A 126,673-nucleotide genomic window follows, 5' to 3' on the forward strand; every position below is an offset into this window, starting at 1 on the left:
CTGTATATCAATGTATTTGATTTAGTAATTTAAGTCTTAAACTGTAGTTGGCCCCCGCACTATTCAATCCTGGCTCCGCCCCTGGAGGTGACTCAAAGCACGAGATGAAGCAATGGGTTCAAAACATCTCTATGTGAAAATTTGAGAGGTACACTTATATGGCTCTATTTAGAAAACGTGCTAGTTAAAAAGCTAATTAAAGAAGATGAATATCGAAAGTCGTAACGCTAGCTAATTAGAATTATAATTGTTTTGTAAATTTTTTTTTTGATGTATTTAGGATTTTTACTGTCGGATATACTGATAAATACTCTTATTAAATTGTAGACACCTTTAATTGGTGAAACATCTGACATGAATATTTAATTCTGCTTTGTACTCAAAGCCAATAGTCGAATCTTTTACGTTTGCATTGATTAAGGATGAATGATTGTTTTGTTAAATTTTTTTGAATTGTTAAGAAAGTTGCTAAATATGAAAAGACAATATGTAGGGCAAGATTCTTAGGATAATAGTCTCCCGATTGAAAATTGTTGAAAAATAGGGGGAAAAAAGACAGGTCCATTACAAACTAGAAAGTTTGTAATAATTATAACATTTACATTATTTTTTTTTTTACTAAAATTATTCGTCATTGATAAAAATCCTAACTTTTTACAAGGTGGTTATTTAACATTTGAACCTACGCCCGGGAGAAAGAACTAAAAACCAATCACAACTGTCTATCTAGAAAGATATAATTGATGTGGAGCAATTAGAGGAATAAAAAATGTGGTAACGTTTTTGTAAATAACTCGAATTTTGAAGTGCAAACAGTAACGCTATAAAATACTACTTCTAATACTATAGAATGCAACTAAGAAATGCTAGAGAATGCATCTATCGAAAAACGCATTGACATTTTTATAAATAATTCAAACTTTGAAATATATACAACTTGTAGCACTATAAAATGCAACTATCACCACCATAAAGTGTAACTAATAAGCAAAGCTAGCTAGAGGTTACGACTAATTCTTTGAATGCTTTAGAATGATCTTCAACAGTATTTTGGAATTTAGCAATGCTGTATTCATGCTGACCAATAAAATTCACATATTCAATTTTCTTGGTGTTATAAGCTGAGCTTGGGATAGTTGCATATCAACGTCACTAGTCATGATGAAAGCCATTAATTGATCTCCTTGTTCATTAAGGATCTTCTTATATATATTGACTGTCAAGAAGAGAAAAACATTGGTTTCTTGTCTATCTCTCAAAGCCTTTACTGCAGTGATTAATGAAGTTGTTGAAAAAAAAAAACTTATTTTCTGTAATTTTATGTGAAATAGAAGTACAGGAAAAAAGTAAGGAAATAAAAATTGGATCATATGAAAATTTTAAACATGTACCCACTTTGCATCAATCGTTATGCTATGGACCCATGTCTAGCATGCATGCTGGACATGGTAACGGTGCCGTTAGTGACATCGTTATCTTCCACCTTTTTTTAAAAATAAAAAATAAAAAATTCAGACCGCTTTGTTATAGGAGTATATGTTCATAATTTTATCACTATATGTTCATAATTGTAAGTTCATAATGTCAGAGCTCTGTGTTCATAATTCCATAACTGTACATTCATACTTCCATAACTGTACATTCATAATTCCGTAACTGTACATTCATAATTCAATAACTGTAAATTCATAATTTTCGAAGCACTATGTTCACAATTTTAGAGCTCTATGTTCATAATTTTATCACTATATGTTCATATTGTAAGTTCATAATGTCAGAGCTTTGTGTTCATAATTCCATAACTGTACATTCATAATTCTATAACTATACATAATTTCATAACTGAACATTCATAATTCCCTAACTGTACATTCATAATTTTAGAAGCTCTATGTTCATAATTTTATCACTATATGTTCATAATTGTAAGTTCATAATGTCAGAGCTCTGTGTTCATAATTCTATAACTTACATTCATAATTCCATAACTGTACATTCATAATTCCATAACTGTAAATTCATAATGCCACAAACGAATAACGCCGTTAATGGCGAGATAAAATCAATTTTTTTTTAAAACTGGAATGCCGCGTTTTCCTGAAAACGACGTCGTTTTGGACTCGTGTCTACAATGCATTGTGGACACGAGTCCACAGCATAATTTGCCACTTTGCATCTATAAGTCTTTAATTTTTCTTACTAAGGAGGAAAATCAGATTAATCCATACGCTCTGTAGTGCAAGGTCCAGTGGACTTCATTGGGTTGGGGTGTTGAAGGCTTCTTTGTTGTATTTTCATTTTATTTCCCATAATGCAATCTGTAGCTTATTTGTATGATGATGAATCAAAAGCGAGTGCTATGTTTAATTTGTTAATGTGATGATGCTTATATTCATTGCTTTGCTTAATATATTTACTTTGTTTTTGAAATTAGAATTATAAATTATTGAGCTTTTCTTGTTTAGTTTTTGTTTTTGAAGAACTCAAACTCTGTTACGAATAAGAGCATGCATGGAGAAGGTGGTAACAAAAGGAGGACTTCAAGATTAATTACTCCATCAGTCAAGCTTCGTGATTATGTTTGTGGATAAAAAATATTTGTTGTTAGTTGGTCATGCATGCATGTTTGTTTCATTTGACTATTTCCTACTGCATTTCCTTATGGTTGTTAGTAGTGCCAAATAAATCTCGAATAATTAGGAAGTCGTTATTTGTAAATTCAATATTTATTGAGCATGAGAAATAAAGTACAGGGCATTACCCTTTGAATCAAAACTTCCCTGTCTGAACTCTAATTAATCTGTTTCTCCCTCATATTTCTTTTCTGGAGGATTTCCACCCTCGAAAGTGGAACAACAACCAAAACAACATTTACTTTCCCAACAATTTGGTGCTTTCATTGAGAGTACCATGACTAATGAAGGCGTACAAACTCGCCAGTGCGCTCTAGAAGACCAAATACAGCAGGTCTGGGAATCCCAACAACGAACGACGGAAGAGCTCCGACGAGCCTTGGCTGATCAAAACCAGGTTCTTACTACTGCCATCAATAATGCTATAGCAGACTTATCAGCCAGAATCACCCATCTCAATACACTACCTGCCGCGTCATCGTCTACCTCTCCGGATGCTGCATCGCCACCGGCTCGTGCCAATCAAACCATGGTGAACCAGAACACAAATGTATTACACCCACGGCCTCCTAGTTGCGACATGTCCACCTTTGATGGGAGCAACCCATTGGACTGGATATTCCAAGTTGAGAAATATTTCAGTCTTTGGGATACTGCAGAGGAACTAAAAATAGATGTTGCAAGCATTTACATGGTGGGACAAACACTTTCATGGTTTCAGTGGATGCATAGAAACCAACAACTCTCCTCATGGAGGGCATTCACGGTCGCTCTTGAGCAAAGATTTGGGCCTTCAGCATATGTGAATCATCGAGCTGCTCTCTTCAAATCGGTCCAAAAAACCACAGTAAGTGCATATCAATCAGAATTTGAGGCCATAAGCAACCGGGTAAATAACTTGCACCCAGAAGCCTTGTTAGATTGTTTCGTTTCTGGACTTAAACCAGCGATCCAATGTGAGTTGGCCCTACTTAAACCTTCTTCACTTTCTGAAGCTATAAGTTTGGCTAAGTTAGTCGAAGACAAGCTTCGAGACACTAGACCAACATATCATCGTCCTACCACACCCAACCATCCCTGACTCACCACTAAACCAACGCCAAGATGGCCAGCCACCACTGCTACCACTTCCTCCACCCACAAACCATAATACCTCCCTACCAATCAAACGTCTTCAGAACTTCAGAAATGCAAGGCAGAAGAGCACAAGGGTTGTGCTATAATTGTGATGAGCGGTATAGGCCGGGACATCGCTGCCGTACACAACAGTTTCTATTCCTCTTGGTCGATGATCCGTCTAAGCCAACCAATGTTGAAGAAGAAGATTTTAAGGCTAACGAAGGTGAACCAACCATGATGGAACCCAAAATTGAACCTGAAATTTCCTTGCATGCTCTAGTTGGGTCCATGGGACCACGCACTTTCAGCTTGATTGCAAGCATAAAACAGCATGACTTTACAGTTCTTATTGATACCGGTAGCTCCCATAATTATCTCCAACCAAGGACGGTAGCTCCCATAATTATCTCCAACCAAAGATTGCGAGTTTCCTCCATTTATCGGTTGACACAACCTCTTGCTTCTCAGTAGCATTGGGGAACGGTGAAAAAATTCGTAGTATTGGAACATGTAACAATGTGGAGTTTGTTATGCAGGGGGCACAATTTGTTGCTGATTTTCATATTCTGGAGTTTTCAGGAGCAGATGTTATCTTAGGGGTCTAATGGTTGGAAGGTTTGGGGAAAATAATTACAAACCACAAGGAGTTGACAATGGAGTTTGAGCATGAAGGAAGACCTGTTAGACTGGTAGGGAGCAAAACACCTTCTGTTTCACCTATTACTAACTACCCGTTGATGAGATTGCAGCAAACTGGTGCAACAGAGGAATACTTCATGTTGACCATGCAACCCACGTCATCCTCACTTGACCACACACTATCACCAGGTATCCAAGTTCTCTTATCTCAGTACTCCGATGTTTTTAGCATACCAAATGGTCTACCCCCACATAGAGCTTTAAATCATAAAATAACTCTATTGCCTCACTCTGTCCCGATCAATGTTAAACCGTATCGTTATCCTTATTTCCAAAAAAATGAAATCGAGAGACTAGTCCAGGAAATGATGAGAGACAAAATAATCCAACCATCAACCAGTTCCTTTTCATCACCTGTCTTATTAGTCCACAAAAAGGATGGGACTTGGAGATTCTGCGTTGATTACAGAGCTCTTAACGCCATAACCATCAAAGATCGATTCCCTATGCCATCGGTAGATGAGTTACTTGACGAATTACATGGATCAGTGATATTCTCAAAGCTTGATTTGCGCAACGGGTATTTTCAAATTCGTGTTCATCCCCCAGACATTCCTAAAACCGCATTCAGAACCCATGAGGGACACTATGAATTTCTTGTGATGCCCTTCGGCCTTTCAAATGCACCAGCAACATTCCAAGCTACTATGAACTCAATCTTCAATTCGTACCTCCGTAAGTTCGTCTTGGTGTTTATAGACGATATTTTGGTGTATAGTCGCTCTCTTTCTGATCATATTCAACACCTTACTATTGTTCTTGAAACACTTCACCAAAATCAGTTGTACGCGAAGCTTGCTAAATGTAGCTTTGGACAATGCCAACTTGAATATTTTGGTCATTTTGTATCAGCTGATGGTGTTCAGGTGGACCCGTCGAAGACCCAAGCTGTAGTAGATTGGCCTAAACCAAAGACAGTAACCGAGGTTCGGGGATTTCTTGGCCTTACAGGCTATTATAGGCGATTTGTTCGGGGGTATGCTACGACCGCAGGACCGTTGACAGAGTTATTGAAGAAGGATGGTTTTGATTAGGGAGAGGCTGCTGAGGAATCTTTTCATAAACTAAAAGCAGCCATGACTAAAACTCCAGTTCTTCGCCTCCCAAATTTCGACCTTCCATTTACCGTGGAAACAGATGCTTCAGGGTGTGCAGTTGGCGCCATCCTATCGCAAGAAAATCACCCCATATCATATTTTAGTAAGAAGTTACCACCTCGATACTAAGTGGCCTCAGCTTATAGCCGTGAAATGTATGCTATTACAGCGGCAGTGCGACGTTGGCGCCCATACTTGTTAGGTCGGCCATTTACCATCGTTACCGACCACCAAAGTTTGAAGCAACTTTTGTCCCAAACCATTCAAACCCCGGAGCAGCAACGATGGTTAACTAAATTATTGGGATTCGAGTTTACCATTGAGCACAAAGCTGGTGCAGAAAATCGTGGTCCCGATGCTTTATCAAGATGGACTGTTGAAGCAACAACTAATTTGATGAGTCTCACTGTTGCCACCACCACATTTCTAACTGAGGTTAAAGAAGCGTTGCAGATAGACCCATTTGCGCAAGACATTTTCAAATCTATTAATGCAGGGGAAGCAGTTGACACAAGATTTTCTCAGAAGAATGGCATATTATATTATGACGGTAGGATTTATGTCCCTTCAAAGTCTGGGTTGCGTGAAAAGTTATTGCATTTGTTCCCTGGTTCGCTAGTTGGAGGCCATTCGGGAGAGCACAAAACATATACCCGTCTAGCTGCTACTTTCAATTGGCCAATGATGCGTAAGGACACAAAGGTGCATGTGAAAGCATGTTCGGTTTGTCAGCAAACCATACCAGAGAATTTTTGTCCAAAAGGTTTAGTGCAGCCATTACCAATTCCTTCACAAATTTGGGAAGATATTACCATGGACTTCATAACCTCATTACCACAATCAGGTGGGAAATCTGTCATTTGGGTTATCATTGATAGGTTCTCTAAATATGGGCATTTCTGTGCTTTACCAGATGGTGTGACTGCTCCAAAATTGGCAGAGTACTTTGTCTGTGAATATGTGAGACTACATGGATTTCCCCGCTCCATTGTTTCTTATCGTGATCCTTTATTTACCAGCTTATTTTGGAAAGAGCTTTTTCGCCTACAAGGAACTAGTCTGAAACCGAGTACATCTTACCACCCCCAAACTGACGGGCAGTCTAAAGTAGTCAACCGATGCCTTCAAATGTATTTGCGTGCCTTTGTAAGTGATTATCCAACCAAATGGGTCAACACCCTTCTTTGGGCAGAATACTGGTATAACACCAGTGTTCATAGTTCAACCGGTTTCTCCCCCTTCCAGATTGTCTATGGCAGACCCCCACCACCACTAATCGGCTACTCTAGTGATGGCACTCCTATGGAAGCTCTCGACAATGCACTCTTAGATCGTGATGCTCTTTTGGCTACTCTTAAACTGAATTTGCAACGGGCTCAAGCGAGGATGCGAGAACAAGTTAATCATCATCAGCGTGATAAGGAATTTTTCGTGGGTGATTGGGTTTATGTAAAACTCCAACCATTTCGCCAAAGTTTTGTTGCTTGGCGACGTAATCATAAATTGGCTAAACGCTACTTTGGTCCGTATCAAATAATTGCACGTGTGGGGAAAGTTGCTTATAAATTATTGTTGCCAGACACTGCACGCATTCACCCAGTGTTTCACATCTCTCTTCTTAAGTTCTGTCCAAATCCGTCTACTGCTATCCCACTGCATCCCCCACCTTCAGCAGATCAATTCCCAATTCCACTCAGCATTCTTAGCCAGAGGATTGTCAAGGAAAATGGTAAGAAGGTACATCAAGTGCTCGTCAATTGGGATCATACTACACTTTCAGAAGCAACTTGGGAGAATTGGGATCTTTTTCATGCTTCATTTCCTGATATCTGCCTTGAGGACAAGGCTCCTTTAAATGGGGTGGGTAATGTTACGAATAAGAGCATGCATGGAGAAGGTGGTAACAAAAGGAGGACTTCAAGATTAATTACTCCATCAGTCAAGCTTCGTGATTATGTTTGTGGATAAAAAATATTTGTTGTTAGTTGGTCATGCATGCATGTTTGTTTCATTTGACTATTTCCTACTGCATTTCCTTATGGTTGTTAGTAGTGCCAAATAAATCTCGAATAATTAGGAAGTCGTTATTTGTAAATTCAATATTTATTGAGCATGAGAAATAAAGTACAGGGCATTACCCTTTGAATCAAAACTTCCCTGTCTGAACTCTAATTAATTTGTTTCTCCCTCATATTTCTTTTCTGGAGCATTTCCACTCTCGAAAGTGGAACAACAACCAAAACAACATTTACTTTCCCAACAAACTCGGTTATCCTTTTAAGATTAAAATTAACTCAGCTAGATTAGTTTTGTTTTGTGATTTGTGAGAAGTGGACTGTGCAGATGTAAAAAATTAACTCGACCAAAGAAAAATGTTATTAAATTCATCATCTGAAATCTGAATCCATATTTGCCCAAACTATTTAAATGTCATAAATCGAGTTATGACACTAAAGTATAACACCAAGTGTAAGTTAACATTATCTCTATCACCTAAAATCAATCATGAGTACGTGCATCACTACATTTAGGGGCCATGCATGCACGTTAAGAATTATCCATACAAATAAACACTTAAAAACTAAAACTGACTTGTATTGCTGCACATGCTATGTTATTAAAATGAAATATGATTTGTGGACTGGTTAATAATATATCCCGTTTAGAGACCATAAAAAAAAATATACATAATACAACAGAATTTTATATTTAGAGACTTATTTAAATAAAAATTAAATATAAAAGAAATTTAAAATTATTTCAACAGATTCGATCATGTCTTAAAAATCTCTACAATATATAGCAATCTCTAATATTATGTGCCCCAAAAGGTGGCATCTACTATATATATATATATATATATATATATATATATATATATATATATATATATATATAAGAGTCCAAGAGAGTGAGGCCTATAATGGGTAGAAAAAATGACGGTCAAATTTTTTAATCAAATGAATGGCTTAGATTGATTCGATTTTAATTTTTCCTTAAGATTTCCTAATTTATCCTTAATGAATATGATTATTCGTTAACTTTTCCGTTAAATATTATCTTTTCCGTTAATTTCTGTTAGTTCACCGTTAACTTACTCATTGATTTCAATAAAAAAGGTTTTAGATTCGAACCTCATCCCAATCAAAGTTGGCATAATTAGTACTCTATTTACTCTTATTAATTAAAATAATTAAAATAATAATTTAGTAGCCACAACAACAAATAATACATATGTATTTTTTTTATTTAGAATTATGTGTCTACAATATATTTATTCAAAAAAATTATTCATTATCAACAAATTAAATAAGAGTAATAATTTCATTAGTTATATTGTCTTTATTTTTCTCTAATATAAAAATTATTTACATTCAAATTCACCAATTGATTATATTCGTTTCATTGTCCCTACAATGTCTTTATTAAAAAAAAAAATTATTCATTATCAATAAATTAATTAAGATAAATAATTTTATTAGTTATATTGTCTTTATTTTTCTCCAATGTAAAAATTCTTTACATTCAAATTTATCAATTGATTATATTCACTACATTGTCTATTATCTTTTTTTTTTTTTGCACTATTTTTTTAATTAAATATCAAAGTTATAATACAAAGTAATGCTATATATTTATTTACTAAGTATTTTATTAATACCATGAAAAAATTAAAATATATATATAATTAATAAGGTTGTTGTTGATAAAGCTGAAAGTACGGACTAGTACCATTAGACACAGGAGACGGAAGGCGGTTGATTAAATGAACCGCCACCTCAAAGGCATAGAACCAATATTTCTGGGGAACTTGGTCGTGGGCTAACAGGGCGAGGCCTGTTTCCACAACATGACGGTTCCTGCGCTCTACACGCCCATTCTGTTCGTGTGTATGAGGGCAGGATTTCTTGTGAAGTAATCCTGCGGCTGCAAAAACCGAACTTAACTTAACATACTCGCCCCCCATGTCCGATTGAACACATTTTATGGGTCGGGAGAATTGTTTCTCCACTAACGTACGGAACCTATTGAATATGTGGTAAATATCTGATTTGAGACGCATCGAATAGATCCACATGAATCTAGAAAAGTCATCTACGAACAGTACGAAGTATTTATGACCTTCGACTGTGGGTACAGGAGATGGACCCCAAATATCCGAAAATATTAAATCTAGAACTGATTGACTCGAATTTTCAATCCGCGACAACGGGAAGCGCGCAGACTTGCCCATCTGACACGGTTTACATAATTTATTTAATGAACTAAATAAACCTACGACTGGACAGGCTGACAGGACCTGTTTTAGAACCCGAAAGTGAGGATGACCAAGGTGTTCATGCCATGTCTTCGGAGTGGCTTTAGCTGACAAGAAGGCAACTGGACTAGAAAGATTTAGCGTGTACATCCCGCCCGTGCTAGGACCTCTAAGTAGAATCTGCTGAGTAGTACGGTCCTTCACAACAAAATAACGAGGGTGAAATTCAAAATACACATCATTATCATGTGTGAACTTTTGGACAGAAAGAAGGGATGCACGTAATTCAGGAACGTGTAATACGTGTTTTAGAAATAGAGACCGAGACGAGGAATTTAATGAAACTGAACCTGTATTGTGTATATCCAAACCTGAGCCATCTCCAACTTGTAGCGTCTCACCACCGGTATATTGCTCAACACCCGATAGGTCATCTATGTTTGGCGTTGCCTGATTATTCGCGCCTGTATCTGGCAGCCAAACATTCGAGAAAGGAGCAGAGGAGTGGTCATTTTGAGGAGGCCTGTGTGCCATATTTGTTTGCGGCGGATTCTGTCGCATAACAGCTGCATGATGCGCACCCCCGTAGTTCTCAAAACGCCGGTAGCACGTGAGGACGGTATAACCGGGTATGTCACAGATTTGGCACCGGACCCCACCCCGACCACGCTGTCCTCTGCCCCGTTGGCCTCTATGATTCCGGCCGCGGCCACGGCCTCCGTCATGGGCACTCTTGGGGTTCGACGTCGCCTGCTGTGCAAGCAAAGCCGCTGGCTGCTGAGCGACAGGAGCAGCCTCCTCCAGGAAGAGATAACTGTGTGTGTTGAGTAAGTCCGCAACCTCCGATATGGTTAGCGGGGAACTTTTGGTGGTGAGCGATGCGACTAGCGAGCGGAACTCTGGGCGTAAACCTCTGAACAAGTGAAGGTTTTGTTCGTCGAGGCCTATTGGCCGGCCGGCCTGAGCAAGCTGCTCTACAAGGACCTGAGCACGTCCGAGGTATTCCGACGTCGTAGAATCTCCTTGGTGAAGACCCTGTAGTTGCGTCAGTAGGCTCAGCGTGCGTGACCGGGATGTAGACCCCAATGCCGTTTCAATTGCCACCCAAACTCCTCTAGCGGTGGAGTGGCCGATTTCTAAGTAAAGAACCTCCTCTGCGAGGGAGGAGATGAGCATACTCAAGATCGACTGATCTTGCTGAATCCAGTCGGCATGGTGCGGGTTGACAGTCGGGGAGGCCGAGGTGGTCGCCGATGAAGCAAGAAACTTCGGTGGGCAGGAATGTGTACCATCTACAAAACCATACAGGTTTTGGCCCCTCAAAAACGGGACTAGTTGCGCTCTTCAGAATAGGTAATTCGTGGCTGTCAGCTTGATGGATACGTAATGGTGTGCCTGCTGTAACATGGTGGTTGTTCGCCAGTCGGAGTGAGTGATAACCTGGGTGGAGGAATCGACCGGAGAGGTGGTGTTGCCTGTGGCAGGGGGGTTGTTTTGATTTTCACTGGCCATAGGATCAATGATAGGCTGATACCAAATGGAGTAGTTAATAATCTGTATATTCAATCAAATAACAAGAAGCACTGTACAGACTTATATAATAAAGCTCAGCACCACAATAGGTGGAGCAGCTAGAGAATGCTAAAGACTCTAACTGAAACATAACAAACTAATATTATTACTAATATTATTTAGCTGGACCAATAAAAGCCAATCATATTAACTACTTGAGAGATTTGTTGACAAAGAGAATATTCAAATCACACAACAAATTGATGTGAGAAGTATCTCGCAATGTCCTTGTTTGACAATCAGCAGTTAGCGGTTAGCGTTAGCGGATTTAACCAGCGAATTATATCAACGGTTGGTAAAAAGATATTTGAAAAAATTAATTGTTTAGATTAACATGTAAAATGACCTAAGGGTATACATATATTTAATAATAATTTAATTATAATAATTGTTTTAAAAAAAATATATATATATATAAGTAAGCTAATCATATTAACTACTTAAGGAGATTTATTGACAAAAAGACTATTCAAATCACACAACAAATTGAAGTGGGAAACTACCTCATAATGTCCTTGTTTGGCAATTAGCAGTTAACTCTTCGATATTAGTATATATTTAATATTTTATGCCCTAATTTTTATTTGCTCTCCCTTATGTCCCGTATTTGGTTTCAACCATACCTATACAATTATTTTATTACAATTATAATCAATCTTGACTATATTATCTTGCATTTGTAAACTTAGAATTACCTATTTAAATACGCAAATTCAACATTCAATTATTTATGCATGAAAAATTCCAATATAATCTTGCATTGATATACTTTAAAGTACTTATTTAAAAAAAAAAAAAACATTGGGCATTATCCCAATCGTGCAATGCGTGTAAAAAACTAGTTATATTATAAAAACCTACACTGCAAATTAAACAACTTTGAGCAGCTTTATGAATTTTAGACTTTTAGAGCAATAAACGGTTACGAAAAACTATTTAACCAAACACTTATATTGATTGTTTAATCAAGTCAAACAACTAATAGTGATCAAATAAGTCAAAATTGACTAATAGACTAACTAATTTACCAAACAAGATCATTATAAAAACCTATGCTGCAAATTAAACGACTTGTGGATAAATCTTTGGTGATGAACACTTTCAAAGAGTATTAGAGGTCATCAAAGTGCCATATTAGACAATACAATAACACCATATTATAATCTACCATCAATTAATATTACAATCAAAAGATATAATTTAATACACTGAAAAACAACTAAATTAAAATCACAAAGTATAGATATACAAGTAATAATACAACACATACTAAACCTCGTGACCACCGGCCATTAAATTAAAAGAAATACTTCTCCTTACCAGATGCTTTGTCGGGTCGGGATGTAGGAGGCCTTTAGGGTTGGGGTTCAACCTTTGGAAAGAAAGAAATACTTCCGCTTACCATTTATGATATGTGAAATGGTAATTTCTGGAATGTGAGATATCTTTGCATAGTTTTCACCATTTTGCTCTAAACTTGCCATCAATTTGTCACCCATATCATGGATACTAATTGCTTTAAGATTAGACAAATGTTGAATGCCCAGCGGCACCTGCTCAAGCAATTTGCATTCATCCATGTAAAACTCTTCAAGATGATGTAATGCACCTTCCTCAATTCTTATCCATTTTAGTGCCTCGAAGCCGATGATACGCAGATGCTTGAGCTTTGAGAACTTTTTGGCCTTGAAGCACAATCCTTCCCCTTCATAAGACTTTAAAAGGCAAAGATATGCTAACATGGGTAGATCTTGGAAAAATGGCAATGGATCTTCAACAAGCCTATTCCATTGCAAGCGTAGACTGGTTAAGCCTACAAGTGAGGATAACCATTGAGGTACTCTTTCCAGATGCCCTATCAATTGTAATGTACGAAGACGAAGAGGAACGACATATAGAGGATGCTGAATATCAAGGATCTCATCCTCTGAATTTGACACAAGACATAGAGAGCAAAGGTTTGTCAACTTTTCAAATGACGAACAAAATTCTTTACCATCCTCATGTCGCAGTTTTGTAACTCCAAGTCTTCTTAGTTGTGTTAGCTTTCCTATCTCAGACACTACATTAGTATCATTTGCTTGTATAAAACACAACTTTTGTAAAGACAGTAATTCTCCAATCTTAAATGGAGTATTAAAGCTTTGCGTACTAATCCAAGGATTACTCCATTCGTCTTGGTAACGGTATACAAGGAGATGCCAAAGTTTACAAAGTTTTAAGAGTTCATTTGGCAACTCAATCACATCAGTTTGCTTCAAATCAAGTGTCTCTAAGTTTTGAAGACGTCCTATAGATTTGGAAACGCTTCTCAACTTTGTTCTTCTCAAACTCAAGTACTTCAGTTGAAACAAGTTGAAAACTTCATCGGGAATTTCCTCTAGTTCAGCACCTCTTAAATCCAATACCTTTAGAGGAATATATTTAGCAGTAAACATCTTTGATAATGAAGATGATACTGCTGAGCTTGAAAGTGGTTCAAAGAAATGTAGAGAACGAAGATGCATATTTGATGAAGTGCATTGTATAATATTTTCATCAAACCTATGGATTGCTAGACGTCGAAACTTGTTGGAAGGTTCTATGTTCTGCCCAGTGGCAATAATGATTGTAAAGTTTTGCTCTACTGACTTGGAAAGAATAACTTCTCGCAAAATATCGTGCACTCGAAAGCCCTTCATCCTTCCATCGTCAGACTTCTCTACTATTTGAATTAAGTTTCTATGAAGTAATTCATTGAGATATGCTTCAGCAACTTTTTCTTTTACTTGATGTTGGCCGTTCTCCCTAACAAACCCTTCTGCATTCCATAGTCGAATCACTCTCATTTTTTCAATGATGATATCCTCTGGAAAGATGCTTAAGTACAGGAAACAATACTTGAGATAATATGGTAGATCATAGTAACTGAGGGAAAGCAAATTCTTCATGTTCATCATCCCGTCATTGCTTTCCATTTGGATGTTGAGGCAGCTCTGGAATCTTTCCCATTCTTCAATGCTCTCACTCTTTGTAGCCAACACCCCAGCTATCACCACAATCGCTAGGGGTAGACCATCACATCTCTTTAAGATGTTCTTAGCAATGTTCACCAAGTGTTGAGGGCACAAACCACATAAGAATGTCTTTCTACAAAACAAAGTCCATGAATCTTCAGAGGACAAGGACTCTAAAGGGTAGACAATGCCGCCGCGGGTTTCGTGGCTTGTGTAGGCACCAATTTCACTATTCCTTGTTGTGATAAGTATACGACTACCAAAACTCTGCCTAGGAAATGAATATTTGATAGCCATCCAAGCATTAATGTCCCAAATGTCATCAAGAACAATTATGTATCTTTGTCCCGAAAGAATGTTCTTAATGAATTCTTTCAATTTATTTGAGTTCATGGCTTCAAAATCTTGAGTGGGCTTTTGCTTAGTTTGCTCCACTAGTTGCTTAATTGCATCTTTTAGCAACTCCTCAATCTTAAATGTTTCAGAAAATGTAACCCACACATGATACTGAAAGTGACTTATCACTTTGGCATCATCATAAACTTTTTTAACCAAAGTAGTCTTTCCCAAACCCCCCATTCCGACTACAGAATGAATCTTTAAATCATCATCAACGTCAAGCAGAAGACTAACAAGAAAATGCTTGGGTTTTTCAATACCTACCAGATCCGACTCTTCTAGCAAAAGGGCATCCCCTCGGCTATCATACCACCATTTGTTGTAGCTGTGGACAGTGTGAGCAGAGGTTGTTAACAAGCTTGGCTGTTCCTGAGAGATATTGTTCACTCTGGCCTTGATCCTTCGCAGCGCAAGAGCAAGCCTTCGCCGAGCTCTCAAGTTCTTGACGGAAGTGTATATGTTCTTGATCTTACCATAGAATCCCCCACTGCTCCACCCACCTCCAAAGCGGATCAAGAATTCGTCAAGTACATCTTCGGCGTCATAAGCCAGCTCCCGGACTATCTTCACCCAAGCTTTAACTTGAGGATCACTTTCTTCCGTCTCGTCCGCAACTCTCAAAACCGCCGTCAAACGATCGAAAGCATTCTTGACGTCTTCCGCATCATCTCTAATCCCTCCCAAGAGCGAGTACTCTTCACGGATCAACACTGATAATTGGTCCAACAGAAACGTTACAGCAGCGTCCGCCATGACTTTGTTACCGGCGAAGAAATGGTAGCAACTTGAATTGGCGGTGTTGTTTACTGGAAGTGGAAGAAGCAGAAACAGAATTTGATTTGATTTAGTGTGCAAAATGAAATGATTTCCTTTAGATGAATTATTGCATTCTCAATATTTGAAGGCCAAAGTCGTCCAAAACAGCGGACACAAATTATCTTTTCTATTAATTCAACTAGAGGTCCATTGTCTTTGGTGTCAATTTCAAGTTTAGTTTTGGACTATCGTTTTTGGCATTTAACATCCATAGACTATTATTTTTTAGATACTTTGGGGTTGTTTGGTTCACGGATTGTAAGATTACCTTAGGAAATGTTAGATTGCTGGGAATGTTAGATTACTGGGAATGTTAGATTCCTGTGTTTGGTTAAAATTGGGGTATGTAATATAATGATGTTTGGTTTAGGGTTATCTTTTATACACACTATAATATCCTTAACATATTTTCATATATTTTAATAAATTTAAAAATTAAAATAAATAAATAAGATAAAGGTAACATATATAATTACATGATTTTAAAATATTAACTAAATTCTTGAACTTGAGAAACAAAATTATTTTATAAGCTAACATAACATAATAAAAATAAAAAATATATATAATTACAAAAATAATTATATATATATATATATATATATATATATATATATATATATATATATATATAAACTAACATAACCAAGGTTATCTTACATTACCTAAGATTTTGAGGGGAATCACATTCCCTTCAAAATCCTATGTGGAGGGAATGTGACATTCCTTGGGAATGTTTGATTCCCTAAGATAATATGAACCAAACACCGGAATGTGAGCTTTGGAATGTCACATTCCCTAGTCTTTTTCATTACTTTTTTTATTTTTAGTAAGGACACTTTTGTCTCTTCATATTTTTCTTTTGTTATTTTTCCGATTTCAACTGGTTTAATTGGTTTAGGACTTTACAAAAAATTGGTAGAAAAATATAATTACTAAAGATCATAGGTTACTTAAAGTTATAAACGAATTAAGCTGGTCGAAACCAGAAAAATAATAAAAGAAAAATATGAAGAGACAAAAATGCCCTTACTAAAAATAGGAAAAGTGATAAAAAGGACTAAAAGTGTGAAAAAAAAAAAGTCTAGAGATGTTAAATGGCAAAAGCGATAGTCTGGAACTAAATTTGAAGTTCCCATCAAAGACAAGGGACCTCTGGTAGAATTAACTCCAATTTAATATTATATTATTTTAGTCCACCACCTATAAATATAAAAAAGATAAAAGTTGACCAAGGTTTGAACGTCGGCAGAGACCGTGTGAGGATCATGGGCAGTGCCATGGAGTAGTGGGGACAGCTGCCTCCTTCACCCACCCACCTCACCCCTTATATATAGGGGACCATATATATATATATATATATATATATATATATATATATATATATATATATATATATATATGGATTCTGTGAGAACACTTCAATAAGATAGAAATAAGAACCAACCGCAGCTTTATATTTGTAGAAATAAGAACACTTCAGATTTAAAAAAAAAAAAAAAAAAAAAAAAAAAGACACGATGACAGTTTCGTAATTATCATCAACTCCGTTGTGCAAACTTTAACACTTAAATATTCAATCTTTAATAACTAAATATGCAAATCTGGTAAATTTTATAAATCAATGGAAATTGTAACTTTTAAATGGTTACACCTTAAGTAGTAAAAAGTGAATCATTTGACCAAATAAAATAAAAATTCAGTCATAAAACTCCAAAATCGAAACCCGACTTGCAATGTACTTCGCATTCAGCAAGTGCAAACTTTTAATACTAAATATGAAAAATGTTAACACTAAGTATGCAAAACGTTAATACTAAATGTGCCATCATGTTTGCATGGTAAAGTTGGTGATAATTACAAAAATGCCGCTGCATTTTTTTTTAAAAAAACTTTTATCTTGTGCATTCAAAATTTCCAGATGTAAGGTTGTAGTTAGTTCTACCTTAGTTTTCTCCTGGGGACTTGTTCTAATATGATCCAATACATACATACATACATACATACATACATACATACATACATACATACATACATACATACATACATACATACATACATACATATATATATATATATATATATATATATATATATATATATATATATACTCATGATCAAATGACTCTACCCTCTTCCTATGAGTCCGTGTGGACAGATTTGGGTCATTGAATGTTTGAGATCAATGGCATAGATTTTTGCAACTCTGCAAGTGAAGTGCACAGTACAGTTGCAAGTTGCACAGTTGCCCAGTTGCACACCGATATTTAATTTGGCCCTGTCTGTTGAGTCATTGACTCACCATGATTTACATCCTGCCAAATGTTCTATCGGATTGAGATGTATGAGACCCTTGTGATTGGAGATTCACCTTTGGGAGAAAAGAAAAAGTTAAAAATTTAACATGCGTTACTTACTCAAGGACACTCATTAGTTAAATTTTGTTAAAAGTTAAAATTTTAACATTCATTAGTTACTCAAGGATTGTCACTCGTTAAATTTTCTTACATTTAAAAACACAGGAATTTATATTTTGGATCGAGTCCACATAGTATTATGCGAAGTGTTATGCTGTGCAACCGTGTGCACCATGCATGGTGCATACGGTTGTAAAAACGACGTCGTTTTGACATTCGCCTTAAAAAAAATTCAGTTTTAATTTGATTGCCGTTAACGGCGTTATGTTGTGCATAATTTGAACTATATGGTTCATTCATTCTAGATATATAGTTCATTATTCATTCTAGATATATAGTTCATTCATTTTGGATATATATATTTCATTCATTCTGGATATATAGTTCATTCATTCTGGATATATAGTTCATTCATTTTGGGTATATATAGTTCATTCATTCTGGATATATAGTTCAAATTATGCACAACATAACGCCGTTAACGACAATTGAAACTTTTTTTTTTTTTTTTTTAAAGTAGGACGCGCGTTTTTAATCAAAACGACGCCGTTTTTGCAATCGTGTGCACCATGCATGGTGCACATGGTTGCACGACATAATTTGCGGCATTATGCACCTTGGATCGGAACGACAAGATACTGAATTATTCATACCTGTAAAGTACATAATTTCATAATACAAGACACAAAAATTCACAATACAAGACACATACACATGTTATATATTTACTTAATTTTTTCAAATTTAATTTAGGTACATAATTTATGTTCATAGGCACAGAATTTCACAAACACAAGATACATAAATTCATAACATAAGACACAATTACTAATTTGTTTCAGGTACATAATTCATACTTTAATTAAGGTACAAAATTTCATAACACTAGACACAAAAACTCACAACATAAGACACATACGCATCCACCAGGGTCCACAATGCAAACCATGGTCCATGATATAAGGATTGTAAAAACACTTAACAATTATTGATTTTTATTTAATTTGAAATCAAAAGAATAGTTATTATTTTAGTCCACCACCTATAAATATAAAAAAAAAATTAAAAATTTAGGGACAATTCAACCAAGCTTGTTAGACTGTTGACTTAGAAATCACACGAATTTTAGTTAGAACTCGGATGTTATTAATTCATAAGCTACTTGACTTATTATGTTGAAAAGTTACTATGAATAAGTTAGATGGTAGTCCTAAGCCAAGCACCTTGTGCTTAGATGACACCTTTGTGGCTCTCCTTGAAGGAAGGTCACAGGACCGAATGCCGGTGGTGGGGTCTTAACTCTTCGGGTTGCATTAGATAGAGAAAATATAGAATATATACTAATAGAGAAACAGTATTAAAAAAAAATGGTAGTCCTAAAAAAAAGAATTAAGTGATGATTAATTAAATGAATTATTGCATTCTCAATAATTGAAGGCCAAAGTGGACCGACCAAAAGAACAACCATGACTCCACTACTACTAATGGCAGACACAATAATAACAAAGTGGATCAAAATGGCATGGCAAAATATATATTATCAATGGTTCAATCTAAGACGTATAGTTATTGGCATGCATAAATATTATAGGCCAAAGTGAACAAATTAATGGCTGACACAATAATAACAAATTTGACCAAAATGACCGCAAACTTTGGGAAGAAATGGCATTTTTTTTTCCTGAGTTATATGCTTATAACACTTTTTTTCTCCTGAGTTACTCATGTATTCACATTTGTCCCCTCAATTATTATAAAAGTAGTGATTTTTCCCCTATGATATATTAAATGGACATTTCTACCCTTAAAATAAATATTTTATTTATTTTTCTTCTTCAACAAATTATTCTTCCAAAGTTTCACCTCTATGACCAGTTGAGCTATCCATGCGGGCTTCTTCAACAAATTATTATTTATACGTAGGGATGACCACGGTTCGGTTCGAACTGAACTGGACACTATAGCAATCAAATTGAAATTATTTTGTTATGATTCAGAACCAGAATCCAATATTTGGGTTTCCGTTTATTAAAATCGTGAAATAAAAAAGATGAATCCTGAACCGTGAACCGGAGATTAAAATCGGAACAACTACTAGCATTAGCTTAAAATTAGAATTATAATATTTACAAATAGTGTATGTTCTTTTTCGCATTTATTATGATTCTCACATATAAGTATATATAAACGCGATTTGGTTTTGATTTTGAACTGTTAATTCAAGGTTTCATATTCAATTTGAACTGCTGATTCAAACATTCTTTTAAAATTTTATTTTTTATTTTAAAAATATTCTAAATTCAACAACTAATGTATTTTATTTTTTCAATTCAAAACATGAACTGGCAGTTTCGGTTTGTGATTTTAATAAACTCTAAATATCGGGTTCCGGTTCTAAATTGTCATTATAACCTTTCTGTTTAGTTGCTATAGTGTCTTTCGGTTTGAACCAAATCGTGATTATAATTTGTTGGAGAAGAAAAATAAATGAAATATTTATTTTTAGGGTATATGTGTCCATTTAACATATCAGGGGGAAAAACTGGCACTTAAATAATTCAGGGGAAAAAAGTGCTATAAGAATATAATACAGGAAAAAAAGTGTCATTTTCCCATATATATATATATATATATATATATATATATATATATATATATATATATATATATATATATATATATATATATATATATATATATATTATCAATAGTTCAAGAAAATAACAAATTAAAGAAAAGGAATCTGTTAATAAAACTAATTACTGATTTATCAATGTAGACAATATGTGTATTTATCAATAACTCTACATTTCAAGTGCTAAATTTGTATGTAATAACTTTTTCCAATGTTTAATAACTTTTTTTCAGTGGATAAATACATTGAGTGATCAATCAATAATAAATTGGCATTATCATTTTAAAGACACACACACACAGAGATATATATATATATATATATATATATATATATATATATATATATATATATATATATTAACATGATATTCAAGAGGGCCCGCATGGGTAGCTCAACTGGTCATAGAGGTGAAACTTTGGAAGAATGACCAGGGATCGAGTTTCACCAGCGGTAGTGTGGGAGCAACCTCTCGAAGTGAGGGGGCCTCCTTGCGTGCAGTGAGCATCGGTCTAGCCTCTATGGTTCATGTTCTCCCAAGTGAGGGGGCCTCCTTGCGTGCAGTGAGCATCGGTCTAGCCTCTATGGTTCATGTTCTCCCAAATGATCTGTTGGGCCGGTGGTTCATGTTCTCCCAAGTGAGGGGGCCTCCTTGCGTGCAGTGAGCATCGGTCTAGCCTCTATGGTTCATGTTCTCCCAAATGATCTGTTGGGCCGGGGTGTGGGGACCCCTTAGGGTTGGGGTTTAGCCTTTTGGAAGAATGATATTCAAGAGGCACCTAATCTTATCTCAACAACTATCTTAAGTTTTATTAGTGTTGGCAAGAATCAACCTTTTTTAGTCTCACGTAGGTTTTATTCTCTCTCCCTGAGAACTAGGGTTTTCTCTCGTACCCCCCTGAGATCTAGGGTTCTGTCGGTTTTCTTGCGTGTGATCGGGCGATCATCGACGATTTGGCTATGGATGTGCGTGAAATCATTGCATCTACTGTGGAGATACGTCTGGAAGATGTAGAACAGGGTGTGCATTTTGACGACGAGGGATATGGTGTCGCAATGCAACTGCCGGAACGTCGCACATGGACGTTGGTTGGCCGGTTCCTTACGGACCGAAACATGAAAGTGGAGATGATGAAGCGAGTCATGGCCTCGGCATGGCGGCCACTCATGGGAATTGAGATAACGGACGTTACCCCGAACTTATATCTCTTTACATTCTTTGATGAGGCAGACATGCGCCGGGTGTTGGAGGAGGGTCCTTGGGCGTTTGAGAACGCGACGTTTTTTTTGCCAGGTTTTGAATGACGGGGAAGATCCAACGCAAGTAGTGTTGAACACTGTGGACTTCTGGCTGCAGGTTTATGATATTCCATTGGGATACCGGACTGTAAAGGTGCTCACTACAAGAAAAATGCACATAGACAACGGTTATTAACCGTTGTCGTAGGGGTATAATTTCTGTTGTTGAAGCCAGTGTTGTTGTAAGTCCCGCGCATAGACAACGGTTTTTTAACCGTTGTCTTTTCTAGAAACAACAACGGTTTTTTAACCGTTGTCTATTCAGTGTTGTTGAAGCCGGTGTTGTTGTAAGTCACGCACATAGACAACGGTTAATAACCGTTGTCTTTTCTAGAAACGACAATGGTTTTTTAACCGTTGTCTATTAAGTGTTGTTGAAACCGGTATTGTTAAAAGTCACGCACATAGACAACGGTTATTAACCGTTGTCTTTTCTATAAACAACAACGGTTTTTTAACCGTTGTCTATTAAGTGTTGTTGAAGCCGGTGTTGTTAAAAGTCACGCACATAGACAACAGTTATTAACCGTTGTCTTTTCTACCAACGACAACGGTTTTTTAACCGTTGTCTATTAAGTGTTGTTGAAACCGGTGTTGTTAAAAGTCACGCACATAGACAACGGTTATAAACCGTTGTCTTTTTTACCAACAACAACGGTTTTTTAACCGTTGTCTATTAAGTGTTGTTGAAATCGGTGTTGTTAAAAGTCACGCACATAGACAACGGTTATTAACTGTTGTCTTTTCTACCAACGACAACGGTTTTTTAACCGTTGTCTTTTAAGCGTTGTTGAAACCAGTGTTGTTAAAAGTCACATACATAGACAACGGTTTTTAACTGTTGTCTTTTCTTTAAAAGACAACAGTTATAAATTGTTGTCTATTGTGTGTTGTTGAAATCGCTTTTGTCACACCCATAAACTGTTGTCTTTTGTAGAAAAGTCAACGGTTTCTAACTGTTGTCTATTGTAAAATAGACAACGGTTTTTAACCGTTTTTCAACTGCTTAAATTATAATCATATAAAAAAAAACAATTTATCCATTCACCATATGTTTCAAAGTGTAGTTACATAATTGTGCACAAGCTAATAAGGTTCAAAATAACAAGTCAAAAGACTTCCATGACCAATTCTAATTATCATCCAAGTCATAATACTACTACACAAAAAATAATTCCCCGAACCAATTCAAGTCCAAATAATCACAACGTTCTAATGACCAAATCATACCTACTCTATATGACTTGATAGAATATCGGCCCATTCAGAACGCACCATATCAATAACCGCTCTGTCATAATCAACTTGTTGAAACTACATGTAAAAAGTAAGAAAATAAATTAGTATAGATATAAATAATTTGCAATGAAATGCAAAATAAGTTAGGAGTAATTCGGAAAGCTCTCCAATCTGGAAGGTTATAGTACAGAAAAGCTAGATAGGAAACACTAAAATGGCAACTTGCTAGACAGGAAACTAAAATGGCATACTAGAGTCTATTCATGTAGAGTAAAATCAATGCATTGGCAATACAAATCTCTTCCTCAAGGCCCAAGCAAAACAAAACACATCCTCTATATAATGCCACTGCAACCAAGAACTTGACAATCTGGATTGATGAGAATCCTAATTTGCTCTTTAACTGTATGCAAATACTATCAAGTCAAATAGGCTCTATACCAAAGTTGGTTGACTTGTTTCTATATTCTGCCATATTTCCATGAAAAAGATCAAATCTTTGTAATTGAGTGTTTATAAGCCGGCCGGATTTTGACACTTAACACCAAACCACAAAGATTAAGCACACTTTAGTTTATAAGACAAACATGATTAAATAAAAGCTTCACATTATATTTCTGCCATAGCACCATACATTAAGATAAAATTAAGACTTCTTGAACGATACTACATTGAAGTGCAAAATCAAACCAACAAAGAGAACTATATTGCAGTAAAATACTTGGACTATACTATTTTGTGTACTTTGAACCTGCAGATATACTATTGTAGGTTTCCCTTAAGGAAAAGTTTCTTCTTGATGTGTCTTTGTAGATGATACTTATCCACTTCTACTGCTCCCAGTTACCCACTGATAGTTGATAAACAACAGGTTTTCTTATTACTGCCCTCAACTTAGTTAAGTGTTATCTACATTAGTTGAGATTATTCATTAAATACTTACTATGTTCTGTATAGGCGGTTTGTTTGGATGCTTGCAAGAAGCTCCATGAGATAGGAACATTTACTGATATGCTCTTGCCAGATAAGGGAAGTGGCACAGAATCTGAAAAGGTTGAGGAAAATGATGAAGGTGATCCCCTTCCTGGAACTGCCAGGCATAGGGAGTTTTATCCTGAAGGTGTAGCTGACATTCTCCGGGTTAGTTTCACTTAGTTTTGTTTTTTTGCTTTTTGCTTTTTGCTTTTTGTTTCTGTTTTTCCTTGTTTGACACTTCTGAACAGGTATTGGCCAAAATAATTAGGTGGTAGAAATTGAAGGGGAAGAAGAAAACCCCACAGGATCATTTTCTGATGCTCATGATGTGTGATGACTTAATAAGATCTATTGTAATTACTTGCAAAGCAGACACAATTGTCTATATAGTATTTTTCTTGTAGGTGAAGTCATTTTTTTCTAGTGAATTCTTTTTTTAGGTCCATGCAAATGAAATTAAATGTATTCCAAAGTTCCAAAGGGTCTAAAGTTGCAACTTGCAGCTCAATGACAAGTTTCTTATGCAGCACTTTGCACTTTGACAAATAAACAACTCGAATACAATGCGAAAAAAATCAAATATCACAGTTTGGTGCAGAGTTTAAATTACAAGGTTCTTTATTTTGTAGTTTAAATTTATTTGTTATAGTAAAAATCATTAAACAGATGATATGAAGAACAAAGTTGTCTCTCATTCTCAAAGACTTAAAGTGTATATATACACACGATGAAGCTAGAATAGGAAAGGAAGCACTAGCTCATGAAAAAAGGATTCGAAAAGAACTTGAGAAACAGGATCTTTTAAGGAGAAAGGTATATTTTTATGTTCCTTCAAACCTTTGGATTTTATTATTATTATTTTATTATTTATTATTATTATTATTATTTTTTTGCAACTACTTTCTGCAATTTTACTTTTGAAATCTGAAACAATTTTCTTTTCTCACTTAAGAGGGAAGAACAAGTGAAAAAGGAAATGGAAAGACTGGATCGTGAGAGAAGGAAAGAAGAACAAAGGCTAATGCGTGAACAACAGAGGAAGGAAGAGAGGTTTCAACGTGAGGAAAAGCGTGAAATGGAAACACGAGAGAAATTTTTGCAGAGAGAGCTTTTGAGGGTATGTTTGAGGGCGGTTTTATTTTAGTTTCTCTCCTTAAACTTCTGCTATATTCAGTGGCTGATAGCTACCATATTTCTTGTATATTGAGTCCAGGCTGAGAGGAAAAGACAGAAAGAAGAGCTTCGCAAAGAGAGGGAAGCAGCAAAACAGAAGGCTGCTATGGAGAGGGCAGCAGCACGGAAATTTGCTAAAGAAACCATGGAGTTAATTCATTTGTTTACACATTATCAAAATATACATGTTTGTTTGACTAAAAAGAGCATAGCAGATTACAAAGTAACCAGTTGAGGAAGCATAACTAGGACAGCAAGGCTATGAAGCCATGTGTTGTAGAAAATTTAGGGAATAAGAAAATTCAACGATCAAGAACAAGCAAAAGATTGCAACATCACTGTCACTGTATCAAGCACGGATCCTCAGAGTTTCTAGTGAAGAGTTAATGAGTAATTGCAAAAATTATTATGCAATAGCCAATAGAAAAAGCAAGCAAGGAGTTGATAATCAATCAAGGATATGCAAACAACTGAAACACAAAACACACCTAGTAATATATACTTGTATACACCTGGTAATACAGAGTTGTATAAAGAAGACAAGGATTTTGGTTTAAAAATTGCATAATATCTAATACTCCATAGCCAAGTTCGGTTGTGAGGGAGTTGGAAAAATTACTGCAAAAACTATTGTCAGTACAAAACAGAAGAGACAAGGAAGCAATAATTTGATTATCAATCTGGGATATGTAAACAACTCAAACACAACATAATACTAGCAATATAGACTTGTATACCGACAAGGATTTTTGGTAAAAAGAAAACATGTAGTATCTAAATGCCAAGCCAGGGGGAATCAGAACTTGGAACATCAACCTTGATGAGCTGAAATCTTATATTCATGGTGGATGATACACTCTGAAGATAGATGACATGAAAAATATGCACAACTGTGTATCACAGAGACATAGACAGACCTCCAACATAGTATCATAAGAAACAACAGGGAAACTCAGGACAAAGTTCACATCATCAGTGTCCTTTGACTCCCTTCATATGGATAAAACACCCCAAACAACTACAGCCTATTCAAGCAATTCAACACTATAAAATTTCCAGGAGTAGTCCACATATTTCAAGGTTTCTTCAGGTAAAGAAACCCAAACAGAACCATCCACTGATTCATATATAATATAGACACACACACTGTATTAAAAGCTTTTAACTAAAGAAAGCTCAAAACTGCAAATTCAAACTTTCAAAGAAGACATTTTAATATTTCTACCTCACGCAAAGCTCAAGGTAATACAATTAATTTAGGGAGTAAGAAAATTCACAACCTAATAATCCAACAATTAATCTAGGGTTTAGGACTAACCTGTAGGTTTGTGATGGGGAATCCAACGGTGGAAGAGTAGGGAGGAGGAGATGGCGGTAGAGGAGGGAAGAGGTGTAGGTTGAGAGCGACGCTGACGGGAGACGGCGGCGCAGCTGACCGCGGAGGGCTTCTGTGTTGTCGACGGCGACGTGGACTCAGCGACGGCGACTGCGGAGAGCTTCTCTGTTGTCGACTTCCACCCAGGCTCAGCGACGGCGACTGTGGAGAGCTTCTCTATTGTCGACTTCCACCCAGGCTCAGCGACGGCGACTGCGGAGAGTGGCGGTCGGCGGAGTTTGATGGAGTTGTATCTGAACGAGTTGTTGTCTGATATGAGAGGGAAATTTTGTCTGTGCGAGTTGTTGTCTGATCGGAGAGTGGCGGTCGGCGGAGTTGTTGTGCGAATTTTTGTCTTAGAGGGAAAGACAAAAATTTCATTCCCAATTTTGTTTTAGAGGGAAATTTTGTCTTAGAGGGAAATTTTATCTTAGCTTAGAGGGAAATTTTGTAACAAAATTTTAGTTTAATTAATTACTTGGGTCGCTACATCCGGTTAATTAAAATAGTTCCGGGTATATAGGTACAAAACACGAGATTCATAGATTTCTATAATGTAGTTAGATTCATAATAATTTCTATATAGTATATTTCTAATTTAAATACAGTTGTATAGATTAATAATTTCTATACAGTAAATTCATAATTTCTATACTGCAGATTCATAATTTCTGTATTGTTGATTGATAATTTCTAAACTGTATAGTTATCAACAATTGGAAATATGCATTTCAATTCAAAAATTATGAATATATAGTTTGGTATTTATGAACATAAAGCTAATTAAGATCGCGGCAAAAGAAATGGGATATAGCTAACTGTACAGCATCGATCAACTACTCTTTCATATTCATTCTCAATGTGTCCCAGGCATGCCGGAAGGGTCGATTACCAACATATAGCTAACCTTGTTAGTCATGCGCTAGCCGGAAGGGTCGATTACCAACATAGCTAACCATGTTAGTCATGCGCTAGTCGGAAGGGTCGATTACCAACATATAGCTAACATTGACAGTCACTAGCCGGAAGGGTCGATTACCAACATATAGCTAACCTTGTTAGTCATGCGCTAGCCAGAAGAGTCGATTACCAACCTCGGCCCCTATCATACCGCCCGTAACCCTACACATCATACCGCACCATTATTGTTTTTTATACTTGATAATTATTATTGTTTTTTAATTCCTAGATTGGTCTTAATTGTAATATAATTAAAAATAAAACTTTAATAATGAATTATTTTGAAATTTTGGTGAATAATTTTATATATTTAAATATGAACGAAAATAGAACTATTAAATTAACTTTTGAATTGTATTCTTTCTTTGTTAAATTATAGGTAAAAGATAAGGTGTAACACTTTAATACATAAGAGTTGGTGTGGCTTGGTGGATTTAGTTTTGTTTGTTATGTTATGTTAAAGGTCTTGGGTTCTATCCTTCGTGGTGGTATTCTTAACCTATTTTATACAATCATTGTCTTGGTTCTTAAAGACAACACATAAACAAACTGGTAATATACTAGATGTTGCACTCAAGTACACAAGTGTTGGTGTGTCTTGGTGGATTTAGTTTAGTTTACTATGTTAGAGGTCTCAAGTTTTATTCTTTTTGGGGGGAATTCTTCAACTATTTTCTAAAATTGTTGTTTTGGTTTTCACAAACAAAACAGAAGGAACCCAGTTATATACCAGATGTTGCACCTTTAGAAATAAGAGTTGTTGTTGCTTAGTTGGTTAGACTGCTTGCTTGTTAAGTTTGAGGTCATAGGTTCGACTCTTGTTGTTAACATCCTAGTTTTTATTTTATATACCTGTTAAATAATAATGCGCAAAGACAACAGAATTTTTAAAATCGTTGTCTTTGTAGTGTTGTGTATTTAAATACGCTTAAAGACAACATACCAAAGACAACGGTTAAATAAAACCGTTGTCTTAAACAAATAAAGAACACGCAACGACAACGGTTATATAAAACCGTTGTCGTTATAGTGTTGTGTATTCGAGTGCGCTTAACGACAACACACCAACGACAACGGTTAAATAAAACCGTTGTCTTTTTTTAAAAAAAGAGCACACAAAGACAACGGTTGTTTACAACCGTTGTCTATCTAGTGTTGTGTATTCCATTGCGCTTAAAGACAACACACCAACGACAACAGTTAAAAAAACCGTTGTCTTATTTAAAAAAAAACGCACATAGACAACGGTTTTAAAAAACCGTTGTCGTTGTGGTGTTGTCTTTTCACAAAATACACAAAGACAACACACTTATAACAACGGTTAAGTAAAAACCGTTGTCTTTGACAAAAGTGTTGCATCAAAGACAATAGTTTTGGACTAAACTGTTGTCTTTTATACAAAAGACAACACTTTTCTTAAAAACTGTTGTCTTTCTAATGTTGTCTATGTGCATTTTTCTTATAGTGGCTTGAGCGGATTAGGGATTTCACGAGGGTGTTTTTACGTTATGATGAACGTAATTTTGAGAGACCGTGGACCTCGTTCTACCGGGTACGTATAACACATGATGTATCTGTCCCTTTGTAACGTCGTATGAAGATGATCATGCGGGATGGGACGTGGGTCTGGATAAATTTCAAGTACGAGCGTTTGCATATGTTCTGTTTTTTTTTTTGTGATGTAATGGGGCATACTGATAAATTCTGTTTAGCTGCTCGTCGTTCGTTATTGACACCAGATCAATATCTGTTTGGTGCGGCTATGAGAGCTGGTGGTAATAATCCGGCCAAGATATTGGGTGATAAGTGGTTTAAGATCAGGCAGGAGAGAAGGAAAGAAATCGGGTTTGATGTTGGTGGCTACGGACACAATGTTGCGGTAGCAGGTGGGCCGGCTATATCCGGAACAAGGGGTCGGGTGGCGGTGGGTAGAGCTGCGGGGGAGGGTGGTGACGGTCAGTTGGGGTTGGCGAGGGAGAAAGGGGTAGTTGGGGAGGAAGAGGGAGTAAGGGTGGATCCAAAGAGACGTAGAATGGATGGGGAGATTGGTGGTGGAGTGGAAGTAGGGGTGGACATTGAGCTGGAAAGCTTATGTTTGGCGGATTCTGAGAATGGGGGGTAGGGGGCACCGGGTGAGGGAGGGAGTGGTGATGGAGGAGGATATAGCAATGACGGATGTTCAAAAAAACTTGCAGATGGCGGGTGCTGCGGTGCAGACCCGCCCGACCCAATGAGTACTTTGAGCTGGAACTGCCGTGGCTTGGGTAATCCACGGACAGTTTGGGAAATTGAGGACATAGTGTCCCGCAATAAACCCGATTTTGTATTTCTGATGGAAACTAAGGTTAACCGAGATCATGCAGAGCGACTTCGGATTAAGCTTGGTTTCGAAGGCCTTTTTAATGTGGATAACACTAGATTGAGTGGAGGACTGGCATTGTTATGGAGAACGAATGATACTGCAAGAATAATTGGTTATTCTAATAATCACATAGATGTTGAGGTGAGTTTGCCAGGTTTTGATAAGTGGAGGATGACTGGTTTCTATGGCTTCCCGAAGCGTCCGCAGAGAACGGAGTCGTGGGACCTTATTCGGTCATTAGCAAGTAGATCGGATCTGCCATGGGTAATCATTGGAGATTTTAATGATCTCTTATATCAGTATGAGAAACGAGGAGGAAATCCCCATCCAGACAGCTTGCTACGGGGCTTTGGAGAAACTATTGAGGAGTGTGGTTTGACACAATTACCAATGTCTGGATATCCCTATACTTGGGAGAAGGGAAAATGCACGCCAAACTGGATAGAGGAACGATTGGATAAGGTTTTGGCTACTCAAACCTGGAGAGAGTTGGTGGCTGATGAAAATGTGCAGAATATATTAACCCGGAAATCAGATCATTCTTTCCTTTTCCTTGGGATTCTCAATCTTCGGGGAAGGAGGGGTGTTCTGAGAAGGGGTTTTCGTTTTGAGATGGCATGGCTACATGATGAGGGGTGTAGGGAAGTGGTGGAAAAATCCTGGGGCGAAGGAAGAAGTAGGGGGTTGCAGGAGTGTGTCACTCTATGTGGTGATCGATTAACACGCTGGGGTGGAGACCGATTCCATAAATTTGGTGAGAAAATATTGAACTTGCGTAAGGAACAGTTGCGCCTCAGGGGGTGTACGGATCCGGTATCCCTAGCCGAGTTTCGGAGACTAGATGAATGTTTGGCTCGTATTGAATTACAGGAGGATACGTACTGGAGACAAAGGGCCAAACAGCATTGGCTCCAGGATGCAGATGCAAACACCAGGTTTTACCACAGGTATGCTTCTCATCGAAAGAAAAAGAATGCTATTACTAAAGTTATGAATAATGATGGGGATTGGATTGAGGGGGATGCCATGAGGAATGTAATCTTGGATTATTATCGTGGTATTTTTAACTCGAGTTCTCCTACTGTTAATGATGATTTCTTTGGGAGTATACAATCACGTGTAACAGGGACACAGAATGAGAGTTTATTGCGCCCATTTGAAGAGAGTGAGGTTAAATCTGCATTGTTTTCAATGTATCCTGATAAAGCACCAGGCCCGGATGGTATGAACCCTGGGTTTTATCAGCACTTTTGGGATGTAGTGGGTACTGATGTTTCTTCTTATATTTTGAATTGTCTGAATACTTGCTCAATGCCTGATAAATTGAATGAAACAAACATTATTTTGATCCCCAAGAAGAAAACCCCGGAAATGGTTTCTGATTATAGACCAATTGCTTTGAGTAATGTCGTTTACAGAGTTATGGCGAAGATGAATCATTTTATATCCTAATTTATTTGTATGGAAGATATATTTTCTGTGTAGATATATACCAATTTTGTCATCTTTGAATAAAAAGAAAACATAATATCACTAGTTGGAATTACACATTATTGAAAACCTCTTTGTAGATGATATTGGTAGTAGCAACAGATCTTGTCCATCCTCGTCTAGAGCTAGCTAACACCTTCAAGCCATCAGGATGGGTGACTCGGGAAAAAAGCCACATACAATTGACCATTGCCCATTGCATTACTATTTTCTCTGGAAAATCAAGGAGCTCGGATCCATATGTATCCCATATAATACATATACTATAGTTAATCCGTTTTCTTTTTGAAATAGTTAATCGGGAATCATTTAGAATTTTGAGTCAAATAGTAATATTCATTTTCTTTTTCAATTGGCCTAATTTATGTGTCATTTTTAATCTTAGTCAATTATTATTTTTAATACATATCAATTAGTTAATTAATAATAATAATTTTTTTTAAATATTTCCAATCAATTATTAATAATAGATTATATTCTTTTTCCAATTTACCTATACTATTGTTAATCCATTTCATTTTCGAAATAATTAATCAGGATTATTTTTAATTTTCAGTCAATTATTAATATTCTTTTCCTTTTTTAATTGCCATATAATTAAAATAGTCATGCAATAACGTAGTAACAATCTTCTCTAATCAAAGTATTTTCAAAATAGTTTGCCCATTGCATGACTATTTCCTCTGGAAATCATTGAGTTCAGATCCATATGTATCACTTATAATACCTATATTATAGTTAATTTGTTCCCTATTCGAAATAGTTAATCGAGGATCAATTATTAATATTCATTTCCTTTTTCAAATGTCATAATTTCTGTGCTATTTTTTTTTTATCTCAGTCAATTATTATTTTGTTACTACATATCAATTAATTAATTACTAATAATATATTATTTTTTAAATATTTCCAGTCAATTATTAATAACAGGTTCATTTTCCAATTTATCTATACTATTATTTGGGCGGTCTGGCCATTTTCATTTTCATTTGAATCAACTTGTGATCATTTTTAATTTTTAATCAAGTATTAATATTTATTTCCTTTTCCAATTGGCCTAATTTCCTTGCCATTTTTATTCTCAATCAATTATTCATTCTTTTATACATATTAATTAATCAATTATTAATAACAGATTTATTTTTAATACTAGTTTTTTATGCGCATTGCGCGATTGGGATAATGCCCAATGTTTTTTTTTTAAATAAGTACTTTAAAGTATATCAAGACCATATTATATTGGAATTGTTCATGCATAGATAATTGAATGTTAAATTTGCGTATTTAAATAGACAATTTTAAGTTTACAAATGCAAGATAATATAATCAAAATTGATTATAATTGTCAATAAAATAATTGTAAAGGTATGGTTGAAACCAAATACGGGACATAAGGAGAGCAAATAAAAATTAGGGCATAAAATATTAAATATATACTAATATTGAAGAGCTAACTGCTGATTGCCAAACAAGAATATTGTGAGATAGTTTCTCAATTCAATTTGTTGTGTGATTTGAATACTCTTTTTGTCAATAAATCTCCCAAGTGGTTAATATTTTTTTAGATAAATCCCAAGTGGTTAATATGATTGGCTTAATTATATTTTTTATATTTTTTAAAAACAATTATTATTATTATTATTATTATTATTATTATTATTATTATTATTATTATTATTATTATTAAACTAGTATTTGTCCCGTGCGATGCACGAAAAATATGTTATAAAAATATATCTTATATGAGGTTTATTCATATATAAAATTTTTGTTATTTAATAATTATTATGTGTAAATTTCTATGATAAAATTATGAACATAAATATATTTACAATTAAAATAATATTTAAGGTGGGTGATTACTACAAATCTTAAACTATATTAAAAATTTAGTACATAGTATTTAATATTACAAATTTTTAAGAACTTAGTAAACTACAATAGTAATTGAATTACAATTTTAGAGTCACCACGGATCAAAATTTTTAGACCTTTGAGATTTCTAACTCTAGATGTGGCAACATATAATTGACCTTTAAAGACCAAAATCACAATCTTAGTTCGAATATTGATTTTTTCTTCCAAATACTATCCAATTAAGTGTGTAATCAATAAAAGTTAAGAACTAATAATTTGAGAATATAATCTTAATGTTACTAAGCCTACTTCACGTCAATTAAGTTGGAGAGTGTTATTAGATAGTATCCAATGAATCCACGAATAACGCATCCTTGTCTCCGTAGTCCTCAATATGTACATCAACAATCTTAAATATTAGGCCACCTAGCTATGCCATATATTAATTTCAAACTTATGAACTTTGGGGTTGCATGCAATAAAAAGTATATTTTAAATATACTAAGGGTACATTATATATGTATGTAAGGTACTTTCAATATAAAAATAATGTATTTTTAATATACTAAAAATGTATTTGATATTTATGATTCATACAATTACATGGACCATCGTTCACACAATAATTTGCCAGTAGAAATTGAAATATAAATAAATAAATAAATATATATATATAAATATATATATATATATATATATATATATATATATATATATATATATATATATATATATATATATATTAGACACTGTCAGTGTAAATTATTATCATTATTATTATTGCAATTATTATTATTATTATTAATGTTATTGTTATTATAATTAACAATATTATTATGGTCTTGTGAAAATTAAATGTTGATTATCACCATTTAATTTTCACAAGACCGTATAGCTTTATTATATATAGGATATATGTATACCCTTACGTCATTTTACATATTAATCTAAATAGCTAATTTTTTCAAATATCTTTTTACCAACTGTTGATATAATTCGCTGGTCAAATTTGCTAATATAATCTGCTAACGCTAACCGCTAACTGCTAATTATCAAAGAAGGACATTGCGAGGTAGTTCTCACTTCAATTTGTTGTGTGATTTGAATACTTTCTTTATCAACAAATCTCTCAAGTAGTTAATATGATTGGCTTTATTAATTATATTTTTTAAATTTTTTCATGGTATTAATAAAATACTTGATAAATAAATATATAGAATTATTTTGTATTATAACTTTGATATTTAATTAAAAAATAGTGCAGAAAAAAGATAATAGACAATGTAGTGAATATAATCAATTGATGAATTTGAATGTAAAGAGTTTTTACATTGGAGAAATATAAAGACAATATAGCTAATAAAATTATTTCTCTTAATTAATTTATTGATAATGAATAATTTTTTTAAATAAAGACATTGTAGGGACAATGTAGCGAATATAATCAATTGATGAATTCGAATGTAAATAATTTTTATATTGGAGAAAAATAAATACAATATAACTAATGAAATTATTTCTCTTATTTAATTTATTGATAATGAATAATTTTATTTTTATCTGGGTTGCCTTCTACGGCGAGAAGGTGACCACGACCACCGGAGTCTGTCAAACGGTCGCCGGTCACTTGTTTGCCTGAAAATATGTCGAAAAATACGTCAGAAAATGGCCCGATCTCCAATGACCCATGATAGCAGGTCATTTACCTGTATTTGGGTTTTATTGCATCAAAATGCATTGTTTATGGGTGTAGTTGCACCTTAAAAAAGTTGTAGGGGCTAATTGACTCTTTAGCAAATGTTTGAGGGCTTATTTGACCATTTTCCCTATTCTTTTTTTAAACTATAATTTCACATCTGAACATGGTGTGAATAAAAAAATAAAAAAAAATGCATATTCAAAGTAATGTAAAACCATGCAATCTTACCATTTAAACAAAATACACAAATTTAAAATTATAAATAAAAAATATAACAAAAATATTGAAATAACCAGGGACAAATGCATGTAAAATGTCAACCATCAGTCATGGGAACAAATTTTAATGTCCAAAGGCATAAATGGCTAGGCTCTCAACAGGAAAACATTTTATTACTGATTTCAATCCATCTTCTCAACATTCATAGCTCTTAATAGATCCTCCATCCTTTGCATCGCATAGCTTGTTTCGCTCCAAAGTTCCAATAGGACTTTCAGCCACCTCTCCATCCAGAAAGTCTAAAGGGCAGGAAAAGTTAAATAACTAAATAAAGTTACACAAAAAAAAAGGAAAAAATGTTAGTGACAAATAAATAATCACAAATGTAAACAATATTGCACCTCATCAAAGAAATCATCATCTTCTTTGTCACAAATAGGCCTAGAAAAAACTGCGTCCTTGAATTCTCTCACAACTGTGTTAAAATAGAACTTCAAAAAATTAGCAATCACAAAAAAAAAAAAAAAAAAACTCTTTATACAAAAAACTCCGCCTTCTTTAAATCTCTTCGAATACTTTTGAGCATATCTTTAGAAATATGTGCATGAAAAAAATTCCCTGAAATTAAAGTGTTACAAAAAATATCGTAAAAAACTATATGCATAAACAAAACATTTTGAATTAAAAAAAAATATTCAAACGATAGTACAAAAGGTACAATGCCTCTTCATCATGGAATATGCACTCTATAGACTTCACTGTTTTAGCCTCTCTTATCTCTGAATCTTATAGGTACACACCACTCTAACCTTTATTGCATTCCTCTGTTCTTAGGAAAAATTTCACGTCCAACAATGTCGATTGAAGTTGAAGCCATGCGTATTTGGTGTAATAAAATTACTACAATGATTTGTACTCTGTTAAGATTCAAATGTTTATAACCGAGAGGAAGTTTACAACTATACGATTAGCATAATGAAGTGTATAAATAGAACTCTACAACTATACGTTTTGCAAAATCTTCTATTTAATTACACAAATTTTAGAGGAAATGAGATTCTTGTTATATTTGTTTTCCATTTTTACGCAAAATCTTCCTTATAAATTCTATATATTACTGATTATTTTAATAAGCATATTATTATTGGAATCGTTCATGATAATTGAATGTTGAATTTACCTATTTAAATAGGTAATTCTAAGTTTACAAATGCAAGATAATATAGACAAGATTGATTATAATTGTCAATAAAATAATTGTATGGGTATGGTTGCAACCAAATACGGGAGGGAGACCAAATAAAAATTAGGGCATAATGTTAGGAACATTTTGTATCTAGATTTTGATGATACCAAATTAAGCCCTCTATAAATTTAAAATTATTGTATTAGAACCCGAGTCACTTATGCTGTGAACTCAGAGTCAATAGATTAGCAAAAAGATCTAGTCAATAGAAGTTAGCTTCTTTCTACAACCAAGGATGGGACAAATGAAGACAAGAAGATCAAGAGAAGATCCACCTTTTGTATAGCATTATTTTGTATTATAACTTTGATATTTAATTAAAAAATAGTGCACAAAAAAGATAATAGACAATGTAGTGAATATAATCAATTGATGAATTTGAATGTAAAGAATTTTTACATTGGAGAAATATAAAGACAATATAACTAATAAAATTATTTCTTTTAATTAATTTATTGATAATGAATACTTTTTTTTTAATAAAGACATTGTAGAATAATGTAGCGAATGTAATCAATTGATGAATTTGAATGTAAAAAATTTTTATATTTGGAGAAAAATAAAGACAATATAAGTAATGAAATTATTTCTCTTATTTAATTTATTGATAATGCATATTTTTTTTTAATAAAGACATTATAGACCCATAATTCTAAATAAAATAAATACATATGTATTATTTTTTGTTGTAGCTACTAAATTATTATTTACAATTTAATAAAGGTAAATTAGAGTACTAATTATGCCAACTTTGATTGTGATGAGGTTTGAACCTAAGACCTTTCTTATTGAAATCAATGAGTAAGTTAACGGATAACTAATAGAAATTAACGGAAAACATAATATTTAGTTAACGGATAATCATATTCATTAAGGATAAATTAGAAAATCTTTAAAAAAAAATTAAAATATGATCAATCCTAGCCATTCATTTGATTAAAAAAATTTGACCGTCATTTTTTCTACCCTTATAGGCCTAACTCTCTTGGACTCTTATTAGTATGGTATATATATACAATTAAAATTTATAAAACTAAAATCATTTAATAATTAAAAATTAAATTTCAAACCCCAACCCCAAATAGCTAATTCCTAAGGTTGAACTTACCCCTGCAAGTGTACCAATTTGCAAGATGATTTGGCATGTCACATGAAATTATTTTTTACTAATATTATTTTTTTTAATATGATATGTATTATTGTACAAACTTGCAGTTCTAGCAAGTTTGCAAAGTATAACAAAGGTTGCCGAATGATAGCTTTGTTGTACTTTAGTATTGCAAGGCAGCAAGGCTGCCGTTGCATTTGTCCTTTTCTTTATTTTTTATTATTTTTTATTATTATATTATTATTATAATGCACGGGGTTAATACAATATTTTTTTTTTTAAATAAAGTATTGTTTCAAAATGAAATAAAAAAAATAAAGCGTTGTTGTACCCAAAAGAAACAGAGAAAATAAAATATTAAATTATTGAAAGAAAGACTAAATTACAAATTATTAAAAACCTCATTGTAAACTACATTAGTGGTAGAAGTACCACTATTTTGTGCTTCACCACAAATTAATATTTTGAGCCCGTCTTGGTTGCTTATTCTTGATGCAGCAACATATAATTGGCCATGAACAAATACTGGTTTCTTTAACAGCAATCCTACATTAGACAATATTTGCCCTTGGCTCTTGTTTATGGTCATTGCATATGACATCATTAACGGAAATTGTCTCCTATTAAACTTGAATGGCAGTCTTGGATCTGATGGTGTGATGGTCATTCTAGCAATTAATACCCTTGTGCCAGCATTTGGTCCTGCCAGGATGCTTGCTTCAACAACATGGTTTGCTAATCTGGTTACAACCAACCGAGTTCCATTTCAAAGGCCAAGAGTGTGGTAAATATTTCTCATTAACATCATAGGAGATCCAACCTTTAATGTTAAAGAGTGGTTTGGAAGGCCAAATGCTCGTATGCTATTTAAGAATTCCGGGATGTGGACATCTGCAAGTATTGAGCTGGAAGAATCTGCTTTGCATGCTGTGTCGCAACTATAGTATGTTTTTCCTTCTCCAAAAGTTATGTCTGACATGTATTGATTAACTTCATTGACCACTTCTAGTGTTGTTGCTAAAATTGCACTACTTTGAAAACAACTCCCATCATTATGACTTCCACTAAAGTTCGGGAACATACTTTGAACAATAGTGGCAATAGGATCACCAGCTGATTTCAACAACAATTCAGATGGAATATCAACATTAGCGTAACCATCATTATCTTCGCCAATCGTACCATCACCGAGTGAAGCAAGCCATTTAGCAAATTGATCTAGTTTATGTTGTTGCATACCCTGTTCCATATTTTGTAAACGCAAATTTTTTGTGAGGAGAATTACCCTGCAATTTCTCCATAGGTATGAAGAGTTTATACTCGCACAAACAATGTCTTGTCTGGTACCTTTTGGAACTACTGGTAATATCTGCCTGAAGTCACCACCCAGCACAACAGTCTTGCCCCCAAATGTCCTATGAGCACTATTGTCATTGACAAAACGTAATAAACCTCTCACCGTTTGATCCAATGCCTCAAAACAATGCTTGTGCATCATTGGTGTTTCATCCCAAATGATCAATCTAGCTTGAACAATAAGTTCTGCGAGGTCAGAGCCCTGACTAATATTGCATGTGGAGTCTTCATTGAGGGAGATTGGTATAGCAAACCTTGAGTGTGCAGTACGTCCACTTGGTAAAAGTAAAGATGCTATACTACTCGATGCCACATTGATCACAATATCACCTTTACCTCTAATAGATGACGATAGTGTCCTCTATAAAAAAGGCTTGCCTGTACCACCATACCCGTACACAAAAAATAATCCACCGTTGTTAGAATAGACATTTGAAATAACGGCATCATATATAGCTCTATGCTCTTCTATTAGTTGTGCACTAAGTACTTCTATCTCTTCCATTAGAGTGACACGAACGTATGCTAACTCCTCCCACAACAACCTATTATTAGTCATAGCATTATTTCCTTCTGAAGCCAGAGGCATGTTGGGAAAATCTTTCTCGTTTTTGTAATACACTGATAATAGCTTTTCCAGTTCTAACAGTGTCAAGTCCTTTTTTTCCTCATCACTTAAGAACAATTCTGAAATGTTAAAAAAAAATATAGTATGTTATTATATACACCAGAATGTTAAAAGAATTTAATTGAAATATTGCTAAATGAGGACCTGGGTTATTTAATTACTTCTACCGATTGTGTTGTGCATCGTCAACGAGGTGTAACCATACTTTGTTCCACACCAATTCTGGATTAGACATTGTGTTTGCCATCAAGAGAGTCACAAACCGTGCGCGTAGCATGCGCCCTTAAATGAGTTGTACTCTATTCCATTAAATGTCCTTAGGTCACTGAAACTTGTAGGTCCTCGGACTATGTTTAACAAACATGTTAGATAATACAACTCGCCGCTGCCCGGAGGAACATAAAAGATACGACCAATTAAAAAACCCTTTTTCCTTGGTTGTCATTTTTGAATATCTTTTTTCCACACGAATTGATTTGGCATATCAATATAACTTAACAATCTTGCTTCTGGATAGGTTTTATTGGCCTCAAACCATCCACTAAACATGTTTTTTCCCAACGGTTTCCTTATTTAACAATGTTTTGATATCTTCATCATCTTGAAAGAACACCGTCTGGCTGTCCGGCAAGTGGAAACTAAGTCTTTCAACTGCAGGTGTTCTACACTGTATGTCAAACTAAGTAATCGCCAAGTAGCCTCACAAGAAGAAATGTATCGGCAGTCGTAGTACATGTTGATCTTATCCACGACTTCGACACCATTTGAATCTGTTGTACTCTTATAAAACTCAGTTGTTACCCTATCATTGCCTTTGTTCACATAATTGAATAAGTATTTTATAGATCTTGATTGGTTGCATCATTCAACATTTAAATGTGCTTTGTATCTCAACAGCAAGTATCTATTGTGAGGCACAACATATCTATTGTCCAAAAGAATATTGTTTTTGGTAATTGTCCTTCCATCAGCCTTCTATATATCGGGTATCCATCAGCATCGAAACTTGATGAATCAACAAACTTTTTTGGAAAGTTTTTAGAACACCGTCCATTTTGCATGCAAGGAGAAGTTTTCCTAGCAACTCCGCAAGGACCATGATTCATGAACTCTTCGACTGCATGGTAATATTCTTTGTCAATCTCTTTGTCGGGTATTTCTGCTGAAATTATAGAGTCCATGTAACTTGTTGATGACAACAAAGTGTTTGTTCCACTAAATAGTAGTATATGAGCATGCGGTAGCCCACGTTTATGAAACTCTATTGTGTATATCACTGTACAATTAACAAAAATCAAATCAAATAATAATCTATATATTAAAGAGAACATGTTGAGTTTGTCTCATATATGGATTAGGAATATGAGTTTGTCTCATATAAGGAATAGGAGTGAAAGGGAGATTATATGCCTATAAATATATTGAATGTATCTCATCACCGGCCATCACAAATAATAAAGAGAATTGTTTCACTCCCGTGGATGTAGGCACTTTGCCGAACCACGTAAATCTTGCCCTCTTTACCCTTTTAGCCATTATTATTATTTTCTTGTTCTTGTTAATCTCAACAAATTGGTATCAGAGCATAGTTGAGATGGCTATTTCAAGTACAAAATTCGAGGTATCAAAGTTTGATTGTATAGGGAATTTTGGGTTATGGCAATCTAAGGTAAAGGATTTGTTGGCACATGAGGACCTTCTGAAAACCTTGAAGGCGGAAAAACCAGCTAATCTGGAAGAGGCTGATTGGGAGGAGTTGAAGAACCAGGAAGCTATGAACGTGGTTCAAGCTGACTCTTATTATAGTGAAGGTGATGTTCTAGCGGTAACTAGTAACAAGTTCGAACATTGTTTGGACTTGTTGGGCATTTCTAGATGCTAGATGAGAAGGTGGTGAGGGGTGCTGTAGTGTTGGACAGCGCGGATACCAGGAGGGGTCGCGGACCTGGTATCGGTATGGACCGGGGCTTGGCACGAGTTACGGTTGGTAGGTTGGTATGTGCCGGGCTTGGCATGAGTCACGGCTGGTGCGGCGGATTGCTTGGGACGAAGCAGTTCGTGAACATGCACGGGGAAATGTTTGATGCTGCGTGGTGTGTGTTGCTAACCAGTGGCAACTAGGGACACGGGTTTAGTGTGACTTTGCAGGGGCGCTGTTGTGTTGGGGCAGCGTGGATACCAGGAGGGGATATGGACCTGGTATGGGCTAGATGCAGGAGGTCAGCTGAACGGGCAATTAGCATGAGCCGCGGCTGGTATAACAAGTCGACGGTTGAGGGCGAATGGCTTGGGACGAAGCGGTTTGTGTACATGCACTGGGTAACGTTTGATGCTGCGTATGCGTGTGTCTGGCTAGTTGGGATGAGCATGGTTGTTCATACCCATGTGTATATGTGAGATAAATCTTTTTCTCCTAAAGGGCATATTTGCGAAGGTGGAGATGGTTAGATAAGTCTTTTCTCCTAAGGGACATATTTGCTAAGGTGGAGATTTGTTGAGTTATCTTTTCTCCTAAGGGACATATTTGCCAAGGTGGAGATAGTCTTTCTCATAAAGGGCATATATGTGAAGGTGGAGATGGTGAGATAAGTTTTTCTCCTAAAGAGCATATTCGTCAAGGTGGGGATTTGTTGAGTTATCTTTTCTCCTAAAGAGCATATTCGCCAAGGTGGAGATTGTTGAGTTTGTTTCATATATGGATTAGGAATATGAGTTTGTCTCATACTAGGAGTAGGAGTGAAACGGGTAAACCCTTTGTACAGGGATTAGATGCCTATAAATATATTGGATGTATCCCTAAGGGGTTGTGTCACCACTATCACCATCACTATGAATATAAGAATTGTTTCACTCCCATGGATGTAGGCACTTTGCTGAACCACGTAAATCTTGCCCTCTTTACCCTTTTAGCCATTATTATTATTTTCTTGTTCTTGTTAATCTCATCAGAACAAATAAACTATAACATAAATTGTAATATACTAAAGCGACTTAGATGCTTTGATTGGCCCAACCAATTCTCCAGATCTATACTCTTTGATTAATGAATCCAACTTCATCTTGAAAATCCTACAAACAATATCTGGTATATCTTCTGCATGCAGTGCCTTCGCTACAGTATAACGTTTTATTTCAGGCCACTTTGGGTTGCATGTGAACGCGATGAATAAGTTTGGATAACCTGCCCAACAACATATAGCCATGGCATCTTTGTAGTTTTGTATCATATACCTGGCACCTCCTGTAAAACTCGAGGGTAAAATCACCCTCTTGCCTTGAGTTGAAGGGTCTACGTCTCCTCTAAACAACGCGTCTGTCAGAACTTTGTACGCTTCACACCGCAATGCCTTCTGATTATTTCTTATAAAAAGAAGCCTACCTGACTCAACCATAGTGTACCCATCAACCAAATATTGTTGGAACAGCCTCTTGGAGTGCAACAACGTCGAAAGTTCATTTCTCCTTTCATGTATACGATACGAAAAATACTCCCTAGGTGATATACGCTGTCTTCCAAAACCTTGTTGTGTAGCACTACTGGAGAATGGAATATCCTCCCTATATCCATCTTCTCCGTATGGATATAGAATCGGATAATGCAATGGTAAGTATGCTGGGTTTAGTTCACTAATTCTCTTAAGAGATCCTGATTTTGATTCCACCAATATATCACGCTGGCCCATTACTGGATCCAGGTCTCCCACTATTAGAGCGACTACCTTAGATACAGTTGGTAAATTATATGTTCTAGCATCCTTTTTCCTCTTTCTTATTAGTCTCATTCGTATTTCTGTCCGAGGATTAGTTTCAATCTCCGTCCTAGGCATTCAAAATGATTTAACCAATACATTGTGTTCGTCCAGAACTTGTTTAATGTCATCGACCACCTCCAAGTGCAATGACTTTTGATCATTATCGCCCCTATGTAAAAAGAATAAAAATCAATTACTTTTCGTATACTTTAAAAAATGAAAACAATATTCGAAGATAAACATAAGATACATGATGAAAATAAAAGAAATGTACATTATTGAATTAAGACAATTGGTAATCTCATTCTGCGTGTCATGGATGTACTGAGCAAACTTCAGAGGTGCACCATCAGCGGGTAATAGACTTCCTATCAGGTGGAAATTTTGGCCATTTATCCGGTACACTGGTGGGGCACTACCAATATTAATTGTTCTATCAACTTTTCCACCCATCGACGTAAAACAAAACATATTGTTATAGGACCTAATATTCTCTAAAAAGTGATTTTGTTTGTCCCCTGGGTAAAAGAATAAGTCATACAATTTTTTTGGCGGTGTTGTAGACATAGGTAATTTGATCTTTCCATGACTGCAACATAAGGAATATTTAACAATCCCATTAACCTTGGACTTCTCTAATCGTTCCTCATACCAAAACACCGCACCACAATGTACACATGAATCAATAGGGTCATCAAAATCAGCATAATCGACTGTTGCAACAAATAAAAAAGTATTGTTAGAATTTTGGTTAACAACTTTTATTAAAAAATCTGAAATCTATATTTCATCCAAAAAAACATTTGTAAGAGCGAAACTAACCACCTGGAATATTAGGTGTGATTTGCTCATGTTCAATTTCTTCGTTGAACTCATTGTGTAGGTTTCGACATTAAGTTGAATAATCACTCCTAATATGCGTTAACCGACTTGTAATATTATGGTTGATCGGTTCGGTAGTGAGTTGGCTCCCTATTTATAATAATCATATAAAAACAAATAAGTCATAACTTTTAAGAATTTTGTTACTTGAGTGGTTAAATAAAATATAGGATTCGTAAATGACGTACTTGATACTCTATTCGTATTATAAGTATCATGTATATTCAGTGAGTCACATACTGAATGTTTTTGCACTCCACCTGTTTCGGAAAGAAGAATATTAGGTTGAATATATAGTTAGATACTCATTCTCTTGTACTTTTATGTTCCAAAAGAACACACAATTACAATAATTATAAACATGATTCATTATGTGAAGTTGTGAACTAAACTAACCAGAATTCAATATAGTACTTGGAGTAGCAATTGATGGTTGTACAATGTCACCATTTATTTTCATGAAGTCTATTTTCACTAATCACTTTTGACTTTATTGAACTAATTGACCGCCGCATCTCCCGAGTATAATTCTCTACCAGAGAAGAAAAGATAATAATTAACAAATGTACATAAAGTAAACATATTGCTTGACACAAATTCACAACTAAAAAAAAAACTTAATATGCAATCCAATTTTTTTTTATTAAAGTAAGCAAAATTTAAATATACTAACCATTACTAAGGCAACTAATTTGTCTGCGTATTTCACGCTAGACGCTTGCAGAATGATGTTGAGTCGGATTGTTGATATATCCATGTTGTTTAGCTGATTTTGAGGAGAAGATAAGTAAGTACCATGTACTATTTTGTTGCTATGACATACGATTTTTTTTTTAAACCGACATACGATTTAAATTTACCAAAAATATGGAAATAAAAAAATTATTATTAATGAATATATTTGAATTTAAATTATTGTCATTCCTAAAAGCTCAACACATTCACGGTCCCAAAGTAACAAAGGTGCATTACCATTAACATCAACGACACGAATTCTGACCTTATATCTTAAAACAGCCCCATTCAAAATTCTACCACATTTTATGCAAAAATACATTCCATATTTGAAATCCAATTTTTTGAAACATCCTTGAGACTTGCAAGAGACATAGTACCAATCATATATGCTAGAATCAATACAATTAATTTTACAGGCCACCCAGTACTCTCCGAACTGCAAGCAAAAAATAAAAATATGAAAAGTTATATTAGACAGTTAAAAAGTATATTTATCTAAAAAAGTATAGAATATACCTCTCTCCGTTCATAGATATCAGAAATACTACTCAAAACCATCTTCCCAGTACTATAACATGAGTTTGCTAGTGTTCCATTGCTAAAGCTCGAGTGGATGTAATGCTCCTAAAGGGGAGTTTGTTCATGACTTACACTGAAATATAATTTGTTAATAATTTATTTAGCACAGGACAATATTATAAAATTATTAACTAATTCAATGAGTATATGTATATCAAATTCACATACCTTTCTCGGAACTAAATGAATTCTATAGACTCTTTGTTGAAAATCACATGTGTAGCATCGTATGAACTACATATTTTGACTTCACCAGCTACATAAATAATAACTCAAACTTTATACTTATCTACATTTTTTGTGCAGTAAACTAAAGGTTTTGTGAGATTAAGAGATTTTCAAAACAGAGAAGGGCATGGCAATACGCTTTCCCATATGTAAATGAAGTAAGTGCATCCTTCTACATTTATATTTACTTTATACAAAATGAAATCTAACTAAATAAATATAAGAATACTTGCTAGAAGTATTCTTCAACTTTAAAGAAATGGTAGTTGTATAAAACAATTAAATCCTTACTATTTTCTGCAACTTTGACCCTACAAAGTTGTATTAGAACAATTAAAGGTTCAAGTACATCTGAGTTCCAATAAGGCAACACTTTGTCAACATGTTGGTCCCACATAGTACATCTCATTTGATTACCACTGTACAGAGACAAATAATAAATTATTAGTTACTGTAATTAGTAAATTATTAGTTAGACAATACCATGTTAGTATGAATAGGAAGAATAATAATTCTGTTACTTTGAGTCCTCAATTAGAAAATCAATTAGACGCAAAGGCCTCCCTGCTATCGTTACATCCAACGGTGAGTAAATTTCCACGACACGACCAATGACATCTAAAAATAAGACAGGTTTTAATCAATCTTGCGGAGAAGAATATAATTAAAAAAAAATAGATATTACGATGAATAAAACAACATACCAAATAGGTGCTTTGGATCAATTCCTTCAAGGGACTTCAATGATGCAAAAGATTTTAACAATCTAGGGTAGTCTGTACCCTTGTACTCTTTCACCAGAGTCTTATGATAGAATTTAAGCATGTAAGGATGAATGCTTGTTTTATAGGTACAGAAATAAGTTACGGGCACAAAATTTTTTATACAGTAGACTTTTCCATCGACAAAAGTATTAGGACTACAAAGATGATCCTTTGGGATATGGAAGTGAACATATTCTCCCTGTATAACATTAACATAGTGCGGGTATATTAAACTGAATTTCAACAAATGAATAATGCAAGAAAACACATGAATCAATAAAACGGAAAGCTAAAAATTAATAATCCAACCATTATCCATACCCAAACATATACCATACACAGAATGTTTACATGTATGTTTAATGCAAGAAAACGAATGAATATATAAAATGAAAGTAACGAAATTTACCTGTTCATTGTGAAACATGCATTCTCTGCATTTTATAACATCACTATCTCTACTTTGATAAATATCATAGGTGCGAACCAATCGCAACTTCATCGCCACTTCAGTCTTCATAGGAGTGTTATCTCTTGCAAGGATGTACATTGGAGCCATGGTTTTAACAGAATGCAGCTCTGGAAGTATAGTATTTGATATGCAGTAGAATTGATTCTGATTCTGTACGATGTATTTATAATTGAAGATAATCATTATTGTAATTAATTGAATGCCGTATCTTGAGAAACGAAGCGTCCAAAATTTGAATTCACGCATGCGAAAAAGGTTTTGGTACTTAATATAGAACCTTTCTCAATTATAAGCCACAAAATATCGTTCAAAAATCGTAAACCCTAAAATAATGCATCTGGCATATTACCGTGGAAATTTTGTGGCCGAAAGTAATTCAAATGCTTCAACGATGAAAATGATATTCGTTGATTAGTTCAGAAAGCAGATACAATAGAATACTAAGTAGATATGTTTAACGTAAACTACTCCTACACAATAGGCTAGTCATACTAGTAAACTACTGACTTATTCTAATACAATATGAATAACAATTATAATAATAATAATAATAATAATAATAATAATAATAATAATAATAATAATAATAACATGGCTAACACTCCCCCTCAAGCTCAAGGAGGGTGCACAACCACGTTGAGCTTGTCTCGTAAAGCAGCAAAACGAGGGCCAGGTAGCGGTTTGGTGAAGATATCGGTTAGCTGGTCCTTGGTCGAAACAAAATTCACTGTCATATCTCCGGATGCGACCTTGTCTTGAACGAAGTGGTAGTCAATTTCCACATGTTTAGTCCTGGCGTGAAAAACCGGGTTGGCACAAAGATACGTAGCGCCGAGATTATCACACCATAGGCTAGACAGTTCTCCGCTATGTAGCCCTAGCTCCCGCAGTACCGACACAACCCACGTGACCTCAGCAGAGACGTCAGCGAGAGCTTTGTACTCAGCCTCAGTGGAGGAGCGAGCAACAGTCCGCTGCTTCCTGGATAACCAAGAGATCAGATTAGTCCCAAGGAAAACAGCATATCCGCTAGTACTCTTTCTGTCTACCGGGCAACCGGTCCAATCGGAATCTGAAAAGGCATGAATAGTAGCCGAGGGAGAAGGTGTCAGTCGTAGACCGTGAGTTAGAGTCCCTATGATGTACCGAAGGACCCGCTTCACGAGACTCCAATGATCAGTAGTGGGGGAATGCATGAATTGACATAACCGATTCACAGCAAAAGACAGATCAGGCCTCGTAATGGTTAAGTACTGAAGTGCCCCTACTATGCGGCGATATTGAGTCGGATTGTCACACGGTTCCTGAGACGGTGAAACAGCGTGAGTTACTGCCGCGGGTGTAGCAAGCGGTTTGCACTCGGACATTCCAACGCGAGCTAGTATGTCATTCATGTAACGACGTTGTGAGAGCATCATGCCGGAGTCAAGCTGAACCGTTTCTATGCCAAGAAAGAATCCAGGCGTGCCAAGATCCTGGATTTTGAATGTGTCTGATAGTCGGTGTAGGAGGGTGTTGATGAGGGCTGCATCATTGCCCATCATAATTATGTCATCAACATACACGAGCAGGTAGACCTGTGACTGGCCAGATGTGTAATGAAAGAGAGATACATCCGTTTTCGATGGTGCAAAACCTGCAGAAAGCAAATAGTCATGCAGCCTTTTGAACCAAGCTCGGGGAGCATGTTTCAGGCCATACAAGGAGCGCTGAAGATGGCACACATAATCCGGATGTGTGGGATCTTCATACCCCGGTGGCTGCTTCATGTAGACAGTCTCAGCTAGATGCCCATTAAGGAAGGCGTTATGAACGTCTAGCTGACGGAGTGTCCAATGATGAGAAACAGCAAGGGAAAATAGCAGACGGACAATACTCGGCTTGACAACAGGACTAAAGGTGTCGAAGAAGTCCTCGTCGGCTACCTGATTAAAGCCTTTGGCCACAAGCCTAGCTTTATAACGCTAAACTGAGCCATCAGCAGTACGCTTGGTCCGGAATACCCACTTGCACCCGATTACATTCATGTGGGGTTCGGGAGGCACCAGGGACCAAGTATTGTTGTGTAAGAGTTCATTGAACTCTTGATCCATGGCTTCACGCCACTGCGGGTGCCCAACAGCCTGAGAGTAGCATGTTGGGTCAGTAGTTGTGCTTAACACGTGAAACTCTTCGCCCATTCCTCGAGTCATACGGCGAAGCCGCATTATATGATCCCGAACCCGAGTCTGGGCTTTGCGGACTCTGACTGCACGAGTCCTGACAGGCCCTTCAATAGCCAATGGGGGTGGCGCCTCTTGTGCCAAGGGAACCGGACTAGCCGACGGCCCTGGCACGGCCTCGTGGGACACCACCGTAGGATTAGACACAGTCTGAGTAGAGATTGGACTAGTCGCCCACGGGAGTGCCGGTGATGATACGGAGTTGTCAACCTGTTTCTCCAATTCTGCAAAAGGAAAGACATGTTCATCAAAGCGCACATGGCGACAGATATAGACCTTTCCAGAAGTTAAATCAACGCATCTGTACCCCCTAAAGGACAATGGGTAACCTAAGAATACGCAGGGTGTAGACCGATACTCCATCTTGTGCCGATTGTAGGGCCTAAGATGAGGGTAGCAGTGACACCCAAACACACGAAGGAATGTGTATGGCGGGGACACTTTGTGTATAAGACTGTAGGGACTTTGAAACTGTAGGGCTGATGACGGTAGATAATTTATTAGACAGGTGGCTGTTTTAAAAGCATAGTCCCAATATTGTAGAGGGACTGAACCTTCGGCCAGTAGGGCCAATCCGGTTTCAACTATATGCCGATTTTTGCATTCTACCCGCCCGTTTTTTTCGTGCGTATATGCACATGATTGTCTGTGGTTTATACCGAGATTAGCAAAAATATTATGTAATTTACGGTACTCCCCACCTAGATCCGATTGAATGGATTTGATAGAACGCGAAAATTGGCGTTCTACCAGGACACGAAACACCTCAAAAGTTTTATATATATCTGATTTTACCCGTAAGGGATAAAACCAGGTGAAACGAGAGAAGTCGTCAACGAATAATACAAAATACCTATAGCCACTACTGGAAATTACATGGGAAGGCCCCCAAATATCAGTATATGCCAAATCTAACACATTTTGACTACTGAAAGGAACCCTATCTAAAGGAAATCTAGCTGATTTTCCCATATTACACGATTTGCATGATTCCAGTGAAGTGGCTTTATTTGTTGCGACTGGACAGGTTTTTAGGACACGACTCTGAACGCTTGCATGAGGATGGCCAAGCCTTCGATGCCACACATCGGGAGTGGTACGGGAAGTGAGGTAGGCAAAATGAGACTGTGACACCGGAAGTTTATATAGACCACTCGAGGTGGGCCCCTTAAGGAGTGTTGCCTGAGTTATGGAATCCTTCACAAAAAAACAATTCTTGTGAAATTCAAAGTAGCAGTTATTTTCATTAGTAAACCGTTGTACTGACAGTAAAGGAACAGATAAATCAGGAACAATTAAGACATTAGACATTTTTAGTGACTTAGATTCAAATGGTACAGACGCTTGACCAACTCGGGAAATAATCAAACCTGCACCATTTCCCACGCGCAGAACATCGCCACCAGTGTATTCGTCTGATTGGGACATCATAATTGCGTCTGGTGTAGCGTGAGCCGACGCGCCGGTGTCGGGAAACCATCCGGCCGTCGAACCCGAGCCAGATTCGTCGCCGACCACGGCGACGTGGGCCTGCGCTGCTGACTGTCCGGCGTAGCGCTGGTAACATGTCACGGCGGTATGGCCTTGGGCGCGAAAAATTTGGCAGCGAGGAGTGCCGTTCCGACCTCGTCCCCGGCCTTGGCCTCCTCGTCCGCGATTACGACCCCCGGACTGTCCATTTCCATGCCGGCCACCGCCCCCATTGCGGCCTCGTCCGACATAGTGAGCTGTTGGTGGAGCGCCAAAACCAGCCTCGGCACCCACCGAAAAGTCCTCTGCATGTATGAATTCCTGTGCCTGTTACTAATCTGAGAGTTGTGAGATTGTTACCGGTGTACCTGCGGCCGTAAGAGACGACGCCATGGCTCGGTATTCTGGACGTAACCCGCGGAAGACGAACAAATTTTGTTCATCAAGTGAAATAGGTCATCCGGCTAGCGCTATGTTTTCCACCAGTAATTGCGCTCTACCGAGGTGGAACTGATCGAGAAGACTCAGACAACGTGCTCGGGTGGAGCTGCTCAGCGCCGTGGTGATGGACTCCCACACTTCCCGCGATGTTGAACGGCCAACCGCTAAGTGCATCACCTCATCCGAGAGGGATGAGATGAGTAAAGACAGGATTGCCTGGTCTTGTCTGATCCACGCCTTGTAGTCAGGATTCGGGATCGAAGTCGGGGTGGCGGAGGCAGTCGCGGATTCGCCGGATTCCGGCATAGCAGCGATGAGCGGTGGAGGGCACGGGATCTCGCCATCAACGAACCCCAGCAACTCCTGGCCACGGAGGAATGGCACCAACTGAGTCCTCCAAAAAGGAAAGTTGCGCATTGTCAATTTTATGGACACAAAGTGGTGTGCCCCGGATAGTGGATTGGAGGCGGTCGCCGGCGACGCAGCACCGGCGGCGGTGACGGTCCTCTCGGATGACTCACTGGACATGGCGATAAGGGATGGTGGTTTACGGTGGTGGTGGGGAAAAATTTGGAGAGAGAGTCTAACCTGATTGGCTGATACCAGATGAGAATGATATTCGTTGATTAGTTCAGAAAGCAGTTACAATAGAATACTAAGTAGATATGTTTAACGTAAACTACTCCTACACAATAGGCTAGTCATACTAGTAAACTACTGACTTATCCTAATACAATAATAGTAATAATAATAATAATAATAATAATAATAATAATAATAATAATAATAATAATAATAACATGGCTAACATCAACCAACGTCGTTTACCATGGGCGGGAAACTGATTTTTTTTATTTACCACAAATTGTAACTTTATTATATATATATATATATATATATATATATATATATATATATATATATATATATAGATATAGATATATAGATATAGATCAGGGCCGGTCCTATCATTTTATAGGACCGGTTCTATCATTTTATAGGCCCGAAGCAAGATAAAAAAAAATGGGCTCCGGTTAATATATATTTCATGCCTAAAATTTAAATTAAATAAGGAAAAATTATTAATATCAATAACTTTAAATAAGATTAACAAGTTTTTAACAATTTTACATACACAATAACAATCATTGAAAAAATTCTAGGTGCATTCCATAATGCAAAATAATAAATAATGGTATAAGTGCCTTCATAGATAAATAATTATTATATTTTATAAAAATGAATAAATAATTTAAAATCGAGTAAACTTATAAACAATAACATTGTTATCATAATAAATAATAAATTAATTATTATTAAAAATTTATAAAACAATAGTTACAAACATATGTGAAGCTAAAAATCTTTTTTTTGACTAGGAGTAAGAAATTAAAATATTTTAAAACGCAATAAAAAAAATGTAAAAAGATATGAACGATAATTATCTAGATAAAATAGTTTGAACATAAAGCATATTATAAGTCACACATCTTCTATATTATTTATATGATTTTTATAAATACTTTTTCTTTTAAATACATAAATTTCAAACCTTTTTAGAATAATTTGAATACAAAGGTACGGAGTAAATTATCTTTTAAATTTTTTTTTTTATATAATTCAATCTCAAAATATATCATATAATCCCCTACGTCTATCTCAAACTCACAACCTTCCAAATGAAAGTCCAACCCGGGTACCATTAGACCACATAGTCTTAGTATAATATATTTAGTATAAGTATATAAAAATTTATAAATTTAGAAGCTACATTAAAAATTTAATATAAAAATTTATATATCTAATATAAAAAATTTCATATGTTTAGTATAAATATATGAAAATTTATATATTTAAAAATTAAATTAAAAATATTACTCCGTATTAAACACAAAAAATTAATAAAATAATTTTTTAAAAGATATATTAGAATATAAGCAAAGAAGTAAAGTTGAGGAATTCTAAAATGTGAAGGGAAAGATTGGATCACGGGCCTCTAATTAAATGAGGTTAAAATTTAAGTATCTTACCAATCAAACTAAATCACCTTATTGTTAAATATATGTATATAAATTACTTATACTCAATACATATATACTATATATAAGAGATAAGATGGGGTCCTTCCCAAGCCGGCCCTGATATAGATATAGATATAGATAGATATAGATAGATAGATACATACAGATAGATAATATAAAATAGAAGCGGGGACTCATTTTTAAAAGTGAGAGTGATTTGCAGTAGCCTAATTCCCTGCAATTCTATCGCTTCCCCAAGCTCAGCCGACAGCTACTCTTGCGAGACGAAGACACAACGACGGAGTTCCGACCACAAAGCTACTGTCGATAACACAGGAAGACTCCGGGTCTCCTCTCCAGTCTCCGCCTCCGCCCTTGCCGACGACGAAGCTGCTGCCTGGTCTCCGCCTCAGCCCCTGCTGATGACGAAGTTGCTGACTCTGAACTTAGCCTCCCGGCTCCCCTGTGCCCCTCCTAGATTACTCTGTATTTTCATTGTTCTTGCTTTGGGGTTCATCAACTTCTTTAGAAATCAATTTCGCAATATTTTTAGATGCTTTTTCCGCTCACTATCTTTCCACCCTGGTGTATTTCATGGATGTTTTTGTTTTTTGTTTTTTTTTTTTTTTTGTTGTTTTTTTTTTTTTTTGTTGTTTTTCAAATTTTAGTATCTGCTATTATCTATCATGTGTTTCTTTTTTTGTTAAACACTTTTTAGACACGTAGATGTGCGTGTATATATGAATATATACGAATTCCTGTAAAAATCCAATCATTTTTATTTTATGTGAAATTGCCTTCTATTTAATGTGATTCTGTAAAAAGGGAAAAGTAATACATGACTAATCTTTTATCTACAATATCTGATTAAATATGCAATTTGTAGTGTTACCAGGACTATGTGGTCCAATGGTATGCGGGTTGGACTTCCATTTGGGAGGTTGTGAGTTCGAGCCTCTCTAATCTGCTGCTAGTAGCATTCAAAAAAAAAAAATGCAATTTGTAGTGCAAGGAGCCTCGTTTGGTTCCCATTGTGCATGTATAGTAGGGGGTAAGTACATAAATCAATTTCTACCTTTACTTTTCCTTGCCTTAAACTAAACTTCAGGTTTAGGTCCAATTTTACATGTAATTTATAACAGAAATCAGCAACTGTATTTGTTTTTATAATGGCATTCCCACTGCCCTAACATTCTAACACAATTAAACAACCAACATCTGGATCAATCAAGTTCTAGTTAAGGTGGCAATACACCTGGGTAGTCATCATAAAATATAAAAATGATTGCATTTGATTTATGATAATATTGATCCAGTTGGAGTCTTGGAGATTAGAAGCATGGTTTGTTTTAAATATGAGACTGATCCTGGATGAACATTCAAGTTTTGATTTACGAATAAAATATAATATAATATAATATAATTAGGGGGTTCATCTATTTAAGCTGGCGATGTGTGGGCTGCATTGTCATTATAAAATATAAAAATGAATGCATTTGATTTATGATATTGATCCAGTTCAAAAGGCAGCACAAGGAAGATGGATAATTTGCAAAAGGGTGTTCAAAGTGTTATGTTGAAATAGTTGGGGTGGTTTGGCCTCACTTCATGTAATTTTGTTGTTTTGTTCTGTTGCATCCTTTGTGTGGAATCTATATACATTGTTAAAGGACTCAGTATGTAGTCACTAGTCAGGAATGCAACACTGAGTCCGGTTGCAACCTACCTTTGATTAGTAATGTCTTCTGTCCAATCATTGAATGACTTTGAAGATCACTACAATGCACGGCATTTTGCATCTTGCTCCGTCTGCTGGAGAGTTTACCCCACATCACGCCTGCTGAGCATACATATATCTGGAGCTCATCATTCATTCTTCAAGGCAAAACTTCTGTTTTTAATGGTTAAATTCAAATTTGTTTACTATTGCAGGTCAAAGTTTCTGATACTGCTTCACTCTATGCTCTCTGCCGGTCATGGTTTGAGGAATGGTTTTCCTAAAGCGACTCAGGTCTGAATAACTGAAGTTTTCTTGCATGTTTACCACAGAAGCTCCATTCATTTCTTTTTGTATCATTTAAGATTTTTTAACATTCATTTTCCCCCTTATACTTGGTGATTAGTTCGGGTGTATTTTTGAACATTGTGAATATGATGAGAATATAGATTGTGTTTATTCAATACCAAAGTCTGAAGATACAAATATAAAGACACTAAGGGTGTGTTTGGTTCGAACATAGGAATCGGAATCGGAATGGGAATGGGTATCAAATACTTGGTAATAGTAATGGGTTTTGATGAAAGTATTTAACATGTTTGGTAGTACGGTGGAATGGGAATGGTTACTAATAGTAGTGCTTGAAAATGAATAAGGGAATGAAACCCTTATTGTATTTGGGTATGAGTTTTTCAATTGATGGGGTATTCGAAACCCATAGTAGTGTTCTAAAAACCTATCAACCAAACAACCATAATCACTTTCATACCCATTCCTATGGGCAAAACCCACTAACCAAACACACCCTAAATAGAGTTCTAGTCTAATACGAATAATATAGTTCTAATACTCCACCTCAAACGCAAGATTGGCTAGCCAAAACATTGAGCTTGTGACTGAGTGAATTAAAACGTAAAGAAGAAAGATGTTTAGTGAAAATATGAGTTATTTGATCTTTGGTGGAAATAAAATGAACTTACAACTCCTTCTTGGCAACTTTATCGCGAAAAAAGTGATAGTCGACTTCAATGTGCTTCGTGCGAGCATGAAACACTGGATTAGCACATAAGTAAGTTCCCCCGAGGTTGTCACACCACAGTTTCGGCGAAGAGATGAGTGGGAAGCCGATTTCTTGCCGTAGAGAAACAAGTCAGGTGACCTCAGCAGACACATCAGCTAACCCCTTGTACTCAGCTTCAGTAGATGAACGAGCCACAGTCCGTTGCTTGCGGCACACCAAGGATATAAGATTCTTCCCCAAAAACACAACAAAGCAACTAGTGGACTTCTGATCATCCGGATTGCCAGCCCAATCCGAGTCAGAGTAGGCATGAATGTCAAAATAATCAGAAAGAGATATGTGGACACCAAGATTGAGAGTCCCATTGACATAATGCAGAACCCTCTTCAAAGTCGCCCAGTCTGCAGTGGTAGGGGCATGCATGTGCTGACACAAACGGTTAACAGCATAAGAGAGATCAGGACGAGTTACTGTAAGATACTGCAGAGCACCGGCAAGGCTGTGGTAATGAGTTGGATCGGCATACGGAACCACAGGGTTGTCCACGGTTTTGGCAGAGGAAATTGGAGTGGCAACCGGCTTGCAGTCAACCATTCCTGCTCGTTTGAGAATATCCTTCATGTAACGCTGTTGTGACAAGAGCATGCCACTAGATAATTGAACAGTTTCAATTCCCAAAAAGAAAGAAGGAACCCCCATATCACGAACTTTAAATTCAAGAGCCAACTTACTAACAAGTGCATCAACACGATCCGAATCCGAACCCATAACCAAAATATCATCCACATAAACAAGAAAATATAGCCGAATATTGTCACGCGAATAAACAAATAGAGAGACATCAGTTTTAGAAGGCGAGAAACCCACAGAAACCAGAAAATCATGTCATCGCGTGAACCAGGCACGAGGTGCTTGCTTAAGCCTATATAAAGATTGCTGAAGCAGGCACACGTAACTGGACAACGTCTTGTCCTCATAGCCAGGAGGTTGGCACATATACACAGTCTCAACCAACTTCCCATTTAAGAAAGCATTGTGGATGTCCAACTGACGAATGGTCCACCCACGAGAAACAGCTAATGATAAGAGAAGACGTACCGTAGTCGGCTATACAACAGGATTAAAGGTCTCAAAAAAGTCCTCTCCAGCAACCTGATTGAAACCCTTAGCAACCAACCGAGCTTTATGCCGCTCAATTGAGCCATCCGCCTTTCTTTTGGTTCGAAAAACCCATTTGCAACCAACAACATTCATACCTGGTTGAAAAGGAACAAGGTGCCATGTAACATTACGAACCAAGGCATTAAACTCCGAGTCCATCGCATCACGCCATTCTGGAAACTTAACCGCTTGAGAGTAATAGGTTGGTTCAGGCACTACGGTAGAAGTTAAGGCAACATGTTTATGCGGTCCCATGCTACGAGTGGCCATAATATGCGATTGAGGAGGTGGAGGTCCCGCGACTCGTCGAGGACGTCCGCGCGGCTTACTGCGTTGCGCGACCGGCTGGTTCGAGACAGTCCGCTCACTGGATGCGGACGCTCGGCACCGTCTTGAACAGCCGGAACTAGCTCAGTGTGCTCCCAAGCGTCATCAATAAAATTGGCCGAATCACCGCCATCTTGACGCCTCACAACCAGCACAGTAGCCCATGGTTCCGAACACGGTCGAGCAACCTGCGAGGCAACACAGGCAACAAAGGAAAAAACAGTCTCATCAAATCGTACGTGGCAACAGATAAAAACCTTGCAAGTGTTAGTATCCAATCAACGATAGCCACGATAAGACTGAGGGTAACTTAGAAAAACACAAGGAGACGAACGAAACTGAAGTTTATTCTGATTATATGGGCGGAAGACAGGAAAGCACAGACAACCAAAAACCCGCAAGTAAAAATAGGATGGGGGAGAATGATGCAAACGAAAGTGTGGTGACTCATCAGACAGGACACGAGATGACATTTTATTAATAAGGTAAACAGCAGTCTCAAAAGAAGCAAGAGTGGAACCAAGCTTTTTATATTCTCCATCTAAATCAGATTGAAAAGAAATAATCTTGCGAGAAAAGGAACGTTCTACAAGTGATCGAAACTTGTGTAATCATCCACAAACAACACAAAGTATTTAAAACCATTCTCTGAAAGTAACGGCGTAGGGCTCCAAATATCATAATATATTAATTGTAAAGGATGCGTACTATTAGTTTCAACACGAGATAAAGGAAAACGAGAAGATTTCCCCAATTGACAATACGAACAAACATTTGGGAGATCATTGAAATTAAATTTACTAACAGCCGAAGACTCTAAGATTTGACGCAAGACTCTAGAATGCGGATGCCCCAAACGCATGTGCCAAACGAAAGATGAACGCGCAGCAATAAAAGCAGCAGGAGTAAGAGAAGACGCAGGCCATGTGTAAAGACCTCCAGATGTCTGTCCTTTAAAGAGGACTTTCTTGGTCAAAGTGTCCTTCACATAGAAACAAAGAAGGTGAAATTCAAAGAAAACATTATTATCTCTAGCAAAATGCTGAACAAATAATAAGGAATTAAAGAGACCTGGAACATGCAAAATATCATGCAACGTAAAAGAACTAGAACCAGTGGCTAACGAAGCGGAACCAACATTAATAATAGGCAAACATGTACCACTGCCAACACGAAGAGTCTCAAGGCCATCATAACTTGTCGCAGAAGTCATTAAGGAGGAATCAGGTGTAGCATGGTTTGTAGCACCAGTGTCAGGAAACCATTCATGAGGACCACTCGATTCATCACCACCTGAGACAAAAACATTCGCTTGAGGTGCCGAGGAGGCTGAAAAACGTTGCAAACATGATATCGCAATGTGACCCTGTTTGTATCATATTTGACACGTGACCCAGAACCAGAGCGACCCCGCCCACGGCCCCGACCGCCTCTGCCACGGCCAGCACCTTCTCGCGGCTGCTGGGCACCGCCGCGACCGCCACGGTACACGGCCAAAGTCGCCGGAGCACCAACGCCAACCCCATCATCCGCGCAGATCCGCTCGTGGGAGACCAAGAAGTCCTGCACCTCGGTCAGAGAAATCGGAGTACCCCGCACTAAAGTAGCCACCAACGGATGGAACTCAGGTTGGAGACCACGAAAGACGTTTAAGTTTTGATCATCCAACGTAATCTCCCGCCCGGCAAGAGCCAAGTCCTCAATCATCATCTGAGCACGACCGATGTAGTCCGATATAGAAGAGTTCCCCTGAAGAAAGCTTTGTAACTCACCAAACAACCGGAACGCCCGAGCTCGAGTAGAAGAGTCAGGGGTTTGTTCAATGGTTAGCCAAAGCTGCCAGGAAGTCGTCCGGCCAACCGAAAAACACAACGTCTCCTCCGAGAGAGACGAAATTAAGAGCGACAGGATCGCCTTGTCCTGCCGTCGCCACGCCATCTGTTGAGCCGAGAGATCGACCACCACCGCTGTTGCCGGTGCACTGTTCGCCGTCGATGCATCTGCCGGCGAAGAAGACGAATACAACATAGTGCCGTCAACAATGCCGAGAAGGCCTTGGCCCTCCAGGAACGGTAGCATTTGTGTCCGCCAAAATAGATAATTCCAGGAGGTTAGCTTCAGGGAAACAAAGTGATGAGCCGAAGAGAGGCTATTCCCAATTGGCACAGGAGAAGTCTCGGTAACGGTCCGGTCAGAAGAACGAACAGATCCGTCATCATTAGCACCGAGATTCTCCATGAGAGAAAACCTGGAAACTGATACCAGATGAGAATATAGATTGTGTTGTATTCAATACCAAAGTTTGAAGATACAAATATAAAGACACTGTTTGGATAAATTATTTTTATTATATGATTATGTTTATTAAAATCTAAACAGATTAAAAATAACGGTTTAAAACCGTTGTCTTTGATATATAAGACAACGGTTAAAAAGCCTTGTCTATGCTTGAAATTATCGAGAATACAGGTTTTGACAACACACAATAGACAACGATTAAAAAGACAACGGTTAAAAACCATTATCTATTGAGTCTTGATGAAACCGGTGTTATTAAAAGTCATGCACATAGACAACAGTTTTTAACCGTTGTCTTTTTTAGAAAAGACATCGTTTAAAAACCGTTGTCTATTGAGTATTGTTGAAACTGGTGTTGTTAAAAGGCACGCACATAGACAATGGTTTTTAACCGTTGTCTTTTTTAGAAAAGACAACGTTTTAAAACCGTTGTTTATTGAGTGTTGTTGAAATTGGTGTTGTTAAAAACCGTTGTCTATGTGCATTTTTCTTGTAGTGCGTGATCCATATTTACCCAAACTACTTAAATGTTAGCCCCAAATTATAAGTAAGCTCACAGTAGTTGAAGTTTGTTAGCAAGGTTTAGAAAACATTCTCAATATATATTGTGTGACATCGTACTTACAAAAAAAATTAATTACATTCTCACCTTTTTATTTTTATTTTTATTTTTTTGACACACCAATTTATCTTCTTATTGTTCATATCAATTTTCAAAATGCCATACATTGAAATGGCATATATTTCTACTTCAAATGGTATGTTAAAGATTAATATGAAATGAAGTGGTTAATAAGATATCTAACAGTTATTGTGTGGACCACAGTCCAAAACGACGTCGTTTCGCGTAATTTTTTTCATGCGACCCATTTCAATATACATTTTTATAACTTATAAATGTACATTATTCTAACACATAAATACATTATTCTAATACATTATTTACATTATCTTACCCCACAAGTTTCATTACACGGCTGGAAATCAAGGAATTTCCGACCACCTGAAAGTGATCTTAAATCAAGTCGGAAGCCCTTGTTCCGACCACTTTTGGTGTTCGGAAAAACCTTTGTTTCTACTTCCAACCACTAGAACTGTGGTCAGAAATAACATCCAATTTTGTAAAGTGGTCGGAAAATTAGCTGTTAGAAAGATTGGCGGCAATTCCCAACTCAGTTTAAATTTTTTAAACTGCCGAATTTATTTTTTGACCACCTTTACTTTGTGGTCGGTATTCCGACCTATTTCCCCACAATAATCCTTCGACGAAAAATTGAAAAAATGTCACTTTTCGACCATTTTTTAAAGTGATCGAAAAATCAAAGATTTCCCACAGTGTTATTCTAACACATGCATAATGTATATTATCTTACCCTATAAGTATCATTATTCTAACACATAATGTACATTATTCTAATTCACAAAATTCAACGATATTGTTTTGGACCATGGTCCACAGAATAATTTGTCTAAGATATCTTGTTAAGAGATTGTAAATTAATTATGATTTAAAATTACATATACAATAAAATCATATATATATATATATATATATATATATATATATATATATATATATATATATATATATATATATATAGGGAAGGGTTCAGGTGCGGGTATAGCTTCCCGTGCTGTTGTTCGGTTAAATCTGAGCAGTTGATCAAATTTAGATCAACGGCTCAAATCAATGAAAATTTTAAAAATAAAAATAAAACGCGTGCCTGGAACAAAGAAGTATAAGCTAAGGTGCACCTTAAGTGTTAGATCTTAATCACAAACTCACGCACTTTAAGTACAAAACCAATACACATTAAGCACAACCTCACGCACATTAAGCACAAAACCCACGCACTTTAAATATTTACTCACTGACTTTAAGTTTCAACAACTACTGACATTAAGTACAAAACTCACGCACATTAAGTACAAAACCCACGCACATTAAGCACAAACATCACGCACATTAAACACAAAACTCACGCACTTTAAGTATTCACTCACTGACTTTAAGTTTTAACAACTATTCACGTTAAGCACATCCTCATGCACATTAAGCACAAACCTCACGCACATTAAGCACAAAACACACGCACATTAAGCACAAAACACACGCACATTAAGCACAAAACTCACGCACATTAATCACAGATCCGCTCACCTTAATTTTGACGTAGATGCAAAAATTACAAAATTGCCACTGCGTTTTTTTTTAAAACTTTGATAATCCTGGACGTTAATTATAGCGAGATGAATGGCTCAGATTAAACCGCACAACCGCACCTGAAGCCCTCACCCACACGAGAACCTATATATATATATATATATATATATATATATATATATATATATATATATATATATATATATATATATATATATATTTATATATATAAACTTATTTACATAATATAAAATTACAAATTTCAACAGACTCAATCATATCATAAAATCTCAATGAAGATGAGAGATTCCTAACACCGCTTACCGTCTATGATTTGGGAAATGACCATTTCTGGAATGTGATGAGATATATTTGCATAATTTTCACCATTTGGCTTTAAAGTTGCCATCAATTTGTCAGCCATATCATGAATTTCAATTCTCTTAAGATTAGTCAAATATTGAATACCCAATGGCACCTGCTCAAGCAATCTGCATTCATCCAAGTAAAACACTTCGAGATGTTGTAATGCACCTTCCCCAATTCTTATCCATTTCAATGCATTGAATTCAATGATACACAGTGTCTTGAGCTTTGAGAACATTTTTTCCTTGAACCACAATACTTCCCCTTCATAAGACATTGAAAGATAAAGATATGCTAACATGGGTAGATCTTGTAGAAACCGTAATGGATCTTCAAAAAGTCTAGTCCTTTCCAAGTTTAGAGTGGTTAAGCCTACAAGTAAGGATAACCATTGAGGTATCCTATCCAGACGCCTGTTATATATAACCTTTGAAGACTATGAGGAGCCCTACGTAGAGGATATTGGATATCAAGGATATCATCTTCTGAAGCTGACATAATATCCAAAGCGCAAAGATTTGTCAACTTTTCCAACGACAAACATAATTCTTTGCCATCTTCTTGTCTCAACTTTGTAACTCCAAGTCTTCTTAGTTTTGTTAGCTTTCCAATCTCAGACACTATTTTGATGCCAAGAGTATCATTTGCTTGTATAAGGCACAACTTTTGTAAAGACAATAATTCTCCAATCTTAAATGGAGCATTAAAGCTTTGAATTCTAATCCAAGGATTAGTCCATTCATCTTGGTAACCGTATACTAGGAGATGCCGAAGTTTACAAAGTTTTAAGAGCTCCTCAACCACATATGTGTGCTTCAAATCAAGTGTCTCTAAATTTTGAAGACGTCCTATAGATTTTGAAACACTTCTTAACTTTGTTCTTCTCAAACTCAAGTACTTCAATTGAAACAAATTAAAAACCTCATCTGGAATTTCCTCTAGTTCAACACCCGGTAAATCCAATACTTTTAGAGGAATATATTTGGCAGTAAACATCTTTGACAATGAAGATGACGTCGAGCTTGAAAGTGGTTCAAAGAATTGTAAAGAGCGAAGATGCATTTTTGATGTGGTCATCAAACCTATGGATTGCAAGGCGTCGAGACTTGTTGGAAGGCTCTGTGTTTTGCCCAGTGGCAATAATGATTGTAAAGTTTTGCTCTACTGACTTAGAAAGAATCCCTTCTCGCAAAATATCATGCACTCGAAATCTCCTCATATTTCCATCTTTACCCTTTTTGCAAGTATGATTAAGTTTCGATGAAGTAATTCATTTAGATAGGCCTTAACAACTTCTTCTTTTACTTGTTGGTTGTTTTCCCTAACAAATCCTTCTGCAATCCATAGTCGAATCACTATATTTTTGTTTATGATAACATCTTTAGGAAAGATGCTCAAGTATAAAAAGCAATACTTGAGATAATATGGAAGATCATAGTAACTGAGGGAAAGTAGATTCTTCATGCTCTTCATCCAATTATTGATTTCCATTTGGATGTTGAGACTCTTCTGGAATCTTTCCCATTCTTCAATGCTCGCACTCTTTGTAGCCAACACCCCAGCTATCACCACAATCGCTAGGGGTAGACCATCACATCTCTTTAAGATGTTTTTAGCAATGTTCACCAAGTGTGGAGGACATGAACCATCTAAGAATGTCTCTTTGCAAAACAAAATCCATGAATCTTTAGGAGACAAAGGCTCTAAAGAGTAGACATGGCTGTGGGTTTCATTGCTTGCATAACACCTATTTCATTATTCCAAGTTGTGGTAACTATTCCAAGTTGTGGTAACTATACGGCTACCACAACTTGACCAGGGAAAACGTATTTGAATGCCATCCAAGCAGAAACGTCCCATATGTCATCCAAAACAACAATATATCTTTGGCCTGAAAAATGTTTTTTATAAATCTTTTCAATTTATCAGTGTCCAAGGCTTCAAAATCTTGAGGGGGCTTTTAATTAGTTTGCTCTTTTATCTGCTGATTACATCTTTTAGGAACTCATCAACCTTAAAAGTTTCAGAAACTGTAAGCCACACACGAGGCTGAAAGTGATTTACCACATGTGCATCATCAAAAACCTTTTTAACCAAGGTAGTTTTTCCCAATCCCCCCATACCCACTACAGAATGGACTCTCAAATCTTTATCTACAGCAAGTAGGCGGTTAACAAGAAACAGCTTGGGATTGTCAATACCTACAAGATCCGAGTCTTTTAGCAAAAAGGCATCCCCTCGGTCATCAAACACCCTTTTGTTGTTGTTGTTGATAGTGTGATCAGAGGTTGTTAGCAACAACCTTGGCTGTTCCTGAGAGATGTTGTTAGTCGAGCTCTCAAGTTCTTGATGGAAGTGTATTTGTTCTTCATCCTATTGTGCAACCCTCCATTACTCAAGAAGAATTGGGCTAATTGAAAGAATAAACCCTTTACAAGATTAGTTAAGAAGAATTTTTTTTTGAAATAAAATTAGTTAAGAAGAATAATTATAGAATATTAAGTACCGGGTATCACACCCTCTCCCCCTTAATAAAGATCTTCGTCCTCGAAGCCAAAAGATATATGGGACGAAGTAGGTTTCAACTGGTTCTAAGTTTGTGAAGCAATGGAATATGATGTGCAAGAGATATGCAAATGATTCAGCTTAATTCCCAATCTAACAAGAATTAAGTACTAAACTACCCACATTCTAATTTATCCAACTTCCTAGAATAGAGGCTAAGTGTGACAACCCAAAATTTAATTTTATAAATCCGATTTTAAGAAATTCCAAAATAGCCATTTTCACTCTATAAAAATTTTTTTGAGATAATTTTGGTGTTTGAATAAATTATTTTGAGTTACATTTTAAGTGAATTCAACACCGGGACTTATTTTAATTCAAAAATCCTAAATTCTCGAGTACATTGCGTACCAAGTTTCTGACCCGAAACTTAATCTGAGTGAAACCGGGAGAAATCTGAGAAACCTAAACTAAGTGGTTGTCTAGAAAGTATTTTTGGAAAAATGTATTTTGACCCCAAAACTATTTTAACCTATGAATCTATGATTATAGACCTTGGTCCATGTAGCATGGTAGACCACAAGAATCCATCTATGTCATGTTTTATAAAATCAACCAAAAATTACCATTTTGCCATCCACCAATCATGAGAGAATTTCATAGGGTTTTGCACCCTTTATAAGCTTCATTATCTCATCTGCTCATTCCTGATTCTCTTTTCTTTGCCTCTTCACCAAGTCTGAGCTTTCATTTTACAAGAAGAAGCAAAATAACAGTAAGATCCTGAGCTTTCATTTCATCCCTTCATCTTTTTTCCTTAAGGTTTCTGATGGTTTTTGGGTTTTCAGGCCCAAGGAGGTCCAACACAACCTTTAGCTGGAGGATACACCTTTCAATAAAATGAGTGTCTCAAAGGAAAGAAAGTGCTTGCTTAGAATATCTTTTATTCCCTCTCCGGGTCCTCCTTTTTGTCCGTCCTCTACAAGAGTGGAGGAGCCTTTATATAGCGGCTCCTCCCCCACTGACTTGAAGGCCTTTACTAGCCGACTTCAAAACAAATTAAGTATCGAGCCGTTGGTCGCCTTTACTGAGTCGGCCAACGGCTCTCTCAAGCTCGTAACAGCCGGACCAAGTCCAGCCTTTTAATGCTCTAACGGTTCCTTGTTTAAGAGTCTCTTTGATGATCCCAACGAATCCTTGAGCCGAGTCTCTCTCTGGGTTTGGGGGCCTGGCCGACTCCTCGCCCTCGGCCCAAGCTCCTGCTGGGCTCTTCTTTAGCAATCCTGAGCTAGGTCCCCGTACTTGGGCCTGGGCCAATTCCTGGACTCGGCCCAAGCACCCTCCGGGCTTCTCCCAATGCTAGCCCACCTTTCCTGCCTTGGGCTCTCTTCTGTGGGCCAATCTTTCCTGGGCCGGGGTCCTTACCCCATCAACTAGTCCCTCACTTTTCCATACCCGGTCTGCTAACCTGGGTTTGGAAAAGTAGTAACTGTCTGTCTCCTTCAATCACCGTATCCGTGCCTTGAATAACCCTTGTAATGCCCGAATTCTCTGCCCTTCTCCCGGATTCTGTGGGACGGTTTGGATCCTCCCAGCTTGACTTGGCACCTATAAAAGTCCTCCCCTTTTCTTCCTCTCATACATAAGTCCAACATGGGTCGTTCACCTCTGAGGGGGAAATGAATTGACTTTGGGTCTCCCTGGCGTCCGCTACCCTCAAAGCGGACTCGTCTTGAAAGAGATCACAAAAAGAAGACTCCTCGCCCGGCTTCTCAAAGGTCTCCTGCCGGCGCCACTCCCTCGGCTCCTCAGCCGCCGACTCCTTCTCGACGCGAGGTCGCCCTGTCGTCACACCATCCGCCTACTCCCACGACTGCCAGAGTGACTTCTCAGGACGGGTCCTTCGTCGAAGTGGCCGTTCCAGAGCAGCTAACTTTCCGCATGACCTTCTCCATCCCGCTGGATGACTTGGACGGGCCGGTTACGGGCCTAATGAATGATGAGGATTACGTCCGCTACCTGGAGACGTGTTCGGATGATGAGGAGCCGATTGTGCCACCACTTTTGCCAGCCTTCTGGGACTCGTTCTGTCCATCTCCACCTGGACCATCGGGGGGATGCTTCGGGAGCGGCTCTTCCTCGCCTGGCGAGTGATCGTCTTGGCTGGAGTCGGCCTCATATTGTCGAGGGGTTTTATTTAGGAGCATTTTCATTTTCCTTATTGTAATAAGCTCCTTACTGCTTGTACCCTTCTTCTTAATAAAAATGCTATTTTTCGCCCTGTGTTATATTTCGTGTTTTGTCGCGTACCAATCCGGACGACTGATCAAGGAGTCGGTCATATCATTAGGCCTTTTTCAGTCTGACACCTGCAAGATTCCCCGTATCTCGGGCGAATCCGATCTTCTCTGCGTGACGTGCGAATCTTGCTCTTCCCGGGCGGATTTGATGGAACTAATCTCTGACAGAGATTCGTGCCATCCGTCTAATCCGGCTCAGTTATGTCAGTCATTATCTCTTCCGTGGTTATCGCCTAGATATTCGCTTTCACTGGGCTATATAAAGACCCTTCACAGTTGATGCAAATCGCAACACTCTTCATTTTGCGAAAGCACAGCGCTATGAGTTACAGAGATGGTGATCGCCGCTGGTCCATTCGCAACAAGGAGCATGCTCGACTGGAGCAGTTGAGGCAGAAGAGGCTGGCTAACGGAGGTCGTTTGGTGGGCGACTCGGCTTCCGACCCCATTGTGGTGCCCCCAGACATGCTGGACCTGATGTGTAGGGAGCCTATCGATGTGGAGATGGAACCTGTGGTGGAGGATCCAGAACCGATGGTGGAAGAGAAGTGGGAGGCTCCTCCCCTCTTTGGTGTCGCCATGTCGCCGAGCGCTCTGGAGAGGCCCTTGCAAATGATCGATGACGGGAAGCCAGCCGTGTATCCGGACGAAATGCCGGAGCCTGAGCCGAGTCCTCTGCCTTTCCGCTCTCAGTACTTCCTGGAAGGCCCTCCGACTGCTCGCCAGTCGACAGAGAAAGAAGCCAAGCCTTGACCTGTTTTTCTCTTGTAACTTGCATCGGCCGAGTTTTGGGCCTTGTAATCTCCGTACTTATTAAATAAACTGTGTGCTTTTGTGTCCGACTCTACCTTTTCTTATATTTTGTCAACCAACCTCTGGTCTGCGGGACTGATTCCTAGTCTTGCTACGGCGAGACCCTCTTGGCGAGGGAGCCGCCGAATCTGATTGTCGACCTCGCGACCGGAGTCTCTTTGTGAACTTGACTTATATCATCCGATGGGCCGGGTTCTACCGGGTCATTCTAGAAGTTTCCAGCTCGTACCCCGTGGGCCCAGACGCCATGGCCTACGATGGGCTTCCGGCTTAGCAGGCTGGGTCACTGACGTCCGATCCTAGCCTAGGGCAGACGCGCCGTTTGCAGGCTAACCCTAGGCCCGAACCGTCGCCCCGCCTTTTGAGGCATTAAATGCAGCGTCCCTTCACATCCCGTCACCTCCACTTCCTCCAACGAGAAGGTGGCACGTGGCCGTCCTTTGGAATTCCTCCCCCTTTAAATAGCCACTTCGTCTCTCTTTCCATCCTCTTCTCCAGTCTTTTCCTTTCAACCTCAACTAGAGCTTCTCCGGCCACTCTGCATTTCCTCCGATCTCTCATCCAACTTAGGTAATGTCTTCTTCTTCACACTCTTCTTCTTCCCGTCGTTACTCGGTCGACAACCCGGCGGCGACTTCCCCCTCTTCTTCTTCTCCTTCTTCGTCTTCATCTTCTCCTCCCCGTCGTATGGAATTTCCGGCGGACATTCCATCGACGTCTTCTCTTCCTCCGACCCCTTCTTCCTCGGGGGCGGTTACTCCGATGAGCCCCGCTCCTTTAACGACGGTGGCGGCTCTGCCGGGCGGCACCGGACGGCCGCGGGGCAAGTTCGATTCAATCGTCCGTCCTTCCGGGCCACCGTCCGTCGTTACTGCGGCAGACCTGGAAATGGCCCAATATCTTCTTGGGCCTTCAGCCATAGTCCTCGCCCCAGAAGGTCGGCAAATTTACGACCCACCCGAGGGTTATGTTGGTATCCATTTGCACTCGGTTGCCTTTGGCTTCCGAGTTCCTTCGTGTCCTTTCCTTTCCCTTTTTTATCACCATTACAACATAGTTCCGGGCCAATTAGTGCCCAATTCTCACCGACTCCTCACCTGCTTCGTCAACCTCTGCTACTGGTGGTTGTGCGAGCCGGATATAGACTTGTTCCGGTATCTTTTTATCGTGAACAAGGTCGGCTCACACTCGCCAGGCTTTGTTCAAGTTGCCGCTCGCCCGGGGCGACAGCTTTTCGAGGGGTTGTCCGACTCCATTAAAGATTGGAAGCTCCTCTATTTCTTTGTCCGACCTGCTTTCTCTTCCTTCACCTTTCCGACCCTGTGGCCGGCCACTCTATTCAAGCCTGCTCTCGGCGTGCTGTCCCTACCAACGATGCGGTCCAGGGCAGCGAGTTCTTGAAGGGCTTTGGGCCGTACTCCGTCAAGTACTGGTCCCGAGTCCGAGCCATGGCTAAGCGTGGCTTGTTGCCGGAGGGTGCGGCCACCGTAGTTAGTTTTCATTGCCTCTCGTTCTTCTTCTTTTTATTCTTTCTCCTTCCGACTCGGAACACTTATGACTTTCCTTTCTTTCGCAGGTCCGTACGACTCCGAATCCTCCAGTTCCGACGAGGCTGCTGTACCGACTCCAGAGATGACGGACAGAGCTGAAAAGTTGAGGCGTCGGCTGACCCAGCGCGCTTCCGGCACTGCTGCTGCCTCTTCCTCTCAACCGTCACCGGCTCCAAGGTCGACTCCTCCACTACCACATAACATGGTCGACCTGACGCCGTCGCCCGTCGTGTCGCCGACTCGACAATCGCCTCCTCCTCAATCTGAGAGTCCGAGCTCAAAACGGCCGGCCGAGCAGACGGACCTGCCGGCTCCGAAGAAGATCCGGTTGTGCCACGAGGTGGACAAGGATGCCCAGATCTGGCAAGGCAACTCCTCCGTCCGCAAGTGGGCCTCGAACATCCTTCTCCCCAAGGACGTGGTAGTGACCGGTGGCATGGGGGACGAGGTCATCATTGAGGCCTCGCTACGCCAATCATACCGCGTAAGTGTTTCCGACTCGTCTCTTTTTCCATTCTTTTTTCTTTCACTATCTGACTTCTAGTTTGCCTTGCAGAACCTCACCTTCCAAATGGAGATGAGTAGGCGACTGAGGGAGTACAAGACTGGGCTGAAGTCTATGGCTGTCCGAGTGCACAAAACGGAGGAGGCCTTCTTGGAGGAGCAAGCTAAGCACGCCAAGGCAGTGAAGGTGCATAACTCCGAGATGCTGAGGGTCACTCGTCAGTGGGAGGAGGAGCGGGACAAGGTGGCGACCATTGCCGTGACCTCGGTGGAAGACGACAAGAAGTCGGCGTCCTTCGAGGCGGACGTGAAGGCGGCGATAGAGGCCCGGCAGAAGGAGATCGCCAAGGCATGGCTGGCGACGCCGGAAAGTGACGACTTCCTTCTGGATTTGGGCGAGCGCGACTATCGCCTCGGCTTCTGCGAGGCGCAGACAGAAATCCACTCCGCCCTGCTGGTCCGCGACTCCTCTTTTACCCCCGAGAGCTGGGGCCTTAAGCCGGTTATAGACGCTCTCCCGGCGGCGGCTGTTGATCCGGCGGCTCTCCCTGCGGCGGCTCCTCCCGATCTTACCGAGTCCTCCCCTCAGGCAGAGGACCCTTCTTCTGTTCCTCCAGCTGGACCAACGGCGGGGGCACAAGTTGAAGGGGTCGATGTCGACACCCCCTCCCCAGTAGTTTAGGGCTATTCTTTTAGGATAGTCCCTTTTGTAAAGGCTGGCCTCCTTCTCGGGCCTTTTTTTTAATTTTAATGAAATTCCCATTTTCTCTTTCTTTCCGTGTTATCTTGGACTCGACGCTTTTTCTTTAACCTTTAATGGTTCTGCAAATCAAAGGAATATTCTTAAGGCATCAGACCCTGCTAACCCTGAGGGACGACTTAAGATCAAGGCCTTGTTTACTCTTCGGGTGCTCGCCGAGTCCCTCAGTCGAGGCGACTATTCTTGGCTTTTTCACGGAAACGACTAAGGGTCTGGGCCCTTGCTTCCTAACTTTCTCTCGCCGAGTCCCTCAGTCGAGGCGACCCCTTAGGCTTTTTCTTTCTTAGAAACGTTTAGGGTCAGTGCCCCATAGCTTCTTTATATACTCGCCGAGTCCCTCAGTCGAGGCGACTCCTCTTGGCTTTTTCACGGAAACGACTAAGGGTCTGGGCCCTTGTTTCCTAACTTTCTCTCGCCGAGTCCCTCAGTCGAGGCGACCCCTTAGGCTTTTTCTTTCTCAGAAATGTTTAGGGTCAGTGCCCCATAGTTTCTCTGTATACTCGCCGAGTCCCTCAGTCGAGGCGACTCCTCTTGGCTTTTTCACGGAAACGACTAAGGGTCTGGGCCCTTGTTTCCTAACTTTCTCTCGCCGAGTCTCTCAGTCGAGGCGACCCCTTAGGCTTTTTCTTTCTCAGAAACGTTTAGGGTCAGTGCCCCATAGCTTCTTTATATACTCGCCGAGTCCCTCAGTCGAGGCGACTCCTCTTGGCTTTTTCACGGAAACGACTAAGGGTCTGGGCCCTTGTTTCCTAACTTTCCTTCGCCGAGCCCAGGCGGTGGTTAACAGTAATTCGTATTCTTTTATTCAAGTCGTTTAAGACCCTCGGGCCTATACATGGCCTAACCTTTTCTACTGATAGAACTTCTTCAAGTGGACGACGTTCCAGATCCGGTCTACGAGCCTGCCTTCCAGAGTTTCGAGCTTGTAGGTGCCGGCCTGGACCACCGCGGCAATGCGATAGGGTCCTTCCCACTTTACCGCAAACTTGCCACCTTCCGTGGGCTGGCTTGCTTGCCGGTCTCGTAGTACGAGATCGCCGACCTGGAAGGTTCGTGGGCGAATCCTTCGATCGCGATATCTCTTTACCGCTTGTTGATACTCGACAATCTGAGCACTCGCGGCTTCCCTTCTATCGTCTAGGATATTTTTCTCAATTCGAAGATTTTCCTCATTCTCCGTGTCGGAATAAGTGTGGACCCGGTGAGTGGGTTCGACCACTTCAATCGGAACCTTGGCTTCGAAGCCGTACGCGAGGGAGAATGGACTTTCTCCGGTCGCTCGCCGCTGCGTGGTGCGATAAGCCCATAGGACTCGGTCGAGCTCATCCGCCCAATTTCCTCTTATGTCTTCCAATTTCTTTCGGATTCCGTCCACTATGGTTCGATTCACATTTTTGACCTGCCCATTGGCATGCGGATACGCCACGGAGACCTTGGTATGGCGGATATCGTGTCGGCGACAGAAGTCAGCAAACGCCTGGCAGTCGAACTGTCGCCCATTGTCGCTGACAATATGCTCGGGCAAGCCAAAGCGGCAAATCACCCTCTTCCATAGGAAGCGTTGGTATTGGTACTCGGTGATAGTGGCCAACGATTCAGCCTCGACCCACTTGGTGAAGTAGTCGATAGCCACGACACAAAATTTCAGGCCCCCGGGGGCTACTGGTAATGGGCCCAATAAGTCGATTCCCCACTTAGCAAATGGGATAGCCGTGGTGACCGGCGTGTAGAAGGTAGCCGGCCGAGTGTCCTTTCTGGCGAACGCCTGACAAATGCCACATTTGGAAATCCACTCGATGCAATCTCGCATCATAGTCGGCCAATAATACCCCTGGACGACTAACTTGCGGGCGAGCGTGTGGGCGCCCTGGTGTGCGGCGTAGATGCCTCTATGAGCTTCGTCCATTATTTTCTCGGCCTCGGGCCTGAGCAAGCATCTCAACAAAGGACCTCCGAATGACCGTTTGTACAGTTGTCCATCAATAATCTCGAAAGAAGGGGCTTTTCGTCGGACCCTGGTGGCGACCCCCGAGTCTTCCGGTAATTCGCCTGCTTCTTTGAATCGCCGAATGTCCTCTATCCAGAACATCTCGGGGTTTTTCTCCCTGTCCCATTCCTTGCCAGTTACCTGCTGGACTTCTAATGTCGTTTCCTTGATACTCGGTCGATCCAGTTCCTCCTTCTGGCAGATCTTCACAAGGTGGTCCGGTACTCCCTCCAAGGCAATCTTAGATAATATGTCGGCTTCTACGTTGTCTGCCCTGGCGATATATTCTATCTCGTAGGCTCCAAACTCCTTTAGCATCTCGACCGCCCGCTCTTTATATAAAGTCAGCACAGCTTCGTATTCGGCTTCGTTGTTAGATGTCGGGAACAAGTAGCTTAAGGCGTAGTACAGCCGGAATCCCTCCGGGGTGATGAGCATAATTCCACCCCCGCAATGTCGTCGACTCGACGCTCCGTCCGCGTACATTTCCCACCACTCGCCTAAATTGGTCTCAGTGACATGCTCCTTTTCTTCTTCGCTCGCCGTGCACTCGACCAAGAAGTCGGCCAAGGCTTGACCTTTTATGGAAGGCCGGGGCTGGTACTCAATCCCATACTGGGTTAATTCCACGGCCCATTTCACCAGTCGGCCAGACGACGAGGGGTTTCACAGGACACTCCCAAGCGGTTGGTCAGTCAACACTCGGACGGTGTGGGCTTGGAAGTACGGTGCTAGCTTCCGCACGGTGATCACCAACGCGCATACAATCTTTTCCAGGGCGGTGTACCGTGACTCGGCGGCCTTCAGGGAGCGGCTTACGTAATAAACCGGGTGCTGAACGCGCTCCTCTTCTCGGACTAGCACCGAACTCACCGCCTTAGAGGAGGCGGCTAAGTATAAAAGTAATGGCTCGCCAGCCTGGGGAGTAGACAATACCGGAGGTGTTGAAAGATATTGCTTCAGCTCTTCGAACGACTGCTGACACTCGGCGGTCCAAGTAAATCCTTCCTTCTTCTTCATGGCCTCGAAGAAAGGCACAGTCTTATCCGCCACCTTGCTCAGGAAGCGGCTAAGGGCGGCCAGTCGGCCAGTCAACCGTTGCAGGTCTTTTACGGTGCTGGGAGGCTGCATGTTGATGATGGCCTGCACCTTCTCAGGGTTAGGCTCAATACCTCGCTTTGTGACCATATAGCCCAAGAATTTTCCACCCTGCACGGCGAAAGCACACTTCTTGGGATTCAGCCGGAGATTGTATCTTATCATCACTTTAAAACAGTCGGCCAGATCTTCCGCATGCTTGCTCTCCTCTCGGCTCTTGACGACCATGTCATCGACGTATGCGGCCATCGATTTTCCCAGCAAGTGTTGGAACAATCGGGCCACCATTCGCGTGTAAGTGGTTCCAGCATTCTTAAGCCCGAAGGGCATGACTCGATAGCAATAGACCCCATCCGGTGTTAGAAACGCGGTCTTTTCTTCGTCTGCCGAATGCATGAAGATCTGGTGGTACCCCCTGAAGGCGTCCATGAAACTTAGCAAGGCTGACCCGGCGGTCTCATCAACCAACTGATCAATTCGCGGCAATGGGAACGGGTCCTTAGGGCAAGCCTTATTGAGGTCGGTATAATCGACGCACATCCGCCAGGCTGGGGGTTTTGGTACAAGAACCACGTTTCCTAGCCACTCCGGGTACTTGACCTCTCGGACATGTCCGGCCGCTAGCAGCGTGCTTACCTCCTTTTTTACGAACTCTCTCCGATTGTTGGCCGGGTACCGCTTCTTTTGTGCGACTGGTCGATGCTCGGGGTCTACAGCGAGTCGATGCGATATAATGGATCGATCGACACCGGGCATGTCCTCTGGACCCCAGGCGAAAACCAGCCGGTGTTCCCGGAGCACTTTTATGATTTCTCCTCTTACCTCCTGAGGGAGGCCGACTCCGATTCGGACCTGCCTGTCCGGTTGTTCAGGATCAATCTCGACTTCCTCCAGCTCAACAGCCGGCTCCGGGCGAGGTATCATTGTTTTCTTTGGGGGCCTTTCCGTGATCTCATGGACCTGCATCTCGCGCTTGCCCATCCCTCGGCAGGCTTGTAGGTAACAATCTCGGGCGACTTTCCGATCGCAGCGCACCGTGCCTATCCCATTCGGCGTACGGAATTTCAGGCAGAGGTGTTCGATTGAAATCAGGGCTCCTAGATCCTCCAAACCCGGTCGTCCGAGTATAGCGTTATGCGAGCAGGCCAAGTTCACCATGATGAATTTCATACTGAGCTTCTGTACATCGGGGTAACTGCCAAGCTCAACTAGTAGGGTGATGGATCCTTCCGCCTCCACCGAGTCCCCAGTGAAGCCGGCAAGGGGAGTTTTGACGGGATTTAGCTGTTCTCGGGTCAATCCCATTTTAATGAAGGTCTCCAGGTATAGCACGTTGACGCTGCTCCCGGTATCGACCAGGATTCGGCGAACGACTACCCCCTTGATATCCATGGCTATTACCAGCGCGTCTCGATGCAGCGTCTCTCCAGCCGGTAAATCCCTATCAGTGAAAGTGATGGGCTCTCGACACACCTTCTTGGAGTTCTCCTCGCGCCCATACACCGTCCCAACATACAGCTGTCGAGGCCAGGCCTTTCGAGTGTTTGCCGAGTCTCCACCTTCCGGCCCGCCAACTATCATGTTGATAACCGACTTTTAGCGCCACTGGGCCTCGTCTTCTTTGGATGCCGACTGCTTGCCCCGTCCGCTCTCGGCGGCGGCGGCGGGATCCTCGTCCCCTCGATTGGCCGACCTCCGCCTCCATTGATTAGGAGGCGGGGTTCCTTGCTGGATGATACCCTTCATGATCTTCTTCAGGTAAAATCATTCTTCTGTGCTGTGGGTATAAGATTTATGGTAACGACAGTATTTAGAGATCTTACCCGCTTCCTCGCTCGTAGCACGGTCGTCAATTGGTGGAGGCGGCGGCGGGGCGACCGCTTGTATTTCATGCATCGGCCACTCGGGAGCCGGCCGGTAGGGGTGTACGACGGGCCTGTCGTAAGGTCGCCTGACTTCGGGTCGTCGGGTTACGTTCGGGCGCCTTTCCTTGGTTTCGGCTCGCGTTCTCTTTCCGCCGGCGGATCCGCCGACTTCACGCTGCCGTTTGTGTTTCATAGCCTGCTCTGTGTTGGCCCTCTTGTTTGCCATGTGAATGGCTTCCGCGTAGGTAGCCGGGCGGTTATCCCGCAGATCTCGGTATAGCTGACCGGACCGCAAGGACTCGATGAAGAAGGTGAGTGCCGTCTGGTCCTCGACCTCCTCTATAGACTGGATTTCCTTCTGCCAGCGAGCCAGATAAGTTTTCAAGGACTCGCCTTCATCCTGATGAATGTCGCCCAGGTGTGTCAAGTCTTTTTGTGGTTTGATATTAGCGGCATAGTGGCTCATGAAGCGGTCCGCTAGCTCTTCGAAGCTACGAATCGACCCTGGCGGTTGTGCCACTAGCCACCTCTATGCCGGTCCTTTTAACGTGGGCACAAAAGCGCGACACATGACCGGGTCCTGAACTCCCAGGACCTGCATCTTGGCTTGGTGGCTTAGCAAATGCTCTCGAGGATCGCCGGTCCCATCGAACGTGGCTTGCTCCGGGAACTTGAAATCACCCGGTATCTTAAAGGCCATGACCTCGTCCGAGAAGGGTAGGGCGGTTAATAACGTACGTCCTGGGGATTTGGCTTTTCCATCCATCTGTTCTTTCAGATTTTGCACTTCTTGGACTAAGTTTGCCACTTCGACGCTCTCCCGGGTGTGGTTTCCTGTTGATTCCGTGCTCTCACCGACCTCAGACTCGGCCGGTTGGTCATGGTTGCGGACGGGCTGCTCTACACGGCGAGTTTCAGTCCTGGTTCTTTTGGTACGGTTCTTCTCACGTGCAGTTTGCCGACCGCGAGCAGCTAACGGGGCACGACTGGGTTCCCTCCGACCCAGTCGTTCTCTTGCCGACTGTTGTCCGGCGCTCGGACCCAACCGAGAATGAATGGACTGTACCGGTTGGCTCTCGGCCCGGCGGTTCGGTTGCCGGTCATCGGGCCTATGAGACGGCTGCTGATTGCGAGTGACGGATCGTTCTCTTATTCCTCGGCTCGCCTCGGCGCAGGCACGCCCAATCGCACGTAATTGCTCAGGGGTAAACTGCACCTGAGGCGGCTGTTGATTCATCGGTGGAGTTGGTGGCGGTGTTGTCTCGTTTTCCCGGCTCCGAGTGTTTCTCCGATTCAATTGATTTCTCAAGTCCGCCCCCAGTCTGTTATCGTGTCGGCTCGATTGTTCCTCACTTCCTGCCATGTCAGGAGCTTTTCTTATTCGTCTGAGATTCTTCTTGTCGTTTCCTGAACTCGCCTCGCTCAGGAGGACACGCGACTCTTAGTTTCGATCCCCACAGACGGCGCCGTGATGGTTTTTGGGTTTTCAGGCCTAAGGAGGTCCAACACAACCTTTAGCTGGAGGATATACCTTTCAATAAAATGAGTGTCTCAAAGGAAAGAAAGTGCTTGCTTAGAATCTCTTCTATTCCCTCTCCGGGTGCTCCTTTTTGTCCGTCCTCTACAAGAGTGGAGGAGCCTTTATATAGCGGCTCCTCCCCCACTGACTTGAAGGCCTTTACTAGCCGACTTCAAAACTAATTTAGTATCGAGCCGTTGGTCGCCTTTACTGAGTCGGCCAACGGCTCTCTCAAGCTCGTAACAGCCGGACCAAGTCCAGCCTTTTAATGCTCTAACGGTTCCTTGTTTAAGAGTCTCTTTGATGATCCCAACGGCTCCTTGAGCCGAGTCTCTCTCTGGGTTTGGGGGCCTGGCCGACTCCTCGCCCTCGGCCCAAGCTCCTAATGGGCTCTTCTTTACCAATCCTGAGTTAGGTCCCCGTACTTGGGCCTGGGCCGATTCCTGGACTAGGCCCAAGCACCCTCCGGGCTTCTCCCGATGCTAGCCCACCTTTCCTGCCTTGGGCTCTCTTCTGTGGGCCAATCTTTCCTGGGCCGGGGTCCTTACCCAATCAGTTTCCATCCCTGTTGCCTTCTATCTCTAAGGTTTATTAGGTTTGGTTTGTGTTGTTGGTTGAGGTGTCTTGGTAGTGAAAGGAGTGGTGTTTGAGCATAGTGGAGACTGAAACCCACACAAGAAGGAAGAACAAGAAGAGGTATAACCCCATGGACTCCCATCTTAAGTTTTAGCTCTGTGAAGCCATTGTTTTATTGGTAGATATGAGTAGAAATGCTAGATTTATGGAGTGTTTGAGCTATTAAGTGATCTATTACTTGTCTATGATGTGTTGTTGATGATTTGGGAGTTTTTGGTTGATTGATATTGTCTTTCAGGTGAAGGAAAAACTCACTGGTGCACAAAATAGTATGCACCAGATGAGACACGGGACTAGCCAACGGCCCTAGGCAGGGACCGTTGGCAAGCCCCGTGGAGGAGCGGCCCTAGGACACGACTCCAGGTTAGAGCCGTGGCCCTAGGCCGCCACCGGGCGGTCCCAGGCGGCGGGGCTCCTCTAGCCCCGCCGCAAGCCCCGTTGTCTTAGTCTGTGCAGTGGTGGGGCCCTTGTGGCTCAGCTACGTGTCATTTCGGACCGGGTATTTCTCCCCGTTTGATGTTTCCCCGTATCCCGTAATGTCCTGCCGTACATCGTTTGTCGTGTATGAGTCTAGTTTGATGTATCGGGTACCGTTCTTAGGGTAAAAGAAGTCTTGTATATTGCATGCTAGTTGAATTGGTATCCCGTTGGCCTAGGAGGAAGGTGAATAACCCCTTAGGCGTGTCTCGAGTAAATCTAATATGGTTGACCACGCATAAGTTATATTAGTATAAGTGTTCCCCAATGATTCCCCCCCCCCCCCCCCTTATGTGTTAATGTGGGTTGCATGTGCTTGGCTATGTGTTATTTGTGCATGATAACCCAATTGACTGCGATCAATTGGCTATACAGGCAGTTGGATGGGTTGAGAACCATCGGCTGTTAACCCGGCCGGTTGCGATCGGTCGGCTATATAGGCAGTTGGATGGGTTAAGAACCATCGGCTGTTATATATAACGTTTGATCGCAACCAAACGGTGGACCGCAGCCCGAATAGTATGTATATCTGATCGCAACCAGATTATGGACCGCGGCCCTATATATATATATATATATATATATATATATATATATATATATATATATATATATATATATATATATATATATATATATATAGGGCCGCGGTCCATAATCTGGTTGCGATCAGATATACATACTATTCGGGCTGCGGTTCACTGTTTGGTTGCGATCAAACGTTATAAATGAGCTGCGGTTCATCGATTGGTTGCGATCAATCTCCTTGTGCTGCGGTACAAGCAGGGTGCTTCGGGGCCGTGTCAGAGCTATATGCGCTGACCCTCATGTATGGGCATGCGATTGGTCCTGCGGCACCACCAAATGTGTTTACGTGTTGGAAATAGTGATTGAATACTGATATGATTGATAAGAAATATTCTTGTGACCTTAGGGTGCATGATAGTATCTTTATATCCGTAATTAATTTTGTTGAATGTGCCTACCCTTTCTTGATTGAGTCTATTCTCGGTTTTAAATTCGAGTTTCATAAGAATATATGTATTCCGGCTTCAAAATGGTTTTCCTTATATATATCTACCTATATTATATTTAACGTGTTGGAATGGGTTACCAGCATTATTCGCTAAACAGATATATTTGGCTTTCAGGCACAGATGAGTAGTTCCGGAGCGCGCTAGTTAGACCCGTGGTTTAGCTAGTTTAGTTCTTTTATCGGCCTACGTGCCATGATGATGTACTTAACATTGACTTAAGGATTTCTACAGTTTGGATAGTTTAGCCTGTGCATCTGAGTTCTCCAACTTAGATGTGGCATAGCACCCCAACAATTACGCTTAGTTTGGGATTTAATGATAATATTGCCTTTATTTCATAAGCATGGAAAGTTTTAAAATTTAGGGGTGTTACATGCATCGTGCACGTACTTCTTCAGCTGGGACACGTGGAACACATCATGCACACGGTCCAATTCCATCGGCAGGGCTAAACGATAAGCTACGCTCCCTATCTTCTCTAAGATCTCGTAGGAGCCAATGAATCTCAAGCTTAGCTTGCCCTTCCTCCCAAATCTCATCACTCCTCTCGTGAGTGAGATTTTCAACAACACCTTTTCTCTTTCTTGGAATTCCATGGCATTCCTCCCTAAGTTAGCGCACGATTTTTTTTCGATCTTGGGCGGCTTTCATTCTTTCTTAGAATATCTTAACCTTCTCCATTGTTTCTTGTAAGTATTGCGGCCCCAAAGTCACCGGGTTCACTAGATCTTCCCAACATAACGGCTCCTACACTTCTCTTATTTAATTTAAATTTTAGTTATAAGAATATATATTAATTTAATATTGGGCCCATTTTTTTTGCTACGCCCTGGACCTATAAAATGATAGGACCGGCCTGGCTATAAATACAAAATCTCAAAGTTATTTTTAGATCAGGATCTACAATGCAAGGTAGACCCTGGTCCATGGTATAATTTGCCCACTTCCCTTCCCATTAAAGAGCATATACTACTTTTTGTTCTATTGGGGCATTTTTTTTTTTTTTTGAGATAATTCTATTGGGGCATTTAATCCTAGATCCCTTTGCCTACATTTCATCTTAGTTTGTTGCTTAATTAGTTTATCCTCACCCGGCCCTAGGCACGCAAATTATGTTGTGCAACCGAATGCACCTTGCAAGGTGCATACGGTTGCAAAATGGCGCCGTTTTGATTAAAAAAACGCGCGTCCCACTTAAAGAAGAAATCAGGTTCGATTCCCTGCAATAGCATTTTTATATATCCAGAAATTCATAACTATATAACCACAATTTCATAACTATATATCCACAATTTCATAACTATATATCCACAGTGAATGAATGAAGTAAAAATCCACAATGAATGAATGAATGAAGTAAAAATCCACAATGAATGAATGAATGAAGTAAAAATCCACAATGAATGAACTAAATATCCAAAATATATGATTGAACTAAATATCCACAATGAATGAACTAAATATCCATAAATTCATAACTATATAACCACAATTTCATAACTATATATCCACAATTTCATAACTATATATCCACAGTGAATGAATGAAGTAAAAATCCACAATGAATGAATGAATGAAGTAAAAATCCACAATGAATGAATGAATGAAGTAAAAATCTACAATGAATGAACTAAATATCCACAATATATGATTGAACTAAATATCCACAATGAATGAACTAAATATTCATAAATTCATAACTATATAACCACAATTTCATAACTATATATCCACAATTTCATAACTATATATCCACAATAATGCTATTGCTGAGAGTCGAACCTGATTTTTTTTTAAAGTGGGACGCGCGTTTTTAATCAAAACGACGTCGTTTTGAACCGTATGCACCATGCGCATGGTACATTCGGTTGCACAACATAACTATTGCCCTAGGCAAGGGCAGGCTGAGCCCATGCCCAGGGCCCATTCTTGGAAGGGGCCCACCACCTTATCCCAATACATTTTATATATACTATAGATATTTTCTATAATAATTTAGTATAAAGTTGTGCTAATGTATTGAAAGCCAGTTGAGTTGGTAGTGCTTATGGTTTGAATGCATGAGGTTTGGGGATTGAGTCCCTTTATGGCTTTATATGTATGTTAATTGGCATTAAGATTTTCCTCCTAGTCCTTACTCTTTGGAGATGAATACTAAAATTGAATTTAGGGATATTATTGTTATATAGTATTAAAATTGTAACTTATGAAATTTATTTATATTTTTAATTTGTGTCTTTTTTTTTTTTAAATTTAATTTGTAACTTTGTAATTTTTTGTTACCTTTTTATAACTATAGTGAGATTTATAATATAGATTGATTTTTGATTCATATATATCTAATTTTGAATATATTTCTATTCGAGTAATTTACTACTTATATTTAAAATAGGTATTATTTTGTAAACTTTATAATAAGTTATGTATATATAATATATTTTGTGATTTAGTTATGAAAAATATTTTAAAAAATAGTTTAGTTGTTTATGAATTATTTAGTCAATGTAGTTTAGATGTCCTATTGTGCATCATCGTATTCAAATTAATCTAGAAAAATTTAAAATTAATCTAACTAAAAGAAAAAGTATTTATAATTTATAAATATGCTATCAATATAGAAGATGTGTGATTTATTATGTCTTTTTTATTCAAACTATTTTATGATTTTTATCTAATTAATTATGTTTTATATTTTATTATGAATATCTTTTATCACGTTTAGAATATTTTGATTTATTGCTCCATATAATTAAGATTTTTTGCTATGCTCTTATTTATAAGTTTTGTTTTATAGATTTTTATTAGAAATTATTTTATTATTTATTATAATAATAATGTGGTTCTCTAATAGCTCATTTTGTTTTAAATTATTATTCATTTTTATAAGCTATAATTTTTATTTATGAAAGCACTGATGCAGTTATTGACTATTTTAGATTTAAGAATGCATCTAGAGTTGTTTTCATACGTATGTATAATTGTTAAAAACTTGTGAATCTTATTTAAGTTATTTGACATTAGTATTTTTTTTCCCTTATTTAATTTAAATTTTTGTTATAAAAATATATAATAATTTAATATAGGGCCCATTTTTTCCTATGCCCTGGGCCTATAAAATGATAGGACCGGCCCTTTTTATCCTTCCCTTCTTAATTAGGCCATGCTCTGTATTGAAAGTTCCAGATGATGAGAATATAATTGTGTTGTATTCAATAATAATGTCTGAGAGTACAGGGAGCTAATATATAGAGATGCTAGAATCCTAGTCTAACATGAATAATATAGTCTTAGTCTAATATGAATAATATAGTCCTAGTATAATATGAATAATATAATCCTAATACTCATCCTTAAGCACAAGGTTGGCTAGCCAAAACATTGAGCTTGTCACAGAGAGAGTTAAAACGAAGAGACAACAGAGACTTTGTGAAAATATCCGCTAGTTGAACCTTGGTTGAAATAAAGTGCACTTCTAACTCCTTTTTGGCTACATTATCGCGAAAAAAAAAAAAAAAAAAAAAAAAAAAAAAAAAAGATAGTCAATCTCAATGTGCTTCGTGCGGGCATGAAACACTGGATTGACACATAAATAAGTAGCTCCCAAATTATCACACCATAGGCGAGGAGGAGGCGCAGGCGGGATGCCGATTTCATGTAACAGAGAAACGAGCCATGTAACTTCTGCAGATACATCAGCGAGTCCCTTGTATTCTGTTTCAGTCGAAGAACGTGCCACAGTCCGTTGCTTCCGACAAACCCAAGATATAAGATTACTGCCCAAGAACACAGCAAAACCACTAGTAGATTTGCGGTCATTCGGATCGCCAGCCCAATCTGAGTCAGAATAGGCGTGAATATCCATAGATGTAGACCGAGAAATATGCAGGCCAAGATTCAGGGTACCTTTGACATACCGCAGGACTCTCTTTAGAGAGGCCCAGTCTGTAGTAGTGGGAGCATGCATATGTTGACACAATAGATTAACAAGCATAAGATAGATCCAGACGAGTTACCGTAAGATATTGGAGAACACCAACAAGACTCATGTATTGTGTTGGATCGGCATAGGGAACGACCACGTCGTCTGTGATTTTCACAGAAGAGACATGTGTGATTACTGGCTTGCAGTCCACCATGCCAGCACGTTTGAGAATATCCTTCATGTACCGTTGTTGGGATAAAGCATACCGCCAGATAACATGACAATTTCTATTCCCAAGAAGAAAGAAGGCACACCCATATCACGAACCTTAAATTCAAGTGCTAATTTATCAATAAGAGCAGTAACACGATCTGAGTCAGAACCCATAATTAAAATGTCATCAACATACACCAAGAAATACAGATGAATATTGTCACGAGAATAGATAGAAAGAGATACATCCGTCTTAGAAGGCGAGAAGCCCAAAGAGACAAGAAAATCATGTAGCCTTGTGAACCACGCACGTGGAGCCTGTTTGAGACCGTATAGAGATTTTTAAGCAAACATACATGATTAGGTAACGACTTATCCTCATAACCAGGTGGCTGTCGCATGTAAACAGTTTCGGCTAGCTCGCTATTTAAAAAGGTGTTGTGAATATCCAACTGGCGAATAGACCACCCACGAGATACGGCTAAAGAAAAGAGAAGACGAACCGTAATGGGCTTAACCACAAGACTAAAGGTCTCAAAAAAGTCCTCTCCAACAACCTGATTAAATCCCTTGGCTACTAACCTTGCTTTATGACGGTCTATTGAACCATCGGCCTTCCGTTTGGTTTTGAAAATCCACTTGCAACCAACATTCATACCTAGTTGAGATGGAACGAGACACCATGTATGATTATGGACCAAGGCATTGAACTCCGCGTCCATTGCATCACGCCACTCAGGAAACATGACTGCCTGAGAGTAACAGGTAGGCTCAGGCAATATAGTGGAAATAGTGGTTAAGGCAACATGTTGATGCGGGCCGGAGCTGCGAGTGCTCATGCTATGCGACCGAGGAGGCAGAGTAGCACGTCGAGGATGTCCGTGCGGCCTGCCGCGCTGCTCAACCTGCTGGTCCGAGACAGTCCGCTCACTTGATGCAGACTGCTCGTGATCGTGACCAGCATCACCGCCAAAAGCCGCCACGGGCTCGTGAATTTGCCGAGCGCCATCAGTAACCGTGGTCGAGACATCACTTCCTTGGCCTATCACAATTGGTGCAGTAGCCCACGGTTCGGAACGCGGTGTAGCAACCTGCGAGGCAATAGGAGAAACAAAGGGAAACACAGTCTCATCGAATCGCACATGGCGATAGATAAAAACCTTGTTAGTGTTAGTATCCAAACAATGATAGCCACGATAAGACGGAGGATAGCCTAGAAAGACACAGGGAGATGAATGAAACTAGAGTTTATTGCGATTATAAGGACGTAGGACAGGAAAGCACAAACAGCCAAACACTCACAATTAAGAGTACGACGGGGGAGATCGATGTAAACGGAAGTTAGGGGACTCATCGGACAGAACACGAGTAGGCATTTTATTAATTAGATACACAGCCGTTTCAAAAGCATAGTCCCAAAAACGAGACGGCGGGACAAATGCTTGAGCCATTAAAGACAGCCTTGTCTCAACCACATGACGATGTCTGCGTTCCACTCGACCATTTTGCTCGTGAGTATACGCACAAGATTGCCTGTGGCGAATACCCAGCGAAGCAAGAGTGGATTGAAACCAAGCTTTTTATATTTCCCCTCTAAATCAGATTGAAAGGAAATAATCTTGCTAGAAAAAGAACGTTCAACGAGTGACCGAAACTTATCAAATATAGCATACAAATCAGATTTAGCGTGCATGGGATAATACCATATATAACGAGTGTAATCATCCACAAACAACACAAAATATTTATAGCCAGACGCAGAAAGTAATGGCACCGGGCCCCAAATATCTGAATAAATTAATTCCAAAGGATTCATACTAGTAGATAAAATCCTAGTCTAACACGAATAATATAGTGTTAGTCTAATATGATTAATATAGTCCTAATACAGAAGACTTCATTGGGTTGCGGTGTTGAAGGCTTCTTTCTTGTACTTTCACTTTGTTTCCCATAATGCAATCTGTAGCTTATTTAATATGGTGAATCAAAAGCGAGTGCTATGTTTGTTAATGTAATGATGCTTATATTCATTGTTTTGGTTAATATATTTACTGTGTTTTTGAAATTAGAATTATAAACTATTGAGCTTTTCTTGTTTTGTTTTTAAAGAGCACAAACTGGGTTAGTTATCCTTTTATGATTAAAATTAACTCGGCTAAATTAGTTTTGTTTTGTGAAAAGTAGACTGCGCAGATGGAAAAAAAAAAAATTAACTCGACGAAAGGAAAATGTTATCAAATTTGAATGCACCTTCATTAAATCCATCTATCATCTGAAATCTAAATCCATAATTAAATTGCCCAAACTATTTAAATGTCATAAATTGAGTTATTTTTAACCATTTTTGAGTGTAAACTACGAGGTGGTCCGGGTCTTTCTTTTTCCGTTTAAAAGTCCAGTTATGACACTAAAGTATAGCATCAAGTGTAAGTAAGTTAACATTAGAAAAAGTTTGTTAACGAGATCATCACTCTAATATTATTGTTCCCCAAAAGGTGGCATTATAAAGACCTATGCTGCAAATTAAACGACTTGTGGTCCTTGTGGATAAATCTTTGGTGATGAACATTTTCAAAGAGTATTAGACAATATAATAAAATCATATGAAAATCTACTATCAATTAATTTAGATATGACAATAAAAATTTTTAATACTCTGATCTAAAAAACAACTAAATTAAAATCACAAAGTGTATATATACAACATAACGTACTAAATCGCGTGATGACCACCAGCATTAAATCACACACCAAAATGAAAAAACTTCCGCTTACCATCTATGATATGGGAAATGCTAATTTTTGGGATGTGAGATATCTTTTTATATATTTCACTTGCTTTGCTTTCTGAGTCTAAATTTGAAATGAATTTGTCAGCCAGGTCATAGATAGTAATTACCTTAAGATAAAACAAAAGTTCAATACCCATCGGCATCTGCTCAACCAATTTGCATTCTCCCAGTTCAAACTGTTCAAGATGAAGCAGTGCACCTGCCTCCATTCTTATCCATTTCAGTGCCTCGCAGCCACAGCCCACAGATACACAGATGCTTGAGCTTTGAGAACTTTTTGGCCTTGAAGCACAATCCTTCCCCTTCATAAGACTTTGAAAGAACAAGATGTGCTACCATGGGCAGATCTTGGAAAAAGGGTAATGGATCTTCAACAATTCTATTCCAATTCAAGTGTACAGTAGTGGTTAAGCCTACAAGTGAGGATAACCATTGAGGTACTCTTTCCAGACTCCCTATCAATTGTAATGTATGAAGACGAAGAGGAACCGCACATAGAGGATGCTGAATATCAAGGATCTCATCCTCTGAATTTGACTCAAGAAATAAAGAGCAAAGATTTGTCAATTTTTCAAATGATGAACAAAATTCTTTGCCATCCTCATGTCTCAGTTTTGTAACTCCTAGTCTTCTTAGTTGTGTTAGCTTTCCTATCTCAGACACTACATTAGTATCATCTGCTTGAATGAAACACAACTTTTGTAAAGACAGTAATTCTCCAATCTTAAATGGAGCATTAAAGCTTTGTGTATCAATCCAAGGATTAATCCACCTATCTCGGTAACAGTACACAAGGAGATGTCGGAGTTTACAAAGTTTTAAGAGCTCAGCTGGCAACTCAACCACATTAGTGTCCTTCAAATCAAGTGTCTCTAAGTTTTGAAGACGCCCTATAGATTTAGAAACGCTTCTCAACTTTGTTCTTCTCAAACTCAAGTACTTCAATTGAAACAAATTGAAAACCTCCTCTGGAATTTCCTCTAGTTCAGCACCCCACTAGTACAAAAACAGTCATTCGCGTCCAAAGTTAAGGCTAATTCGCGTCCAAAGTAGCTGGGACACAGATGTCGGGGACGCTGATTGTATAAACAATCAGCGTCCAAAGTAGCTTTGGACGCGCAAAATGATTATTCGCATCCAAAGTTGAAGAACTTTGGACGCGAAAAATGATAATTCACGTCCAAAGTTCGTGAACGAACTTTGGACGCGTATAGTGTTTATTTATTTTAAAAAAAAATACTATACGCGTCCAAAGTTTCTGAACTTTGGACGCGTATAGTAAAAAAATTAAAAAAAAAACATTTTTTTTTTCTAAAACTACAAATATTTTCCTGTACATCCCAGCATAACTCTCAAATAATATATTTCAACATTAATCAATTTAATATGTATACTACACACCAATTCTATCAACTAAAACACACCAATCTAAAATTTCAATTCTAATAACATTTTACTACAAATAAGTTACAAATTCTAAATGTTAACAATTAAAATAAATTACTTAAGATGTAATATTGTGATAACCTTTATCAACCACATAAAATATCCTCATGCTCAAAGCAAGAAAAATGTCCCAACAATCACAGAAGTTCAATACTCAAAATCAATGTAAAACTAAGGCCTAAAAGCTGAAATTCACACAAACAACAAGAAAACAAACACTTGGGACTACTTTACCTCTTGCAAGACCAAGAGTACCCAGCCAAAAGCTTTATCAGCTTCAGGGTCCTTCATTCATCCATGTAGGAGCTATCTTTTTCAGAAGTTCCTAACAAACATATAAAGGCAAGTATAGATGCAAATAAGCCGACTGCCTACAATATTTGCTTTGCTTAGCATCCCTAGTGAACTCAAAAGAAAATGATTAGAGTTAATACCACCCAAGATCCCTCGAGCTAATGGTTGTTGTTGCAGCGGATATCTCTTTCTGCCATTCCTGTATTTCCTTTTCACAATCTTCTGATTTGGATTTCCACTGTGTGATACCGCCCCATGAAAACATCTCCCAAGATCCTGCATGACTGCATCAAAGGAGTTTCGTTTCAGCAGTTGCCAACCGCAAATCAAGAGGATTCAATTTCACAGATAAGATAATAGCATTACCAGAGAGGTCCGCGAGGAAGAGGGATATCCAAGGCTGTAAACCCGCTTATGCATTGTGCAGAAAGACCAACACCCACCTTGAGTATGTACTGGTCATGAAATGTTTATGATATTGTTGAAGTTAAATCTCATATATTGATTTAAATAAATCGCGTCTTGTAATTCATGATATTGTTGAAGTTATATATAAGATTGCAAATGCTCCAAAAACCTCACACTAGATAGTAAACTTCAAAATATGTTATTTTTAACTCTAAACTAATACATATGAAAAACAAAAAATAACTTGAACGAGTCCTTCCATGTTTTTGTAAAAACTAAAGACTTCAAACCTGCACATAAAAATTAGAATAAAAAGTGAATTAATTTCCTCACCAGATGATCCAAATAATAGCTTAGTTGTTATTTACTTTAAAGAAATTAAAACAAAACTTTGTCGAATCGATTTAAGGTAGGAATGAATTTACAACGATGAAATTAAATACCAAAATAAAACATTTATAAAACAATGCTTTAAGAGAAACAACTAATTACCTCCTCCTCAGATCAGAGCTCATCCTTGGCTGGTTCTTTTGATGCAGCAGAGTCTGTATTGCTACGTATATCACTATTTTCCTGGATAAAGTCAATAAAGTCCTCTTTTGATCTATCCCCTTCATATGGACCAAGTTACCACTTGCAGATACGAAGTATAGGGTTGGGAACCCTTCAACTTCAAATCTATTACTCGTGATATCATTTGCAGTTGCATCCTAGGAATATGACAAATGGAAATGAATTTAGCTTCCACATTCTGTAACAAACACAATTTTCAAGGATGAAAATTTCTTACCATTTTTGCAATCGTGACATCAGGGTCATTCTCGAATGAAACTGCAACTTCATCCAAGATTGGAGCCAGTTTCTTGCAGTGGCCACACCAGGGTGCATAGAATTCTATCAGAACTGTAACAATACAAAACATATTTATATATATAATTCTTTTCTGATCCTTACTAAAGGCAACAATGCATATCCTCCAACTGAACTAGTGGTCTAGATACACACCATTCTTCCCCGAGTTAAACACGAAATCTTCCAGGTTATCAGCAACAACCACCTTAACTGGCTCATTGTTGACTTCGGGAATAGGCTCTGATTTTATATATGGCTTCAACTTCCCCTCCTGTAACCATCATTGGACTGTATTAAGATTACAGGTGCTTGATCCGCTTTCAGTCCAAAGTGCTACAATCCAGATCAAATAATAATCTTTAGCAAATCACAACAGCTGATAAGTAGCATACTAGCTAGATTAGTTTTTAGTAGAAAAATTAGAAAAAGAATGAACAACCGTAAGGACACCAGCAGTGGCCTCTGTATCTCCCAAAAGAAAGCTTATTTCCTTTCTCTCATAACCTGATGCAACCTCATGCATGCAATGTTTATAATCAGCCATGCGTAAAATGTAATAAGCCATGCATGCAAGAAGAGGAAAGCCGCTGGTTCTTTCTTGCAATTGCAATAGGAATACTATCTCATTTATGGAAAAATCAGTGTTTACCTCTTGCTTAGTGTGTGGCATGTATATTATGAAAAGTGTAAGGGTGATGAAACATAGACAATAATGCGAGGCTTACATACAAGTAATATAGTAAAGATTAGGATTGTTTAATTTAGTAATTCAATAGCCAGTTAAAATCAAAGGAATAATTTCCCCAGTTCCATTCTTGAAACACAATGGACTTAGGCTCAAACACTAGTTCTTCCCTTTCAGAGTGGATTTCCAGATGCCAATAAATAGGAAAAGAAATACTTACATCTGAAGAACTCTCAAAAGAAATATCAGCATATGCATGAAAAGATATCACATTAACCCAGACTTTAATCTGCATAATTCATTTCACAAATTTAGTGGAAAAACATGAAATATTAAAGGTGGGGCATATTATACAATATGACATTTGAGTTCAATCCCAAGTGACATATTATACAACGAACAGATCCTAGGTTCACTACTCGAAACAACGAGAATCCTTCTCATAGTTCCTCACGATGTAGGAAAAATTGGAACAAATTACTAGTGACTGAGTATCGTTAATACAAATAAACATATTTTTTGAATTCAAAATTGTAATAACACCTCAAAAACTATAAATTGGTACTGATTAACGACGAATTCGTACCCAAATATATATCGATGCAGTCCATAGCTTCAATTCCATCATCTAAGCAGAAGAAATTTGAACAAAAAGGTCAGAGTGAAGAGTGAGAACAGAGAGCAACAAAACGCAGGAGGGGAAGGAAATGGAGCTAAGCAAAGTCAATTGTAGCTGAGTGACTCACCGGTTATGAATGCAATTCGACGTCGATTCTTAGGTTCTTCGTCCCATCTCTCTCGGTTAGGGTTTTAGTCGGAGCGGGAAAAAAATGTTCAGAGGCGCGGGGTAAGACAAATCTGAGAAGACATATTACTCTGCTACAGACGCGATTCCGGCAGAGAAGACACAACGAAACCGTCGCAAGCTCTTGAGCTCTGGAGAGCTTCTCCGTCGCAGAGAGAAGAGAGGCCTGAGAGAGGCGAGAATATTTTGAGAGAAAAAAGGCATAAATATTTAATTAAAAATTTTTTTTTTAAAGCATGAGCGCGTCCAAAGTGATACAACTTTGGACGCCGATTATTTTTTAAAAAATAACGCGCGATAATAGGCGTCCAAAGTTCTATAACTTTGGACGCCTAATCTTTTTAATTTCAAAAAAAATAAAAAATAAATTATATAGTGGCATTTTAATTACAAAATGCCACCGCACTACACTTTAGGCGTCCAAAGTTCAAACTTTGGACGCGAATTATTCGATTTTATTGATGTTTGTTGTACTAGTGCCCCTTAAATCCAATACTTTTAAAGGAATATATTTGGCAGTAAAGATCTTGGACAATGAAGATGACGCTGAGCTTGAAAGTGGTTCAAAGAATTGTAAAGAGCGAAGATGCATTTTTGGTGAAGTGAACTTCAAAATCTGGTCATCAAACCTATGGATTGCTAGGCGTCGATACTTGTTGGAAGGTTCTGTGTTTTGCCCAGTGACAATGATTGTAAAGTTTTGCTCTACTGACTTGGAAAGAATAACTTCTCGCAAAATATCATGCACTCGAAAGCCCTTCATCCTTTCATTGTTAGTCTTCTCTACAATTTGAATTAAGTTTCGATGAAGTAATTCAGTGAGATATGATTCAGCAACTTCTTCTTTTACTTGTTGGTTGTTTTCCCTAACAAATCCTTCTGCAATCCATAGTCGAATCACTATATTTTTGTTTATGATAACATCTTTAGGAAAGATGCTCAAGTATAAAAAGCAATACTTGAGATAATATGGAAGATCATAGTAACTGAGGGAAAGTAGATTCTTCATGCTCTTCATCCAATTATTGATTTCCATTTGGATGTTGAGACTCTTCTGGAATCTTTCCCATTCTTCAATGCTCGCACTCTTTGTAGCCAACACCCCAGCTATCACCACAATCGCTAGGGGTAGACCATCACATCTCTTTAAGATGTTTTTAGCAATGTTCACCAAGTGTGGAGGACATGAACCATCTAAGAATGTCTCTTTGCAAAACAAAATCCATGAATCTTTAGGAGACAAAGGCTCTAAAGAGTAGACAAAGGCTACCAAAACTTTGACGAGGGAAAACATATTTGAATTCCATCCAAGCAGAACCCTTCCATATGTCATCCAAAACAATGATATATGATTGGCCTGAAAGAATGTCATTGATGAATTCTTTCAACTTATCAGAGTTCATGGCTACAAAATCTTGAGGGAGCTGTTGATTGGTTTGCTTTATTATCTGCCGAATTGCATCTTTTAGCAACTCATCAACATCAAAAGTTTCAGAAACTGTAAGCCACACACGACGCTGGAAGTGATTTACCACTCGTGCATCATCAAAAACCTTTTTAACCAAGGTAGTTTTCCTCAATCCCCCCATACCCACTACATAATGGACTCTCAAAACTTTATCTACAGCAAGTAGGCGATTAACAAGAGAAAACTTTGGATTGTCAATACCTACCACTCGCAGGGGCGGAGCCACCTGAGAGCTCCAGTGGGCCTTGCCCCCCCCCCCCCCCCCCCCCCCCCCTCAAATTTTCTTCTTTTTTATTACTACGTAGTATAGAGAAGCAGCAAGGGGGGCTTGGCCTCCCAAATTTTTTTTATTTAGTTATTTTATGGCGCCTCATCAAAATATTTTCTCCATTCAAAAAAGCTTGGTCAAAATGTCTATGAAGTCCCTGAACTATAGTGTTTTGTTCATTTTAGTGCTTGTACATTTATTCTGTTCAATTGAGTCCCTCTACTTTAAAAAGTGGTGAAATTACGGACAATTGTCCAAATCTCATTAGAAACATGGTTATACTTATTTATTTTGGACATACTAATTTAATATATTGGTGGTAAAAATAATTAATTTTAAATATCTATAATGTAATAAATGAGTAGGATTATAAATATTGTCAGCCGCCATGTAACCTATGTTAACTGTAACATTAACACCATTAACTATTGTTCTTAATTGCACCACTTTTTAAAATTACATGGACTAAATTGAACAAAATAAAGGTATAAAGACTACATTAAACAAAACGTTATAGTACAGGGACCTCGCAAGTACTTTGACCAAAAAGCTTCTAAGGTATGTTTTATATTCAAACCATCCAAACCGGATAGGCACAACAAATACACACGTAATTTCGCTTCAATTTTCAAGCTGAAGTCTATAGGTAATTTTTCATTTCTTTTTTATTCTTTAAATCTTTGGATTTTTAACGAATTATTCTATATTTGAGATGGATTCATCAATCCTCGCCCCAACAAAAAGTCTAGATATTGTAATTAAATGGTAGCTAAATCCTCTCTTTCGTTTTCTTAGTTGAGTTGATGATGACAACCGCGGTGAACTTGGGCTACGAGCGGTGACGATTGGATCCTCTCTTTTGTGATTGGCCCCCGGCACCAATAAATCCTGGCTCCGCCCCTGCCTACCAGATCCGAGTCTTTTAGCAAAAGGGCATCCCTTCGGCCATCATACACCCTTTTGTTGCTGTTGTGCATAGTGTGATCAGAGGTTGTTAACAACAACCTTGGCTGTTCCTGAGAGATGTTGTTGACTCTAGCCTTGATCCTTCGCAGTTCAAGAGCAAGCCTTCGCCGAGCTCTCAAGTTCTTGACGGAAGTGTATTTGTTCTTGATCCTATTGTGCAACCCTCCATTGGTCCGGCTACCTCCAAAGCGGAACTGGAATTCGTCAAGAACATCTTCAGTGTCATAAACCAGCTCCGGAATTATCTTCACCCATGCTTGAACTTGAGGATCAATTTCTTCCCTCTCGTCTGCAACTCTCAAAACTGCCGTCAAACGATGGAAAGCTTGCGCATCATCTCTAATATAATCCCTCCCAAGAGCGAGTACTCTTCACGGATCAGCACTGAGAGTTGGTCCAATACAAACGTTACAGCAGCCTCCGTCATTGGTACAGATCGAAACTTCGATGGCTTGTTAACTTCACCGGCGAAGAATTGGAGTGCTCAAACATGATATGATTTTAGAGCGCAAAACGAAATGATTTTCTTTATCTCTTATTTTGTAATTGCCAGTAGTTAAGCCGTGACCAAGACGTAGAACTACTGCATTCTCAACAATTGAAGGCCAAAGTGGACCAAAACAACAGCCATGACTCCACGAGTCAATTCAAATGCTATGTGATTCACAAGAAAATTCTAGGTAGAAAAAATTTATTTTTCGTCCATCAATTATTCTTTACTAGTTGTTTAATTAGTCTCGTTTCTAACTTTTTGTAGTTATAATATATACACTTAACTCTTCAAAAAAGTTACACCTTAATTTTAACATCTATAGCACGTTTGGTTCACGTAATGAATTTGGAGGGAATAGGAATATTATTCCACAAGGAATGGAATAGGTAATGAATAGAATAGGAATTGTATTCTATTGTTTGGTTGGTGGAAGGAATAGACTTTAGTAATTGTATTCCAGTGTTTGGTTGGTTAAAGGAATAGAAATAGAATAGGTTTTAAAGACATAAATACCCTTATACAAAATAATATATATATATATATATATATATATATATATATATATATATATATATATATATATATATGTATGTATGTATGTATATACTTATATACATACATGTATATGCATGTGTGTGTGAGAGAGAATAACAACAACAATAATAATAATAATAATAATAATAAAAATAATAATAATAATAATAATAATAATAATAATAATAATTATTATTATTATTATTATTATACAAATACATATTTATATTTATATTTATTTTCCCACTTATCCCACATCGGTTGGAGGAGTGAGGAATGGAGCCTTGAGGCTCCTATAGAAGGAGGCTCCATAATTTCAATTGCAATACTCATTTGCTAGGCAAGCTTGCAATTCCCATCCTCTAGGCATGCAGATGGGCAGACTACTTAATTTAGGAGCCAAGGCTCCATAATTAAGGAGTCTTATACAGTTAATTATATATATATATATATATATATATATATATATATATATATATATATATATATATATATATATATTGAAATATATATTTATTGATAGATTGATACATAAATAATTAGTTAAATATATACATTTATATAGTACATTATAGTCATTAAATAAATATAAATATTATATAATGTGCAAAGTATATTTTTCGTATTTGTGATATAAAAGCTATTCCCAAGGGCATGGGAATAGCGAATACCAAGCCCCCCCCCCCCCCCCCCCTAGGAATGGCTATTCCCCTTGCGAAGGTAATAGCTCATTCCTAGGAATGTTATTCCCATGACAAAATGATCCAACCAAACGATGAAATAGGTCTATTCCAAGGAATGTTATTCCATTCCTGACCTATTCCATGAACCAAACATGCCACTAGAGTAAGACGGTAGGAGGGTAAGCAACAAAGCTTTCAGTAAACTACTTGCATTTGTGTTCGGTAAATATTTGTTTATATTCGCTTATTAAGGTAAACGAAAATAAAATGACAAATTATACTGTTCGTTCAATAAACGAATAGAGTCTGAACATTTGTATGCTCGTTTGCTAAGAGCGTGTGAACAATATCATATCGTTTATTGTTCATTTAATAATATTCATGAACAAACTCGCTTTTTTACTTTGATATTAAATGTTACTTTTGGAGTTATTTGTATTATTATTATAGTTGTTGTGTTGTTTGTTTATTTTTTATTAATGAACAAAGACTATTTCTTATTCACGAACAATTTATGATCATGAACATGTACACGTGTTTGTTTGTTTAGCATTCATGAACAAAGTTGTTTGGTTGTTCAGAAACACATAATTGACCAAACAAATAAACATGTTCGCGAACATTAATAAATACTAACAAACGATTAACAAACGAACACGTACAAACATGATTTTCAAAACATTAACAAATAAACACGAACACGAATGCTCTACAAATCTTAACAAACAAATATGAACAAACTCTGTTCTTTTGTGTTCGATTCGTTTATAGCCCTACCTTGGAGCAACAAAACTATTCAAACTCTATTAAATTTTACTTAGTACATGTGTATTTTAGTAGTTTTTAATGTTTCTTCATTAATTATAATCTTTCTTTAGTCTCAATATTTTTTTTTTTGCAAAATAAAAATTTTGATTTTAACAAGTTTGAGTAGGGAAAATAAGGACGATGTACCATAGTTAAAGAGGAAAATTTTATAGAAGAAGGTTGTTAGTTCTCTATTTTGCAGATCAAATACCAAATTTGAAAAAGTTATAATGAGTAACAATAATAAAATTTTAAATACACATGTACTAAGTAAAATTTTAATAGAGTTTTATAGTTTTGTTGCTCTTAAAATTATAACTTTTTTTTTTTGAAAAGTTAGAGGTGTATATTGCAATGGTAAAATGGCTAGTAAGGAACAATTGAGAGACTAAAAATGCATTTTCCGTTAGCAACATTTTTAATTATCTCCTCTCTTTCATTTTTTCACAAGATAAATTAAATGTTTTTAGTCTACTTTTTATGAATAATTTAATTAACAAATTAAATGCTCTTTTAGTCTAGTTTTTATAAATCATTTAATTAATATAGTATACAAGTTTATAATATACTTTATTGTATTCGAATTAATTTAGAAAAATCGATCTAACTAAAAGAAATTAAAATTTAATCTAATTGATTATGTCTCATAAATATATTGTAATTTATAATGTATTTTGTATTTTAACCTTATTTTGGTTATTTGATATTTTGTCATTGACATTTGTAACGTCATTTAATATTCGCTTCCACTTAGATAATTTTCTAGGTCCGTCACTGGATTATCATATTCTTTTACTTATTATCATCTTCTATATTTTCTATTGAAAAAAATAACAAAAATGGCATTGTAAGTGACTATTTTGTGGTACAAATATATGTGATGTCCACTCTTGAATCCTCATATTTCGCATGATTAAACATTTACTACTATGCTCAAAACTATAGTTAGTAGCGAATATATAGTACTAATGGGGAGCAATGGGTAAACAAGTAATAGGTCGCTCTTACTAAGAATTAAACTTGAAACCATATTATTACCAAGTCAATAACCAGACCAACTTTACTTGGTAACATGTTTTACCCGATTATTACTCATTTTCCTTTCATATGATACATTTTGAATCATGTGAATATATGATTACCAAATCAATTACTAGACTAACTTAACTGGTACGATTGCCCCCTATTATCGCTCGTTTTCCTTGTTTTTTTTTTTAGTATTATAGTTACGTTGTTGGAGTTGTTTTCCAAGTCTTATCAAGTTTGACCCAATAAAATTGAATTTAGGAAGTCCTTCGAATTCGTCATTTGGTTACTTTTAGGCTAGGTGTCATTTAGACTCTCATAGGGTGAATCAAGTTCAATTATAGGTAACTAGGTAAGGGCAAAGTTTAGTTATATTTATCTGCATAAATAACTCATCAGATGATTTTTGTGTGATAACTTATAAGTAAGAGCAAAATTTAGATATACTTTGTTGACTCAAAGTATTTTGTCAAAGTTATTTGCAAAAAGAATTCCAGTTCTATAAAGGAATATCAGTACTAAGAGGAATAGTTATTGAAGAATACTAGTTCTAAGGGGATTTGTTGTTGAAGATTTTCTAGTTCTATTTTGATTAGGAATAGTTTGTTATTCACGAATCTGTTAGGAATAGCTACTATAAATAGGGGATGTCCTTTATTGTAGATCTCAAGCATTCAACATTAATCTTGTGAGGTACGAGAGTCTTTGAGAATAGGATACTAAATTCCCCTAGAAAGTAGTACATGTGTTTAGGTTTCAATAGTTTGGTAGGAAAGATCATTTTATTGTGTAATCTCAGGTTCCAAACAGTGTACTTTAAATATTGAGCTTTTAGTGGATTTAGGCAAGTTCTCAAATTGAGAAGTGCCTCGCAGATTAGGGTTATTTGCCCGAACTGCGTTACAAATTGTTTGTGTTACAATTTCAGTTTCGGTGCTGCGTTTTACAAATTTTCAATTGGTATCAGAGCCAAACTGCTTAAGTTATTAGCAGGATCCTAATGGAGTTTCCCAGAGAAGGACTGTCAAGCACCAGGCCCCCTGCTCTCTTTGGTACAAATTTCTCCTACTGGAAAGCTAGAATGAAAATCTATATTTTGGCACAAGGAGAAGGAGTTTGGGATGCCGTTGAGAAAGAATGGAAGAATCCAGTTGATGATAAAGGTAATCAAAAACCTAAAACAGAATGGAACGAAGAAGAGCGAAGGGAATATAATTACAATTCAAAAGCAATGAATGCCATCTATGGAGCGGTAAGTGAAGATACTTTCAAACTAATCGCTACCACTGGCATAGCTAAAGTTGCATGGGATATACTATGTGATCATCACGAAGGAAATACTTCTGTTAAGCAATCCAAGCTGCAAATGATACAAACACAGTTTGAGAATTTAAAAATGGAAGAAGATGAGGATATCTCACAGTTTAGTGCAAGAGTTTTAGGGATCGCTGGAGATGCGTTTAACCTAGGCGAACCTATTCCTGAACCTAGGTTCGTCAAAAAGGTCCTACGTTCCCTACCTGAGAGATTTATGATAAAGGTTACAGCCATCCAAAAAAACAAAGATCTAAACACCTACAAACTCAGTGATCTAATGAGAAATCTTCAAACATATGAGCTTGAGATACTGCAAAAAGGGAAAAATAATGACAAAGGAATTGCGCTCCAATCAAAGCAGAAAGAGAGTCCAGAAATTGATACTGAAACCATGGAACAATCAATTGCTCTCCTAACAAATAATTTCAACAGAGTTCTCAAAAAATTCAACAAATTTAGAACGAAAAGTGCTTCAATCAATCAAGGGAACTTCCCAACGGGACAAAATCAATCTATTTCAAAAGGAAGGGAGAGTCTAAAACCTGAAGGAATTCAGTGCTACGAGTGCAAAGGGTTTGGACACATCCAGTCAGAATGTCCAACATATTTTAAAAGGAAGAACAAAACATATGTGGCAACACTAAGCGATGACTCAGATAGTGAAGAAGACACCAACACTAATTTCGTAGCGTTCACCGTAAATCATGAGAATGACAACGGAAACGAAAATGATATGCAAGAACTGCTAGAGTCATATACCCAATTGTATGCTAAATGGGAACAAATCATCAAAGTGAATCTAGAGCTCATGCAAGAAAATCAGTTTCTAAAAGGTGAAAAAGAGAGAGAAGAAAAGCACATCAAAGAAACTCAAAATGAATTATTAGAATTTAAAAACAGAGAGGCCAAACTGTTACAAGAAATCAAGGCACTAGATGGAAGGCCTAGATCTCCAAATCCAGCGTCCAGTGAAAGCCACTCTTCTGAAAATCCTGAGGTGCCACAACATCACTTTTAACACCGAAGGAGAATCAGATGTTATTACTGCCACAAATTGGGACACATAAAGGCGTACTGCTTCAAAAGACAAAATGATCTCTATTACAAACAAAACAACAGAGATTGGGCAGTACAAAGCAAAAATAACAGCAAGAAAGTATGGGTAAGAAAGGAACAAACACAAGCTGTTGCGTATACCTCAGAAACAAGCCAAGAACAAAGTGTTTGGTATTTTGACAGCGGATGTTCAAGACATATGACAGGAAATCCACATTATCTTGAGAATATCCAGTACAAAAATGAAGGGCATGTCACTTTTGGAGATGGAGGAAAAGGACAGATTATCGCAAGTGGTACCTTGAATGTCCATGGACTGCCCAGATTACCAAGAGTCTTTTTGGTACAAGGACTCAAAGCAAACCTTATCAGTATAAGTCAACTGTGTGATGATGAACTCAAAGTAGAATTTTCCAAAGAGAATTGTAAAGTCTACAACCAAAAACATGAATGTGTTATGATGGGGAAAAGATCATCTGATAAAAGCTACACATGGGATGGTGATCTAACCTGTCATTAATCTACCATCAATCAAACACCACTGTGGCATCAACTAAGGGGGAGAAAGACAGAGACCAAGGTGTTTGCCAAAAATTTGACAAAGGGGGAGAATGTTGACTCAAAGTATTTTGTCAAAGTTATTTGCAAAAAGAATTCCAGTTCTATAAAGGAATATTAGTACTAAGAGGAATAGTTATTGAAGAATACTAGTTCTAATGGGATTTGTTGTTGAAGATTTTCTAGTTCTATTTTGATTAGGAATAGTTTGTTATTCACGAATCTGTTAGGAATAGCTACTATAAATAGGGGATGTCCTTTATTGTAGATCTCAAGCATTCAACATTAATCTTGTGAGGTACGAGAGTCTTTGAGAATAGGATACTAAATTCCCCTAGAAAGTAGTACATGTGTTTAGGTTTCAATAGTTTGGTAGGAAAGATCATTCTATTGTGTAATCTCAGGTTCCAAATAGTGTACTTTAAATATTGAGCTTTTAGCGGATTTAGGCAAGTTCTCAAATTGAGAAGTGCCTCGCAGATTAGGGTTGTTTGCCCGAACTGCGTTACAAATTGTTTGTGTTACAACTTCAGTTTCGGTGCTGCGCTTTACAAATTTTCATACTCTTTCAATGTACTTAGATTCTATTGCTGTACGTGTAACTTAAATTGTTATTTTTACAAGTTTCTTCTAATATTCATATTTCCATACATGTAATAAAATGCAAGCATCTATCAAATATAGTCGGCAGAAGACTAATAAACTCAATTCCTTGAACACTCATCGTAGAGTCTATAAACTTTGTTTAATACTTTGTAGTTAGAGATATCAGTACGTCTTTAATTTTAGATTAAGATGATGAATGTTTGATTTCCAATTTTACTATATTTTGAGTTATAATATATATATATATATATATATATATATATATATATATATATATATATATATATATAGTCAAGGGTTCTGGTGCGGGTGGCACTGTTAGGTGCGGTTGCAAGGATGCTGTTCGTTTTTAATGAGTAAAAATATTCTGGCCGTTGATCTCAATGTTTGAAATTCGCGTACTTGTTATTGTATTCGCGTACTGAGGGACAAATTAGTAATTTGGATTAAATTAACTTTAATCGCTGTTCTATATCGTCGTTCGCATTGTCGTCGCCGTTGTTTTTGCTTTTTAAAGAATCGCTCAGTTGTCTATCATTTCTCGATCGTTTAGCATTGCGATGTCCATTGTTTTTGCTTCCAAATCTTTTTCAATTCTCTGTTGTTATATAGTATGTAGTTATCGTGGATATACGTTTGTTTGTTTGTTTTTTTTTTTTTTTTTAATTTCAGAAAATTGATCTAGTTTATTTGGTTATAAAAATGGAGAATGATAAGTTATATTTTTGAAGCACATTGTGTATTACATATACGCATAGTAAGTGTTAGACGGACGGACGTTCATTAATGAGATATGAGACGCATAGTAAAGATATAAGAGATGCATTTTAAAGAGATATTAGACACATATTAAAGAGTTACGAGACACAAATTAAAGAGATATGAGACGCATAATTAAAGAGATATGAGACGCATATTAAAGATATATGAGAAGCATACCAAAGAGATTTGAGACGCATATTAAGGAGATATGAGACGCATATTAAAGAGTTTTGCGAAATGATTTATTTTAATTGGTACTCAAACGTACGGAAATCAAGAACTGAGGTCCCGCACGTTATACTTTAATAACTCGCACGTAATGGTGTTTTTGAACGCACATTAATTTATTTGAATTTATATTCTTTTTTTTTTTATAGTTGTTTTTAATAATAATTATTTTCCATGTTATTTTAGTATGCAAACGAATGCTCATTAAGACATGAATGAACTTAAGCAATGTGTAATGTAATTTTTAATACCGAATATCAACACATATCAACCGTGGTTTAAAAAAATGTTAAGATTTTGCATTTTTTTTCTTTTTTATTTCAACTTTTTATTTATCACGAAAATGAATGCACATTAAAGTTTTTTAAAAGCACGTTCAAGGTTAAGTGGACGCATATTAAGAATATAAATTGTATGAATTAATAAGCTGAATTTTAATATGCGTTCATGCAACATACAAGATGCGTGAAAATATATATTAATGTGTTTCAAAACCAAAGGAGTTTACATCAAGATGCTGAACTAATGTAAATTAATAAAACCTTTAACAATAAAAAATATTCATTATTTTTTGTACTTAATACCAGTCTTTTCCATGTTTTTTCCAGACAGTTCATTGATTTCAGCAGTTAAAATTGTTGTAATGTATTTGACCCTGAGGTCTGCAAGATCTGATGGTTTAATTTCACTCTTGTCAATTTGAAAACCAATCACTCCACCCCCAATGTATGTTTGCATGTGCCACGTTGTAAATACACCACAATCACCTTTCTTCTTGGTACCACTCCATTGGATTAGCATTCTTTCAGGTGTAGCCTTTTTAAGTCTGTTTGCAGCGCTGTATGAATCCCTTTCGTTCAAATATCTTACAAAGTAGTCTTTCTGCAAATAAATAGAAAAGCATTAAATACAGAAAAAACTAGACTTAATAAAATGTTTTATAATGTGTTAATTAGTACTCACCAAAAGAAATGGTATTTGACCATATTTGGCAATACCAGCAACATCAGCAGAAGAGTTGTCAAGTATGTGTATGCATGTATGATAGACATCCATATCAATGCATATGACATATATTTGATCCGCTGCAATCAATGGGAAAAAGAACTGCATTTTGTACACTTTTAGTTCGGAGAAATTATAAACACAAATGTAATGTAAGTATGTAAAATTTAATTTACCAAACGACAGTTCATAGGGTCACCAGTAGCAGTGTCAATGTCATGATTAACACTTTCTCGAAACTTTTCATACAGCTGATCAGTATTGTATTCGGGTGGTTTATACACAATAGAAGATGCCTACAGGAGTATGATAATCTTGTTAGCATTGCAGTATGTGCTCCAAGACATTTGTTAATGTGCATGAAATCATAAATCAATAATAAAATAACTTACAACGGGTGTCGTTGAGAAAAAGAATCGTCTTTTGTTACAATACTTAAAGGTGTAGATCTCCATGTTATTTAGAATTAAGCCCCAAGTGTCCAAAACACCAGCTTCCACATGTTCACCCTTCCTCAATGACCTCAACTCAATCATCAGTAAACGTTTGTCTCCATGTTTAAAAATAAATTCACACCTACAAAAATTTTTAGATATGAAGTAAAAAAAATCAGTAAGTAAATACACACGCACATTAAGCATTACATAGACGCACATTAAGCAGAAATTTCAGGCATATTAAGTATAAAACTCACACACATCACTAATATTTAATAGCACACAGGAAACACTAACCTGTTATGAAACTCATTTTACATATAGGAATTTCAAATGTAACTTACTTATTTGTATTATTGGCGGAATAAACCCAGTTGTTGAGCATGATTTCATTCGGAGTGTGCGGTGCAGTGAAGTTCAGGTTCATTGTAAAGCATGGATAGTCCATCGGATATATCTTTTTGATTTGCACACGGTGTGTTTGTAGTCTCTCCTCAACAGGTGTTGATGCTTCTTTTGCAGCTTCTTTAACACTTGTCTTGTTTGTATTCTGAGTCTTATGTGTTTCAAATTTTGTGGCAAGAGCATGTTTTTCAACATGTTCTTTATTTGTACTGTCAGCATGGTGCTCTTCGTCACGAGACTTAAACTGGTCATTCTTGTTCCCATTCGAAGTAGTCTGCTGAAGATCATCAACAACGTAGCAAGCAGCAATATTTAAAACATCATCTGAGATGTTGGTTTCTGTCCGTGCCTCCTTTGGATTGGAAGTGGCAACGGGGGTCACTGTAGCACTATCAGCATTGCTGCAAGTGGGTCTTGGGGTTGGTGTTTTTAAAAGGTTGAAACTAGGAATTTCATACATCTGTTCTTCCAAATATTCTTTCATTTTTTGTATTGCAAGGTCAATTGCAATATATGTTTGTGGATCGCCCCAAAAAGGAGTCTTGGCTGCTAAATGCTTCCCGCTCTTCCTGGGAGAGACATGATTGCACGCCTTGAACTACAGGACTGAGTGCCTTTATAGCCATTGAATGCAGGTTTTTTAGATTCTCATTGTTTTCAAACATGGCTGGTGAATTTTTTGAGTAGTCAATTAGGTTTACCATCTCATCAGAAAACCTTTGCAGAGACTGTACATAACCAGTGCAGAATTCCTGTTGTAAGAATTAATGTGCGTACGATTATGTCATAATGTGCGTGGAATAGGATCTTTAAATTTCCAAGCACATGAATTATTGTGTGTTATGGTAAAACATAATGTGCTTTACAATTATACAGTAATATAAGTGAAAGTAGTTTGAATAAAAATAAACAAAAAATGTCATAGAATGAAGAACACACCTTCACTCTTTCAAGTGGCAAAGGTTGTACTTCAGTCTGTTTTTGACTGTTGACAGCAAGAAAAACTTCCATTTCCGGTTGATTAGTACAATCAAATTCTTCTGAATACGTTTGAGTGGGCACAAACTGGGGATTACGTTTATGAATTCTGCCTCTTCCAAAAGCCCCAGACTTAAACTCTTCCAACTCTCTGTCTTTTAAGTGTTTAGTTGTCCATCCTATTAAAGCTGGAATAGCTCTTTTAACAGGTCTATGGAATTGTAACAGAACACGATCAACATAGTGTACTTGAATACAAATGACAAATGTTAGCAACATAAGGTACTATATTTTGTATTTTAAATAGAACAAATACATATGTAAGACTTACAAGCATGAACAGGAGGGACCTAGGGAAATAACCAGTTGGGGTTGGTTGCCAAGCAAGTACTGCAGTATTCAATTGCTGAATAGGAAGCGACACCAATTGAATTCATGGATTTTGGTGATATCATTTAATGCCTCTAAGATGCGTGGACCAACATATCCACTCTTAGGGCCATCGATGTACATAGAGCTTAGTATCACCATGAAGTGGATCTTGAACCATTCTCCTCCATCATTGCTTTAATAGCCTCACCATACAGGACTTTGGTTGGGTTCTTTGGTTGAATCTTGGCTTTCCAATCCAAGAACAGAGGGAGAGTAGGAGACAACCCGTCTTTCTCATATGCAATTTCAATTGGTCCCCTTGGGAAGCCCAAGGCAGATTCAATGTCATCTTCTGTCACATCAAGCTTGGAACCAGAGTGCAATGTTAAGGTTCCGTCCATTGGATTGTAGTTATGGAGTATCCAATAGCTCAGCCGTATTGGGAATTCGGTAATCTGCAGGCTAAGGATACTCCCAAAACCTATATCATTGACTGCAGCTCGTTGTTCAGGCTAAAATCTTTCATTGCGTCAACCAACTTAGCTGATGATCCCCTGTTCTTAACTTCAGGCACACCGTCATAAATTCTTTGGTTTCTATTTTTTGATCGCTGTCTTTGTTTTCCAACCTGTACAGCCCCCCAGATGATGTGGCAATAACCATATTTAATTTCTGCTGGCTTTTCCGTTTTTTACCTATTGTTATTTTTCAAAAAAATAAATAACTGCAAGGATGGGTAAATGCATGATCAATGTGTAGTAAGTTGAATGTAGTTTGCACAAGGAAAACAACATAAGTTATGTAACATAAAGATATGGGAGTTTTGAAAGTTAATGTGCGTTAGGATAGTTCTTTATATGCGTGTAAGTATAACTTATTCAGTGAGTCTGAAATTTAATGTGCGTTAGGTGAGTACAGGTTATGCGCTATTGTAGTACTTATTGTGCGTTAACTCGTAAAGTAAATTGAATACAAACATTACTTAATGTGTGTGTTTAATAAAAACCTAATGTATCAATTTGAAGATCAATTCGTTGAAAAAAACATGTTTGTACAATTAGATACTAGTTGTCGTCAATGAGTATATATATGTATATATATTGCAACAATTTAGCTCATAGCATTGTTGAAGTAGTATGACGTTGTGTTTGCATCTAAACTTTATTTTTTTGTATCATTCTGAGATAAACATGGAAATCATACCATGCGTGAAATTAATCAGTAAACGATATTATTGGGATGAACATGGGTCAAATTTACCTCGCACAGCAGCTGCTATTTGAGTAGATTTATCAGATTGTGGAGCATTCCCCGGCAACGCCATGCGTGCGATGTTGTTAAAAAATGTTTGGAATGGAGAATGACGACTGTAATCTGTAAAATTTTTGAAAAATGATATTGGAATCTGAAGAACGCGAAGGTAGGAAAATTTCTGTGGAGTACTAATTCAGTTGTCTTAGAACCGGAGTGTGCGAAATTTGTTTGAAATGATAGAACAGTGATATTTTTCAGTTGAATGCGCGAAATAAACTAACACAAAAGCATACCGAAGTATTATTCTAACGGACGCACATCAAAGAGATATGATACGCACATTAAGGATATACGAGACGCATATTAAAGATATACGAGGCGCTTATTAAAGATATTCGAGACGCATATTAAAGAGATATGATACGCATATTAAAAGAGTAATGAGAGAAATGATTTATCTCAATTGGTACTCACATTAAGATATGAGGTCCCGCACGTTGTTCGTTAGTAACTCGCACGTAATGATGAATATGAATGCACATTAGTTTACTTGATTTTTTTCTTTGTTTTTAATAATTATTATTTTCCATGTTATTTTTAGTATGCAAATGAACGCACATTAAGATATGCAGTCACGCAAGTTGTAATGTGCGCTAAAATACAACATAATTTGCTTAACGTATCAAAAGGATTTTTATATAACAAAAATATATTAATGTTTGCTAATTACATAAACTAATACTAAGTGGGCTATTTGTTTTCAAGACCAGCTTTTTTGTTGTTCTCAATCGACAATTGGTTATTTTCAGCATTTAAAATCGCTGCAATGTACTTGATCCTGAGATCATCAAGATCTTTTTTCTTTCCCTTCCTGATGCCACAGTCCCAATCGTTCGATCCAGTGCCCATGTATGTTTCCATGTGGCGCATTGTAAATACACCACAGTCATCCTTGTTTGTTGAATCTCGACATCTCATCTCCATTCTTGTTATTATAGCTTTTTTAAGTGTCTCTGAAGTAGTGTACATCATCGTACTGTTCAAATATCGTGCAAAATATTGTTGCTGCAATAAAATAGAAAATTATTTTTTTTAAAAAAAAATTATAATAAAATGTTAAAGTTTGTATAATGACTTAAAATGTGTGAGTCAATACGTACCAATGTACGAGGTAGATTGCCATATTTGTCTGTGCTAGTACCACCAACGGAGGAATTGTCAAGTATATCAATCCGTGTATACCCAGGGAATATATCAATGCATATTACATAGATGTGATCAAATTGGATGACTGGAAAAAAGAACTGCAAGTTGGAATTTGTTTTAAATGTGTTAGCACAGAGAAACAATAAATACAAATCTTATGCAAAGAATTTGGAATATAATATACCAAACGTCGGGTCAAAGGATTATCATAAGCGCCAAGCTCCCAATCCACATCTTTTTCGAACTTATAGTAGAATTTATCAGTGATCTCTTGTGTTCGTGCATTCACAATACAATTTATCTACAAAATCATGACGTTTAGATATTAATTATACATTTCATTAATAAGTGATGTCATTTTATATATCTTTTTTTGAAATCAAAGCCTGTGAAACCATATGTTATCGTGTGCATGCCTAAATGAAAAAGTTTACGATTACAGTTTCAATCCTATATATGCTTCAATATGTTATTAAATGTGCATGAAACTATAACTGATTCAAAGAATAACTTACCACTGGATTTGTCGTAAAAAAGAATCTCTTAACTGAGTCTTTGGAACTGCAATTATACTCCAAGTAGTTTAGGATCAAACACCATGTGTCTAACACTGGCGACTCAACATGCTCTTTCTTTAGCAGTGATTTCATATTGATCAAGAATATGAGTTTTTCACCATTCTCAAACACTTTATTATAGCTACAAATATGCAGATAAAAATATTTAATATAAAGATTAGAAAAAACAAAAAAAAATAATAAAATAAAAAATTCAAGATATTAGCAGGATCAATTAGCAAAAAAATAAAATAGGGATCTTAGGTATAACTTACTGAGTCGATTCGTCTGTCTTTCCAATCCAAACTTTAAGTGTTTTCTAAGCAGTAGTGATTGGTGATGAGAGTTTCATCTGTCTTAAAAAGAACGGGGATTTCAATGTTTCTGACCATTTTCGTGTTCTCCGTCCTCTCTGCTGATGATATTCAGCAGGCTCTGATATAGCCTTTCCAGCTTTCTTCGAAGCTGCTGCTTCTGGGACTATGTCTGCTTGAACACCAGGAGGCACTGCATCGAGAGGAAGATGAGCTGCTTGAACACTAGGACACGGATTTGGTATGCTTACAAGTTCCGAAAGACATACTGCATGCTCAGCATCCTTCGCATTCGCCCCGGCATCAATAGGAGACACTGGAAGATTTATTTCAATCTCACCTTGCTCTATGTCATATATTGAAATGTCTTGTGTGACTCTTAGGTGCTCTTCATTTCCAGCAGTCATAGTTTTCTCACACTCATCATCAGCATGTGTAACACTGTCTAGCAGTGAAACTTGTTCTGGAAGCTCAGCTTGCTCAACCTCCTTAAGTCTAGTGTTTTCTGCAACGTCTGCACGAGCTTCACTGGCAACAGCCTTAATGTGCTCACTATCAACTTCATCGGCTCTAGTTTGTTGTGCAACGTTTGCAAGAGCTTCACTGGCAACAGCATTAAACTGCTCACTGTCAACCTCATCAACTCTAGTTCGTTCTTCAACGCCTGCATTAGATTCTCTGGAAACAGCCGTAACCTGCTCACCCCCAACCTGCTCAACTCTAGTTTGTTTTATAACGTTTGCAAGGCTTCTCTGGCAACAGCCTCAACCTGCTCACCCTCTTTTTCAGCATATTCTGGCAGTTGGTCTGAATCCTCATGCTCCTCTTCTGAAACGTTGTCTTGTTGTTCTTCATTAAGGTAGATAGAGGCAACATGTGCAATATGATCCAGAGTATTTATATGTGTTTGTGCTGGAATGGGGGTTGTTTGAAGGGGGCTAATTCCAGAGTGTGAAGCAGGGATATCACAAGATTCCCTAATATATTTTAGCTTATTCTGTATTGCAAATTCAATTGCAGTACATGTTTCAGGGTTAAATGCACTTCTTTCCTCTTGGGAGAGAGTTGATTCCACCCCTGGAATTGCAGCAGCAAGTGCTTTGTGTGCAAGGGGTTTCAGATTCGCCACCCTATCTTTGTTGTGGATGACAGAGGATGATCTGCTGTTGAATTCAATAAGATTGTTCATCTCATCACAGAAGTTTTTTTAAACTCTGTTCATATGCAGTGCAATATTCCTGTGTGGGAAATGAACGTTTGTATGATTAGTACATGATGTGTGTCAATGTTAATTACATCTAACAGACCTTAACGTGCGTCCTGTATTGTGTAAATGTGTTTTCGACCAATATGTATATAACCGTGGTAATATGCAAAGGGTTATCAACTAGTGTGCGCCACAGTAAATCCTAACGTGCGTGATAAAAATACTAAACATGCATATGATTATAACTTTATATGCGTTTAATAAAAAAACAAAAAATGAACATACCTCCTCAGCATCCATCGTAACATCCTGTACCTCAGGGAGGCTCTGAGCATCAACAGCAGGAATGTGAGAAGCTGGTTGGGTTGGTATATATTCTGGATTGCTTTAGAAGTGGAGTTGTCCATCCTACGAATGCCGGAATAGACCTCTTGACAGGTCGGTTGAAGCGGAGAATCACCCTATCAACATAATGTACCTAAATACAAATGAAAAGATCGTTAAAATAAATATCTGCCACATTTTGCCTTTTTATTTATTTATTTTTTTTTTTTGCAGAAATTCAATATGCTTCAAAACTTACAAACATAAACAACATGCAACTGGGAAAATATCCCGTATATTTTTTCTGCCAACTGACAGCTGCAGCACTCAAGGTTTGGAGGGTGAATCTGCACCAATTGAAATGGGGAATTTTGTCTACATTGTCCACAACTTCCAGAATATGTGGCTTAATATACCCATTTTTTGTACTTTCGATGTACATGGAGTTGAATAGAAGAATAAAATAGAATTTGAACCATTTCCCTCCATCAGTGCAGGCAAGCATTGCTGTAACAGCCTCCGAATACTTCACGGACGATAGTTTTTTTGCCACAATATTATTCTTCCACTCATTGAACAATGCATTAGTAGAGGATATCCTGTCTCCCTTGTATTTAATCTCAAGGGGTCCCCTAGGGAAGCCTAAAACAGCTTCCACATCATCTTCAGTTACGTCCAAAGTTTCATTTGAACGTAGAGTCAGCTTGCCTGCCATGCCGTCATAGTGTGTTAGGATCCAGTAGCATAGGTGGTTCGGGAACTCTTTGATTGTCAGATTTAAAAGACTTCCAAATCCCATCTCCCGAACTGCAGTTTTTTGTTCTGGACTAAATTTTGCAATGGCATTAACCAACATTGAGGATGACCCCCTGTTCTGAACTTCTTTAAATTTTGCAAGGATGTCATCAGATTTAGGCTTTCTTTGGATTGAGTCTTTTTTTTTTTGAAGACTGAATAGGTTCATCATCCACTGGAGCTACAACAATCTGCATATTACGTTCCCTCTTGCGTTTGGAACCTATATTTGCAAACAAATACAAACTTTTAAACTGCAAAAGAGACTAAATGCAGAATGTGTGTGCATTGTTCGAAGGTATGCGAGTTTATAATTTATGTGTGTCAGTCTACAAGTTAGAGTGCGTTAAACATGAAAACAAAATGCGTATAACAATTTCATAATTTTTGGGGTTAATCATAAAACATAGAAATAGAATATGCGTATAAATAGTAAACAATGTGCGGCAAAAAAAAAACCATTAAGATGAATCCACGTGAAGTATACATTCAACGAAATAATATTCCTGAATTCGAATTTATTAGGGATTGTCAACTAAAATCACAATGCGTGAGAAACTGAAATCTTAAAGTTATACATACAAGACCTAACGTGCGTGAAATTAATCTGTAAGCTGCGCATGTGATATGAATGTATGAAATTTACCTTTTCTAGAAGGTGGCTGTTGGTTGGATTCGGCCGTGTGGGTTGCATGTTCTTCAGACGCCATATATGCTTTTAGTAACTTGAAGGAGTTGATAATAAAACTGTCCGCGACGCAAGGTGTTGGTAGTTAAGCACTGTCGAAATACTAAAAGCTTGTAAAGGTTGCTGCCTGACTCTTAAACAAGCTGGAAATCGCGGTGGTAAAGGTAAAAAGCTCTGATAATATTTTCTAACCGATCGTGGTGAAGAAGAAAGGTCTGCGTATTTTGTTTCCTTTTTTTTTTTTAATTTAATACCCGGGGTGGTATTTTAGTTAATTTCTGTTGACATCGCACATAATTGAATTCAAATGACCGGAATTCAAATCTACGGTTGAGATAATTGGACGAATTTAAATGAAAGGAATTCATTTTTAATGATTTTGTTAAAACGCAATGAATGAATAATCTAACGCACATAAACAAGTAAATACATGCATATTGTTTTCTTTTAGATTTGTGAACAGTTGGCAGGCAACATATATTCCTGTATACAAGGAATAAACGGATGAGCCCACTGGCGAAATGGTAGAAGTCTTTGAACACATCGAGTCCCCCCCCCCCCCCCAAAAGACTTAAAAAGTTTTTTGGCCGTTTGTTCGCACAGCAAGAATAGAATATAAGCATATTAAAGTATTAGTGTGCGCATATTAAAGATAAATTTCATGCACATTCGTTAAAGTACTCGCACATGTTCAATGGTGTGTGTAGTTGCGCATGTAATCCATGTGTACACGCACATTAAGCTATTTGGACACGTGCAGTGTAGCTTTATTAACTAGGCACACACACGTAATATATACAATTAAACAAATTATTATATTATTGATTCAAATCAGTATGTCCTCGTTTAATTAACAAAATTGGACGAATTTTATAAATTTAAATTAACAAAATTCACATTGTAATGATCTTGTTAAAAGTTGTTGATTATGGCATTTAACGCACATAAAGGCTATACTAAAGGGATATTCTGTTTTTTTTTTTTTATTAATTTGTTATTAGTTGTTAACAAAGGTTGTGTGTTTTGGGCAATGAATGAATAATCTAACGCAGATAAACAAGTAAATACAGGCATATTGTTTTCTTTTAGATTTGTGAACAGTTGGCAGGCAACATATATTTCGGTATACAAAGAATAAACGGATGAGCCCACTGGCGAAATGGTAGAAGTTTTTAAACACATCGACTCCGCCCAGGATCGGATCCCCCCCCCCCCCCCCCCCAAAGACTTAAAATTTTTTGCCCGTTTGTTCGTATAGCAAGAACAAAATATAAGCATATTAAAGTATTAGTGTGCGCATATTAAAGATAAAATTCACGCACATTCGTTAAAGTACTCGCGCACGTTCAATGGTTTGTGTACTTGCGCATGTAATCCATGTGTACACGCACATTAAGCTATTTGGACACGTGCAGTGTTACGCATGTTAATTCACGTGGATACGCTCATTAAGTTATACATAAGCGCACATTTTACGATTGAGATAATTGGACGAATATAAATGAAAGTAACTGAATTTTTTAATGAATTTGTTAAAAGGCATTGATAGAATAATCTAACGCACATAAACAATTAAATGCAGGCATATTGTTTTGTTTTCAATTTGTCAAAGTATCAAGACGCATATAAAGTTGTATAATGATTGGATGGTGGTTCTGGAAATCATTGTAATTCAATCCATGGTGGAACAACAGTGTGGGACATTCTTCCTCCCGGGACTAAAGGAACAATGTATCCTCATCAGCGCGAGGGGTTTGAGTTCTTGTAGAGAAACATTGGTGGGGATATTCACATCGAGAATCTGAAAAAGCTGCAGTCTGATTGTGGGAAGGGATGCATAATCTCGCACGCGCCTGGTATTGGGAAAACTCGCCTCACGATAGTGTTTCTCCAGTCGTTTATGAAGCTCTCCCCCGATAGCCATTCTGTAATCATAGCCCCTCGAAGCATGCTTCTTACCTGGGAAGTTGAATTCCGAAAATGGGATGTGGATATTCCCTTCCACAACATGAACAATCTAGCGTTGTCGGGTAGGGAAAACCGTCACCTGGGCTTCTTTGTCCAGGTTAGTTGTTTCAGGTTTAGAATGTGTTGCTTTTAGTAATTAATTATGTTGAAAACAACAAGAGAGGGGGGGGGGGGGGGAATATGAGCAGGATAAAGATTTTGAAGAATAAGAAGGATATTCTTATTGCAGAGAAAGAGTCACCACACGACATTGTGTATATCCATGTATTACAAAGAAACCAAGTACGAGTATTAGACAATTAGACAATAGGTAATAAAATTTGATGTTCGATTGAAGCATCTTACCTCCCTTTTATAGGCTAATAATAACATGGTACGAGGTGTGGATGGGGAGGGGGGACATTTACTTTCGTGGTTATAGATCATCATATTTTAATATGCGCTTACTTGATTACTTATGTGCGTTTCTAAATAATATAACGTGCGTCAACGAATAATTTGATTATACACATAGTATTGTATTCATGAGCCGATATTAAGTAAAAAATAAAAGCATTTTAAAGTATTTTGTCACGCACATTAAGCGTGAATCCAACGCACATATAAAATTGCCATGCATAGGCAGATTAACCACCTCACCCCTATAAATCCTCCCCCACCACACACCAATACGGTGGGGTTGCGTGGTCAAGTGACAAGACTAATCGTTGTCAGCAATTTATCTATTTCCCATAAAGGAAATCTCTTCAAAATTGAATCAAAGAAAATCTTGGTAAATGTAACTTTTTTGATATGATCTCACATTATAAATTATTATCAACACGCACATTGTAGTGTTTTTTTCGCGCATATTACAGTGGAAATTAAAGCACATTAAAAATTGTTGGACACCGTCACTATTCAATTACCAGTCGTATGGGCAAGGTAGGTGAAAAGACTAATCGTTGTCAGTAATTTACCTATTTCCCATAAAGGGGATCTTTCAACATTGAATTGTCATTTATGACTATTAACTATGCATGTGTAGTTGGCGAAACGGACAGTATTTTGTAGTGGTCATTCAATGATTTAAAGGACTAAAAAAACGGACATCATTTTTTTTCACGCACGCAGTACTAGTATTTGGCGTACTTTATAAATCTATCTGAAGCACATTAAATGTGTGAACTCCATTTCATTTCAATGTTTATGAAATGTCAAATTAAATGTGTCAAGTCAGGGATTGTGAACAAGTATTTCGCTTATTAAAAGGAAGGAACACCCAACGACCGAGTATCAAGGGTTTTCTTTATATTTTTATATTTTTATATGTTGAAATGGCATCAATTGATTTACCCACTCCATCTCAACAACAAGCATCATTTCTTCCTCGTCGTGTTCTTCATGTTGTTCATAATATTTACCCTCATGTTCTTCATACTCGCCCCCCTTCTTCTGGCTGTGATTGTAATTAGTTACAAAAACAACACATTCTAAACCTGAGAATAAACATCCTCTTAATCAAATGCAAAACCACAATAATTCATCCCTCCCCAGATGCCCCCATCTTTCCCCACACTGCCTCGAAGCGGGAAGTTAGCGTACTCTCCCACTCCCCGTCAGCTATACGTTACCGAGTGGTTACTACTATGCTTCGACATCCTTTGAGTAGAGCTCGACGGTGGTAGCCGTGGGGGAGTGTGTGGTTATCGACTAAGACGGCACAGTCTAAACTTGAGAAGGTTCTTTTATGGGTCTAAACCGTAACCAATCCCGATGTTGTGGGTCTCCACTAAGTTGCATGTAACTGTTGGAGCAATTTAACACATCTGGATTAGTTGGGGTTTACATTCATTGAAGTCAATCTTCTCAGGTTTAGAATGAGTTGTTTTAGCCCAGACATACGGCAGGATCCTCTACTTCTTGTGGAGATGTATCCTTTGGTACCTTAATGCAGGCTTAACCAAAAGAAATATCTCCAAAAGGTGTAGACGGATCCTGTCGTTTGTCTGGGTTCTTTATCAATTAAATAAGCTACCATCGGGCATTTGATTTGAATTGTTGTTTTGGTTGGTGTTGATTTAGATCGTTAGGGGATGTTGTTTATTATTATTTTCATTATGTGAGTGGTAGTAGTAGATCAATGTATGAGTTAGTTCAATGCAAATAATAAATATTTGGTTGGCTGTTATATGTTTTTCTTGGTTTATTTACTTGAAAGTCATTAAATAAATAAACAAAAATCAAACGCGCATTATTATTGTCATATTATTATTATTATCCACAGAGTAGGACTAATAATACAATTTTTCATCGTGAGTGGGACAAAATCCGTAAAATGCGTTGATTCGGTCATTTAAATGCATGCAATAAGAATACAATGTTGCATATGTAAATTATTAAACGTTAAAATATTAATGTTCGCATATTAAGAACTAACTTAACGCACAATCGTTAAAATATTACAACTGTACAATGAAGTATTCACACGCAGGCGACACACATGTTAATGTGGTTGGAGACGCACGTTAAGTTAGCCAATAAAACACATTAAGAACCATAATGTGCTTTACACACACGATTTTTAATTCGTGATTAGTTGAAAGGTTACATATGTTTGGGGATACAATAAATAAATGGATGAGCCCAACGGCGAAATGGTAGAAGTCTTTGTACTTATCGACTCCACCCAGGATCGAACCTTTGATATGATCCCACATCAGCTCCACAAGAGATTGTGGAGTGGTACTTAAGTTGGGGCCAAACCTCCACTCATGAGCTAGATTTTGTGGTGGAGTTAGGGTCTTGGCTTGAGTACCGTATCATTTGGTGCTCTCGTTGAGAGGCCGGAGTGTACTTGGAAGAGGGCTACCCGGTGCTTGATAAGGTTCAAAGGGGACCGAGAAGAGTCCAGAGTGAAAGCTATCCAGAGTGAAGCCGTCCACTCATCCGGTGCCGGCCCAGCGGAGGGGGCGACCTAGAAAAGGGCTACCTGGTGCCGAGAAGAGTCCGGAGGAGTAAGCTGTCGCGGATGTCGACTTCTCAAGGGCTGGATAATGATACGATCCCACTTCGGCTCCACAAGAGATTGTGGGGTGGTACTTAAGTTGGGGCCAAACCTCCACTCATGAGCTAGCTTTTGTGGTGGAGTTAGGGTCTTGGCTTAAGTACCATATCAACCTTCCCCCTCCACGAATAAAGAAATTCAGAGTATTTCTAATCAATAAGGCAAATTGTCTTTGATCGTTTGTTCGCACACTAAGACTTGACCCTACGCATAATAAATTATTCATGCGCGCATGTTAGAGATGAAAATGACGCACGTTTGTTAAAGTATTGGCGTAGCGTCAATGGTGTGTGCCATTACGCACGTTAATACATTTGGTCACGCACATTAACTTGTTCATAGACGAAAATAGTTTTAAAATCCGTCATGCACATTGAAACATTAACATACGCATTTTAAATCATTTTTTGCCTTTTTGGTGTACATATTATTATATTTGGAAGGATAACTGTATACAACACCAATTATAGGTAAATTAAAAATGTAAAAAAAAAATACTCCGTATTTTTTATTTTATGAAACGGGTAACATTGTATTTGTCAAATTATTCAATTTAACCTAGTTATTCACCTATAAAAGGGGAGGAACACTCATCAAGAAAGCATACGTTGTAATGGCATTGTTTGAGTCTTTCACTCCATTACCACAACCACCATCATCAGTCCTTCATCGTCGTATTATGTACATTCTTTACAATGTATACCCTCCTCATCATATTCGCCCTCCTTCTCCTTTCTATTGTCGTTGTAATTGATTTCAATAACAACACATTCTAAACCTGAAATCAAACATCACTTAATGCAAACTTCCAACCTGAGATTGATGGAAGTTTGGGATGTTCTCTGCCACCGATTCTAGTCTGAAAGACGTGGTCTCCCCGCCCATTCAGAGCAGATCCACAGAAACGTTCAAGTGATGCATCATGTGTGCTGCTCAAATGGGCATATACTTCTTTGGAAAATCCAAGAAACTTACAAGTTCGCAGAGGACATGAACGTGGTGTTTTTTTTTTTATTTATGTTTTTTTTTTTGTGTTTTTTATTAAGAACGCGGAGAATATTGTATCTCGGCAGTTTGCGCATGTTAGATGTTATGTAACGCATGTATTTTCATTGGATAAATTTATTAATAAAGTAAAGTTTTAATACACAAGCCAATTCGCATATTGTTTATTTGTTACGCATATTAAGCATTAATGTTCCGCCAATTAAATATATACATATATATATATATATATATATATATATATATATATATATATATATATATATATATATATATATATATATATATATATATATATATATACGCGTGTTATACAATTCAACGCATATAAAGAGTTTAATATAGGCATATTGTCCTCCTTTTTTAACGCAAATAAGGTTTAATGTTGCGCAAGTTTAATGGTTTATCAACGCATTTTTTATTTTTATTGGGTCTAAGTCAGTTAGCATACAGTCTAATGCATACTTTGTTTGAAATACACGAATAATAAAGTATAAAAGTGCGCATATAAACGAATAAATTGACAAATATCCTTTTAAGATCAGATCACCCCAAAGCAAACTGTAATATTAATAGACACATTTTAATTTTTTTTTCTCAAAAATATATGTTAAGTTATACATAAACGCACACGCATGTTAAGTGCATATGTAACGCATATTAGAGCAATAAGTCCCGTCAGAGGTGTTCCCATAATGGGAATCTTTTAAAGTTGTCTAGTCATTCTATCTTTAAAAAAACGTACCCATTGAATTTTTTTTTTTGTTTTTTTTTAATCTTTATTTTTATTTTTTCCAAGTCAACGAGTATACAATCTCTCGCACATTAAGTATGAAAGACACGCACAATAACGTGTTAATGTGCGCATTTTAAAATATATTGCTGCACATGTTAAGTAATACATGCATACGCCATATAATAATGGAAAGGTATTTAAAAATGGAAGAAAAATATTTCAATATGTGAAATAATATAAATTGAAAACGGAAAAAAATAAAAATTTATTTGAATAATAATACCCTTTATTATAATAGGAAACAGATTCTTCAATGGCTGCGTGTTATTAGGCTTCGGATAAGCAATCCACTTGTTAATAAACGTACGCATTCAAGTTATTCGCCTATAATAGTGGAGTATCTCATTACCATACTGTATATCATGGTTGCAGTAGGCGCTAGGCGCTGGTCGGGCGCCCGGACAGCGCCTAGCGCCTAGGCGGTCTAGGCGGCGCTAGGCGGGCACCAAAAAAATAGTGGTAGATTTGTAGTTTGACAATTTTAATGAGGTTGTTTTCAACATTTAATCAAATAACACATCCAAATAAATGAATTAATGATAATTCATAAGTCATAACATCAAAGCAATGGTTTAAAAAAAAACATTAAAACAATATTAAAAATTAAAACTACTCAAATATGAAATACTCAAATACTTCAATCATCCAAAGATTCAAAGTATCAAACTAGTCTACAAGTGTATATATGTCATATTATATATATGTATGTGTGCGTGCGCGCGCACACACACACACACACATATATATAATAAAAAAATAGGCCGAGCCGATCGGGTTAACTCGACCGAAATGGACGAGTTAACTCAACTAACTTAGACGCTTGGCGGCCAAATCGGCCGAATTAGGCGCTAGGCGGATGCCTAGGCGGGCGCCTAGGGGGGAAATCACCACGGTCTAGAGGGGCCTAGGCGGGCGCCTAGACCGATTTTTACAACCCTGATGTATATATATTGAAACGTTGTAATTTGAGTTTTACAAGCCATTTATAACGATGTTTACATATTCTCATCTTACTCGCCCTCCTCCTATTTGTTTGTCAATGTAGTTGATAACAATAACAACTTATTCTAAACATCCCATGTACCAAATACGAAATACCACAACCCTGGAAGTTTATACGAGGAGGTACAGGAGATATGAGCGAAGCAGACGTTTTTCGAGTAGAGAACATGTTTTAGTTGTTTTCATCTAAAGCAGCACATTCTAAGCCTGAAAAGATCTTCTTCTATGGAGCTAAACGCTAACTGATTTGGATGTGTTGGATCGGTTAGATTTTAGCTTCACAAATGTCGATCTTTTCAGGTTTAGAATGTGTTGCTTTAGCCCAGACATACGGCAGGATCCTCTACTCCTTTTGGAGATATATCTTTTGGTACCTTAATGCAGGCTTAACCAAAAGAAATATCTTCAAAAGGTATAGATGGATCCTGTCGTTTGCCTGTGATTTTTTTTTCTGTTATTTAAAATAAGCTCTCATGTCTTCTTTATTGTGTTTGTTGGTTGATGCTGTTTCTGATAATAAGTGGGATGTTTCCTTTATTATTAATGTTGTTGTTATTATTATTAATATTATATTATATTATTATATTTGTAGAAGTAGCAGTTCAAAGTGTAAATTATTGCAATGTAAATAATAAATCCCTTTGCAATTTATTCACTTTTGGTGAATTGGTTATTTTTCATATTGGGTAAATAAACATGCAAATCCGAGTACCATTAGACAAAATTCAATCAACGCACATTAAGACCAAATTCTACGCATATTAATATCTCCGAAAAAAAACACTCAGACTTAGGTATTTTATAAAGTTCATTATGTTACTGTATTGCACATGTTAAGCTTTTTTGTATTTGCGACGGACTAAACTTTTAATACATAAACCAACGCACATTATATTGCCGTATTACGCATCCTAAGCGTTCGTATTGCATTTTAAATAAATGTAATCTTTTTTTTTTTTTGTTTTGATTTTCTAGAATTGTTCTTTAATATATTCTATTTTATGTAATTAAACAAACGGATGAGCCTATTGGTGAAATGGTATAAGTTTTTGATCATATCGAATCCACCTAGGGTTGAACCCCCACCTTAAAGACTTTTTTTTTTCTTTAAACTAACGTTCCCGCACGTAAAGATGCATGGATGAACACGTGAACAAAATTCTAATCGCATTTGTTGGTTTAATGCTGCGCAAGTTAAATGGCTTATCAACGCATCTGTAAGCATCGTGAAAACTACCAACTTCACCATAATAAACTTGATATTATTAATTAAAACATTAAAGAGTGGACACTTATTACATCAAAACATAATATTAATAACGTGTGTCCATCATAACATGCATAATCAAGCTTAACCTGTCCTTTATTTCTTCACGAAGATTGGCCCCTTCTTTGAGTCGACTTCTTCCTCTTCAGTAGCGTCCTCAGCAGCTAGGTAGGCAAGAGCCTCCGTTTTCCATGTGTTGTAAGACACTTTTGTTCCTGTGGAATCATCAGAGGTGTTCTCAGCAGGGAAGTTGTCAATAAATGCCTCGAACCTTTCTTTGAAAGTTGGATCGTTTAGATCCTTTTTCAGTGCTGGTAGATGTTGTTTTGATATTAGGGAAAGTGGTTTTCGGGGTTGCTTGGACTGATTGTTTTTCTCAGCATTTTTTGTTTTTTCCATGTTTGTTTTGAGATGATAAGGTGTGATGGATGATCCATTCTTTATATAGGCTCTTCAACATTTACCGGCATATGAATGGCTGCATGTTAAATGAAATATGTTAAAATAAGTGACAACTGTATTTCATTGTCAGCAGTTTTTTCATTTCCCATAAAGGAAATCTGTTAAAGTTGAATGGTCATTCAACTTATAAAAAAAACGCACCTATTAATGTTTTTTTTTTATTGGGACTAAGTTGGTCTGATAGATTTGTACTTGGCATTGGAAATAAGTGACAAGTTAATTTCGATGTCAGCAATTTTTATATTTCCCATAATGGTAATTTTTCGAAGTTGAATGGTCATTCAATATTTAAAAAGACGCACCCATTTGATATTTTTTTTTATTGGGACTAAGTCAGTTAGTAGTCAATGTAATGCATTTTTAGAATAAATTAAACGAAAATAAAGTATAAATGTGCGCATATTAATAAATAAATTGACTCATATCCTTTTAAGAATATCCCAACGCACATTGTAATAGCAATAGACGCATTTTAAATTATATTTGTTCTGTGTATTTTATGTTGTACATACACGTACACGCATGTTAAGTGTAAATGTAACGCATATTAAAGCAATAAGTCCCGATAGATTTGTACTTGGCACTGGAAATAAGTGAGAAGTCAATTTCGGTGTCAGCAATTTTTATATTTCCCATAATGGTAATCTTTCGAAGTTGAATGGTCATTCAATATTTTAAAAAGACGCAACCATTGATTTTTTTTATTGAGTCTAAGTTAGTGAGCATACAATATAACGCACATGAAGGATGAAAGACACGCATAGTAACGTGTTTAGGTGTGCATATGAGTGAATGAATCGACGCATTTTGCTATTTAAACCCACCATTCTGCTAGTCTCAAATCTGTCACTTACAAACACATTTTGCTTTTGTATTTTCCCTTTTAGGCAAATTTTCAATGGCCGCTGAACTTCACTCTGGAATTGTTGGTAACGAACTTCGGATAGCACTGCGGTGGAATTACATGAAGGTCCGAGTGGTTCGTGTTGTTCATCTGCCAGAATCAAAAGGTTCTGAAAACATCTAAGTCTATAGAGTGTGTGTTGCATGATTTTGAGGTATTTTTTTATTAACCGTATTATAAATCTTAATATTTTATATTTCTAAAATTTACTGTTGATGCATTTTTTTTTAATAATTTCATGAAACTTTTATACACATGCACACTCCACAAGCGCATGTTCAAAAGTGCTTCAACAAATTTGAAGTAGGCAAAGCCTATCTAATCAATAGATTTGACGTGGCGTATAACACCTATAGAAACAAAACTTCGTCTCTCAGGTATATGTTGATGTATTGTGATAGAACTCGCGCAGCAGTGTTGAGAGATGAAGAGTTGCCGACATATGTTTATGATCGAGAAGAATACAATTTCGACGAAGAGGTGACCTATTGCATACTTACATTTTTTTATATATAATTTTATTGATGTATTTACAGTTTCATAACTTTTCACGATTTTATGGATCAACAGGTGCCCGACGCGACAGTTGCAAATTTGTCTAATGAGGATCGAAATAAGGAGGAGGCTGCGTAAGGATGAATAACGATGAATGTGTGAACATTTTATGTTTTTCATGTTATTTGTTATTCCGTATTATTGTACTCCAACAATTTTAGTTTGAATGATATATTATGTTTATTATGGTGATATATTATTTCATTATTGACGCATCTTCTTTTAAGAACACCCCATCGCACATTGTCATATTAATAGATGATGATAGATACGCATAATAAAGTAAGTGAGTGTACAATCTCATGCACATTAAGAATGTTAGATACACACTATAAAGTGTTAACATGCGCATATTAATGAATAATAAAGTCTTCTAAAGTTGACTGGTCATTCAATACGTAAAAATAAATAAATAAACGCACCCATTGATTTTTATTTATTTATTTATTTTTATTTTTTATCGGGTCTAAGTCAGTGACTTTACAATCACATGCACATTAAGAATGAAAGATGCGCATAATAACGTGTTGACGTCCGCATATTAGAGAATAAATTGAAACATATTCTTTTAAGAATACCCCGGACTCACGTATTTTCTAATGCACATTATGTTACTGTATTGCGCATGTTAAGCTTTTTTTTTATTTTCCATGGACTATAGTTTAAATAGATAACGAAACACAAATTTTGTTGCAGTATTACGCATATTGAGCGTACGTATTGCGCATGTCAAGCTTTTTGCTTGTTTTTAATTTTCAGGAATTGCTCTTTAACATTTTTCTAATATAATTAAAATAACGATGAGCCCACTGGTGAAATGGTAGAAGTCTTTGATCAAATTGATTCCGCCCACGATTGAACCCCTATAAAGGCTTGATTTTTTATTATATTTTATTTGTTTTTCGTTTAATAAAATATAATAAACGCATGTTAAAGTGATATTTCGCGCTCTTTAATTGGTTTCCCGACACACTTTAAACTTTTGGCTTCAAAAAGTATCGTATTTCGATAAAAGTTAATTAAATGTATATTTAAACGCATATTGTTCTTGTAGTCCGCGCATGTAACAGAGCAAAGCAAAGCACATTAAGTGTTTTAGAACAATCCACGTAATATTCAAAGATATTTGATGTCAGAACTTTAAGGCATTTGTAGTTGGGGAGACGGATAACATTGAATGGTCATTCAATGCCTTAAAAAACGCGCCCATTCACGCAACATTGTAATCTTCAAATCAGTGCATGGGACCAAGTTATTCGCCTATAAATTGGAAATAACAACACACAACTGAGCATCAGTTTTCAATGAAATGACTACCTCTCATGTGTCCGCACGTACAGAGAAACCATCTTCTTTTATTCCTCATCTTGCATGTCCTCTTCACCCCCCTCGCCCTCCAGATTGTAGTGATTGTAAATAAATACAAAGACAACACATTCTAAACCTGAAAGAACACTCGTCATCCTCAGCTGCAAGCTCGTCATGCTGCAACCAAACATCATTCAAGGCTGAGAGAGTTGAGTATCCGACATCCCAAATAACACCTACGGCTGCCAGGAATCTATCATATACAGCAAGCTTAGAGACCACGAGCCCACATGCATCCACACTCCTTGATCATGTCCAAATCGAGCTTATAAGCTCAACTGCAAGTTCATCATGCCGCAACCAAACATCATCCAAGGCTTAGAGTTGAGCATTGTGGCAGGGTCGCAGCATGTCGGATGATGCCAGAACTAGAAGAAATGTCTTCAAAGTGCTAGAAAAGATGCACTGAATGTTATTGGTGTTGTTTCAATGTGTATTTATGTTTACAAATACTAATATATTAGTGTGTAAATTATTATTTTTATTAATATAGAGACCAACGCTCATTGTGTTCCAATATCACGCATTTTAAATTGATATGTCGCACATGTTAAATTCAAAGCATGTATGTGTCATTTTATATGCAAATTATTTCATAATCAAACAAACGCACTTTAAGTTTTGCAATCGCGCATACTAGACTAATTTTCAACGCAATGACTGAATAATTACGTTTTTATACATAAACCAACGCACATTACGTTTTTATACATAAACAAGCTCTCATGTCTGCCTCTGTTATTGTTATTATTAATATATTATAATCAAAGTAATGGATGAGCCCAATGGTGAAATGGTAGAAGTCTTTGATTAAACTAATTTTGCTCAGGATCAAACCCTAATAAAGACTTAGTCTTTAATTGGTTTCCCGACGCATATTAAACTTTTGGATTTATTAATAAAATATAATAAATGCATCTTAGAATGATATTTTGCGCACTTTAATTGGTTTCCCGACGCACATTAAACTTTTGGATTTATTAATAAAATATAATAAACGCATCTTATAATGATATTTCGCGCACTTTAATTGGTTTCTCGACGCACATTAAACTTTTGGATTTAAAAAATCTCTTATTTCGAAGCAAATTAATTAAATTTATATTTACACGCATGTTGTTATTGTAGCTCGCGCATGTAACAGAGCAAAGCAAAGCACATTAAGTCTTCTTTTTTTTATTGGGACTAAGTTGGTTTGATAGATTTGTACTTGGCATTGGAAATAAGTGACAAGTCAATTTCGATGTCAGCAATTTTTATATTTCCCATAATGGTAATCTTTCGAAGTTGAATGGTCATTCAATATTTAAAAAGACGCACCCATTTGATATTTTTTTTTTATTGGGTCTAAGTCAGTTAGTATACAATGTAATGCATATTTAGACTAAAATACACGAATAATAATGTATAAATGTGCGCATATTAATCAATAAATTGACTCATATTCTTTTGGGAATATCCCAAAGCACATTGTAATAGTAACAGACGCATTTTAAATTATTTTGTTCCATTTATTTTAAGTTGTACATACATGCACATAAATGGTCATTGAATCCTTAAAAAAACGAACCATTTTTTTATTGGGTATACCGTATAGATACGCATAATAAAGAGTCAACATGCGTATATTGATATACGCATTTTAAATTATATGTGTTGCACATGTTAAGTCATATATACACTCACACGCATGTTAAGTTATATATAGACTAATATTTAGCGATTCTTTGTTATTTTTATTTTGCGCGTGTAATGTGATTACACATTGGGAATATGCCTAGCCGTTTTGAAAGGCAAGTATTCGTATTAAAGTATCATACAATCCTTGGTTCCCAAGGAGTTCATTTAATGTAGAACTCTTAGTAGTGTAAACAAAATGATTAATATCAACGCATAAGGAAGGCCTCCGGCCTACATGTTATGAGATGCATGCAGTAAATTAACAAGAAAAAAATATATATATTACATAGAATATGCAGAGTTTAAATCTGCATATAAATATTGAATGAGATGTTTGATTTCCAAGACAGTGGCTGCAGGTTATCTCCTTGTTTATTTGAATATTCAATCTGTATAAATAGCCGGCTTCTTCATGCCAAAAACCCTTCCCAAATCTAGGTCACTTTACTACCATTTCGAATCAGTGTTGGTCTTTCAAGATGCCTTCCATGTTCATTGCTGTCAAAAAAATCAAGCCAGAACACCAGCTCAGGGCAATCAGGGTGAGAGCAGTACGGGTATACGAAGTGCCTGAGAAAAGGGGAGAGGGCCAGGCTAGTAAGAGCATGGAAGTATTGTTCCATGATGAAGAGGTACTTTTTTTTTTTGTTTCAAAAAATCATATTCATGCTATCTCCTAATCTAATGGTCTTTTAATGTGTATAATTTTTTTTTTTTTTTGATTGGCAGGGAGACTACATTCATGCCAGCATTAGGAAAAAAGACATTGTAAAATATAGAGAAATAATACAAGAAGGGAAAGTTTTTGAAATCAAAAATTTCATGGCTTCTACAAATTACTATGTCTACAAGATTACAGAACATGACTTCCTGATCAAATTCAACTATAGAACACAAGTGAAGGAGATACATTCTAATGGGTTTCCTTTCAAAATGTTTTGCTTAAAGAGTTTCATTGCTTTGAAAGATCTTGCAGATGTTAATGACAAGGAACTGATTGGTACTAACTTTACTTTTCTTATATTTGTTTCTAATTTTTTGGTAAATTGGCAGATGTGATTGGAAGGGTCAGTGTGATCTATAATCTTGTGGACAAGATTATAGGTGGAAAGGCAACCAAACTCATTGACTTTCAAATTGAAGACAATGCGTAAGTTTTTAAAAATGAACTTTGAATCAATTATAAACTGATGATGTGATTTTTTAATGTAATACTTTTTTTTTTCTGTTTGGAATCCAGTGACAACACCCTGACATGTACACTTTGGAATGAACATGTGTATTCCCTTATGCCTTATTACAATAGTGATTCGAAAGAACCACGGATTGTAGTCATTTAGTGTTGTCGGGCTAAAGTTGTTAGTGGTGAGTTTATCTATACTTTTATGTTTAATATATATTAATCAATCCAGCTTTTAAACTAATATATATATATATATATATATATATATATATATATATATATATATATATATATATATATATATATATATATATATATATATATATATATATATATATATATTTGTATATTTTTTTTTGGCAGGTGAGGTTAGAATAACACATTCATATGATGCTACACAAGCT

The 126,673-nt window shown here is 37.5% G+C and overlaps 7 protein-coding genes, 1 long non-coding RNA gene and 2 pseudogenes across 8 annotated transcripts; 3 read left to right on the forward strand and 7 right to left on the reverse strand.

The window, feature by feature from the left end:
- Nucleotides 1-12,447: 12,447 nt before the first annotated feature.
- Nucleotides 12,448-93,895, reverse strand: LOC109160445 (disease resistance protein RPM1-like). Its single transcript, XM_019308741.1, has 3 exons — nucleotides 93,874-93,895; nucleotides 74,234-74,236; nucleotides 12,448-15,528 (listed from the first exon to the last, which is right to left on the reverse strand). Exon 3 carries the CDS (start codon nucleotides 15,524-15,526, stop codon nucleotides 12,746-12,748), a length of 2,781 nt encoding a protein of 926 aa, XP_019164286.1. The 5' UTR covers nucleotides 15,527-15,528; nucleotides 74,234-74,236; nucleotides 93,874-93,895; the 3' UTR covers nucleotides 12,448-12,745.
- Nucleotides 24,155-24,563, forward strand: LOC109160450. The gene is made up of 2 exons (XR_002050740.1): nucleotides 24,155-24,319; nucleotides 24,403-24,563. It is a non-coding gene; the product is annotated as an uncharacterized LOC109160450 (long non-coding RNA).
- Nucleotides 24,886-25,562, forward strand: LOC109160435 (homeobox-DDT domain protein RLT2-like). The gene is made up of 3 exons (XM_019308734.1): nucleotides 24,886-24,967; nucleotides 25,107-25,271; nucleotides 25,368-25,562. The coding sequence occupies exons 2-3, from the start codon at nucleotides 25,131-25,133 to the stop codon at nucleotides 25,560-25,562; spliced, it is 336 nt and encodes a 111-aa protein (XP_019164279.1). The 5' UTR covers nucleotides 24,886-24,967; nucleotides 25,107-25,130.
- Nucleotides 38,411-39,811, reverse strand: LOC109160436. The gene is made up of 3 exons (XM_019308735.1): nucleotides 39,790-39,811; nucleotides 39,491-39,687; nucleotides 38,411-39,361 (listed from the first exon to the last, which is right to left on the reverse strand). Exons 1-3 carry the CDS (start codon nucleotides 39,809-39,811, stop codon nucleotides 38,411-38,413), a joined length of 1,170 nt encoding a protein of 389 aa, XP_019164280.1.
- Nucleotides 43,456-47,130, reverse strand: LOC109160437. Its single transcript, XM_019308736.1, has 8 exons — nucleotides 46,981-47,130; nucleotides 46,512-46,770; nucleotides 46,329-46,425; nucleotides 46,157-46,226; nucleotides 45,517-45,624; nucleotides 45,235-45,436; nucleotides 44,033-44,093; nucleotides 43,456-43,549 (listed from the first exon to the last, which is right to left on the reverse strand). Exons 1-8 carry the CDS (start codon nucleotides 47,128-47,130, stop codon nucleotides 43,456-43,458), a joined length of 1,041 nt encoding a protein of 346 aa, XP_019164281.1.
- Nucleotides 51,192-51,704, reverse strand: LOC109160439. Its single transcript, XM_019308737.1, has one exon. The coding sequence runs from the start codon at nucleotides 51,702-51,704 to the stop codon at nucleotides 51,192-51,194; it is 513 nt and encodes a 170-aa protein (XP_019164282.1).
- LOC109160440 (uncharacterized mitochondrial protein AtMg00810-like) lies at nucleotides 56,065-56,703 on the reverse strand. The gene has a single exon (XM_019308738.1). It carries the CDS (start codon nucleotides 56,701-56,703, stop codon nucleotides 56,065-56,067), a length of 639 nt encoding a protein of 212 aa, XP_019164283.1.
- On the reverse strand, nucleotides 62,143-68,581 carry LOC109160441 (annotated as a pseudogene).
- On the reverse strand, nucleotides 83,462-93,874 carry LOC109160442 (annotated as a pseudogene).
- Nucleotides 93,896-125,565: 31,670 nt separating the features above from the next.
- On the forward strand, nucleotides 125,566-126,236 carry LOC109160443 (the record flags this gene model as incomplete). Its single annotated transcript, XM_019308740.1, has 3 exons — nucleotides 125,566-125,718; nucleotides 125,816-126,086; nucleotides 126,140-126,236. Coding segments are annotated over exons 1-3 (521 nt in total), but the record flags the coding sequence as incomplete, so codon positions are not given.
- Nucleotides 126,237-126,673: the final 437 nt, after the last annotated feature.

Source organism: Ipomoea nil, unplaced genomic scaffold, assembly GCF_001879475.1.
Source record: "Ipomoea nil cultivar Tokyo-kokei standard unplaced genomic scaffold, Asagao_1.1 scaffold2847, whole genome shotgun sequence".
Taxonomy (NCBI): Eukaryota; Viridiplantae; Streptophyta; class Magnoliopsida; order Solanales; family Convolvulaceae; genus Ipomoea; species Ipomoea nil.

Excerpts from the sequence above, each read along its gene's own strand:
- LOC109160437 (XM_019308736.1), bottom strand. The coding sequence starts at position 47,130 with ATGGCTCCAATGTACATCCTTGCAAGAGATAACACTCCTATGAAGACT. Across the intron at positions 44,094-45,234 it reads TCGTGTCGTTGATGTTAATG|TCGATTATGCTGATTTTGAT; the intron begins GTAATGCACCTT and ends TTGTTGCAACAG. Across the intron at positions 43,550-44,032 it reads CATTGTGGTGCGGTGTTTTG|GGGCGATAATGATCAAAAGT; the intron begins GTATGAGGAACG and ends CTTTTTACATAG.
- LOC109160445 (XM_019308741.1), bottom strand. The coding sequence starts at position 15,526 with ATGGCGGACGCTGCTGTAACGTTTCTGTTGGACCAATTATCAGTGTTG.
- LOC109160436 (XM_019308735.1), bottom strand. The coding sequence starts at position 39,811 with ATGCACAACACAATCGGTAGAA. Across the intron at positions 39,688-39,789 it reads GCACAACACAATCGGTAGAA|AATTGTTCTTAAGTGATGAG; the intron begins GTAATTAAATAA and ends TTAACATTTCAG. Across the intron at positions 39,362-39,490 it reads CTCTAATGGAAGAGATAGAA|AGGACACTATCGTCATCTAT; the intron begins GTACTTAGTGCA and ends CCTTTTTTATAG.
- LOC109160439 (XM_019308737.1), bottom strand. The coding sequence starts at position 51,704 with ATGTCCAGTGAGTCATCCGAGAGGACCGTCACCGCCGCCGGTGCTGCG.
- LOC109160435 (XM_019308734.1), top strand. The coding sequence starts at position 25,131 with ATGGAAAGACTGGATCGTGAGAGAAGGAAAGAAGAACAAAGGCTAATG. Across the intron at positions 25,272-25,367 it reads TGCAGAGAGAGCTTTTGAGG|GCTGAGAGGAAAAGACAGAA; the intron begins GTATGTTTGAGG and ends TATTGAGTCCAG.
- LOC109160440 (XM_019308738.1), bottom strand. The coding sequence starts at position 56,703 with ATGGGTTCGGATTCGGATCGTGTTGATGCACTTGTTAGTAAGTTGGCT.